Source organism: Schistocerca piceifrons, chromosome 5, assembly GCF_021461385.2.
Source record: "Schistocerca piceifrons isolate TAMUIC-IGC-003096 chromosome 5, iqSchPice1.1, whole genome shotgun sequence".
NCBI lineage: Eukaryota > Metazoa > Arthropoda > Insecta > Orthoptera > Acrididae > Schistocerca > Schistocerca piceifrons.
This window is the reverse complement of record NC_060142.1, coordinates 201,016,118-201,149,040: the sequence shown is the minus strand read 5'-3', so window position 1 is coordinate 201,149,040 and position 132,923 is coordinate 201,016,118. Positions and strand designations below refer to the sequence as shown.

Sequence of the window (132,923 nt, the reverse complement as noted above, 5' to 3'; positions counted from 1 at the left end):
TAAGCTTCATTGCTACTACAATTAAAAAATATTCACTACCCACCAATGAAAAACTCTTTCATCCTTACATGCTGTTGCATGTCTTGAATAAGATTTTAAAAGCATGTTTAAAAGAAATTTTCAGAGCATTCTTAAATCTACGGTTATTTATTATTTCCAAATAGCAATTGTCTTTATATTACTCTTATTCTTAATAGCTACAAGAATGAATAGCACATACTCTTGGAGACTCACTGTCCTTACATGCTAGACTGAAATTAGAACATATGCATATATGAAAAGACACACTATAAACTTAACGTAATATTTACACTTGGAAATATTGCTCTATTGATCAAATTTCTTCAGGTCTTTGAATGGATAGAATCCTTTTATCTCTTCAGATTGGATGTCGCCTAACAAATAGCTACATCTGTGTGGTATGTCCATGATTTTTTATGGCCTGGCATATACCAGTTGCCATTTCTTATTCTTTTTAACTAACAGTGATGACTTGGGCAGGGTCTTTATTAGCACCAAGTCACTTGGTTGATATATTGTTACCTTTTTTATCTTCTTATCATGTTTCTCCTTTCTGTGCTCCACACATCTCATTAAATTATTAAAGGCCTCAATTCTCATTTGTTCATGAGGTACAACTTGTTGATTTACAGTCAACAAGGGTGATAGCCAGCCATTAATTTCATTCTTTCCAAACATAACTTATAACAGAGTATAACCTGTGGTTGAATGTGGCTATCTATTGTGGAGTTCTACCAAAGTCGAAGCATATTCTATTCATTTAGTGCGGAGATTCGGAATGTAAGTTCGCATGACCCTGTTCAGTTCTTTAAATGTGTGTTCTACAAAACTGCTTTCAGGGTGAAATCGAGCTACAAAAATGTTCCTAATATCTTGACCTTATAGAAACGTTTTCCATTCGAAGCCAGCAAAACAGGTGGCATTATTGGATACAATGATCTGTGGTTTGCTAATATTAACAAAGTAATCTGTTCATAATTTCTGGATGAGGGGTGTGGCCATTGAATTTTTCACAGGGTATAATTTTAGAAATTTTGAAAAGGCATCACACCTGGCAACTATATACTTCAGACCTGCTCTACCAGTGGGTAGTGGTCCTTGAATGTCTAAAGAAACCAGTCTTAATGATTTGTTAGGAACAATAGGTTGTAACTCACTTACAGTGGGCAGATTTGTGGGTTTCGTCTTTTGACAATTTAAACAGGTCCTTACAATGTTCTGAACTATTCTTTTCATATTTGTGAAAGGACACTGTCTTGCTAGAAGAGCTCTACACTTTTCAATGCCCATGTGTTCCCACGAAAGGTGCATGTGCCACATCAGATAATTGATACATATTTCCACTACACAAATACACCATGAGTACTTGTTAACATCTTTTTGGTAATATAATACCCCATTTTGTACAGAATAATGATTGCCTATTTGATTTCCATCCGAAGCTATGAGTTCTTGTTTGATTTTCCCCAAGACAGGATCTTCATTCTGTAACCTAGGTAGTTGCTTGCATACCTGCAGGAACTTTTTGCAATAAGTATACTCCTTCATGGTTAAAATTTTATATTCTGATGACTGTTCTAGTGTTTTTGTCAGTTCAGGTAGACCCTGTGGCAAATGGGATAGGGCATCAGGTATTACGTTGTCACAACCTTTTATATACATTATGTGAAATTGATATTACTGCAGTGCAAGCACCCACCTAGTCAACCTGTTGTGCATTAACTTGCATGTCAATGGAAAACTCAAGGCCTGATGATCACAGAAGATTTTTACATTTTTTTCCATGTATATATCTGAACTTCTTCATGGCCCATACCACTGCTAGTGCTTCGAGTTCTATGACTGCATATGATCGTTCATAACTCGACAACTCTCGACTTGCAAAACCGATTATTCTTATGTCCTTGATTCCTTCCTCCTCATCGATTTGGAATGAAAAAGCGCTTATTCCAACAGTGGAAAAGTCTGTAGCAAGGCAAAACTCCTTTGATATGTCAGGAGGTGGCAATAGATTAGCATTTAAAAGTGCTTGTCGTATTTCTTCAAATGACTGCCAACACTGTGCATTCCATATCTTGGGTATATTTTTTCTTAAAAAGTTTAATAGTGTATTATCATTTAGAAGCTGGTTGGGTATAAATCGTCTGAAAAAGGATACTACACCTAGAAATGCATTTAACTCTTTCTTGGTTCTAGGAGGAGGGAAGTTCTCAATTGCTGCCATTTTCTTGGGATCAGGCAGAATACATGTTAGGTGATATTATATGCCCGAGAAATTTTATTCTTTCTCTGCCTAATTTGGATTTAGCGAGGTTTGCGGTTACGCCCACCTCCGAAAATCTTTTTAGTATGCGTCTCAATGTGTCCATGTGGCTTTCCCAATTGGGAGAAGCTATTAATAGGTCGTCTACATACCACGTTACGTGGTCTGACAAATCTGGTCGCAATACTATATCGAGTGCTGCAATGAAGACACCTGCACTAACATTTAATCTAAATGTTAAAACTTTAAATTGGTAATTTCTACCAGCAAACACAAATGCAGCATACTTTCTTGATGATTCAGTTAGTGGGATTTGCCAATAGGACGAACTCAAATCAACAAAGGTCAAATATTTGACGCCAAAAAACTTTCGTATGTGTTTATTAACATTGCGCGCATCAAGCACGAGATGTATACTACCATCCGCTTTCGCTACTGCCACAAGTGGGCTGCTGTACAGAGATAGAGATGGTTCGATTATCCCCCAATCAAGCATTTTTAATATTTCCTTCGTAACTGCTTCCTTCTTTGACCACAGGATGGTGTGGTTTGCGTGACACATAGTATCGTGAGGCACCACCTTGATGTTATTGGTGTAGCCCTCGATAACACCAGGTTTTTCCGAATGGTTCAAAAATGGTTCAAATGACTCTGAGCACTATGGGACTCAACTGCTGTGGTCATCAGTCCCCTAGAACTTAGAACTACTTAAACCTAACTAACCTAAGGACATCACACACATCCATGCCTGAGGCAGGATTCGAAACTGCGACCGTAGCAGTCGCACGGTTCCGGACTACGCGCCTAGAACCGCGAGACCACCGCGGCCGGCGGTTTTTCCGAGAACTCATCTATAATCTATAAGTAGCTGAGTCAATTCGGTTTGTTGTGCTGTAATCAAATATTCTGACTCCATGACTTTAATGATTATCAGCTTCCATTTTTCCTCCCTGTCTTCAGTAATAGACTATAATATACTTGTCTTGCACTCAAGTCAGAATATAAATTCATCACCTATAGGCCTTCGAATCTAGACTGAAAGCTCCGGCAATATTTACCGTTCATTTCCCGTGTCCTCAATAATGGCAAATTTACACGTCTACCCTCATTCATAATGGTTACTTCCTCTCACAAGAGGCCGATTTTTGCGTCCCTCTGGCGCAAAAATTCTATCCCCAGAATGCTAGCGACTCCTAATCCTACTAGAAACGAGCTTTTCATTACTTCTACATCTACATCTACCTTTATACTCCGCAAGCCACCCAACGGTGTGTGGCGCAGGGTACTTTACGTTCCATGTCATTGCCTCCCTTTCCTGTTCCAGTCGCGCATGATTTGCGGGTAGAACGACTGCCAGAAAGCCTCCGTGCGCGCTCGAATCTCCCTAATTTTACATTCGTGATCTCCTCGGGGGGTAGAAGTAGGAGGAAGCACTATATTTGATACCTCATCCAGAAACGCACCCTCTCGAAACCTGAACAGCAAGCTACATCGCGATGCAGAGCGCCTCTCTGAACCGAAAATAGAAATCTTAAAACTATATGCTCTGCAGCAACATCTGGCAGCTGTGAAAAAAAATGTTATTATAATTGTAGCGGGCGAGTTTTTCGCTTCCGCTAATTTTATAAGTTAAGATTGCCACCTAATGCCGTTGTTGTCTGCAATGGCCGCCACAATTGTTGCGCTTTAAATTACTTAAAGGACAAGGAAGCAGACATGAGATAGGGCTCACCTCTTAGAAATTAAAAGTGAATAACATGAAACTAATATATTATATATTATCTGATTAAAGATACAGTATTGCTTACATTCAACGGCACTGGCCAAGAAGACCATCTACTCACAACAAAGGCAAGAGAAGAAGTGATAATGTCTAAAATAAGACAAATATAGCTCCTTTTTTATCTATCTGGTCCGTTTTTGTTTCGAGTGCATCTTTTTATTCTCTGCACTCGAAAATGATTCACAATAGTTTTATGCATAATAATAATATGCATGAGAGAAAATTGTATCTCACCTGAGCGGTTAGTGTTCACTTATAATCTAATATTAAAATGTTTTTTGTTTTTCTTTCACTGTCATTTCCAAGTTATTTGTAATATTTCACTGGGGATGGTGCATGAACTAGGTAGACATAGAGAAAGCTGTAATGACAAAAGGAATTAGTGACAAGTTATGGGGCACATTTGGAATGGTGGACTTACAAGAAAAGTCAGATTACTCTGTAAACATATAACCACTCAACTGGTAACAGCAAGAATGTGGACGAGTATGTGAGCAAGTTAAAAATCCTCATCTAAACGACTGAGAAACACTCGGCTCCAGATTGCCAGTTATTGAGTAGAGACATTATTGCCTGAAAAATGTACACACATGATTGTGAGGATAGAAAGCTTGGGCATACTGATTATGAGACACAGCATAAAAATGAAGATCCTGTATGATGTGAAAAGTATGTCAGTGTACCTTAATTTGGAGAAGGAAACAGCTACAGCTCTTTATTCTAAGAAGGTGCTACAACTTCTGGAAGATGGGTCACATCACATCCCAATGTCACCAAAGTCCAAGTACAAAGGAAAAAGGGTGTGGTGCAAATAGCCCATGGAGAAGAACTGCCGATCAAAGTAAGGCACACTATATTTATTACACTTTTGGAGTAATGAGTAATAGAAAACCAGAATGGATATTAGATTCTTACAAGAAAAGTCAGATTACTCTGTAAACATATAACCACTCAACTGGTAACAGCAAGAATGTGGACGAGTATGTGAGCAAGTTAAAAATCCTCATCTAAACGACTGAGAAACACTCGGCTCCAGATTGCCAGTTATTGAGTAGAGACATTATTGCCTGAAAAATGTACACACATGATTGTGAGGATAGAAAGCTTGGGCATACTGATTATGAGACACAGCATAAAAATGAAGATCCTGTATGATGTGAAAAGTATGTCAGTGTACCTTAATTTGGAGAAGGAAACAGCTACAGCTCTTTATTCTAAGAAGGTGCTACAACTTCTGGAAGATGGGTCACATCACATCCCAATGTCACCAAAGTCCAAGTACAAAGGAAAAAGGGTGTGGTGCAAATAGTCCATGGAGAAGAACTGCCGATCAAAGTAAGGCACACTATATTTATTACACTTTTGGAGTAATGAGTAATAGAAAACCAGAATGGATATTAGATTCAGGAGAATCAGTGAATATTATTAGTGATTATTTGTGGTGCTACTAATAAAACTTGTATGGGTATATCCACAGTGGATGATACTAAGTTACAGTGTTCGATTTCTGGAAAGTTGATCTTAAGATAACTGTAAATGGAGAATGAAAGAATGTTACAACACAGGATATTTACTATCTAAAATGTATTTCAACTAGCTTGTTATCTTAATGTGAAATAGTCAAGAAGGGAAATGGAGTAACTGTTAATATAAAGGGAGCACAAATAGTTAACCAATATGGGCAAGTTATAGCTACAGCGACAGATGAAAGGGGAATTTTCATCTTAGATACTGCTAAAGACATAGGTAAAGTTGTAAAACATTCTGTGTACTATGCAAAAGTTTTCTTATAGCATAGAAGACTTAGGGCACCGAAACAGAAAAGATATGTCATTATTAAAGGATATCATAGTGACAGAAATGGAAGATGGTGGTAAATACTAAGAAATCTGTGAAATATATGTACAAGGGAAACAGATTATATTATATTACGCTTAAGCCTAGCAAAAGGATAAGCACAGACCTCTTGCAGATAATACATATGGATGTTTGTGAACTGATGGGGTGTGAATCTATAGGAGGGAGTCATGATTTTATAACCTTTATTGACTACTTTTCAAGAGAAAACCGTGTTTTTATTTAAAAAGTTCTAAAGATCAAGTGAGTGGTTTGTTTGAGAATTTTCGTAAAAAGGTAGAAAGAAAAACTGTAAAGAAGATTAAAACTGCCAGACCTAATAATGGGACAGAATATAATTCAAGTATCGCTCTGCGATAGAAATGGAGATACTATTGAAGACAGTTCTGCCAAAGCAGATTTACTAAACACAGCCTTCGAAAATGCCTTCACAAAAGAAGATGAAGTAAACATTCCAGATTCGAATCAAGAACAGTTGCCAACATGAGTAACATAGAATTAAATATCCTCAGAGTAGTGATGCAACTTAAATCACTTAATAAAAGCAAGTCTTCTGGTCCAGACTGTATACCAATTAGGTTCCTTTCAGAGGATGCTGACGCAATAGCTCCATACTTAACAATCATATACAACTGTTCGTTCTATGACACATCCATACCCAAAGACTAAAAAGTTGCAGAGGTCACACCAATATGCAAGAAAGGCAATAGGAGTAATCCACTAAATTACAGTCCCATATAATTAACATCGATATGCAGCAGGATTTTGGAACATATATTGTGCTTGAACATTATGAATTACCTTGATGAAAATGGTGTACCGAAACATAGACAACACTTATTTAGAAAACATCATTCTTGTGAAACACAGCTAGCTCTTTACTCGCATGAAGCGTTGAGTGGTATGGACGAGGGATTTCAAACTGATTCCATATTTCTGTATTTCCAGAAGGCTTTTGACACTGTACCACACTAGCAGCTTGTAATGAAATAGCGTGCTTATGGAATATCGCCTCAGTTACGTGACTCGATTCGTGATTTCCTGTCAGAGAGGTCACAGTTTATAGTAACTAACAGGAAGACATCGAGTAAAACAGAAGTGATTTCTGGCTTTCCTCAAGGTAATGTTATAGGCCCTTTGCTGTTCCTTATCTATATAAACGATTTGGGAGATAATATGAGCAGACATCTTAGGGTGTTTGAAGATGACACTGTCGTTTATCGACTAGTTAAGTCATCAGAAGTTCAAAACAAATTGCAAAACGATTTAGAAAAGATATTTGTATGATGTGAAAATTGGAAATTTACCCAAGGGGAACGAAAAGTGTGCGGTCATCCACATGAGTGCTAAAAGAAATCCATTTAACTTCGGCTACACGATAAATCAGTCAAATCTAAAGGCTGTAAATTAAACTAAATATCTATGAATTACAATTATGAACAATTTACATTGGAAGGAACACATAGAAAATGTTGTGGAGAAGTCTAACCAAAAACAGCATTGTAGTGTGCCTACACTACACTTGTCTGTCCTCTTTTAGAATAGTGCTGCACGGTGTAGGTTCCTTACCAGATAGGATTAACGGAGTACATCGAAAACGTATCATTGCAAAGTAGGGGAGCGAGTGTCACTGAAATGATGCAGGATTTGGGGATGGACATCATTAAAACAAAGACGTTTTTCGTTGTGGAGCAATCTTCTCACAAAGTTCCAATCAGCAACTATCTCCTCCGAATTCGAAAATAATTTGTTGAAGCCGAACTACATAGGGAGAAACGATCACCATGATAAAATGAGGGAAATCAGAGATAGTATGGAAAGACATAGCTGTTAGTTCTTTCTGTGCACTATACGAGATTGGAATAATAGAGAATTGTGAAGGTAGTTTGATGAACCCTCTGTCAGACACTTAAATGTGATTTGCAGAATAATCATGTAGATGTAGATACAAAACCAGCATTGGATACTGTCTGTCCCAGAATGGAGTAGCAGAGAGAGTAAATAGGACTATTGTTGAAAAAGCAAGAAATATATTCGCTGATGCTGGGTTACCTAAATGTTTTTAATCTGTGGTGGTGTCGACAGCTGTGTATTTGATCAACCGATGGTCTGCCAGAGTGATAACAAATAGAACCCCCTATGAGGTATGGATGGGGTCGAAGCCGTACACAAGAACTCAAAAGTTTTTGGATGCAAGGCTATGGTACAGATCCTGGAACAGTTAAATGGAAACAGGGATCCCAATTCTTAAAAATATGTTTTGTAGGCTGTTACTCAAAGGGTTACCTGACTCATGAATCCTATGAATAAGAACTGACTGGTAGAGATGTTGTTTTTCTTGAAGATAACAAAAACGAAATAAAAGAGGATCATCAAGAGAGTGCAAACACTTCATTATCGTCGTCAAGTCCACAAAATACTAATTCTAGAAAAGAAACAGAAAATGAAGATGAGGAAGGAAAAGATGGCAACGAACACATATATACATTCTATGAAGATGAAGTTTTAGAGGATCAAGAAAAGGAAGAAAATATTTTGAGACATTCTTCTCGTGTATCTAAACCTAAAGCATACACTGATTATGAAATGTATGTAGCGCAACCATTTAATGTTGGACCTACAACAATTGAAGAGGCTATGAGCCCCCTGAATTTTCAACAATAGAGGGAAACTAAGGAAAGAGAATTAGAGTCATTTTATGAAACTGGGTCGAAATGTCAGAAAGGAAAAAACCGTTACAGTCATGATGGGCGTTTAACATAAAAAATCTTGAGAGTGCAACACGAAAATGTAAAGCATGACTTATAGTCAAGGGATGTTCACAGAAAGAAGGGATAGATTACAGAGAAACGTTTTCGCCACTGGCAAGATATGAATCACTTAGACACATTTTAGCCCTGGCAACGAAATAAGGTTTACTAATTCACCAAATGGATGAGAAGACAGTTAATGATACAGAAAATTAAATGAAGAAATGGATGTGATCCCACCAGAAGAAGCTAGAAAAATTCTTCTAGTTGAAGAAAAATATTAATGGATTGAAACAGAGTGGCCATTGCTTGAACAGATGTTTGCGTGAAACCTTGCTAAAGATGGATATGAAACAATAGATCCTGGTCTCTATTATAGAAGAAGTAAATAAGAGATCACAACAATGACTATGTGACTGGTTGATTTATTGCTTCTAACTAAAGATGAAGACGAACAATTTTAAAAGATAATTAAAAAACAAGTTTAACATACATGACTTGAGAGAGATGAAACAGGAAGGTAGAAGGGTTATGCATAGACCAATCGTCTTAAAGGAAGAAAATGTTGAAAAAGTTTGGCATGAGTTACTGTAAACCCAATTCACTGATGGAACCTGGAGCCAAGTTAACAATCAATGAGTATTTAGTGCAACGAAAACATTTAGAGGCTGTAGGGATTCTTTTATATTTTAACAAACATCAAGCCCTGATATTGCTTTCACCACAAATGTTGTAAGCAGATTCTGAAAAAGCGAAAGAGAGAAACAATGGAGAGCTGTTACAAGAATTTTTAGGTGTCTAAAGGGCAAAACAGACTATAAATTATGGTATTGATAAGAAGAAAATGTAAAACTGAAGGGCTATAGCGATGCTTATAGGATAAGTGAGTTGGACAGCAGACATTCCACTACTGGATGTTGTCTTAGATTAATAGGAGGACCTATATCCTGGTCCTATAAGAGACAGAAAACAGTAGCCTTGAGCACTGTAGAAACTGAATGGCTTAATCACACACAATTCAAGAAGCATTGTGGATCAGGACTATAAAAATCATATAGCACCAAATATCAGTATACAACCCATCAAGATATTCTGTAACAAAAAGGGAGCAATAAACTTAGCCAAAAATAATGTCACTAGTGCCAGAACCAAAGACACTGATATACAGCACCATTTTATAAGCGGTAACATAGAGCAAGGAATGCTGAAGTAGACTATTTGTGTCCAGAAGAGATGTTGATTGATCTACTAATCAGACCCTAGAAGAAGGAGAAATTTCGGAATATAGTGAGACAATATGGTTTGACTTGTGAAAGTGACAACGGAAACATCTGTTCAAAGGGCGTTTTGGGTATATACGAACAATATATCCTCAATGTGAATGTGTGTGTGTGGCAAAGTGTAGTGCAAGGAGTGTAATAGACCTCTATGCCCATGCTTTGCATACTCTGTGGCATTACCTTAACGATGTACTCTAATGCATTCTTTTATGTACTTATGGATGTTGAAATATACCTAAATTGTTTGTGTTTAGAATTATTTATTTCGCCATGCTGGTTCCAACAAAACTTCTTTTTTTTCAGAAATACTTTTTCTTGCTATTGTCGATCTGAGTTTTATATCCTCTCTAATGCAGCCATAGGCGTTATTTTATTGCATAGACAACAAAACTCATTTACTACTATTAAGATTCCATTTCTTCATTTACCTCTCTCTTCAATGCCTGATTGAATTCGGGTGCATTACGTTACTCTTGTTTTATTTGAGCTGACATTTATCTTATAAACTCTTTTCAAGACACTATCCAGTCTGCTGAACTGCTCTTTCAAGTCCTTTCCTGTCTCTGACAGAATTATAGTATCATTGGCAAACTATAAAATGTTTATTTCGTTTCACTGATCTTTAATTCCCTTTTCAAATTGCTGCTTACTGTACAGATTGAACACCATCAGAGAAAGGCAACCACATTTCCCTGTTACTGTTTTCCTTTCATGTCCTTCAACTCTTATGATTCAAATAAACTTTTGTTGCACACGTTTTATCCCTGTTCCCTTCAAAATGTCATAGAGTATATTCCAGTCAACATTGCCAAAACATTTTTGTTTGACTGCAACAATTATTAATTTAGTTTTACCTTTCATCAGTCTGTCTTCAGGATTAAGTTGTAGGACCAACATTACTTTCCATATCTATACAGGATAAAATTAAAGCAATAGCAGCCCTCGGTTGCAAAAAAAAAAAAAAAAAAAAAAAAACTTTGGACCTACGTTCCAGCACTGCTATGAGTGCCTTCATCAGAAGTAAAACACTCAAACTGGCCTATAACATAGTTATAGGCCAGTTTGAGTGACATGTATAGAACTAAATATCATATATATATTTATATTGCTTTAATTTTACTTTGTAATTGGCGCTGACCAATAATTTCGCTTGTAATGGAAAACAAACAAACTCTTTCCGTCGATGCTGGGTGTGGTAAAAAGCAGTGAGAAGCAGTACTTGTCTTTTTGGCTGACACAAGCTACACATTGCAATAACGAAATCTCAAATATCTACCGAAACAACAGAGAAAATGCGCCTGACAACCAATAGGAGAGACACCTGGTATACTTTGGTTAACAGAATCTGCAATGTATGTTAGCAAAATAGCTCTACATGCAATCATGCAAGAAAAAATGACAATAAATTCATGTCTGGGGTGCCAGAAGATCTGATTATGAGAAAAGTATCCTTCATAATGGAACAAATTTATACAGTCACCATCCTAACAACATCACATTGATAAAGAAAGAAAAGCTGTTCAAAAAGCTGAGATCACTTTTAATGGACCAAATTTTTTACTCTGTAAATGAATTTCTCACACAATGTAGAGGAGCAGCATAATGTACAATTTACAATTACTAGTCATGTTATAGCAGTCATATGTGTTGTCAGAAGTAAAAGACCTGACAAATATCCTTCATTGTTGTATAACAGCATGTTACTCATAGCAACATAATAAGATCAACAGCAACTCCTCTAAGAACTTACTTAGCAACACTGATATCATTACATATATATTACGATGTGAAAATGTAATTTAGACTTCCCTTTACACTCTGCAGCAGGGTTCGTATTTTATTATTGACTCAAAGGTTTAACATAGTCTTTTCAATCAATGTTTTTATTCTCAATAACATCTTCACAAGTAGACAATTAGTAAAAATATCTGTTGCTTGATCTTTTACTGAAACGTATTTTACATTTATCTTCTTCTCACTGGCATGAGTACTGTATATACTGATAACATGTTTTAATATGTTTAGAGCTTTTGTAGAGCCCTGTTCCTTTTATGTACTTAATACTGCTTTCATTATCACTGCATACTTTAGTAATTGAACTTTCTTCAATAATTGTAATGTTCTTCAATAAATGATCCAGCTACACTAATGATTTGCTTGCCTTACTTGCAGCAATAAATTCAGCTTCCATTGATAACTGTGTAACACATTTTTGAAATTTGCTTTTTCATATTACTGGTCCAGCTCAATACTTAATTAAAACTCCGCTTGTAGAACTTGTAGCAAACTTTTCACCTGCATGAGCAGCGTCACTAAAAGCTTCTATGACAGAATCTGTTAATTCTTTAGATTAGATTAGATTAGATTAGATTTACTTTCATTCCAATTGATCCGTAGTGAGGAGGTCCTCCTGGATGTGGAACATGTCAGAAAAACAACAATACATGACAAATATTTACAACTAAAACAAATAAGCTAATGTACCATTTCACAGGTCCCAAGTGGAATGATCGTCATTTTTAATGAACACTAAGAGTCATTTTACAAATACTAATGCACTGAATTTAAAATAAAAAACTTTTTTATTTATTTATAAGGTAATAAACATGTAATACAACTACTGTAATACTTATTTACAATGAACACATTACTGCACTGAAATGGTGCAGAAGTTAGATTATACTTACACACACACACACACACACACACACACACACACACACACAAATTTTCAGTTAACACATTACTGCACTGAAATTGTGCAGAAGTTATGTTGTACTTATATACAAATCAGTTGGTTTTACTAAGAAATTCATCAATGGAGTAGAAAGAGTTGGCCACCAATAAATCCTTTAGGCTTCTCTTAAACTGAATTTCATTGGTTGTTAAGCTTTTTATGGCTGCTGGCAAGTTATTGAAAATGTGTGTTCCTGAATAATGCACACCTTTTTGTACAAGACTAAGTGATTTTAAATTCTTGTGAAGATTATTCTTATTTCTAGTATTGATTCCATGAATTGAGCTGTTGGTTTGAAAAAGTGATATATTTTTAATGACAAATTTCATTAAGGAATAAATATACTGGGAAGCTGTAGTTAGTATCCCTAGTTCCCTAAACAGGCTTCTGCAGGATGTTCTTGAGTTCACACCACATATAATTCTTACTGCACGTTTTTGTGCCCGGAAAACTTTAGCTTGGCTTGATGAATTACCCCAAAAAATAATCTCTGAACTGAATTCCATCTTCAATTTTGCCTTTTAGATAGTGAATAATTCATTTTAACCAACTGAAGGTGGGCTTCAGCAGGTGAATGTTGTGCTCATGAAGCAACATTGGCAATGTATGTTAGATTTGTGTTCCCAACGTTAAATATGTGAGACTACCAATAATCACTCAGTAAGTGTCACTGTCGCAAGGTGGTGGTGAATCACCAAGTACACATCCAGGTTCAGTCAGTAATGATACTGAATTTTCATCAGTCATACCATACCTTGCCAACACTCTTTTTACACATGCAGTCTTATTAATCTTTACACAATTTTCAAATCTTTGGATTTGGAGACCAAGATAGTAATCCACTTTACTTAACACAATATCAAAGTCTTCCTGTAATTAGTTTTGTAACTATGAACCATTCCATCAAATCCCATTATCAATCCATCATCGACATGAAATAAAAGGGTCCAATGCTCATTAAAGTTCATATATGAATCAGCACTGATCTCCTGTGAATTTTATTTCTTAAGGCACTCTTTCAGCATTCATATCCAGATTTTGCTGCTCACTTCAATCCATACAAGCTTTGCGACAATCTGAAAAGACGACCTGTAGCATCATCAAAACCCTGTGAATATTACACGTAAATTTCTTCTGTTGACGTGCCTTTCAGGCATGATCATTTCACATGAAATTGTTTAATCCTCCAATTGTGTTGAACTGCAACACACAAAAGAGTTCTCATTGTTTCAGATCTTATGACATCAACTCCTGGTCTCTCACTAAATTATTCTACAACTAATATTGCATTGTAGCACATGATATCATTGTTATTATTCAATTTTGTTGCAGACTCCCAGTGATTGCCAATAGCTATTCTTCTGACTGGCAAATAAACTGATTTCCAAGTACAAAACGTTTGATGTGAGTGCATCTGTTCATCCATACCAGCTTTCCACTATCTTAAGATTTCACCATTTCATCATAGTTCTCTGAAACTTCCAGCAGCATCATCACCTTTAGTTGCTCAGGTTCATTTGGGTAATCATTTCTGTATTGCTCAGTACTCAATGTCCATCTATATTTTCAGCTCCATTTAAAGAGATCTGATTTGCATCTTCAGTAGCTTCGCTTTGATTGTGATGATTCAGCACTTTCTTGTGAGGTTTCCACATCATTTAAATTACATGGTGTTGCATTTTTAAAATCATCCACAGTCGAGACATCAACTAACTTGTTAATATCACTCATCAGTGCTGGTTGTAATGTTCCATTCTTGAATTTTACATCTTGGCTAATAGTAACTGAATACCTGTCTGGAAGGAATACATGATAGCCACAGTTGTCATTGCCAAGTATGCAACCTTTCAAAGGTTTGTCATCGAACTTCTTCCATTTCTGTGCTGAAATCCAGACAAAACATTTTTCCCAAATACTTTCAGATGACCAAAGTGAGTATTCTTCTCAGTAATTCTATTGATATTTTCTATGTAAATCTTTTTGGTCCAGTTCCTTTCAGAGTGTGAGTTGTATCAAGTACAGCTTCACCACACAACGTGTTTGGCATATGCCCAGATGACTGAAGCCACAAACATACCACCTCACATATAATCCTGTTCTCATATTCAGTAACTTTATTTATCTGTAGTGTATATTGTGTGGTCAGAGAATGTTTCATTCTAACTGACCCAACATATCTTTTTACATCACAGTTATGAAACACCTTGTCACCATCAGTTCACAGTTCTTTAATATTTAGTTGAGCTCGTGTTTTCATCACCTCAAGAAATACTGGCTACTTCTGTTAAACTTCACCTTTTTGTCATAAAACATGCGTCACTCTGAAACCAGCAAAATCATCCTTCAAAACAAGAAAACACCGATAGCAAGTTAAATTCTTTTCTTCCACTGGACCAGAGAGATAAGCAATGACTAATTCTGCTGAGCCACTTGATTTATCGACTTCGTTGCCAGGAACTAGGTACTTTGTTTACCTAGCAAACAATCTTTACAAAATTCGCCATCAGCATTACATCGATACCATGTCCTGTCAAGAATGGCTGTGCATGACGTTTACTCTCCTGAGCAAATCTTTCATGCCACCTTTGAAGATTATCACTGGCTTCCTATACAACAGACTTTCTTGCTGAATGACCTTCACTACCAAACGACCTAGTTCATTCTTGTTATCAGATAAAGCAACAGCAATTGGTATGTTGTTTCAATAAAATAGCCATACTTTGCCATAACCTTTGATATTTTGATGAGTGTGTTTGTCTCCAGCCTTTGTAACAGTACATAATTTACAAGCACCATCTACAAAGTACCACACATATTGAAAGAATTGTCTAGTCCAAATTTTTCCATCAGACATTTCAACATTAGTATGGTCACTTCCAAATGCTTTGATATGCACATTATTCTTAGGACTCCCCAGTTACTTTGGCATATAAAAAGGATCGTTCGAAACATACCGAGCTTAAAGGTCCATTACTTGATGTGTAGCACCATTATCACTGCACCATTCGTCACACACTGATATATCTAAGGTTTCAGGTATATCAGATTTCTCGAACATACACTCCTGGAAATGGAAAAAAGAACACATTGACACCGGTGTGTCAGACCCACCATACTTGCTCCGAACAGTGCGAGAGGGCTGTACAAGCAATGATCACACGCACGGCACAGCGGACACACCAGGAACCGCGGTGTTGGCCGTCGAATGGCGCTAGCTGCGCAGCATTTGTGCACCGCCGCCGTCAGTGTCAGCCAGTTTGCCGTGGCATACGGAGCTCCATCGCAGTCTTTAACACTGGTAGCATGCCGCGACAGCGTGGACGTGAACCGTATGTGCAGTTGACGGACTTTGAGCGAGGGCGTATAGTGGGCATGCGGGAGGCCGGGTGGACGTACCGCCGAATTGCTCAACACGTGGGGCGTGAGGTCTCCACAGTACATCGATGTTGTCGCCAGTGGTCGGCGGAAGGTGCACGTGCCCGTCGACCTGGGACCGGACCGCAGCGACGCACGGATGCACGCCAAGACCGTAGGATCCTACGCAGTGCCGTAGGGGACCGCACCGCCACTTCCCAGCAAATTAGGGACACTGTTGCTCCTGGGGTATCGGCGAGGACCATTCGCAACCGTCTCCATGAAGCTGGGCTACGGTCCCGCACACCGTTAGGCCGTCTTCCGCTCACGCCCCAACATCGTGCAGCCCGCCTCCAGTGGTGTCGCGACAGGCGTGAATGGAGGGACGAATGGAGACGTGTCGTCTTCAGCGATGAGAGACACTTCTGCCTTGGTGCCAATGATGGTCGTATGCGTGTTTGGCGCCGTGCAGGTGAGCGCCACAATCAGGACTGCATACGACCGAGGCACACAGGGCCAACACCCGGCATCATGGTGTGGGGAGCGATCTCCTACACTGGCCGTACACCACTGGTGGTCGTCGAGGGGACACTGAATAGTGCACGGTACATCCAAACCGTCATCGAACCCATCGTTCTACCATTCCTAGACCGGCAAGGGAACTTGCTGTTCCAACAGGACAATGCACGTCCGCATGTATCCCGTGCCACCCAACGTGCTCTAGAAGGTGTAAGTCAACTACGCTGGCCAGCAAGATCTCCGGATCTGTCCCCCATTGAGCATGTTTGGGACAGGATGAAGCGTCGTCTCACGCGGTCTGCACGTCCAGCACGAACGCTGGTCCAACTGAAGTGCCAGGTGGAAATGGCATGGCAAGCCGTTCCACAGGACTACATCCAGCATCTCTACGATCGTCTCCATGGGAGAATAGCAGCCTGCATTGCTGCGAAAGGTGGATATACACTGTACTAGTGCCAACATTGTGCATGCTCTGTTGCCTGTGTCTATGTGCCTGTGGTTCTGTCAGTGTGATCATGTGATGTATCTGACCCCAGGAATGTGTCAATAAAGTTTCCCCTTCCTGGGACAATGAATTCACGGTGTTCTTATTTCAATTTCCAGGAGTGTAGTTTTCCCTGGAACTACTGCTGATGATATATTCATAGCTGATAACATCGTAGAATCAGCATGATTGCATTGAACTGCTGATCCACCATGACTAGGACGGTTCTCGGATCGATGACCTTCATGTTTGCATTTAAAGCACACTAAAACTGCTTTGGAATCTTTCGAAATATGTCCATTTTTACCACTTCTTCACATCATGTTTGCTTGAATTTTGGCCTTTTAGCTGTGCTGATATCATCTCTTGGATTCTGAAAACATTGCAGTTGCTAGATTTGTATCATCTGTTCCTTATATGTACAACTCGTAATTTAAGCATTTTTCTGTAATGTATGAGAGTTTTGCACTTCTTGTGGTGCATGTACACAAGTCAGCTCTGCCTATTGGTTTATTTAGGGTAGGAATCTTTGTATTCCTGTTCGATTTCAAGAAACTTATGCTGCAACAAGGCAATATTTTCTGCACATTTACAATCACAGATATTGTGCAACTTTCCCTATATATATATATTGCATTTCCACATGTGGCAAATCAAAGTTACTGTTTTATATCTAATGACAAAACGAAACCTTTCTTTGCCTTGTGATTTCTATTCATCCAGTTAGCTAATTTTTCAACGTAATCTTCAGAATTTAGTTGTGGTTTGATGAAAATACCACTTACCACATCATAAACTGCCTCACATACCAATATAGCTTTTGTGTGAATATGTCTTGCTGCCCATTTCTCTCTACAAGTTAATTTTTTGATTTATTATTTTTATTCAGTTATGATGTTTCTCCTTGTCCGCATGTGCCAACCGAAATACTTTCCCTCTTCGTTGTCTTCTTGTATACTTGTAAAGACGTGCAATGGCTTTATTAACTGTCCACAATGATGTGATGTAACATCACAAGTTGTCTGATTGAATTTGTCATTTCCTAGATAACTTTATTAAATTACACACCTAAACAGTTGATCAAATCAGTGTTTGGCAGAATCACACCCATCTGCTACCACGCCAAGAACAAAATACTTACTTAATGTGCAACATAAGCAAAGATTTATATAATGTTATTTATCAACAAATGTAGTCATCTCAACCTAACAACAGCAATAAGACCTCAGCTAGGAACTAACAGGGAAACACTTATATTGGTCACATGCAATAATATATGAACCTGTAATTTGTGCATTCCTTTACATGAAGGGTAAATTGCACTGATGTTATTATATACACGTAATTTTCTGTTATTAATGACCTCTATCTGGATAGGATGTCTCAGGTCCACTACAAAATAAATAAATATACACACCTATCGGCACCTACCTTTTTTAGAATTGGAATTTTTCTGCTTCTAGTTTAATGGCATCTCATCTGCCTAAGTGTCTTGTGTGCTGGGTGTAATAGAGGAGCCACAGTACTGTAAAATGGGGTGAAGTGATACAGTTTGCAAATTAAAAACATATTAACACATATAAAATTTTTAATAATCTATTTAAACCAATGGCTGATTAGATCTATGTTAGGATATCTGTCAACATAATCCTTTTTAATTTTCTTATTTTCTTTATCTATTATTTTTTTATACAACCCCTTGTATCACTTCACCCCAGGTAAGGGGATGGAGTGGCTGCTGTATCATGTTCTAACAGTGCTGGGGTAAACTGAAACACATAGTATGATTTAAAAAAAACTATTTATCCACATAAAAATTATGGTATACGATACTTGACTTCTTACCATACAAAAGTGTCTCTATGGCATCTATACTGTTTTAGAAAACTTACTTGTATAATCCTATTACTACCACTGTTGGTTTCTGACTTGCGAGCAGCACAACTTGTCCTTTTTTGTTATTTGGTCTTTTAGTTTTACAAGCAAAAAGTTTGCTACAGTGTGAGTCATGTAATCAACTTCTCTGGTTGGCTCAACTACTTCAGTTTCTTTCTAACTTTCTTCTGGGGCAGCCATATAGTATCCCTCATTTTCGTCATTGCTGTCCTGAAGCGTCACCAGCTCTTCTTCTGATTCTGGTTCATCTTTTCTAATGTTCTTGACACTTCTTCCAGGTTCAATCTGGAGCTTTTCCGTCCGCCTGGTTCTCGGCCTTGGTTTTTTTTCTTCAATACCAGTAAGATTTGCATCCACTCCTGTGTTAGGCAGCAGATTCAGTATTTAACATGTTGTATTGTAGGGTGGGCAACCACAGCCAAACTATGACAATTTTTCAAAGAAAATTACTCACTGGCTGTATGAATGATTTTTATTAAATCTGCGGCCAGTTTTGCACCACTTAGTGGTACATCCTCAGGCAATCTGTACAAAAAATAATACAAGAAGAGCTCATACAAAGTATTCAATCCCCCAATTCTGAGGATGCACCGATAAGTGGTACGATACCGGTCGCAGATTAAATAAAAATCATTCATACAGCCAGTGCAGAATTTTCTTTGAAAAAAAAAAGCTTCAGTATTTCCTGACGATCTAATGGAACAATGCCCATTTTTCTTAAACCACTTCTAATGTTGTCTCCACAATTTTTATTCAGTTCTTCAATGAGTTTATTCAACATAGGTGGAAAATGTAACTTCGTCAGAGAGCCTCGGTTACCCTCATTTCTCCATATTTGGAGGAGTGACCTTCACTTACTTTTCAAAAAGGGCCACATCTAGAGGCTGGGCCAAGTGAGTCGAGTGTTTCATCGTAAATGTGATCCCATCACCTCCATAAGATGTCAAAACAGCTTCACAAAAATGGCTTGACAAATTGTGACCAATGAAAAATCTTAGTTGGGGCTGTTTCTGCAGGTAAGGCAAAGCTATTGTAAAATACCAGTCCTCAAAATGTTTTCGGTCAAACCAGCCACTCTTTGTACACCCATAACGCGTGCCCTTAGGCTCTCCAATGCGCCATGAGTCATACAGATTTTCAACTTTGTAAACAACATAAATTGTTAGCAATGTACTATCACCATTGCAAGCAAAGATCAAGCTTGTTGCTGATTTTGCGAAGTCATTTACTTTTTCAAGGTGCTTTTGACCCCTTCTAGAAATAATTTTTTTGTTTCAAGTATCATCTGTGAAATTTGTCTCATCATAGTTTACGATACTGCAAGACTCTACGCCACTAAGTGTTTCTTCAAGATTGTCAAAATAATCATTCATTGTTTTTGTAGAAGTGCCCACTCTGGCCCTTTTGATATTTAGTCTCATTCTTGAGCTAAGCTGCTCTTTGTGTCTCGTCAGAAAGGAAATGACCCAGTCTTCACCTGGTAGATTATTTTCGAACTTCGTTACAGTCCTGCCTTGTTTGCCCAAATATACTTTAAGAACAACATGCAAATCCATGTATGTTAATGGAAAACCTCATTCTCTGAGTAGAATAATTTTATCTGAAAATGAAAAATGTTTAAATAACGTGGTATGTTTGTCTTATTAGATAATTTAATAATAGTATATTATACTTGGCCTAGATGGGTTCTGCCTAAAGATGGTATCTACAACGCTGGCACTGGTAGTGGTACTGTGATTATCTACAGTAATTGTTAATAACTTGGAATGAAACCGGTACTGTATGTGCTGTACTGTACTATAGTGCAGCAAATTAATAGGACCTATCATTCAAAATATACTCTTCCACAGAACTCAAAGTTTTCTGCCTACTGTGAGACTTTTGATGGATGTTTTTGCATTTTCGATATATCTTCATCTTGTCTATGTTATACGTTTCTGAAGCAGCATGCAAAGTTAATTTTCCTTTCTTTACATCATTCACAGCTTCATCTAAATCATCAGCATTGTACTGATTTTGTCCCACGGGGCCTCTTGTAAAACCTAGGCATCATTTTCTAGCCAAAAAAATGAAAAAATATGAATTGCATAGAATTTACATTCAATGGGGTCAAGTGATACATGTACCACTTGACCCCGGGCAAGACAATTTTTTTATTTTTTATTTTTTAGAAAACCTTTTTTAAATATGTAATAACAATAGCAAGTTAATGATCTTAGATGTATTCCTTATCTTTTACGAGAAATTCAGCTTTATTCAAATGTAGGATTTGTGTTTGTTGAGTAAAGTTGCCAGTACCTTAAAAAAAGCATAACATAACCTGTCAAAGTAAACAATACAGCTGAGCAAAAAATTGGTGAGAAAAAACAGTTGACTGTTGCAGGCTTTAGAACAGATCTTGATGGTCAGAGAAACATAATTGTTGCCAACATTTACTTTGAGTTGCTAATACACTGACATATTACAACGAATGTTGCATTTTGTCTCAGTTTACCCCATCGTATCACTTCAACCCAGATTATGGTACTTTCCCCTAATCATCTGAATAATTCTGGAAGACTGTTGCTTACCCCAGATTCTTTCAACTTACATGTTTGTGTGTTATATGACATTATTATTGCTGTATGGTGTCTTCTTCCTGTGGTTCCTTTACTTCCTTAAGTTATCTTCTACAATACTGCCTTAAAATGTTTTTCTCTCGCATAACACTTCAAACATATTCCTTCCACTTTCCAACTTTCCCTTCTTTTGAAAGTACTGGCCTGCCTCCAAACTTTTGATATCCTACATGTGCTACTATTTTATCCCAAGACCTCTTCAATTTTCTTATAGGTGTTATCTATTTTCTCATAGTCTTGCAAGTTTCAACATACTTGCATTTCTTCCATAACTATTCCTCCTTGGCCATTTGCACTTGCTGTGGATCTCATTTATGAGATATTTGTATTCCCCTTTCGCTGCTACACCCACTGAATTTTTTCATGTTGTCTCCCTTTCGACAACGTAATTCAGTATCTTATGTTACAGCTCTTATTTCTACAGACTGCTCCCTTGGAAACTTTCAATAAACAGTGCTTTTTTTAAGTTTAGCCATGCTCCATCTCCTTAATTGCTTACATTTCTGCATTTTACAGTTTTAATATGCAGTTCATAAGCAACAAATCCCCATCCATGCCAGGGAATGTTTTATTGTGTAAAATCTAGTTTCGAGATCTCTCGGTGTCCCCAGGGTTCTTCCACGTATACAAAATGCTTTTGTTATTCTCAAGCCAAGTAATAAAATATTTAACTCCTAAAATGTGTTATACATGTTTAGAAAAATAAATGTTCCTTTAAGGAATCTTTTTATTTGTATCGTGAAATCGATTTCCTTCCCAGTTCCAGCAGTTGGTGGTACTTAGATTTACGTTGCCGCGTGCTCTGGTTGTGATCAAACGAAGGTGCCGACGTTGCCAAATGTATCCAAAGTTGAATTTAGTGGCGCCTGTAGACCACGTGTGTTGAAAACATGGAAGAAACAGGTATGAAGGATGTTCATTGCAACTCCATTTAGTTTACAATTATGTTTTTGTTGTAGATATATGAAGAATATTTTGTTAGGATTGTAATTCACAGATAATAGGTTAAGTTAGTTGTAACTTCACCCAGGAGGTCTTATGTTTTACTCGTTTTAAAAGTTGTATAAGTTAATGAAATAAGTGGATATGTCGAAAGCTGATGTCAGTCTTGATATATTTTCTAAATTATACATTGCTAGATCGGTATTTGTGTTGCTTTCGTTTGTGTTTGTGTTCGCCGGTTTTTGTTTACATTCTGTGAGAACGTGCGATTCCTACACATGCGAAAGACCTGTTCATACTGTTATCATGTGGTAAACGTCGTATATTAATTTTACTTACAAGTACTTACATTGTACACGCAGGTTAACGTATTCAATTTCTTTATATTGTATAGTACTTTATGTGAGTGTGTAATTTATGTTTGATGCTCTCATGTTAACAGAACCTGTGCTTGGGGAGAAGAAAAGTAGGAAAAAAAAGAGGGAGAAGTCAGTTGCAGATATTCAGCATGAAGAATCGTTTCATTTACAGTCTTCAGACAAAGTAGCCAAGCTAGACACATCTGAATGGCCACTTTTGTTAAAGGTGTATTTTTTGTTTAATCTTGGGTGAATTGTGTATAAACCATGTTGCTAGTACTGAGTACTACTTCGCATCAAGTAATTACTATTAGATGTTGAAAATATTCGACAAGATTGTGCATCTTGGTGTCGTCAGTAAGAGCTAATTCTTTTATTTTCAGAACTTTGACAAATTAAATGTTCGCACGAACCACTTTACCCCGTTACCATTTGGATGTTCTCCTCTTCAAAGGAGCATAAAGGATTACATAAAGTATGGATTCATTAACGTTGATAAGCCAGCCAATCCAAGCTCCCATGAAGTAGTTGCATGGATTAAAAGAATTCTCAAGGTGGAAAAAACTGGTCATTCTGGAACATTGGATCCAAAAGTTACAGGTAAGTACAATGCCAATTTTAGTTAAATTATTGAATTGATGAATTAGAAATAATTTGGCTGTTTGCTCATTACACTGCAACTGAAAGTATTGTTTGAAGAATTACGAGAAAGTTGAAACAGAAGGGTGTGAGATAAAGTTAGGTTTCTTAGAGTATGATAAATTTAACTTATCGTACCATCAATGGGATACTTATTCAAATTGTTTAAATTTAAAACAAAATACAGTTGTAGGTGAGTGGGCTTTAGGATCAACTAATCATTTTTACTTACTTCAGTTTTTATTAATAATACATTTGCTTTTAATCATACTATTTTAGACATTTCCAACACCTGCATGTGGGCGGCCCATCATAAACTGTAGCTGATTTCTGTAGTATGTAAATTGTCTGCAATCTGTGAAGTTTGATTTGATTTCAAAGAGGATATTTCATAGGTCAGTGTTATTGCTTTTTCAGTTAAGAATCAGTAGGCCTAAGTACACACATGAGCAGATATTTTTTTCATTTTCTCATAATTGTGGGCTAATGCAGCAATCAGTAAATTAATTTCTAAAACAAAAAACAAATAAAAAATGAGGATATTTAAAGTGTAATTTTTATGTAAAAATTATGAGCTGTTAATATACATACTTTTATTTATTACCAGTGTGTCATTTTGATCATCAGGCAACATCAAAATCTTTAATGTAACCTATGTATCACTGTTAGTGCTGTGGTCCCAATGAAAATAAAATTATAAGAGGCCATTATGTGTCAGTGCCATGAAAAACAAAAATCTTGCTGCATTTAATGTGCAGTATTTAGGTCACTTTACAGAATTATAAATAATATCAGGGAACTTTGAGGGAAAAAACGGAAAAATCTCATTTTTGTCTCTGTAGGTGAAATGGTTTGTTTACTGAGATGTCATGAATCGTCGCTGACCAGGCACAGCTGAGTACATGCGCTGCTTCCCTACACCCTCATTCTTACTGCTTCTCCCCATTCTGCCACTACTTCTTGCCACCAGCCTAGCAGCTGCGAATGAGAGGCAGGGAGGGATGGGGAGTGGTTTGTTTGGATTCTCAGAGATTGTTGGCGCAGTGGCTGGAGATGGTTTTCATGTGTGCATGAGTTGTGTCTGAGTCATTGTGTGAATGTGTGTGCACTCTTGTATTCTGACAGAGGCTGTGACCGAAAATTTAATTGTGAGAGTGTGATTGTTTTTTCTACATGCCTGTCTGTGGCTCAGTGATCATCTTTACGGTGAGTTGCTACCTATCCTCGTCACTGCAGGGTGTACACAAAGTACGGGAGCACTTTCAATTATTTATTGCTCAAGAACTAAGCATTGTACAGATGTCGTACATATTGCATTTTGGAGAGAAACTCTGACAGAGTTTTTACAAACATATGAGATGCGAACCATGAGTGACCTGGCAGTTGTCAATATGATAATCGAATTCTTGCCATACCTGTCCCAGCATGGCATCATCAGCTGTGGCAGTCACTTCCTGTATTCTCTCCTGGAGCTCTACAACACTGCGTGGTAGAGGCGGTACGTACCTCAGATCTTTGTGTCTCCATAGAAAAAAGTGACACGGAGTGATATCTGGTGATTGGGGAGGCCATTTTAACAAACAGCTGTCCCCATCTGTAGCACAGCCAATCCATTGATGTGGCAGTCAGTGTTCAGGTACCCATGAACTTCACAATGAAAATGGGGTGGAGCCCCATCCTGCTGAAAGATAAATAGTGTGTCCAATTGCATTTGAGGCATCAGCCATTGCCCTGACGCGCCCAAGTAGGAATATCCAGTGACAGTGCTCTCAGCGAAGAAGAATGGCTCATACAGTTTTCGACGTGATAAGACACAAAAAACATTTACCTTGGGGAATCGTGCTCAAATTCAGTGCATTCATGTGGATGTTTTGTACCCCAGAATCGACAATTATTCCTGTTTACTTTCCCATTAGTGTTGCTTCGTCAATAAAAATTAAGCGATCAACAATGCCATCCCCACCCTCATTCAGTTGTTGCAACTGTAAACAAAACTCAAAATACTTGTCTTTGTTGTCGTCATTGAGCTTCTGCACTAGCTCCAATTTGAATGGTTTCATAGACAGCTTCTGTTGCAAGACTTTCCACACTCATTGGAGCCATTTTGAGTTTACAGGATGCACGACACACCGACGTCTTTGGACATTCTTATGAATGTCTCTCGTAAGCGCTCTTACATTCACTTCACTTACACTGGGACATCCGCTTTTCTTTGCCGGGCACAGCAACCTGTCATAAAGAATTTGCTGTGCCAGTGGTAAATGGCCTTCCTTGTTGGTGGCTTCTTACCAAACTTGGTTCTAAACATCCGTTGAACAGCTATAGCACACTTATTTTTGTTGAACTCCAACACACAGGAAACTCGCTTCACACCTGAACTCACCATGTTTTCGTCTAGCGCTGACTACCGGCAACTTACCATACTACGGTGTGGTGGTATACACGGAAAAAAAAACTTCCAGGGTTGCTCTTCAAAATTACATGTGTATGATATCTGTACAGTGTTTGGTTCTTGTGCAATAAATAATTGAAAGTGCTCCTGGACTTTATGTACACCCTATATTGATTCTGGTAGTATTTGCACAAGTTATGTGCTGCATGGATTTATCACTGCAGTCTCATTTCATCAGCAGTGTCTGTGACATGTGAATAGCTGGCCACATGAGAGGACTTCCAAGACGATCGGAAACAGCAGGCCATTTCTGTGGGTGCTTCTAACGGATCAGGCCTGCCAATGTGAAGCTGTAGGCCCTGCCTGTCAGATCTAGTCCAACCGATCTGCCTACAGGCTGAGTCTGTTTGTGTGTGGCATAATGCAGCAGATTTTATTGATGATCTATGGTCCCAGGACTGTGGTGCTCCTCGGCAGGCCAGCGGTCACGGGCGATGCATTTCTGGAATTGCAACTGTCTCACTGCAAGTACATTGCACAGTGCAGCATGTGATAGACTTTTATTTATTCTAGTACATTTTGAGACTTCAAAAGTGGTTTATATATGAGAAAGTTTGGACGATAAGAAGAGGAAAATTTTGGCAGTGGCTGGCAGTTTGTACGTTATGCTCTCATATATTTCTTGAAAGAAAAATCACACAACACCTGTAAATGAATAGACATAACACAATGGGTAATAACTGACAATGATGAACATAGTAGAACCAACATTTTATTGGCGATTGGTTTACACGACTCTTCCCCGGCTTTTACACCTCTTTCAAGAGGCCTATTTTTATTGAGGTATTTTAAATGTGTCTTGCGGCTCCAAGGAAGTGCGTATTTTTGTCACCAAATGTTTTGTTTTATTGAAATAAAATGACAACAGGGTCTTAAAACACACACAACATTTGGCTTGCTTTCTCCACCTAAAAAGAGTCCATTACGAAAGATGGTGATGTTAGTACTTAAAATTTTTGCTCACATGGCAGAGAAATATGGAAGTCCTTACATTGTGTTTGTCAGCTTATGCCTCTGCTTACCCTTGGGATCTCAAGAGTTGTCAGGGAAAAATGCTAAGACTTGTCTGGAAACCAGGGACTTTCACTTGGGGAAACTTGTGGCAACCTTGAACAGGGAACATATTGTCTTACAATTGTCAAAATGAATGACATTTGGTTGACATATTCATTATGAAAGGGCTGCTGAAATGTAGCTGAATCATTCATGTAAATACAATAACTCATAATATCAAAATAATATAAACAGCTTAAGTACTTACCAAACACTGTAGTGAGCATGTAGTATATCACATTTGTGCATAGGGGTACTCCTTTATAACAAGATAAGATTTGTTGCAGAAATGGGAAAAACAAAATACTGTAATAAAGATTAATCATGCAAAAGGAAATGGCACTTAGTTCACAGGCACTTTCTTCATCAACACTGATGTTACCTGTGCTGTGGCCTGTGGAAGTGTCATTGGATTTGCTCAAATGATATTATATTTTCAACATTACTTTCTGCAGTATCTTCACTCTTCCATGGTTCTTTAATAACCATTTCTATTTAATGTACAACATTACTCCAATTTTTTGGTGTCATTTGTGCCACTGCTTCTGCTAATAGACCTGCTCTGCCTTCTGTAAATCGTCCTTTGTGTAAAGAGTAGTCAAATGAAAAGGTACGAAAAGTCATAACAACCAAACAAGTTGAATTTGTGTATGTCGCTTTGGGATAACATAGTGAGACGTCTAGGGATGTAAACATAGTATTGTCATGTAAGCATGAAAAGTTTCAAAGCTGTGCCCTGGCAAGTGATAATCACTGTCTTATTTTATGTCCAAGCTGTGATACTCATCAATTTCCTTGATAAGGAAAAACTATTAACAGTGATTTATTCTGTGAGGTGGCTCGGGCTGCTCATGGTGGGAGTGATTCTGCTCCATAATAGTGCATGTCCACACGTCAAAAGGTTGCAAAAGTGTGACGGCTAGAATAAAGTGGGAGCAAGTTCAGCATCCACTCTGCAGCCTAGACATGTTACCCTGCAACTCCCGTGCATCTGTTCACTAAAATTACATCTCAAAGGGTAGTGCTTCAGCTTGTACTAGCTTCTGTCATAGGCTCAGGAATTCTGGAAACAGGGAATGTCATGGCTCATGAAACAGTGGGATACTTGTGCTCAGGCCTCTGGTGATTAATTTTGAATGAGACTTCAATTATACCAACACTATTATTTCGTACCTTTTCTTTTGAATACCAGCTCATACTAGGTGTCCGTTACTTATTTAACGAGGCTCTCTCTTCTCTGTGCTGTATTTTTCCTTACAAACATTGATGACAGCGTTTCTATGTGTCTTCAAAGTGTCTGCAGTTCTTTAGGCTACCTTCATTACAGGCAGTAGTTGTATCGTTCTCTCTCTCTCTCTCTCTCCATATCGAAATACTCACACGCTGAGCACACAAACTCCTGTGCCTGCCCGTGCAAAACATGCAGATCACTGAACTTTCTGTTCAGCAACCACACTATTCTACACGTCTGCTGCAAGTTTCAGACATTCTCTAGCGTAAAATAAACTTGCTGCACAGAGAGACAGCACACAGCAAAATAGTCATAACTATTAAGGTTACCATCTGCAAGCTTTATCTGCAACTGGCTATAGTAGCAGTAGCAAAGAGAAATTTGATAACTCTGAATGGAACAGAAGGTGTGACCAAGTGCATTCTCTGATTGCCTTTCACTATAGTAGCAGCCTTGTAAACAGCTAGATGTAAATCATTTTGTTGTTCTTATCCAGATATAGATGCATGTAAGTAGAGATCTGCGCAGATACAAAAAATTCTATCTGCACCTTATTCACAAGACCCTTTATTTGCATCTGTGAGTGCCATATCTGCCTTATCAATCATTTCAGCAAAGTCCTGTTACTTTCCAGAGTTGTGTTTGGAAATGGATTTCTCAAGGTGGCGGAGTTCCTGGCAGTGGCAGCGAGTGGCATGGGGCGGGAGCTCTCTGGAGTGCTCGATGCAGTGTGTCTGAAGTTGTGTGGTGTGGATGCTAGGAGTATAAGATTGGTGATCATGTAAGATGCAGCCAACAGTTCTCAGGACTCTGCTGTGCTGGTACATTAGGTTGTTTTTCAGCAAGCAGCAGTGCTCCCAGTGTGCCTGGACACTAAATTGTTCCCAGGGAGTAACAATGTTCCACAGGCTGGAACAGCCTTTTTAAGAATAATAGCCTTTTATTACTATCGTGCATTTTAAAAGTTTGAGTAGGCATTTGACAGATCATCATTGTTTAGTTTCATAATATTTCACAAATTTTAAGTCAAAATTTCATGTTGAGAGTAATAAAAATACCAAAAATATCTGTAGTGAGGCATTTATAAAAGGTGTCACAAAGCTTATTACATCTTCCAACTCGTTTGCCAACATTCAAGTCACTTGTGTCGATGTGTCTCGCATGAAATTACTAGAGCATCGAACCACTGAAAGTTAAATGGCTTACATCATCTCTAGTTTTCTGTTGTATCATGTGACATTCCCCCTTTTCATCAACTTCTGTAGGTCATAAAAAAAGACTGTGACAGTTTGATAAGAATTTGTTACTCTGTGTACATCACTCTTCTTATCATTGCTATCTTAGGGAATTTCACAGTAATTTTTTCATTAGGCATGTGACTTTTAAAAGTTAAGCTTACTACTCTCCTGGTAGTTAATAGTTCTGATGCACTTTCTAACTTATAAATAATCATAGTAATTAAAACAGTTAGGATAACCACCAATGACAAGTGAGAATTTTATTTTTGTTTATAAAATAAATTAGTTTGTATATGTTAGGCATGTGACAGAGAATAGACAAGGAAAAGATCATTTTAGAAATTTGAGAAAACCTGAAGTTTTACATATTTGATGTATAATATGTTATGATAGCCAGAACCTTTCATTATGAGTGTATGGTAATGAGACTTTTCCTACATTTCTGCTACTTGCTGTATATTGTTATAGATGCTAGTGCATGTTAGGCATGTGACTGTAAGGTATGTGACACTTTGTACATGAAATTTAATTACATAGAGCTTTAAAAATGACTGAAATATACCACAAGAACACCTTAAAACATGACTAAAGGTTTATTTATTCTATGAATTTACCAGGAAACCCCACGATGATACACTTCACTAAAAGATGAAAATAAGGCTGCAATCATAAACAGACATTAACTATCAAACAATACGACAGTATACTTAAACCAACCACTTAACATGCATTGTATCCAGAAAACTCAAGAGCAAAAAAAAAAAGTTGGTTCATATAAAACAGACACTATGACAGCATAATCCTTGTTACCTGGCTATACAAAGATGGCACCCTTAGTTTTTAACAAAATCAGTCTCCTCAGTTTTCACCTACATTTGGCATAACAACTGAGATAACACGTAAGCCTATTTGAGACTAAAAAAATTATTATTATTAATCACATCACAGGTCATCTTGCACAATATTATCGGAACTCTTCTTGCACGATGTGTCACCAACAACTCTTGTCTTTTTATCTATCTATGTCTGGATCCCGCTCCAGCTACTGCTGGGTCTGGGTGCTGATGAGTCCTCTCCATTTGACTCGGTCCTCTCACCACTTTTCTTCATCCACTTGCTGCCAAGTTACACCTGTCCTTTCCGCAGATATTCTCACTCCCGTTTTCCACCGTGTTCTTGGGTGCCCTCTAGGTCTTTTTCCATCCATCTTTAGTTCTTCCCTAATTTTGGGAAGTCTTTGCCCATGTGCCCTCTTAACATGCCCATACCATCTTAATCTCTTTTTTTTTCAATTTCTTCTCTCATACTTTCTTATTTAAGGTCCTTTCTAATCTCTACATTCCTTACTCTGTCCATTCATGTTTTTCCCGTAACTGCTCTGAGAAATTTCATTTCCCCTGCTTGCAGTCCCTTTCTGTCATTGTCCATGTTTCTCCACCATAGGTGACAATAGGGAAGTAATAATTCTTGTACATAAGGAGTTTTGCTTTTTCTGAAACTTTCTTATTCCAAATCAGGTGTTTTATTGTTTGGTAGAAATTGCCTCCCATCTGTAACCTCCTATTAATTTCATTGGTTATTCTTCCATCCCTAGATATTTCACTCCCTAAATAAGTGAAACTTTCTACCACATTGAGGGGGTTCTCCATTCAAGGTAATATTTCCATTGATCCCTTTCTATCTTCCAAATACCATTACTTCACTCTTATCTTTATTTATTTTTAATCCGTACTTTGTCTTTTTATGATTGGCATAAATATGCTTTAGCATGACTACCTGCTCTACAGTTTGCTTCTCGCACTTATTGTAGAGAAATTTTATGAACATTTGTGTCTTGTTCCTGCTTTGGAAGTTTTCTCACTGTTGCTGTTAAAGTTTCCTTTCTGTGCCTCGTTTGCACCTCTTCTTTTCCTGCCAGTGTCGCACTACTTTTCATCTTTTGGTGACACTCTCTGTCTCTCTCTTACTGCTTCACTTTACAATGTTTTTTGTCTACACAAGCTAGCTTCTTCCTCCAATTTTGCCAGTTTACATTCCCAGGTGCATGACATATGGCCACTAGACTTGGTCAATATTTTGGAGGAAGAACAGGCTTGTCATACGCCTAACAAAATGAAATTTATAGAATGCTCCACCTCATATTTCAGAAACAAACATAATTAGATGAGAATTAATTATTCCTGTAGACTCACTTGTGATGAAATTAGAGCATGGAAATTCTCAATCCAGAAGGCATTGCTTCACAGCTCAAGCATGGAAAAATTAACTTAGATTATAAACATGTGACCAGAACCATGTGTCCAAACAGTATTGTCACCCATTTTGAATAATTTGGTTGGTGTTGACATGTAAGATTCATGGATGCTGTGTGGAACTATCAATGGCACCAGCTTTTGAAAATCCTTTCCCCCTGATGTGGGAAGGAGAAAAAATTGTCATGTGCCAAACAGCAATTTTACATTTTTCTTATTTACTGTTACACCAGTCTTCGTACATGAATTTCTGGCAGTTAATTTTGTTATATTTGGGAAGTATATATAATTACCTTTCACTTCGTATGCTAGTTTCTTGAAAATTAAAACATGCCTATCTTGTCCAAAATATTTTGAAATGTGCCCCTCATTCACTTACCACAGGTAACACAATTTTATAAAAAGTGTTTAATAATTATATTGCCCTTGAATTTTTAACTACAAAGAAATAATTATTGTGTATGTACGCACATATCTGCAACAGCTCACACTTTTGTCTGCGAGGTGACGATTGCTGCGGCTATCCACATTCTCATGCCTCTATATATAGGACTAGTGGAGATGGTGATTCACTTTTTATAATGACGTCTCATAACGTTGTTTCCATTATTGATCGCTCACCTATAGTACTATGCAGAATGCAATAAAATATATTTGTATTGCCTTATGATTGTAAAACTTGATAACTGGTTACAAGAGAGGTTTGTTTATTAACAGCTCATTGTATTGCAGAAAACTGACTTTCTTTGAATATTTATGAACTGTGAAGGTGCTGGCTGATGGGGAGGGGAGAATTGAAGCATGTGGAAATCAGAATAACTTCTTTTAACACATATATGACATTGACATTGGTGGGTGTGTAAGTGACTAGAATTGCAATTCTGTAAGACAGGTAGAATGTACACCAATGTGCATTACTGTTGCTTGTATTTATTGTTGTTACCACTCCTGTTAGAGTATACAAGTGGGCTAGAACTTGATCAGGTGTTGAGTGATTAGAGCGAAGTACGCAGAGGTGATGTGCACACATGTGAGACATTATCAGCAACTGAAAGAGCTTGAAGTCCTTATTGTGGGTCTCTGTTTGACTCACTGGTTGAATTGTGCAATATCAAGATTTGTGGGGCATTCAAATGTGACAAGTGGTCCTGTGTTGGAATGTATGGGAGTATGAGGACAGACGTACCCATTGTCAAGGTTCTAGTCAAGCACATGTGACCACTTTAAAGGAGGATTGCTGTTCCATGCATCAAGCACATTGTAACACACATCTGGATTTGCCATTCAAGAGCAAGTAATGGACTCACTGTAACATTCCGTCACCCCACATCATTGGTCAGAGACTAGCAGCAGTCGGACTTGGCAATTACAGTCCTGTGAATGGGCTGCTGTTAATACCATGACACAAACAGCTGCGTTTGGAGTGGTGCAGTGGCCGGGAAGCTTGGACTACTGATGAAGGCACCTCACGGTGGTTTGCAGAATATACATGTAGATGCAGAATTGTGTTGCATCATGTCCAGTGATGTATTATGGTTCTGCACTATCCCTGAAGACCATTATTGGCAAGTATGGCAGTGGCCTTGAATGAAATCTCATTGTTTTGGAGAAAGGCATTAGTGTTAATCTTGACGTCATTGTGTACCGTATTTACTGGAATCTAAGCCGCACTCGAATCTAAGCCACACCTGAAAAATGAGACTCGAAATAAAGGAAAAAAAAGGTCCTGAATCTAAGCCGCACCTGAAATTTGAGACTCGGAATTCAAGGGGTGAGAAAAGTTTTAGGCCGCACCTCCAAATCGAAACAAAGTTGGTCCATTGTAATATGAGACACAATTTAGGTCGAATGAAAGATGATACAGCTACAGTAGTTTGGTTCGAGTCGTAAGCTTAGCAATTAAGCTTTACCAGGTAGCCATTGTTATGCGTCAGGCGCTCAGTCCGCACTTATACGGGTACCCTTCCTTTTTCACGTGCATCGTCTGGTTTGAATCGATTACTTATTTTGCTTTGATCTGATAAGTGCCGTTTTCTTTGTTATAGGTGTTTACGTGACTCTAAGCTGAAAATGCATTGCTGTACTGTGTCATGCATTGTTTGTCGCATTTTGATAGTGCGTGTTTACGGCCTGTCGCCGCTTGCGGCATGACTTGCTTTTGTGCTACCGCCGCTTAAAAAAAAAAAAAAAAAAGAGGAATCGTCTCATTAGCGAAACAATGGCAAGAGACTGCTATTTGTTGTTACTTACACTGCTGCTTTATTTGATAATGATCAACAAGAACTAAATTATAGACTGCGTATAATAGAACATGTTCTGAACGAGAGTTTAGCGAAAATTTTTCTCCGTTTGAAAATCTTTGCGGCCGCTTCTTTAGTACATCAAATTCTACACAGAAATTTGTCATCTTACATTTAAAATCTAGTCGGTTGCCGTGCTTCATTTCTGACTGTATCACTATTCGGCATAAGAATAATACGAATATAAACAAGACACGATACGTATATTCTTCCGCGTTTGCTGTTGTCTCACTCTAGTTTCGTAGTTTATTAGGCAGACAGGATTTAAATGAGATAGCAGCAAACACGAAAGAATACATGGCAAAATGTTTATATTCGTATTATTCTTATGGTGAAGAGAATACTGCATGTGATTCACATTTCATCAGGTTCCTATTAGCAACCATCTCTTCTCACAGGTAGGAAAAAACTCGGAACGTAGAGTTGGCCATATTGACAAACATCCCTAACAGTCTTGCCAGTCGGATTTTCGTAGTACATTGAAGTTCTGCTACATTCGAAGATGAACAATACGGAATTTGTATTTACTTCGTTGGATAATGTATGAAAATGCAGTGGTCGAAACTCGGGGCGGAGAAAAAAAAAGCTCGTCTTCTACCTTTTTTTTTTTAATTTATTTACTGATGCAGAGGTTTTGGCGCAAGTATTTATTTTTGGGCCCACAAAGCATGCCTGTGTAGCGCTACATATATTCGACGGCAGAAGTTAGTTGTGGCGGCACCTACCAACATTTTTCAGAACTTCCGCTTGCTTTGCACTCGATTCTAAGCCGCAGGCGCTTTTTTGGATTACAAAAACCGGAAAAAAAGTGCGGCTTAGATTCGAGTAAATACGGTAGGGGTCCATCGGGTATGACTTCTGGTTACAGCTGGTAGTGATTGAGTGAACTTTTGACAGCACAGTTGTACATTAAACACATGATGCCTTCACATGCTACCTCTCTTGTGACAGCATTGTGGTGCCAGTTTTCAACATGACAGTGTTCATCCACACGTGGTATATGCCTCTGTGAACTGTCTGCTTGATGAGGTGCTGTGGCCAGTGAAATTCCCAAACCTGTCCTCACTAGAATGAGTGTGGTCCTTGCTCAGATGTCGGTTCTGTCTCCGTGCCAATACCCAGAATGTCAAGGACCTGTTGGGGCAAGTTTGCCTCAGAGAGGATAAAACTGCCTTGACAGCGTTCCCAATGAATCAGTTCATGCATCCAGGCCAGTGGGGATGAAACACTGTACTGGTATGTGACTTCATACTCCCAAAAAAAGTTTGTAAATTTGACTTAATTTTTAATCGCTGAAATGGCATCAAATTCCCTCTCAAGCCATGAAGTTTTTTTCCTTGAGTCCTTTTCAGATGATTCACTTTTTTTTGTCAGCATGTATATTAAGAGGACATTGTGTAGCAAGTGAACATTTATGAAATATTTATTGTCAAGTAGATGTGATAACAGTCATATATTGACTGTACAGTTTCAAAAAGGTATGAATAATGAGCGACTATTCATCTCATTGGTCTCAAAATTGAGGAAATAACAATTGTAGCAGCATTTATTAATGGCCTAATCAAAATTAACAATATCTGAAGGATTGTATCCTAAATAATGATCACTAATGAGAATTGGAAAAGTTATGCAAAAATAATTGATATTTAAAAACTTTATTTTCTTGAGAAAATTAGGCCTATAAACATAAAAAAAAAAAAAAAAAAAAAATTCTGCTACCTTTCTTCAGACGGCAGCTGTGACATGTTGGGTTAGTACAGTGGTTTGTTGTTTTATATAGTTATTGACAGTCAATATGTTGATGTTATGTATCAGATTCTGATGTTCAGTTTAGGTATTTTTGTAGCAGCTAGTGATGAATCAGTATAGTTTTCAAAAAGTAAAAAATGATGGCTGTATGTTGATAATGGTACTGGGTGCACTCAGCTTCGTGAGACCTACTGAGGAGCTACTCGGCAGACAAGTAACCATTACAAGTATAAGAAACCTGCCAATGACCGGAGGAGTGGTGTGCTGGGCACATGCCCCTCCTTAATGCGTCCAATGGTACCATTGGCAAAGGATGACACTGTGGGCTGTTGGTTCCAATTGGCCAAGCTAGGACCAGAACATGGAACTTATATTGATATTGATTCTTCAGAGTATTATCTGGTTACTGATGTGTTTTTTCTGGATAACTTCATGCCAACATTCTTGTCCATTCCATTTACCTTGTGAATATGCAGAAAAAAGAAATTTGTTTGACAGGAGCCACATGGGAAAGTCAACTACAGTTAGAACTGGTCTCCTGCTATTCTGCTCATTAGTTGGGTCAAAACCAGTCCTCTTTGTCATACGCCTATGAAAATCAATCCACTTTTGCAGTCGGTAAAGTATAATACACTCATTAAAAAAAAAGGATGACACACCACAAAGGAATTATCCAAATTGGACAGAAATCAATAGATGTGATATACAGGCACAGACAAACAAATGATTACAATTTCAGAAAAATTGGATGGTTTATTCAAGAGAAAGAGCTTTACAAACTCACAAGTCAGTAGTACATTGGGCCACATCTGGCTGTTACCCAAGCAGTTATTCGACTTGGCATTGTCTGATAGCTGTTGCATGCCCTGGGGGATATTGTGCCGAATGCTGTTCAGTCACATCGCCAGATTCCAAGCCAGTTGGAGGGCCCTGCCCAAAATGCTCCAAATATTCTCAATTAAGAATAGATCCAGCGATGTTGCTGTCCAAGGTAGGGTTTGACAAGCAATAGAAAGTCTCACTGTGTGCAGGTGGATGTTATCTTGCTGAAGTGTAAGCCCGGGAAGGTTTGCCATGTAGGGCAACAAAATGGGGTGTAGAATATCATCAGTGTACCCCTGTACTGTAAGGCTGCCACGGGTGACAACCAAAGGGGTCTTGCTATCAAATGAAATGGTACACCAGCCTACCACTCCCGGTTGTTGGGCCGTATGGCAGGCAACAGTCAGCTTGGTACCCCATCACCGCCTGAGGTGTCTCCAGACACATCTTTGCTGGTCATTGGGCCTCAGTTTGAAGTGGGACTAGTCGTTGAAGACAGTCCTATTCCATTCAATAAGATCCCAGGACAGAGATATGTCTGGAGATGCCTCGTACCGTGTGGGATATAACCAGGCTGTCGCTCGCCACATGGCCCAACAACCAGGCGTGATAATCCGGGACACCATTCCTTTTCACAGCAGGACCTCTTTGGCTGTTGTGGCACCTTTACAACACAGTGGTACATTGACAATATTCTGTGTTTTATTGGCCTTCACAGCAAACCATCCTGGGCTTACATTTCAGCATGATAAAGCCTGTCTGCGCACATCGAAATTTCTACTGCTTGTCTTCGTGCTTGCCAAACTCTACCTTGGCCAGGAAGGTAGTTGAATCTGTTCATCAACAAGAATGTTTGGAGCATTATGGTCAGGGTCCTCCAACCAGCTTGGAATTTTGATGATATAACGTGCCAATTGGATAGAATTTGACATGATTACCGTCAAGAGGAGATCCAACAACTCCATTAGTTGATGCCAAGCTGAATAACGTCTTGCATAAGGGCTAGAAGAGAACCAGCATGTATATGGCTTGGTCAGTTTGTAAAACTTTCTCTGGAATGAATCATCACAAATTTTCTGAAATTGTGATCATTGGTGTTCAGTACATGTACATCACATCTACTGATTTCCGTCCCATTTGGATAATGCCTTCCCATTTGGATAATGCCTTCGTGGCCCCCCCCCCCTCCCCGTAGCGTGTACTTGGTGGCATGTGTTGGATGTAAACAATCTTCATGAGGGTGTTAAAAATTAAGTTTAATGTGTGAAAACAATAAAATAATAAATATGGGAGGTGCTTTTGCAATTATTGCTGAGAGTAGTTGGCTTTTGAAGAATGCATCGTAATGTTGTTTCAATGTTTTTTCTGTGACTGCTGGGACTGTAATTTTTTCAGGTGAACTGCTGTTAAACAACAGCCATTGTTACTTTTGAAGTCACTATACTCTGATTAAAATTAATTGGTGATTGACAGATAGCACTGGTGGGGAGCAGAATTGCAGTCACATGCACAACATTCCACATGCTAGTACAGTCAATAGTTGTGGATGCACCAAAACAGAAAAAAGTCATCTACTTTTCGATTGTTGCCAATGTCTTTGCAGGTAATAGAGAGGACTGTGGTGGGAACTGTAGGTATGACGATGCACAAGATATCTCAGTCACATGTTATAGACAAATAACAGCAATAAGATGAGCATTCCCTTAGACACATCTGAACGTAACAAATTATCTAAATAAATGGCGAAATGGATACAAAGTAGTTATATGTGAATAACTTTCACTATTGCCTGTGTGGTCTCTAGAAGTGCTGTTAGAGTTGAATGAAATAATAAGTTGTTCAATATTATTTTCCACCACATATTAATTCTACCATCTGACAATAAAGTTTGGTTTATAGCATTCTTTGTTAGTCATTACACTTCTGTGAGCATACAGTTTTGGTGTTCCATGCCACGTAACCCTTAACTTGAGCTGATATGAGTTCAATGGAATTGAAATGACAGTGATTTGATGGCAATCTGAGAACCGTAGAGCCATAGTTTTTGCTAGTTTATCACCCTTTCTACAGTCTTTTGGTATGGGAATGTTTTGTTGTAGATGGCTGATAATGTCTGCTTTTCGGGAAGGTACTGTAGGCTCCTTATCAAGGATATTCAAATGACATAAGGCAATGTCCATAACTGATACTGAAGCTTGGCTTAAATTTTTGATATCGACAAGTGCTACAGAAATTCAATAGTTTTATGCAGACACTAGAATGTTTACCTAAGTGCTAACTTCAGCAGCAGATACAGTTTTTCCTCATTTACATAGAGAGATTTTTATAGTGACACAACAGAACGTGAAAAAATCACTGTATATTTGATGTTTTTTTTTCCCTCCCCTTCTGTATTTGGGGTCTGCACTACCTGGCCCCTAATAACCCCTACTGGAAGCATCACCTTACAAGGTTTGTATCTGTATAATACACAACACAGCGAGTGTGTGGAGGCAAAGAAATGGCTGCAGTTTGCTGGGACCTGGCCCCTACCACATGACTCCCCGAAATATCAATCACAAAGCAATTTTAATTGGTGTATAATGTGATAATTGGTAACTTGTTTTATCCGGATGCTTCTGTCAGGCTCCGATACGTTAACTTGCTTATGCCAGATGCTTCTTGCAGCTTAGAAAGACTAGCTGTTACAACGTTAGAGTGAATATGTAAGAAACTTCCCAATTATGGAGTTTTATAGCTTCACAACCTGTGATTGATCCCTCTGGAACCAGCAACTAGTGTTACAGATAAGCTATTTATTTGACAATAGCAGTGAAGATATCTTAAGATAGCATATGCCCTTTACCCATCTCAGTGCATTCAGTAAACTGAGAACTACTAATTAGCTTGCACAAGTTAATGTTTCCATTTCTGTGTGTATCTTGCTATAAATATTGAAGAAGGAGTCTAACTAAATCTGCGCATAATGTGTCGTAACATAAAAACGCTTATTGTGCCTTCATAAAAGAAAACAGCCATTAAATATGTTAACATAGGCACTACTGTAAAATTAGCATGCTTTATAAAAAAAATGTTGTTTGTTTGCTTACAGGTTGTTTAATAGTATGCATAGATAGAGCTACGCGACTTGTCAAATCACAGCAAAATGCTGGGAAAGAGTACATATGCATATTCAAGTTGCATTCTGCAGTAGAGAGTGCTCAAAAGGTAAGCTGCATAGTTGAAATGTGTGGAATGTCGTTTTTGTTGTCTATAAACCATTTTGTAAAAAGGGTGTTGTCAACCAACAGTTTCACATACGTAGACTGTAACTGAAACCTGTACACACATTTCTCAACGTAAGAGAGAGACCCTTTCCACTGTTACGAAAAAGAAACTGCAAGGTGCTTTCTTGTACTAATACATGGAAGCATTGCAGTTAGTTGGAGGTAACATTTCCCAAGCACAATAAAGTGTGATACAGTTCTTAAATGTTGCACTACTGCACAAATATACTGTGCCTTGTAGGACAGTCTTCAGCTAAGGAAGAACATTCCGAAGTGTTCAGGTATTATTTCAAATTATTAAATTTGTCCATGTCATGTGTGTTAATACATGGCTACTGTCCTTGCGCTCTTTTGCGGCTAGGAAGGAGAGGTTAGGCCCTGCAACTTTAGGATTTTGGTGAACTACTTGCCTGTAACAGCCGAAAGTAACTACTGTGACAGGGTTTATGCCATTAAAGTTCAGTTTTTGAAAATCAGAGTTATCACGCAGGATCAGATGGAATTATTAAAGTCATCAAAAATAAGGATGGCTGAAGATATGGGGATTGGCCTGACACAGCTGTAACATTTCAGCTGGTGCCGTAAATGAATTTCTGTATGACACTCAACTTCATCAGTGGGCAGCATCATGTTGGCCTAGTTCTCCAAGTGGCATGCTATATCGCTGTGGTATGGTGTTTTCCGTGTGTACCAGGATTGGTGACATATACCTGCAAACAAATTAAAAAAATAATTACTTAACTTTCAAACAATGGAAAGTCCATGTTGGAATATCAACTCACTGTGAAGATGAGATATTGAGTGACAAGGTGATAATTGAAACGTTGGCTAACCCTCATAAAAGGGTTTGTATCTTTATGTTTAAAAAAAGTATTGTATGAAGTGTGAATTGACTATTACTTTAAAGAAGGCCTTGTATCACTTGATCACCACCCCAGTTTGAGGGACTTATCTTTCTAAGTATACGAACAATTGGTGAGAATCTTTATTTTACTTCAGGATCTGTCACAGTCGCGATAATAATCATATCCGTGTGGGCAATAATGTCTTGTCATTAAATGACACCACCTATAATTGTAAATACTGCTCCTATAGAGACTGATGACCTCAGATGTTAAGTCCCATAGTGCCAAGAGCCATTTAAGCTACTGCTCCTATAGGTAACATGTAATGGAAGCTCGCTACAACATAATAAATGTCATGTAGGACAATATCAAGAGATGAATTTGCTGATACTGTTAATCCAGTCTCAGACGCCTTTTCTTTGTCAAATTGGAAGAAATTGACATTGTATGCTCGTAAGAGACTTGTCACGTTGTATCTGTTTAATGATTAATAGTGAGCAGTAGTGCATATTTGATTATTCACGTATACGTTGGTGGGAGCAATATGATTATACTTCCGCCTAAGGTCACTGTTTGAAAAATAGATGTGATTTTCTGAAACTAGTAGCGACAAAGTAATGACTTAATATCACAACTGTGATGGTTATTGAAGGAAAACAAAGATTTTAATAGCCCAAGTTACTGGTCCTATCACCCATCAGAATTTTGAAACTTCATAAATTGGTGAGTATCACTAATTATTCCCTTTTTTCTTCAGAACCATTTAAATTGCAGGCTTGATATTGAAAGGATTCTAATGATTCCATCGAATCCAAAACTCATATGGGGTCATAAACTTTGACCTTCTTTTTTTCTTTTTCTCTTAGAAATAGATGCGTGGTGACAAAAATCCTTTTTTACAGAAATTAATTTAGTTTGGTCCCAGATTAGTGTGCACAAGCTTGCAGAAATTGGTGGATAGTAAGGGCTGACATCTCATTGTAAGATGCCTCTGGTAGAACTGAATTCATTGTGCTCAGTGTTTTGACAGACATGACTATCAAATGTGAATTTACTAGTATTTTAACAGAATAAAATTAATATTCCATCAACTTGCACTTGCTTGCTTATAGCTGTGAAGCCATCTTTCAATAAGTATGTGTCCTAAACATATTAGTTCACAGGACTCAGAAACTCTCAAACCAAGAGAGTTTAATGGTTGAGTTGCAGCAAATACATATGGTTTTTCTGTAACAAAAGTTGCTACAACTGCCAGATTCAGCATTTTATAAAGACAAAGATGCTTAGGCCAGTACTTGACAGATTAAGAGGTGATACGTTCTATAAAAGTATATATCCCTTGTGTTGGCAATGAACGCCTCACCAGACTGTTACGGTCTAAGAGATGTCTGTCAGCCGCTATATCATCCTCTGCCATGCAGTGTCATGTGAACGTGGTATGGGGGACCATTTTGCAGAATTTCCAGACTATGGAACCACTATATTTGATCAAGTAGCTCCCCAGTTGGCATCACAAGGCTGATTGCATCCCGTATCAGTCCCCCTAACAAGAAAAAATCCTTGGCAATACTGGGAGCCAAATCTGGGTCCTTTTCATGGCAGCCATCTACGCTGACCACTTAGCTCTGGAGGCAGACTTACGTTGCGAATACATTGGTGAAAACTGTAAGACTACATTGGAAATACGTGAAGTGCATGTTTTGCCACAATGTAAAATGAAAGCATTGGTGATTTCGATTAAGGGCGATATAGGACTCTGGAAGTCAGGAATTTGCAGTGTCCTGTGCCAGATTGGGAAAATATACATAGCCCAGACTACCCAAATAGTACAGAGGGTAAGTGCCACATATGTAAAGGACAACCAACAACAAGTCTTGCAAGCACTGTCAGTTTAAGTGACACACTGTGAATTATGACAGCGCACTGGGTCATAATAATAGGATAAATAATCTGAGGTAGTCGCTTATTAAACAATAGAGATCAGACTTCATTATTATCTTGTAAACACATTACTTTCCAGCTAAATAAGGCTTGGGACCCAGCCTTGTGCATGCTGCATGCAAGCAAGCTGGAACAGTCTGACTTACAGTATTGTTGTTGCTGTTGATTGTGTTTCATTTTTTGTTACTTTTAACAATTTTCAGTAATTTATGAGAAAATGGCTAAATTTATTTTGTTTTTGTGTGTCTAAAAGAGAGCAATTTTTTACTTGTTGGATATAAGCAAATTCTGAAGTTCATGCTGTAGATTGTGGTTCTGAAGTTCTGCATTAATAAAAATCCACATAAGCATTGTCACCTCACATTTTGTGAGGGAATGAAACAGCATATCTTAATTTTTTTGGTTATACGGTGAAATAGTTAGTTGATCATATTTTTTTCCATTTGGTACTACAAAACTATCAATTTTTACAGGTCAGCCAGACGTTGGAGAAACTTCGTGGTGCATTATTCCAGAGACCCCCATTGATATCTGCAGTGAAAAGACAATTGAGGGTCAGAACAATATATGATAGTAAACTTCTGGAGTACGATGAAGAAAGCAATATGGGTATGTCATTCAGAAAGAATTGTCATGGAAGTAGTGATTCAGGTGGTAGTTTGGAGGTGGCAGCATAGATAATTTGTAAAGAGGGTGTCAGTGTATCTTGGAGTGAAATGAAAGCAACTTAATTTTGTGCTTGGTTGTTACTTGTTTAGTGAGTGTCATTATTATAGAATGCATTTCAGTTTGGTATGCTTCTTGTTGGGACAGAGTTACTCTGTAGTAGTGTATTCTTTAGTTACTCTTTATTTGGGAGTTTGTTCTTTACTTCGTTAATGATTTTGCTGTTTGACTTAGGTCTGCATGGCTTTAGGCTTATGTAAACAGTACATTTTTCTGTGTTGTCTACTGACTTTGGTATATATTGGTAACACAGCTGGTGCTGGAAATAACTGCAGTGTTGTGAAAACCCTCCACATGTAGCGCTTTTCACATTAAAAGAAGTGTGGCATTTGGTCATCCTGCTTCTCTCATTCAGATACTTTAGAATGATGATTCTGCAGTAATTGTGAGGATATAAGGAACAGTAACAGTTCGCAGAGGCATTTTAGCTGTTGAAAATGTTACTCGCACTGGAGAAAGTGATGGCATGTCAAACTATATTCAGTACATTTTACATGTAGCCATCACTGAGAAACCAAATGGGCATGCCAGGAACAGAAGTAGTTCTATTTCTGTACAAGGTTTAGTTTCATGTTTGTTCTCACATACTTCTGCAAAGAAATGAAATTTGTCATGTGTTTTTACTGTCCTCACTAGTGTGCACTAATTGAGAAAAAGTTTTAGTGTGAACAGTAGTGTGTTGGGATTGTGTGAGCTTTCTTTGGAGTGTAGTACAAACCAAAAGCAGCATCGCAGAACAAATTAGATTGAATCCAGTGATTTCTTGGGAAGTTCTATGGTCCTTGCCTGTTGTGTATGCATACAAGGAGAATTGGCCACTACCCGTAAAATGCTGGATGCTGTATTGGCCATGGCTGACAGGCTGCAGGCTGCTGCCATGAGCTGTGGTAATGTTTGAGCATCTGAGGTGAATCCTTCAGCACCTTGGTGCACTGCATGCGGGAATTTGCTACTATTATAGTGACGTACATGTGGCATGCATTTGTGGGTGTTGTGGTGCAGAGAACTCCTTTCACAGGCCTAATAATATATACAGAGTTATTACAAATGATTAAAGCGATTTCACAGCTCTACAATAACTTTATTATTTGAGATATTTTCACAGTGCTTTGCACACACATACAAAAACTCAAAAAGTTTTTTTAGGCATTCACAAATGTTCGATATGTGCCCCTTTAGTGATTTGGCAGACATCAAGCCGATAATCAAGTTCCTGCCACACTCGGCGCAGCATGTCCCCATCAATGAGTTCGAAAGCATCGTTGATGCGAGCTCGCAGTTCTGGCACGTTTCTTGGTAGAGGAGGTTTAAACACTGAATCTTTCACATAACCCCACAAAAGAAATCGCATGGGGTTAAGTCAGGAGAGTGTGGAAGCCATGACATGAATTGCTGATCACGATCTCCACCACGACCGATCCATCGGTTTTCCAATCTCCTGTTTAAGAAATGCCGAACATCATGATGGAAGTGCGGTGGAGCACCATCCTGTTGAAAGATGACGTCGGCGCTGTCGGTCTCCAGTTGTGGCATGAGCCAATTTTCCAGCATGTCCAGATACATGTGTCCTGTAACGTTTTTTTCGCAGAAGAAAAAGGGGCTGTAAACTTTAAACTGTGAGATTGCACAAAACATGTTAACTTTTGGTGAATTGCGAATTTGCTGCATGAATGCGTGAGGATTCTCTACCGCCCAGATTCGCACATTGTGTCTGTTCACTTCACCATTAAGAAAAAAATGTTGCTTCATCACTGAAAACAAGTTTCGCACTGAACGCATCCTCTTCCATGAGCTGTTGCAACCGCGCCGAAAATTCAAAGCGTTTGACTTTGTCATCGGGTGTCAGGGCTTGTAGCAATTGTAAACGGTAAGGCTTCTGCTTTAGCCTTTTCCGTAAGATTTTCCAAACAGTCGGCTATGGTATGTTTAGCTCCCTGCTTGCTTATTTGTCGACTTCCACATGCTACGCGTGAAACTTACCCGCACGCGTTCAACCGTTTCTTCGCTCACTGCAAGCCGACCTGTTGATTTCCCCTTACAGAGGCATCCAGAAGCTTTAAACTGCGCGTACCATTGCCGAATGGAGTTAGCAGTTGGTGGATCTTTGCTGAACTTTGTCCTGAAGTGTCGTTGCACTGTTATGACTGACTGATTTGAGTGCATTCCAAGCACGACATACGCTTTCTCGGCTCCTGTCGCCATTTTGTCTCACTGCGCTCTCGAGCGCTCTGGCAGCAGAAACCTGAAGTGCGGCTTCAGCCGAACAAAACTTTATGAGTTTTTCTAGGTATCTGTAGTGTGTCGTGACCATATGTCAATGAATGGAGCTACAGTGAATTTATATAAATTGCTTCAATCATTTGTAATAGCCTTGTATAATAGAGGGAAACATTCCACGTGGGGAAAAATATATCTAAAAACAAAGGTGATGTGACTTACCAAACGAAAGCGCTGGCTTGTTGATAGACACACAAACACAAACATACACACAAAATTCAAGCTTTCGCAACAAACTGTTGCCTCATCAGGAAAGAGGGAAGGAGAGGGAAAGACGAAAGGATGTGGGTTTTATGGGGGAGGGTAAGGAGTCATTCCAATCCCGGGAGCGGAAAGACTTACCTTAGGGGGAAAAAAGGACAGGTATACACTCTCTCGCGCGCGCGCGCGCCACACACACACACACACACACACACACACACACAAGCAGATATATTTAAAGACAAAGGGTTTGCCCAAACTCTTTGCCTCGCGTGCGTGCGCGCACACGCACACGCACACACACATCCATCCGCACATACACAGACACAAGCAGACATTTGTAAAGGCAAAGAGTTTAGGGCAGAGATGTCAGTCGAGGCGGAAGTGCAGAGGCAAAGATGTTGTTGAATGACAGGTGAGGTATGAGTGGCGGCAAATTGAAATTAGCGGAGATTGAGGCCTGGAGGATAATGGGAAGAGAGGATATATTGAAGAGCAAGTTCCCATCTCCGGAGTTCGGATAGGTTGGTGTTAGTGGGAAGTATCCAGATAACCCGGACGGTGTAACACTGTGCCAAGATGTGCTGGCCGTGCACCGAGGCATGTTTAGCCACAGGGTGATCCTCATTACCAACAAACACTGTCTGCCTGTGTCCATTCATGCGAATGGACAGTTTGTTGCTGGTCATTCCCACATAGAATGCGTGACAGTGTAGGCAGGTCAGTTGGTAGATCACTTGGGTGCTTTCACATGTGGCTTTGCCTTTGATCGTGTATACCTTCCGGGTTACAGGACTGGAGTAGGTGGTGATGGAAGGGTGCATGGGATAGGTTTTACACCGGGGGCGGTTACAAGGGTAGGAGCCAGAGGGTAGGGAAGGTGGTAGGGGATTTCATAGGGATGAACTAAGAGGTTACGAAGGTTAGGTGGACGGCGGAAAGACACTCTTGGTGGAGTGGGGAGGATCTCATGAAGGATGGATCTCATTTCAGGGCAGGATTTGAGGAAGTCGTATCCCTGCTGGAGAGCCACATTCAGAGTCTGATCCAGTCCCGGAAAGTATCCTGTCACAAGTGGGGCACTTTTGTGGTTCTTCTGTGGGAGGTTCTGGGTTTGAGAGGATGAGGAAGTGGCTCTGGTTATTTGCTTCTGTACCAGGTCGGGAGGGTAGTTGCGGGGTGCAAAGGCTGTTGTCAGGTTGTTGGTGTAATGGTTCAGGGATTCTGGACTGGAGCAGATTCGTTTGCCACGAAGACCTAGGCTGTACGGAAGGGACTGTTTGATGTGAAATGGGTGGCAGCTGTCGTAATGGAGGTACTGTTGCTTGTTGGTGGGTTTGATGTGGACGGACGTGTGAAGCTGGCCATTGGTAACCAGCTACAATGGGGCGGCCGGGATGATTGGGTTTGTGAATTTTAGGAAGAAGGTAGAAGGTAGGGGTGCGGGGTGTCGGTGGGGTCAGGAGGTTGATGGAGTCAGGTGAAAGGTTTTGTAGGGGGCCTAAGGTTCGGAGGATTCCTTGACGCTCCACCTGGACATCAGGAATGGGGTTACCTTGGCAAACTTTGTATGTGGTGTTGTCTGAAAGCTGGCGCAGTCCCTCAGCCACATACTCCCGACGATCAAGTACCATGGTCGTGGAACCCTTGTCCGCAGGAAGAATGACGATGGACCGGTCAGCCTTCAGATCACGGATAGCCTGGGCTTCAGCAGTGGTGATGTTGGGAGTAGGATTAAGGTTTTTTAAGAAGGATTGAGAGGCAAGGCTGGAAGTCAGAAATTCCTGGAAGGTTTGGAGAAGGTGATTGTGAGGAAGAGGAGGTGGGTCCCGCTGTGATGGAGGATGGAACTGTTCCAGGCAGGGTTCGATTTGGATAGTGTCTTGGGGAGTTGGATCATTAGGGGTAGGATTAGGATCATTTTTCTTCGTGGCAAAGTGATACTTCCAGCAGAGAGTACGAGTGTAGGACAGTAAATCTTTGACGAGGGCTGTTTGGTTGAATCTGGGAGTGGGGCTGAAGGTGAGGCCTTTGGATAGGACAGAGGTTTCGGATTGGGAGAGAGGTTTTTGAGGAAAGGTTAACTACTGAATTAGTGTGTTGTGGTACCGGATTGTGTTGATTATAATTTTGAGGTTTTGGAGGGAGTGGAGCTGGAAGTGGGAGACTGAGTAGATGGGAGAGACTGGGTTTGTGTGCAATGAGAGGAGGTTGAGGTTTGCTGGAAAGGTTGTGAAGGGTGAGTGAGTTGCCTTTCCGGAGGTGGGAAACCAGGAGATTGGATAGTTTTTTGAGGTGAAGGGTGGCATCCTGTTCTAATTTGCGGTTGGCATGTAGGAGGATGCTCTGAACAGCCGGTGTGGATGTGGGAGAGGAAAGATTGAGGACTTTCATTAAGGATAGGAGTTGACGGGTGCGTTCATTGGCTGAGTTGATGTGTAGGTGAAGGATTAGGTGGGTGAGGACAATGGATTGTTCAGTTTGGAACTGGTATAGGGACTGATGGAAAGAAGGGTTGCAGCCAGAGATGGGAACTAAGTGTGATGCCTTTGGGGGTTATGCCAAATGTCAGACAAGCCTGGGAAAATAAAATATGTGAGCGTAATCTAGCTAGGGTGAAGGCATGTTTGCGGAGGGAATGTAAATAAAACTTAATGGGGTCGTTGTGGGGGTGTTGTAAGGATGACATGGTATTAGAAGGTGGAAAGTGTAACATGAGGTTGACATGAAAATGAAAATAACTGGAGAAAGTAACTGGAGATCTGTTGTGAAAAAAGGCGGAAAAGTGTTGGTTAAAGCTGGGCTATGTTGATCCTGTGGTGAACTTGGGTTGGTAGACAACGATGTGCACAAAGGTTAGGTGGTTGTGTTGCCGCCAAAACACGTTAAAGGATGGAGAAATTTGGGAAAATTTGGAAAAAACTACGTGTAAATGTATTAAAAGGAGTGGTTTTGTGGTGGCAGATTATGAAAATGGGACTAATAATTGTCTGGCGAAGAAATAATGACATTAAAACCTGTGGGAAGCGGCTAAAAATTATCAGTGATGTGCGAAAAACGGAAATGGAAATAAAGCGAAAGTTATCAGAACTAGACGAAATGGTTGTTTAATAGGTGAAAGGAACTGTTTGTGGACTAGAAACGGTGGATTTTATAGCAGCGGTAGTGTTGAAAGCGGAAAAACAAATTTTTTTTTGGTTATGGTTTGGAAGTGGGTGACGTATTATTGAGTATATATAGGTGGGATAAAATTGTATAGTAGATTACGGTAAAAAGGAGAAGGTGAATACAAAGTGAAACTACTGGCAAAAACAAAAAGAGAAAATAAGACGACAGAAAAGATTTCGAAATGCAACAGTGACAATAACAAACGTAATTGTTGGGTTCCAGTTAATGATATGAATATAATAGAGGGAAACATTCCACGTGGGAAAAAATATATCTAAAAACAAAGATGATGTGACTTACCAAACGAAAGCGCTGGCACGTCGATAGACACACAAACAAGCACAAACATACACACAAAATTCTAGCTTTGGCAACCAACGGTTGCCTCGTCAGGAAAGAGGGAAGGAGAGGGAAAGATGAAAGGATTTGGGTTTTAAGGGAGAGGGTAAGGAGTCATTCCAATCCCGGGAGCGGAAAGACTTACCTTAGGGGGAAAAAAGGACGGGTATACACTCGCGCGCGCACACACACACACACACACACACACACACACACACACACACACACATATCCATCCACACATATACAGACACAAGCAGACATATACAGAGGCAAAGAGTTTGGGCAGAGATGTCAGTCGAGGCGGAAGCGCAGAGGCAAAGATGTTGTTGAATAACAGGTGAGGTATGAGTGGCGGCAACTTGAAATTAGCGGAGATTGAGGCCTGGAGGATAACGGGGAGATCCAACTCCCCAAGACACTATCAAAATCGAACCCTGCCTGGAACAGTTCCGTCCTCCGTCACAGCGGGACCCACCTCCTCGTCCTCAAAATCACCCTCTCCAAACCTTCCAGGAATTTCTGACTTCCAGCCTTGCCTCTCAATCCTTCTTAAAAAACCTTAATCCTACTCCCAACATCACCACTGCTGAAGCCCAGGCTATCTGTGATCTGAAGGCTGACCGGTCCATCGTCATTCTTCCGGCAGACAAGGGTTCCACGACCGTGGTACTTGATCGTCGGGAGTATGTGGCTGAGGGACTGCGCCAGCTTTCAGACGACACCACATACAAAGTTTGCCAAGGTAATCCCATTCCTGAGGTCCAGGCGGAGCTTCAAGGAATCCTCAGAACCTTAGGCCCCCTACAAAACCTTTCACCTGACTCCATCAACCTCCTGACCCCACCGACACCCCACACCCCTGCCTTTTACCTTCTTCCTAAAATTCACAAACCCAATCATCCCGGCCACCCCATTGTAGCTGGTTACCAAGCCCCCACAGAACGTATCTCTGCCTACGTAGATCAACACCTTCAACCCATTACATGCAGTCTACCATCCTTCATCAAAGACACCAACCACTTTCTCGAATGCCTGGAATCCTTACCCAATCCGTTACCTCCGGAAACCATCCTTGTAACCATTGATGCCACTTACTTATACACAAATATTCCGCACGTCCAGGGCCTCGATGCGATGGAGCACTTCCTTTCACGCCGATCACCTGCCACCCTACCTAAAACCTCTTTCCTCATTACCTTAGCCAGCTTCATCCTGACCCACAACTTCTTCACTTTTGAAGACCAGACATACCAACAATTAAAGGGAACAGCCATGGGTACCAGGATGTCCCCCTCGTACGCCAACCTATTCATGGGTCGCTTAGAGGAAGCCTTCTTGGTTACCCAGGCCTGCCAACCCAAAGTTTGGTACAGATTTATTGATGACATCTTCATGATCTGGACTCACAGTGAAGAAGTACTCCAGAATTTCTGCTGTGTTAGTGACAATATGTGTACAGTGACCAAGAGAGCCACAGAAATGGAAGCACCGCAACACATCACATTCCTTAAGAAGTTCTTGTAGGAATGCCAATAGGCATTTAACTTCTTGGGCAATGCTGTCATTGACTGTCATATATTGAGGTTTTACCTCATATTTGCTGATTATTCTATGTATGTGGCCTGTTGGTGTGCAACACACCATAATGCACAAGTAAAAAATTATATTTTGTGTCAACGAGATCATTTGTGTAATGTGATGGGAAAGATCAGTTAAGTTGTGTGTGTGTGTGTGTGTGTGTGTGTGTGTGTGTGTGTGTGTGTGTGTGTGTGTGTGTGTGACCAAATAAGGAATTGCTTGATAAAATGAATTGTGCAGTTTTTTGTGCAAGATGCTGAAGGAGCATCACGTTGAAAGGCTTGCACTGGCAAAACATGCCCTCTCCCCCCATGCCCTCCTCCATGGACCTCTCAATTTCTTGTGACTGTGTATGTGTTGTGGCAAGCATGGTGCCCCCTGAGCCATAGCAGTATGCCTTCCTCTCATGTACTGCAAGCCTGCTTGCCGAATGTTCCTTTTCTCTAACTTCGTCCGTTAGACTGCTTCCTTGTTGACAACCAGGCTATGGTTGCTTGCTTACTTTACTTTTTCCAGACTTACTTTTACGCACACATTTTGACTAATTTTCATTTGATCCCAACATTTGGGTTTGACTTCCAGTCTCTCAAAATTATACAATAATACAGGCCAAGCAGGGAAGGTTGCTCAATGTGGTGCATGTTCCAGCCACTGGGCAACCCAATCTTAACCACTCGTGTGAGTAGATCAAATTAGGTGGCCAAATTCTAACATGATAGCCTGTTATTTGTGGGTTAGCATGTGGGGAGGGTGTTCTTCAGGTCGCAGTCATATCTACCTGCCCACCACCCCCTCCCTTAACATTGCAAGGAGTGCACTGTAGGTGCCAGAGCTGAAAACTCCTCATGAAATTGGAGGAGGAAGAGTTAGTCATGTTTGGTGCAAGGGGACTTTGAGCATGTGTGTTTGTAGCAGAGTGGTGCCCTTGGGGACATCCTCCAGTCAGTGAGGGTGAGTGTGCCACGATCAATAATTTGCAGTGAAAAGAGATCAACTTTTTCATGCTGGTGGCTGCAAGATCCTACCATCTTGCGAGAGAGCATAGACCATTTCACTGCAGAGAGATAAGATCCCAGGACTCTCCCTTCCTTGGACATGACATAGGGGAAGCATATTCAAAATAAATTGTGAGAAATACTCTCTTATGCACCTAGTTTACACCCACAGTTGCAGTTGCAATTGGGAGGGAATCCTGAAACACGTCTGTTGTTAGAAGGCAGCTAAGGACAAGATACGCTAATAGCTTGTGAAAAGCACAATTGCGGTATAGAAATAAATTTGTTACGTTGTTGCAAACCCATCTAAATTTTCCTTTCTCCAACTATTGATGGCCCCTAAAAATTAAATTTTCCATAGAAAAATGTATAGTTAACTTCTGTAATCCAATATTTAACAAAACTTCACGTATTGACCATATGACAAAATACTCCATTTTTACATGCCACCATGTGCCAAAAAGTAGTTTCAAGTGTTTTGAACTTTATGATATGTGATGGACTTTAGGAATAATTTACTGTCACTATTGTGGGGCACACAGGCAGAAGTGAGTGCACTACATACAGTCAATTTTCTCTGATTTGAGATGTCTCCTGCCAAGTTTAAAGAAAAATTCAAGATTTTGCCTCGTTTTGTAAGCTGCAGGGTATGACCTAACTACCATCAAATGTAAGTTCGTTGTTTTCACTGCAAACTTATGCTGTTTTGTATGGTAGGTTATCATATTTTATCGACTATAAGACACCACGGACTACAAGATGCACCTTAATTTTTAAGCTTTATTATTTTTTAAAAAGAAATCTTACCATTTTTATTATTAGATTGCAAAGCCAGACTAAAGGAGATTCTTACTTCATGCAACCAAACTGACCTTTAAAATTCCTGAAAATTGTGATCTGAACATTCTTCTTCTTTTTCTTCCTCCTCCCCCTCCTCCTCCTCCATTGGCATCATTATTGTCTTCACATATTTAAGATGGCCTTCACTGCCATTGAGAATGTTACATAAGCCACACTTCTTGAAAGATGTAACAATAATGTCTTCTCTCACTCTAGACCAAGACTGTTTTATCCACTGACACACTTGTTTGATGGTAGGTCACTTTAAAGCTACCTTTGGCATGAATTTATGTTGGGTTTCATCCATTTGTTCCATTCCTCTTTCTTATTCACTTTAAATGGTTTCTTTATTAAGACATCAAGAGGTTGCAGTTATGAAGAAGCAAGTCCTCCTGGAACAACAGCAAGCTCTTAATTTCCCTGTCTCAGTTTCTCTTTCACAAAGTTTTTCAAATGACTACTAAATTGGGCTTTCCCTCCCACACACGGTTAATCCAAAATTTTATACCAGCTTCGTCCATTCCACCCTTGTAATGTACGTGAACACCACCACCTGGTGGTATTTCAGAAGGTTTCGGCATTGTTTTGCCTTTGAAAACAGTTATTGGATTTAGTACCATCAGCACTACATGAAAGGACAACAGTGTAGTGCACTTTTTCTTGTCCACTTGTTTTTATAGTTACAGTTTTAACACCTTTCATGGCAACAGTTCTGTTACCCACCACATCAAATGTCGGAGGGGCTTTGTCCCTATTCACTATTTGGCCTACTTCCACACTGGTTTTCTTTCAATGTTGAATAATAAAGCGACGGAAAGTTAGTGTCTTCTTTTCATAATATTGTGACATTTTCTGAGATATTTTGGTTTTGGTTCACATGCTAAGTCCATAACACTAAATAAACCTAGCACCAACCAACTCCACCCTTAGTCTAGACTAAGTTCCACGTAGTGCTAGCTTCCGAGCATGTGTTTGAATTTATCTTTGTTTTAATTCCAATACCATTTTGACGGTGTCATTTAATCCGTCTTAACACGTCATCTTCTAGTTTTGTCCATTTTTCACTCAGTCCTTTACTTGCACATTTAGTCTTCCTCATTTTTTTCATTTCTTCTTTACTAATCTGTTGGTGGAGGGCCAAAATGTCACTCACCTACTCTGCTTCCATGTTATTCTGAATATGCTATTACTTTCAATTTATAGCCTGCATCTTGTGAATACCTTTTAATTTTTTCTGTAGCTACTAACAAAAATATTGTACTGTTGTTGATAACAAATAGCTTTCAATTAAAGTTCATGGAACCATGGACTGCAATGATGCATCATAGAGCACACAGTGTTCTGGGTTTGTGATGATGGGGCGGAAGAAAGACAGTCTTAGCACGCAAACTCATGTTTGTTGTATTGGTGCACTGCTGCTGCCTGTTGAATCCAATGTTACCAGACAGAGATAGGTTTCCTGTGGCACTTTTAAGACTGGCGGAAATTGTAAAAGAAACACACAAGATTTTTATGTTAATTTCGAGTATAAGACATACCTGAATTTTGGAGGCAATTTTTTTAAGAAAAAAGTGCACCTTATAGTTTAAAATATGGTATTGAAATACTACAATAATTAAGATCATGAACGAAAATATACACAGTTCAGTCTTCTGAGAAAGATAGCAGACCAGCCAAGTTATGTGTGGCATGCTACTTGTACTGATTCTGCTGCGTGGACTGGCAGCCAGTCTCATCTGAGTGCACCTTCATGTGAGCAGAACTGCAATGTTCCACATGGGGATTCAGGATTCTTTCTTTGTATTCTCACTCTAAGGCTTTTAGAACTTGAAATGTATTTTTGCTCATTTGAAGAGTTTAAAAAACTGAAGGTTGAAGATTTCTTGTAAACCGTTACCTCAACCCATACCCCAACATCGTTTTGTGTATGCAAAACAATTAGGTTTTCAAAGTTTTAGGTTCAGATTTCTAGCGAAGTTCTTTTAAAACTTCATAGTATCCAAGTTGTGTGTTACGGTGCTTAAAAAGTCTCTTTTTTTGTGAAAGAATGTTTAAAATAAATCTGAGTGTATCAAGTAATAAAAGTGAGTTTGGCAGTGTGATCTGGAATTAAAATCTTCCTGATGACAGTGTTTTTGATAACAGGTCTTTAGCATCAGCTCTGAGCAAGGTGATAGTGATATGTGTGTCCCTTGTTGGACAATTGGATTGCACTTAGCTTCAGTTATTGTTTGTAGATATGGTCTGCAACATATCTAAAATACATTTGTCACCTGTTTGTTTTTAATTCATCCTGGCTTCAGAAATTCCATCGAAACAACTGTATTATGCTTCCATGAGATGTGCCTTATAATATAATGAACAAAACTGCACCATAGCAACAGAGCTACTTTTTCATTCAGAATTCCAAGGGACACAAGAGTTTCTGTTCTTGTAGCTACTTTTGGGCTCTAAAGTGTAAATATTTCTAAATTTGACCTTCTGTTTGCTATTTCAGGAATTTTCTGGGTCAGTTGTGAGGCTGGAACATACGTCCGTACATTGTGTGTTCACCTAGGGCTGATGTTGGGGGTGGGTGGCCAAATGTTGGAACTGAGGAGAAACAGATCAGGTAAGAAATAGAATTTTAACTTACCTGTAATTTCTTTTTTTCCTGTGACATCAGATTCTTATTTTTGAAAGTAACATTTACCAGTTTGTTTACAAAGGAGGGAACTTTATATTTAAGTATATCGTAAATTTGTTATAGGAATTCAGAGTGAGAAAAAGGGAATGGTTACTCTTCATGACGTCATGGATGCACAGTGGTTGTATGAGAACCATAAAGATGAATCATATTTACGTAGAGTTGTTCGACCACTAGAAGAACTTCTGACGTCACATAAGAGGATAATTATGAAGGACAGTGCAGTAAGTGGCCTATGTTTTTTTGTTTGTGGTTTGCAATAAATTTGATATGTTGGCAAGCAGGTCTAAATACATTTTGAAGAGGTCATAAATTAATGAAAAATATAAAGCCCTCCCAAACCAATGTAGTTACATGTTGTTTGTTGTATTTGTGATCCATTCAGAAGCATCATTCATTCCGTAATTCTTCTGTTTTGCTCACTGCATACCTATGAAAAGGATATATACAGACATTATTAACAGACATAGGTGTAATGATACACACATAAAAAACACAAAACTAAGAATTACTTCGAAATAAATGTTTGTGTGTGTCTTTGCTGCTACACCACTGGTATTAAAATTGCTACACCATGAAGATAACGTGCTACAGATGCGAAATTTAACCGACAGGAAGAAGATACTGTGATATGCAAATGATCAGCTTTTCAGAGCATTCACTCAAGGTTGGCGCCGGTGGCGACACCTACAACGTGCTGACATGAGGAAAGTTTCCAACCGATTTCTCATACACAAACAGCAGTCGACCGGCGTTGCCTGGTGAAACGTTGTTGTGATGCCTTGTGTAAGGAGGAGAATGGCGTACCATCACGTTTGCGACTTTGATAAAGGTCGGATTGTAGCCTTTCGCGATTGCGGTTTATCGTATCGCGACATTGCTGTTCGTGTTGGTCGAGTTCCAATGACTGTTAGCAGAATATGGAATCGGTGGGTTCAGGAGGGTAATACAGAATGCCGTGCTGAATCCCAATGGCCTTGTATCACTAGCAGTCGAGATGACAGGCATCTTATCCGCATGGCCGTAACGGATCATGCAGCCACGTCTTGATCCCCGAGTCGACAGATGGGAACATTTTCAAGACAACCACCATCTGCACGAACAGTTCGACGACATTTGCAGCAGCATGGACTATCAGCTCGGAGACCATAGGTGTGGTTTACCTTGACGCTGCATCACAGACCGGAGCGCCTGCGATGGTGTACTCAACGACGAACCTGGGTGCGCGAATGACAAAACATCATTTTTTTTGGATGAATCCAGGTTCTGTTTACAGCATCATGATGGTTGCATCCGTGTTTGGCATCATCGCGGTTAACGCACATTGGAAGTGTGTATTCGTCATCGCCATACTGGCGTATCACCTGGCGTGATGGTATGGGTTACCATTGGTTACACGTCTCGGTCACCTCTTGTTCGGATTGACGGCACTTTCAACAGTGGACGTTACATTTCAGATGTGTTAGGACCTGTGGCTCTACCCTTCATTCGATCCCTGCGAAACCCTACATTTTAGCAGGATAATGCATGACCGCATGTTGCAAGTCCTGTACGGGCCTTTCTGGATACAGAAAATGTCAGACTGCTGCCCTGTCCAGCACATTCTCCAGATCTCTCACCAGTTGAAAATGTCTGGTCAATGGTAGCCGAGCAACTGGCTCGTCACAATACGCCAGTCACTACTTTTGATGAACTGTGGAATCGTGTTGAAGCTGCATGGGCAGCTGTACCTGTACACTCCATCCAAGCTCTGTTTGACTCAATGCCCAGATGTATCGAGGCCATTATTACGGCCAGAAATGGTTGTTCTGGGTATTGATTTCTCAGGATCTATGCATCCAAATTGCATGAAAATGTAATCACATATCAGTTCTAGTATAATATATTTATCCAATGAATACCCATTATCGTCTGCATTTCTTCTTGGTGTAGCAATTTTAATCTCCAGTAGTGTATGTTATACATTGTGCGTATATCTGTTAAAGAAACAGGTAGTGTACTACTTAATCTGTTATAAGTGCTCACACGCAGCAGAACCTCTGTAAAAACATAAGAATGCCATAGAAACCAAGCAGGACAGATAAAACTTTTCTGTCATTATTGAAATTCAGAAATAGAAAAGAAAATGTGCATCTGGATACCTAGATTTTGCCTTTAACCAAAAAGTTAATAGTATTCAGACAACAACTAAAAAATTAATGTCATTTTTATTAAAATGCTGGTTCCAGATTAAAAATATTGAAAAAGAAAGAAAACACTGGTTTTCTATGCTGTGTGTAACATAAAACTACTTTTGGAACAATAATGCATTACATTGGAGACTAATTTTACCCTCTGTGCATTTGGGGGAAAAGTGTTAATAAGTTGTTTAAAAAAATAAGTTGGGAGATCTGCCTACTCAGTGGTTCGTTACTTCAATTTGTTATTTTGGAAATCTGGCTGTTAATAAAAAAAAGATTGCAAATGTATCATGTAATTTATAAATGAAACCATTCCATTTATTCCTCGTACATTTACAAATCTATCCTTTCCTGTGTTGCAGGAGGCTGGTTTTTTAATAGGTAGAGAAGTAAATTTGATACATAGAAAAAATAAAAGTAAATACGATCCTCAGGGGAATGACACTTGGCTTCTGGACATGTCATATTGTGCTCTTGACGTGAAGTAAAATTAATTAATTTATTAATTGAGTAATTAATTGCCACTCCTTTTGCTAATATGATATTTACTTATGTTCATGACTGTTTTCAGCCTTCACATCCAGGTCATTTTCAAGTGAATTTGAAAATTGGGTCTGGCAAAGCAGTATAAACATTTATCCATAATAAATACTTATTTGTTTTGGTTGAGAATATGTGATATGCACGCTAGATTCACCATCAAGCCAAATATTAAAAGGGTATAATAAAAAGCACACACACCATACACAGCCAATAATCACATCCAAGGTGGCACCATTTATACTGGCTAGCAACTGTTTGTGTTACTATTATCACTTGGCAAGAAGAAGAAATATTTGCCTGAAAACCAGAATGCTCTTTGTTGTTTGTGTCTGTCAATGCCTCAGCACCTCAACTATTACCATCAGTCCTGCCATCATATATATTCTGCCAAGGACATTCCATTATCACATTTAGAAAGTTTTGATGGTAGTAAACCTCCTGAAATTGCCAATAAGAAATTACCACAAACAATTTAGCCATGTTAATACATATTAACTTTGTCATTTCATCCCATTTACATGATTTCTTAGTTGCTTAATAATATTCATGAATATGTATGCCATCATTTCCAGCTAAATGAAAGGCAGTATGTTCTTTGCCACATGTGTATCACTTCTTGTATTTGTGAAGCATATGCAGTGTCCTGTAATGTGTATATAATAAATGTATTATTCACTAGTTACAAACGCTACATTGTATTTTGTCTTGCTATTCTCTTGTTTTTCATGTTAGAATAAGTTTTGCAGTGCAAGTTACACGAGGTTAAAAAAGTTAAAAAAAGCCAATCCGTTTATCCACCTCTCTCTCTCTCTCTCTCTCTCTCACTCACTCACTCACACACACACACACACACACACACACACACACACACACACACACAGAGTAAATGAACAAATATTGAACTACACCTAGATACCAGAATAAAAATAAAAGATGAAGGATAAACACACAATGGCAGTTGGTAACTCTACGCACTGTAAACACACACATTCAGTACACAATGATAAGTTGCTGAAATGAAGTGGTAAAGTGTTGAAATAAAAGTGGTTAAGAACCCACTGAAAAAATAGCCATTTGGAGTGTGTGGATTGAGTGAATACATCTCCAGAATGAAACACTCTGGATTAACATCATCAGAAAAGTAAGAAAGACCAAATGATAATTTAACGTCATATAAATTAGTAGAGTAGGGACACTACGAATGTAGTGTATGGTCATATAAGTGAGAATGTGGGTCTCACGGGAGGCGTGCGCAAGATAGTCCCTGCAGTTGCGCTATCCTCTGTGCCCTCTGTGGCTCAGATGGATGAGAGCATCTGCCATGTAAGCAGGAGATCCCAGGTTCGAGTCCTGGTCAGGGCACATCATTTTCACCTGTCCCCGTCAGCAGGTGAAGGTATTAATATATAATTCTAATCATATAAGTTCGGCTGGAAAAGTTGTTTCTAACATGACAAACAAGAGGGAACATAATGTAGTAATATATTTGTAACTGCTATGGAATGCATTATATACAGAAAAACCAACAATGGAAAATCCAAGATGGAATGTAACAATATGTGTGGCAGTTTGGTTTCAGTTGACTGAGACTGCAGTTTGTGTGTGTGTGTGTTTGTTTTTGTCGTCTATTGTTGACAAAGGCCTTAATGTCTGAAAGCTTTATTTGTGATAGTCTTTTTGTTGTGATTATCAGTGACTCAGCATCTCTGCTGTAAGGTGAATAGCAACTTTCCTTCTCAATATAGATACTTAAAACAAATATTACGGGCCATTGAAGAGGCTTCATGAATAAAAGAAATGAAACACTTGTATTGCAGAGTGTGTGTGTGTGTGTGTGTGTGTGTGTGTGTGTGTGTGTGTGTGAGAGAGAGAGAGAGAGAGAGAGACACGTTGAGTTGCAGACAGGCACAACAGAACACCGTTACACATTTGAGCTTTCAGCCAAAGCCTTCTTCAGAAAGGAACACGCACTCATGCTGAACGCTGAAGAGGCATGAAGTCAAAGGCTTTCACCGGCAACACAACAGCCCAATGTGGTGCATGTTCTGCCCACTGGGCAATGCTATCTTAACCACTGGTTGTGTGAATGGATCTAATTAGGTGCTCAGATTCAATATGATAGCCAATTAGTGAGGGTTTGGAGTGCGGAGGGTGTTGTGTCTTCAGGTCACAGACCTATCTCAGGGTGTATATGACCTGGGACAACCGGGAAATTTGTAAAAACCCGGGAATTTTTTCATCCGGGAGAAAACCGGGAAAACCCAGAATTTTTCAGAATTCCGGGAATTTTCATTGTTTTAGCTTTCAGTTAAATTTTTGTAATTTTGACTGCAGAACTGATTCTCTAGTAAAGAATGTTATTGTATCCTGCTACTGGAGAATGGTACTGCAGCAATAAAATATAAACGAGATGGGAAAAAAATTAAACTTAAGTGGCAAAGGAAATGTGCAATTTGTAACAAAACACCGTGCACGCACAAGCGTCTGCAAATAGCAAAAATATGTCAAAGGCTGTATGGCGCAGACTGTAATTCTTCGTAACAATAAACTGCTTGCTGAGAGCATGACGTCATAACTGTTCACCTTAGGTTCGTTTGACCAATTGCTAGCGGTCTGTTGCGCATGCGCATTTGACTCGCGTATAAGCAGTACCTTCTCCCGCTTCCCGCTACTTGAAGTTTGGCTTTTAGCTGTATCGGTAGTAGCTACAAGCAGCCAGATGCAAACGAGAAAAATTTTTCTCGCATGCCCTAGCTGCCAGATTCGCGCTTGCACAGAGTAGTCTGAGTTGTAGTGGGGAGGGGGTTAACCTCCACGTGACCCGTGTTTACGTTAAGTGATTTCGCTGCTCCTCTTCGCGTACAGCTCCCCCGTCAAATGAAAACAAAACGGATTTCTGTGGCCGGGATCTATCAAGTGAATTAAAATACATTCACATAATTACGGAGGGCAAAAAAATATTTTTAATTTCAGTTTCTGATTTTATTTTATTTCCAAGTTAGTAGCAGTCAAGCATTAATCGCCTTGCAGAACATTGAAGTTATTTTTGCAAGTTTGCTAATGAAATTTGGCTTGATTAATCTTTCCGCTGCGGCAATCATTTTATTTGAAACGAAGTGTCTCATTCTACAGTATTGGCTTGTTCCAACTGTTCGCTGAATTTCAAGTGCACGTTATCATCTTCTGCCATGTATGGCATAATGCCATAATAAAGAACCAAAAATGAGATCGTAGAGTACCCGTACTCCAAGAAAATTTACATCCCAAAAACCACACTGAAAAGCTTAATATCAGATGGGACCTACTTCATAGTGAATCTGGAAAAAGCCAATTTGCACTTCAAACTGAATTATGCATTTTAGTATGGTTTACGAAATTCCGATGTTCTTTGGAGTATCCTCTGTTGCCCTGTTTCTTTATGGTGTAATGTAAGCTCTCTTGGTGCTTTATACGCAAGAACATGGCTTCCTACACCACTGCAGTTGCACACGCACAATAGTGCCTGTTTTCTGGCGCTCTCTGGCAACTGGTAATCGAACCTATTTCTAACAGTCTCCGGATAGTATTGCGAACGGTGGTTAGAAAGCGTTACTTGCAAAGTAAATTTCATTTTATGCAAGATGAATTATGTTACGTATGCGAAAGTGGGATGGATATCTCAATCACAGAGCATTCGAAACTGAACAGTTTGAGGACCATCCGCTCACAAGAATATCGAGCCACGAGACATTTACGTCATAATTTTAAATTTACTGGCACATTTGTGTGATGTATCTTAAAGTATAACACATGCAAAAAAAGATCAATATTACATGTGAAAGCTTAGCTTCTGTTGTAGAGTGTTAATCTTAGAGACCAATATTATATGTGAAAGCTTAGTTTTTCTTGTAGAGATACGGTACTGTGTACTTTAATGTAAACCGTTAACTTTTCCTCTTGTATGTTCGCGCTATGTAACCAGTGATCTTGCTTTTGGCTGACTATAATACGTGTCCTATGCTCTGAATAGCTGCTGTTATCGGCTGGCGAGATCTCGTGGCTTGAGCTATGACTTGCTTACAAAAGGACATCTCAACCTTGGTTTCAATGCTCCGGAAACTAACGCGCTGTGTTAGGTGCAATTCGAATTTATACTTTCGTAATACGAAAATATGCAGCGTATATGTTGCTGCAAATCAAAGGTCTTTTCAAATCTTCTCTCCTTTTTCTTTTTTTCCCCATTAAAAGTCTCCCCAAAACTTCTCTGCCTCGTCTTTTCTATTTTTTTCCGGGAAGTTCTACGCGATTGTATAAAACGTTAACCATTAAAAGGATTGATAAGTTTTACAGTTCTGAGGGAAAATCTATGGAAAACCTACAGTGTGTTAACTGTAAGACGGCAGAGTTGTGAGGGGAGTGCGGGGAGAAGAGGAAGCAAGCATTGGCTGGCGAGGGGAGGGGAGAGGAGCCGTTGGGGGGACAAGGCACGCCTACCAGTTGCAGTGCCGGCACTACAAATTGCGCGTCATGCTTACACGAAAGCAGACGAAAGGCTTGGAAGTAAAACTCGCTTTAAATGTTGTTCGTAAACGAAACTGAAATCGTCATGTACATTAAAATATTCCCATTCGCAGCATTCAATCACACGCAATATAATTTTGCGAGCATCGCTACGTAATACTAGTTTCCTTCTAACCATAGGCCTACCGGTAGGGGTTGTTGGTGACTTTCGAGATGGGCCAGAAACTGCCTCTTCACTCATTTTGATAATGTTTAGCACACTGCACAATAAAAACACGCAGAACAGTACAGCGCAAAACAATAACGAAGCAGGCGACAATGGCTACCTTGTACAACACAGTCAGCTACGTAATGTTGGCAGCAGTCGAAACTGCGTGCCTACCGAAGCCTCCCGACGTTTACTGACTTCTACCGATTCAGGATTAGGGAAAGGTCTGCCATCTAAAAGTTTACACACTGTACTATCACTTAGCACAGAAAACGTGTATTTTTGCCTGGGAAAAAGCATATTTTTCAAACGAGATATCCGGGAGAAATCCGGGAATTTTTTTTCCTTGTCTCCGTATACACCCTGTATCTGCCTGCCCACTATCCCCTCCCTTAAAGTGCAAGCAGTGCACTGTAGATGCTGAAAGTTCCCCTTGCACTCAGAGGAGTATGTGTTAGTCATGTTTGGTGCAAGGGGACTTCAAGCAGCTGTTGGTGTGGCAGGGTGGTGCCCATGGTGACATCCTCCAGTCAGTGAGGGCACCATGATGGATAATTTGCAGTGAAAGTGGCTTTCTCATGCTGGTGGCTACAAGATTCAGCCATAATGCCAAGAGTGTAGATCATTTCAGTGCAGAGAGATATTCTTGGTATTTCATTCTAAACTGCCCTCCATTTAGGTTCAAAGAAGAAATACACCTCCTTGAACACATTAACTTAAACAGATAGAACCAACAGTTCATGCTAATTTCAGCACAAGACCAGTTGTACTGAATCTATGCCATGTAGTGCTCTATGATGTAAGTTGATACGTCTCACGCAGTCAACCAGTAACAACTTGCCTCACTGTACCAGCATCATATATCATAAACACTAAAGTCTTCTGGAAACAAGTGGATGGTGGAGTCAAAATGTTTCACGTTTTGCAATTTAGCAATTGTGAGTGCAGTATGTGCCAGATCTACTGAACAGAGCTCTTGAGGTGTGCATTTTAGAACACATGTTTACTAAACTTTTTTGCTTCGAATGATCATTCCTGTCATGTCCCTGAATATTGACCATTCCTGCTTGCAACCTGTTCAGCGACCTGTTCAATTACTTGGGGTTATTTGCAACTAAGGTGCATTTTTAAAAAGTAAGCAATCATATCCATCTGTCAGTATCAGCACAAATATCCAATTGAAATCTGAGCTGCAGTGATGCAGGTTACTTAAGCAATATAATGCAGTAAAATATGAAATGGGTTATATAAAATCTAAATATTATGCATTACTGACCCGTTCATTAACCGTTGTTGTTGAGTGCCAACAATTGGCACTAATAGTTACCAGAATCAGTGTTATGTGCATGAAAAGTGGGCTATAATTGTTAATGTAATTCATAATAGGCACCTGAAATATAATTTACACAGAATCCAAAGTAACTGGTCATTTGAACATAAAGCCGCCTCTTGGTTTAATACTTTCAAGCTAAATTAGTAGTTCAAAATTTATATAATAACACCAAATGTGACTGAATAGTAATCACAAACTGTCTCCCCACTGTGTATCTTGGCTGCTAATTTTTAAAATCTTTTATGAAACTCCTATTCCTCAATTCCTTCAATTAATTAAGAGTAATACCTGTATGTAAATAAATGTGTCTGTGTATTTCTCTTTCCCCATAACACCAAGTAATCTCATTTTATTTGCTTCATGTCGGACAATAAGGTGATTCTTAATGTCTCCTGCAGTCTGTTTTTGTTGTCTTGGGTGAGACCAAAAGATGAGTGATTATGTCACTCAAATAAGTATGTTTCCTGAATCTTTGCTTTCAATCTGTCCCACACACACTTGATCACAGTTGATGCTCTGAAGTCTGACACCTGATTATAAATACTGTCGTATTCCCCTCCCCCGGGGCTCATGGCTCTTTTGTGAGTTCATGTGTGGTGCCCATGGGGCCCAGAGCTTTCTGGTCTGCACTTCGTTCCCCGTGCCCTTCCCTCCTCATCCTTGCTCCTTCCCCACTGCCTCCTCCTTCCCCTCTCTTCTTGTTCTTACTTAAGTTGGCCTGACTATCCACCCATTTCTTGTATTCCTTGTGGTTTTGTTCCCCTTGCCTTTTCTGTTTCATCCTTCCTTTTTGGCATTTTTGGTCCCACTTTGTGGATTGACCTCGACTTCTAGGAAGAACTTCCTCCCTAGTGTCTATGGCATGGATTTGTCTCCTCTCTTCCTTTCTCGCCACAGCCCCCCTCCAGTCTGCTAGGTCATCAGTGCGTTTAGCCAGTTTGTGTGGTGTGGTTGTTGTGTACATATCTGGCTGAGCCCTCCTGACAACACAGGGATCACACTACTGATAGCTGAGCTGTTGCCCCTCCAGATACGCATAGCAGAGGTTGCTTGTCATTCTGGACCATTGGAACTCCAGGCAATGGCCACTATGCCAGACGGCTCTCCCTGTGTCTGGTGACGCCAATGGGAAGAGGCCCTTGATCAGAGTGGACGGTATCAGAGCAGATTCTTTGGATATGAAACGTATAAAGTTCCAAAAATCTGGCCATCTCTGTGGTTGGTAATGGATCATTGAATGCTTATGACCTTACGGCCTTTCCTTCCATGGCTGCTCTCAGGGAAGAGGGCCAGGCTTGCCGGCTTAGGGTGAAACACATTGCCCGCTACCTGGTCTGTACTAAGACCGACAGTGATACATTCATCGCCACAAATCTTTTGTTTCCTGTGGAAACTATCAAGACAAGTTTGGCAGCGTGGAGTCTTTCAGTATGATGCTGGCGGGTTTACTGGTGATTAAAACTACTTCTGCCGCCCAATCTGCAGCCCTTCGTGCTTGTGATCATCTTGGCGATGTCCTGGTGTCCATTACACCTCACCAGTCTTTGAATATGGTTGAAGGAGTCATTTTACATAGGGATCTCATCCTTCAAACAATGAGAAACTCTGGATCAATCTGGAGCGATGGGGTTTTCATTTTGTTTGGCATGTGCTGAAGGGTCGTAAGGGAAATCATGCCGATACTGGGCTATTTTTTCTGGCTTTTGAGGGAGGTACCTTCCCTAGGACGAGGTTGTGTGTTATCAGTGTGATGTGATGTGATGTGATGTGATGGCATGCATCCTGCCACCCATGAGGTGTGTTTGGTGCTTTCAGTGCTTACATTTCGGGCACGTCTTCCCGACGTACAGCCATGTGAATTGTGACAAGGCGCCTCAGATCGTGCGACTGATTTCATGGTCCCAGCTCCTGGTTTCCTATGCCATCACTGTCCCCTCTTCCCCTACACACCTGTCCTATTCTGTTCTTTTCTTGGCTTCGGGCTGTCACCAGCCTGCTGCCTGCCCTCGGATCGGTTTACTGACTGGGCTTTGTCTCACTTCTCTCCGCCGTGACTTCCATCTCCGCTCCTAGTCCTCTTCCCCATATTCTCTACTGACCATCCCCTTTTAGTAAATTTCTTAGCCTGGGGTCCGAAAGCCTCCAATGCTCCAATGGTGTTCCATTGTTTGTTCCAAACACTCTTATGTGTGTTTCGGGATGTCATTGTTTCTTACACTGATGGCTCTAAATCTACCGATCAATGTGGGATATGTCTTCTCTTGGCATGGAACACCATCTCTTGCCTGCCACGTGTATGTGGTTTACTGTGGAGTTGATGGCAGTCTGTTAGGCCTTGTGCTTCATTGAACGGTTCTCGCTCACACCAACCCCATTCCTCTTCTTTCCTCTTTTTGCTGCCATGATGTCCATTTTCCCCCATGTTTGCCCATTATCCCTTCCCCGTAACTGGACTGCTGTTTGTGTCGTTCCTCCCTTGATTTCTGGCATCTTAGATCATGGGACTGATGACCTCACTGTTTGGCCCCCATCCATCCAACCAACCATCCTTCCATCCAGTCGTATTCTCCACTCTAAAGCGGATTCTTAATTTAATCTTGTGAAATAAATAGCTGATTCCATCAAATATGCACCCTTTATATAGTAGTACAATGAAATCATAAGTCCGTGCAAACAGATGGTTTCTATTCGTATTCCTGATTTCTCCTATCTATTTTTTACAGGTGAATGCTGTTTGCTATGGTGCTAAAATAATGCTTCCTGGAGTTCTCCGTTATGAAGATGGCATTGAGCTTAACATGGAAGTTGTTATTGTTACAACAAAGGGAGAAGCTATTGCGCTGGGTGAGAGTTATCACTTCCAATCAGAAAACTTGTTGTTTCTTTTTGTAGATTACTCTAATTAAGTGTGGAGTTTTGTTTTTTCAGGCATTGCTCTAATGACTACTGCTACTATTGCAAGTTGTGACCACGGCGTTGTTGCCAAGATAAAACGTGTTATCATGGATCGGGACACATACCCCAGGAAGTGGGGTCTGGGACCTAAGGTATAGATTAGTTCCATTAACTATACCTGCCTGGTGTCCTACAGATGTATTTTGTGGTAGAAGGTTCTAGACCTCTCTAATTTTTGTTTATATTTATGACAAGGGACACACATATCACTGCTCAAAACAATTAGAGGGACAAGAATGTGATAATATACCATGTATGTAGTCTGTGATTAATATACATACTGTTACTCTTTGTCTTCCGAAGTGTTTTAGTAATGAGACTAATCCTCCGCAATACATTTGAAAGCCATGTCTTATTGGTGGTATTCAAAAGTATCATGCTGCGCCTAAGAGTGAAATGGATGAGCAGTGTCTCTGCCACCTAATGAATGTAAGTAGTGAGTGTGTCTCTGCAGTCTTTGTGTACATTTCATCAGTCAGCGTCAGGCATCTGACTGAGACAGAATGTGTTTGGGCAGTGACATTGCTGCAGGAAGATTGGCCTATTTGTGCAGTGTCTGCAGAGCTTAATGTAGCTTTCTCTGTTGTCGGGAGGATCAGAAATGATTTCATGAAACTGGTACATATATAAGACAGCCAGGGCAAGTAAGAAAATGGAAAATCTCCTAGAGATGACAGTTATGTAGGTAATTGTTACCTCTGCTGGCACATTGCAACTGCCAGGGACCAACAAAAAAGATCGAAGAGCAGCAGCTGGTTGTAGTGTCAGTGGTCAGACAACACACAACAGACTCGGAGAGACTGCTTTAAGACCAAGACGACTTCCTCACACCCCTCAATTAACTGCTCGGCATGTGAAAGATAGACTTCGATTTGCTGAGAAATGTGGGCATTGGCACAATGTATTGTTTAAAGATGAGTCTCGTGTTCATCTGACACAGTGTGATGGGTGTGTACATGTATGTTGTTGTCACTATAAATGTGACAATGGAGTGGTCCAGAAAATGTACAGGTTTCGCTGTCGTTTTGTCGTGGCTGGGTTGGTGTCACTATTGATGGTCGATCAGACCGTCAGATATTCATAGACCGACGTTACACTTAAAGGTACATCAACAAGAGTGTACTGGCTTATGGTATGCACAATATAGTTGTGCTGGGTCACCAGTTCACCCAGCAACAAGACAGTGTGAGAGTGCATTCAGCAGCAGCCAACGTGGTAGCGTTACAGGACCTCTCGATTCAAATGTGAGACTGACCCACTCTGACTCCTGACCTCAGTCCTATTCAGCATCTATGTGATAACCCGGACAGATGACTTGGAGCCTGTCCTATGGCGCCTCAGACTCTTGAACAAGTCGCAGAGGTCTTTATTGAGGAGAAAGGAAAAAGTTCACAAGAATGTGTTTGCATACATGCCAGGAGCATGCCTCGAAGATATGAGGCAGTAATACAGGCACGTAAAGGGTCTGGCAGATATGCAAATTTTTCTTTTTGCACATCATGTGACTTAAGTGAAGAAGTTTCCACTTTGGATTATGACATTCTGATGAATTTCTGGTCATAGCATCAAGATGTGTGATGAGAGGAGAACAGGATCTGTACATTTTTGTTAAAGGTTTTACTTTCCAGATCAAAAATCTGTTTCACTCCAAACATTCTTGAAATGTAATGCAGGTGTTTAAAATGTTGTCCCCCATAATTTTTTTGAGCTGAATATTTAAAGCCTTTAAAATTTATTCACGAACAAAATAAGTGCTTATTTTGTATGTAAATTAAAAATAAGGGGAAGTAATGGATTATTGTTGTGTAAAAAGTCTGGATTTATCGTAAACAGTATATATTGTAGTTGCCTAGTGACTTTTGGCTGCACTCACTTGGTCAGATACCTTCTGTAGAAATTATATACTGTGGTGGGGTGCCTTACGGATGGAGTTTCTGTTTTCTGTTCATGGATTTTTTTTTTAAAAAAAGTCTAATAGTGTGCCCACTGGATATTGATACCCAGATTCCAGTTCTCTGATCATGCAGTGACGTTTCAAACACAACTCAAGGAATCTCATGTGACCAGAATTGTGTGTTAACGTGGCCAGAAAGATGGACCATGGTGTCATCTGTATAGAAGGTGACATCAAGAATATAAATGGTATTCTACTCAGTAAAATGTGACCATTTGCAGTACTGATTTGATTTTTTACAATCCGCATCTTTCAATTCATACACTGCTGTCTCTTAATTCGGGAGCAATTTCATTGTTTACCTAACCACCCTGTGTGATTTAAAGCCCAATAACATTTTCTTTTGCCAAGTTTAGCAATTATTTTGCTGGGCTCTGCTGTGTAGTCAGAAATATCCAACCATTCTGTTTAGTTTAGGTTGTCTTCTGGTTCATTTGGCAGCTAACACTGAGCCTGCCCCTCGAAATTTCTCAAAGTCGACAAACCGCTTTACAATGATGTACGGCTCTTTCTGGGAATTATTCATCAGATGCTTCCTGCACTAAATCTTTGTATTTGTCACCTTGTTGAAATATATGTTCAAAAATAAGAAGTGTTCCTTTGTGGAAAGTGCCATAGTTTATGAACAAATTATGTGGCTTTCATCAGCAGAATGAAACAGTTAAATGTTGTGCAACAGTAGAACAAATTTAAAAACAGTCATGTAAATATGAAAAAAACATTCTGCCAACTTTGTTTTGAACTTCCGACGTAATCTAAATCTGTAATCCAGTGCACAGTAATTTTCTAAACACAGCATGCAAAACTGTAATACAGTACATCATAATTTGATACTCTGCAAAATATTTACTCAAACTAAAAGCTGATTGTATCTCATCCACAAGGAGTACTGATTTATGAGAGAAATAATGAAATGAAATAATAAACATAACAGAATAGTGTTCACAAGAAGACAGCAGAGTGCAAACTGATCGTCTTACTACAATGTAAGTCTCAGCTCTTTTTCATGGCAGCGATGACCCAGCATAGGCCAGCTGCAACAAAATTGAATTTTGATCAAATTCAGTCTGACTGGGATTTAGTGCATCCAGAATTGTTACTTGTATTGACAAATTGATTTTCAGCACTTTTTCTAATGTTGTTGTATTGAAATAGTAAATAAGTGGAATTATTTGACATTTATCACTGGTTCTCTCTGTAGTAATTAGCCTTTGTTTTCCTGATTGTAGGCATCACTGAAGAAGAACATGATTAAGCAAGGTCTTCTGGACAAATATGGAAAGCCCAATGATAAAACTCCTGGTGAATGGCTAAATGAGTATGAAGATTACAGGTGAGGACAAGAGATTGTAAGGTAAAATATTGCTTCCTCCCTTTTTTTCAGATGTCTAGTGAACAGGTTTATGGTAGGTGATTTAAAATATATTAAATATTTTTAATTGAAAAGAAATATGAAGTCAATTTAATGTAAAGCTGATGATAAAGCTTAATGAGCAACTACGCTTATTCAGGAACTGCTAAGTTTAAGTTCAGATTAGCAATTCTGATTACGTTGTTTTCCAGGGTTTTCTCAAGACAAATGGAAAACATAAAGGCAGACAGTGGCCTACATAATTTTTGTTTCTCGTAACTATGAAAGGGATAAATTGGTTTCACCTTTCACACAAAGTCCTAGAAGCAGATTAACTATACACACACACACACACACACACACACACACACACACACACACACGGCTACCGTCTTGGAGCCGACTGTGGGTTGTACCGGTGCCAAGCAGCAGCTGCAGTAACCCAAGGTGGGTGGTTGTGGTAACTAGGAGGCATTGTGTGGGGGGAAGATGTGCTGCTGTGGTAGCAAGCAGTGACATGATGGGGACTGGATGCAGAGATATAAGGTTGTGCTGGTGGAGGATGAAAGGCAGAGAGTGTGAGCATGGAGGCAGGAGGGGGGGAGGGGGGGGGGAGGTGTTCAAAGCTCACTTTTTATGTTTTTCTTGAATAACTCGAAAATTATAGCAAAAATGTTTGTCAGTACAAAATTAAACTACAGTACATTTCCTATGAAAAACATCCTATTCTTTTTTGTCTAGAAATACTAGCTTCTGTGTTGTATGGCATTGAAAAATTGCAGATTATCACTAATAATGACAATACTATGACAAGGATAGATTGCTACTCACTACATAGCTGAGATGCTGAGTCGCAGATAGGCACAACAAAAATACTGTCACACAATAAGCTTTCAGCCAACAAGGCCTTTGTCAAAAATAGACCCCCCCCCTCCACACACACACACACACACACACACACACACACACACACACACACACACACTAGCACACGACCAGTCTCTCACTGTCGAGGCCAGACTGCGAGCAGCGGTGCACAATGGGAGAAATAGTCCTGGTGGTGGTAGACGTGAGGAGGCGGCTCTGGTGGTGAGGGGGAGGGTGAAGTGCTGTTTGTGGGAACATACTGGGACGAGATGAAGAGAGGGTAGGGCAACTAGATTCAGCTGGGAGGGCAGATGGAAAGCAGGGGAGCAGAGGGGGAGAGGCAGTGGAAAAGTAGAGAAGTAAAAAGACTGTGAGTGTGTTGGTGGAATACAGGGCTGTTTAATGGCAGAATGCGAACAGGGAAGGGGATAGGTGGATGTAGGACAATGACAGATGAAGGTTGAGGCCAGGGAACGCATGATATACTGCAGGGAGAGTTCCCACCTTTGCAATTCAGAAAAGTCAGTGTTGGTACAAAGGATCCATATGGCACAGGCTGTGAAACAGTCATTAAAATGGAGACTGTTACCTTGGGGAGCGTACTCGGTGTTTAGTGGTCTGACTGTTACTTGGCTTCAGTCTGTAGGTAGCCATTCATGCGGACAGACAACTATTCATGGGCCAGCTAGAGGAATCCTATCTAACCATCTAGAGCCCAAAATATTTCATCTGATTCATGTTCATTGATGAAATCTTCATGATCTGGATTGAGGTTGAGGGCACTCTATCCACATTTGTCCAGAACCTCAACACCTTTTCCCCCATTCACTTCACCTGTCCTCTTCGACCTAACAAGCAGCCTTCCTTGATGTTGATCTCCACCTCAGTGATGGCTACAGTAGTGCCTCCATCCATATCAAACCTACCATCCACCAGCTATACCTCCATTTTGACAGCTACCACCCATTCCATACCAAGAAGATCGTTCCATACAGCTTAGCCACCCATGGTCGTTGCATCTGTAGAGACTAGCAGTCCCTCTCAATATATACCTCCCCCCCCCCCCCCCCCCTCCACCCTTGTACACAAACAGAAATCCTGTGGCTTATCTCTCCAGTCACCTCCCACTATCCGGCCACAAAGGATCATTCCCCTTGTGACTCCTCAGTACCACCCAGACTTGCGCAGTAGAATTACATTCTCTGCCAGCATTTTGACTACCTGTCTTATGTCCTGAAATGAGGAATGTCCTACCAACAATCCTTTCCACCCATCCCACAGTGATATTCCTTTGCCCACTCCTTGTCCATCCCTACACCACACCTGCTCCCAACCCCTTGCCTAATGGCTCATATCCCTGTGATAGATTTAGATGCTAGACCTGTCCCACACATCCTCCCACCAACACCTACACCAATCCGGTCACAAGCATCTCCTGTCCTATCAGTGGCAGGGCTACTTGCGAAACCAGTCATGTGATCTACAAGCTAAGCTGGAACAATTGTGCTGTGTTTCACGTGAGCATGACAACCAACAAGCTGTCTGTCCGCTTGAATAGCCACCAACAAATTGTGGCCAAGAAACAGCTGGACCACCCTGTTGCTGAGACACTGCCCAACACAACCTTCATTTCAGTGACTGCTTCACAGCCTGTGCAGTCTGGATTCTTCCTATCAACTCCAGCTTTTCTGAATTGCGCAGATGGGAATTGTCCCTGCAGTATATACTACATCGCGTAACCCTCCTGGCGTCAACCTTCGTTAGTTATTATCCTACACCCATTATTCTCTTCCCTGTTGCCACTCTGCCACTATGCAGCCCTCTATTCCATCAGCGCACTAAGTCCTTTTAATTCCCTACTTCTCCACTGCCCCCCCCTCCCTGTGCCCTCTGCCTAACTTCCTGACTGCGCCTAGCCGCTCTACCCTCTCTCCACCCCATTCCTGTATTCTCCCACAAACAGCACTTTACCATCCCCCACCCCTAACCTCCCCCCTGCGGGTCCGGGGGTTAGAATAGGCCCGAGGTATTCCTGCCTGTCGTAAGAGGCGACTAAAAGGAGTCCCTCCCGTCAAGGGGGTAGTTAGCGCCTGCGTCCGGAGACGGACGGTCCCACGACCTATATTTGCGGTCATTTTGGTTTTTCACTTCTTCTCGTTTCTTCCTTCCTTTGGTTGGTTCCTTTCTTTCTTCTTCTCCATCTCACTGTCTTACTTACTCTTTCCCCTGCCTTCTTCTCCTTGCCTTCTCTGGTCTCCACCTTGGCGTTTGAGACAGTCTGTCCTCTCTCCCCCTCTCTCTCTTCTTTTTCCTCTTCTTCCTTCGTCCCTGTGCGCGCCTGAAGGCCGACCCACGCGTTCACACGCGTAGCCGGTGACGGGGTAACGTAATTCCCCACCCTGGGTAGACAAGTAAGGCACACACGTACCCCTGGTAAAGGCCAGGCCCAGGGAGGGGTGATTGCCTGAGCTGATACCTTCTGACCATGCCGATTGGTCCCTCCGTCTGTTTCTCGGGAGGTGTGACCTGAGGTGTAAACATTCACCTAAGGCGGGAGTGCCCTCTGAGAGGGTCCCCATAAAGAAGGAGCACGCCATCGGAGACGCTGGCAATCATGGGGGATTCCTCCGCAATGGATTTCTCTTCTTCTCTCTCGACTTCTGCCCACAAACGGAAACTTGACCAGCCACCAGTGACAAAAGTACTACCGCCTGCCCCACAGTTCCTCGTAGTTTCTCGATATGGGGACAGAAAGGATTTTTCCTCTGTCAACCCTTTCGTTATCCAGAAGGGCGTAGATGCCATAGCCGGATCTGTCAAGTCTTATACCAGGTTACGTAACGGTACCTTGTTACTAGAAACTGAGAGCGCCTTTCAGGCACAGAAACTGCTTCGGGCTACACTCCTGTATATGTTCCCTGTCCGGGTGGAGGCTCACCGCACTTTGAATTCGTCTCGTGGAGTGGTATATACTAGATCACTCGACGGATTGACTGACGAGGAGATTCAGTCTTTCCTCGCTGAGCAGGGTGTGACGGCTGTCCATAGGGTCATGGAAAAGGTCAACAATGACCTTGTACCGACCCGGACACTTTTCTTGACCTTTGATAGTGTTCAGCTGCCGTCGCGCATCAAAGCGGGCTACGAGGTTATTTCTGTTCGCCCCCTATGTCCCGACACCTACGCGCTGCTACCAGTGTCAGTGTTTTAATCACACTCGCCAGTCTTGTTCCAATGCGGCTAAATGTGTCACTTGTGGCAGGGATGCCCATGAGGGTGACTGTCCACCTCCGTCTCCCCGTTGTGTGAACTGTCAGGGTGACCATGCAGCGTCCTCCCGCGACTGTCCCATCTACAAGGAAGAACACTGTATCCAAGAAATTCGGGTCAAAGAGAAAGTGTCCACCTCGGCTGCTTGCAAGCTATTTGCTAGTAGGAAGCCCACGCTGCTCCCAGCGGGGAAATACAGTACTGTCCTCGCCTCTCCTCGGACTACCAGGAGGTGGCGATGCAGACATGCGATCTGATCTTCAGCACTACGGTCTTCCGTTCGGCCAGTGCTAAGATCGCGCAGTCAACGTCTCCTCTTCCTCCCGTCACCCCTCAGACACGAGAACCTTCATCAGCTTCTGCCAAGACGAAGACCCAGAAGTCAGATGCGTGGGCCTTCAAGAAGGAATCGTCCCAACAAGATGGCCGATGAACCTATAGAACCAATGGACGATGACTGTCCGCCTACTGATAGCGGCGACAGTGCTCGCTCGAAGTCAGGCCCTCAGTGGCCTTCGAGGTGACCCCTTCTTTCATCTTCCTTTTCTTCTCACGATGGCACTTATTCACTGGAACATTCGCAGCATTCGCTCCAACCGAGAGGACTTAAAGTTGCTGCTCCGCTTGCACCGTCCGCTCGTCGTAGCCCTCCAGGAAACGAAGCTACGTCCATGCGATCAAATTGCCTTGGCACACTACACCTCTGTGCGTTTTGACCTACCCCCTGTGGCAGGTATTCCGGCTCGTGGAGCGGTTATGTTGCTGGTCCGGGATGATATTTACTACGATCCCATCACATTACACACCAGCCTGCAGGCAGTTGCCGTCCGAATTACTCTCCCCACTTTTACATTTTCCATTTGTACCGTTTACACCCCATCGTCCTCTGCCATTACCAGGGCAGACATGATGCAAATTATTGCTCAGCTACCTGCACCATTTTTGTTAACTGGAGTCTTCAATGCCCACCATCCCCTTTGGGGCTCTCCAGCATCCTGCCCGAGGGGCTCCCTGTTAGCAGACCTTTTCAACCAGCTCAATCTTGTCTGCCTCGGTACTGGCGCCCCTACTTTTCTTTCGGACACATCTCACACCTATTCCCATTTAGACGTCTCTATATGTACTACCCAACTTGGACGCCGGTTCGAGTGGTATGCACTTTCTGATACAAATTCGAGCGACCACTTCCCATGTGTTATCCATCTCCTGCATCATACCCACTCTCCGTGCTCAACTAGTTGGAACATCTCCAAAGCAGACTGGGGGCTCTTCTCTTCCAGGGCGACCTTTTAGGATCAAACCTTCACAAGCTGCGATAGTCAGGTCGCACATCTCACGGAAGTCATTCTCACTGCTGCTGATGAATATTCCATCCCTCACACTACTTCTTCTCCATGTCGTGTACTGGTCCCCTGGTGGACCGCAGCATGTAGAGACGCTTTACGTGCTCGTCGACGTGCTTTACGCACCTTTAAACGCCATCCTACAGTGGTGAATAGTATCAATTATAAACGATTACGTGCGCAGCGTCGTTGTGTTATTAAAGAAAGCAAGAAAGCCAGCTGGGCTGCTTTCACAAGCACCTTCAACAATTTTACTCCTTCTTCTGTTGTCTGGGGTAGCCTGCGCCGGCTATCTGGCACTAAGGTCCACTCACCAGTTTCTGGCTTGACGGTCGCGAATGATGTCCTTGTGGCCCCTGACGATGTCTCCAATGCCTTCGGCCGCTTTTTCGCAGAGCTTTCGAGCTCCGCTCATTACCACCCTGCCTTCCTCCCCCGAAAACAGGCAGAGGAGGCTAGGCCACCTAACTTCCGCTCCTCGAATCGTGAAAGTTATAATGCCCCATTCACCATGCGGGAACTTGAAAATGCACTTGCCCGGTCACGGTCCTCCGCTCCAGGGCCTGATTCTATTCATATTCAGATGCTGAAGAACCTTTCTCCTGCGGGTAAAGATTTCCTTCTTCGTACTTATAATCGCATCTGGATTGAGGGACATGTTCCCGCATGCTGGCACGAGTCTATTGTTGTACCGATTCCTAAGCCGGGGAAGGACAAGCACTTGCCTTCCAGTTATCGACCCATCTCGCTTACCAGCTGTGTCTGTAAGGTGATGGAGCGAATGGTTAACTCTCGTTTGGTTTGGCTGCTCGAATCTCGACGCCTACTTACCAATGTACAATTCGGATTTTGTAGGCGTCGCTCTGCTGTTGACCATCTGGTTACCTTGTCGACTTTCATTATGAATAACTTCTTGCTGAAGCGCCCGACCGCGGCTGTGTTCTTTGATTTGGAGAAGGCTTACGACACCTATTGGAGGGTGGGCATTCTCCGCACCATGCATACATGGGGCTTTCGCGGTCGCCTCCCTCTTTTTATTCGTTCATTTTTAATGGATCGACAGTTCAGGGTACGTGTGGGTTCTGCCCTGTCAGACACCTTTCGCCAGGAGAATGGGGTGCCACAAGGCTCAGATTTGAGCGTCGCTCTCTTCGCCATAGCGATCAATTCAATAATGGATTGCCTCCCAGCTGATGTATCAGGCTCCCTTTTCGTGGACGATTTTACCACCTATTGCAGTGCACAGCGACGTGTTTTCTGGAGCGCTGTCTTCAGCGTTCTCTTGACCGTCTTTACTCCTGGACTGTCGCCAATGGCTTCCGTTTTTCTGCCGAGAAGATGGTCTGTTTTAACTTCTGGCGCTACAAAGAGTTTCTCCCACCGTCCTTACGACTGGTCCCGTTGCTCTCCCATTCGTGGAGACAACAAAATTTTTAGTAGGTCTTACATTTGACAGGAAACTTAGCTGGTCTCCACATGAGTCATATTTGGCTGCCCGTTGTACCTGTTCTCTAAATGTCCTCCGTGTTCTCAGTGGTATGTCGTGGGGAGCGGATCGAACCGTCCTACTTTGCCTGTATCGGTCGATCGTCCGCTCCAAGCTGGATTATGGGAGCTTCGTATACTCCTCTGCATGGCCGACCATCTTACGCCGCCTCAACTCCATACAATATCGGGGTTTACGTATTGCGATTGGAGTGTTTTATACTAGTCCCGTCGAAAGTCTTCATGCTGAAGCCGGTGAATTGCCACTCACCTACCGGCGCGATATACTGCTTTGTCGGTATGCCTGTGGGCTACTGTCAATGCCCGACCACCCGTCTTATCATTCCTTTTTTGACAACTCTCTCGACCATCAATACGGGTTGTATGTCTCTGCCCAGCTACCCCCTGGAGTTTGCTTTCGTCGCCTCCTTCAACACCTTGATTTTTCACTCCCTGCAACCTTTAGAGTGGGCGAGAGCCACACGCCGCCTTGGCTCCAGGCTCAGGTTCACATTCAGCTTGACCTCAGCTCGCTCCCAAAGGAGGTTACCCCTGGTTCGGTATACCGCTCCCGGTTTGTCGAACTTCGTTAGAAGTTCATTAATATGATCTTCCTTTATACAGATGGCTCTAAGACCAATGACGGGGTCGGGTGTTCTTTTATTGTCAGGGCACAAAGTTTCAAATACCAGCTCCATGGCCATTGTTCGGTCTTCACAGCTGAGCTCTTTGCGCTCTACCAGGCTGTTCTTTACATCTGCCGCCACCGGCATTCTGCTTATGTCATCTGCTCCGATTCCCTGAGCGCCATCCAGAGCCTCAGTGATCCGTATCACCCTTTCGTGCACCGGATCCAACGCACTCTTCAGCAGCTGGTGGACAACGGTTCTCCGGTTAGCTTTATGTGGGTTCCTGGCCATGTCGGTATCCCTGGGAACGAAGCTGCAGATGCCGCGGCCAAGGCTGCGGTTCTCCAGCCTCGGACGGCTTCGTGTTGTGTCTCTTCATCAGATTGTAGCAGGGTCATTTGTCGGCGCATTTTATCGCTGTGGCATGCCGATTGGGCTGCACTTACGGACAACAAGCTTTGGGCCTTGAAACCTCTTCCTGCGGCTTGGACGTCCTCCTCACGCCCTTCTCGGCGGGAGGAGGTCGTTTTGGCCCGGTTACAAATTGGACATTGCCGGTTCAGCCATCGCCATCTGCTGACGGCTGCGCCGGCGCCCTTCTGCCCATGTGCGCAATTGCTGACGGTCCGCCACATTTTAACGTCCTGTCCGGATTTTACTACACTGCGTCTTGATCTTGACCTGCAATGTACTCTGGATGCCATTTTAGCAGATGACCTAGGAGCAGCTGCTTGCTTTCTTCGTTTTATCAACTTCCTAGCTTAGTCTGGGCGCTAATGACCATTGTAGTTGTGCGCCCTAAAACAACAAAAAAAAAATCCCTCCCCCTTCCTGCCCAACCTCCTCCTTATCCCAACCACCCAGATTGCTTCTCATTTCATGCGATGTGCTCACAGTCTGGCCTTCGCAGCCAGAGACTGGTTTCGTGTGTGCGAGCACACGTCTGCACTGTCCCTTAAAAAGAGCTAATGCTGAAATTCTAGTGTGAATACTGTTTTCTGCTATGTGTTTCTGTGCTTCGTGCATTGACCCATTATTGGTGAGTGGTTACTTTTCCCTTATTTCACATACTGCTTCATCCAGCGATTTCTGTTATTGTTGAAATAATCTTTTGTATTCCATGTAGTGTTCAGAAAATAAACACCCTCTGGCATGTTTGTGCATTGTGTCACCAGTGATTGACAAAGCACAATAGAAAACTCTGCATATCTCCATGAAACACCATGTGGTTGCTTCTTGCGATGTAGTGGTGTAGATAGAGCATGGTATCACCTGCTCACCTTAATTTTGCTGACCTATGGAAAATGGAAGTGCATGACCACAATCCGGTGACCTACATTCTTCCATGTTTTTACCATTGAGATCTCCACCTTCTTACACCCGCAGAACACTATTTCTCTTTTAATGTGGCTCTATTACACTTAGATATGGTAACAATTTAATATTTGTTCTTAACCCACTTCATTTAACAGTAAGCATTATTAATTTTATAATGTTAATACATTATTTTTAATAATCTGTGAATTTTCCATGCTCAGCAACACCAAAACTATTACTCCTAGAGAAAAATGAATAGGACCTTTTTTGTAGAAAATTTAATGTAGTTTAATTTTGTACTGAAAAAACGTTTTCACTAGAAATCGCAGTTTTAGTTATTGAAGAAAAACTTCAGTGATCTTTAAATGCCCCCTCCCCCTCCCCTTGCTCCACCTCCAGGCTGACACACCACCAGTGGAGGTTTTAGTATTTTGTTTGATATGCCCTGTTACTGCTGTACAAAACCTGTTCAACTGTCATTGACTGGGCTGCTATGTCAAACTGCAGTTGCAGTGTAGGCAAGGCATTAGTATTCTATAGACACCTCAGAAATGTTTCCTTTGCTAAATGATTTTTGTTGCTTTCCTATTCTTCTACAACATCTCACTATATCCATGTGGTGTTTAACTTGTATCAGGAGGAGGAGTATTTGGATCATCTATTGTGAAACATTTTTGGGAAATATAATCCAGTACGTCTGCTTTCTCTACATTATCCTCTGTTTCAGGGTCTGGGTTACTGTATAGTTGATTTGAATCTTTTGACTAATTTCATGTATGATTGAAATTCAATATTTTCCATCAAAGTGGCAGATAAAGTTTTACTTGGGTGTAGATGTAACATTTTATCACATTGCTTACCTTGTATTCATTTTGGTTTCATTCAGCTTTTGTCTGTCAATGAGGTGTCAGCTTTGCAGAAATCTGCGCTGTAGCTATTTTTGCATTTGTATCAACTTTCTATATCCCTCGTAACATTAGTGGTCACTCATCTGACAAGGACCTTATTGTCACTTATTCCCTCCTCTGCATTAATTAAATGAAAAAAATTGGGCCTGTTACTTATTGATATACTTAAGTTTTTCCCCTGATAGATTTCTAATTGCTCAAGACAATAATTTTTAAAGTTTACAACACACTCTCAAATGATAGTCCCTAGTGGCTGTTTTACCCTCACAATCTTCTCGTTCAGTAATAGTAAAATTAAAATGTCACCATGCTCTAGTAATGTGAGCAGGAAATTTAGCCATAGTATTTTCCAGTTTCCTTCTGAAATCCTGTGGCACTAAACCTCTAGAGGCCGGTAGCCTATAGAGGCAATCGATTTGACCCACCTTTGATGATGCCATCACCTAGGCTATTTTGTATTCTGAATCTGTAATGATGTCAATAGATATAATGTAGTTATTTATTGCAATAAATAATATTGTTGCATGTGGCATCCAACCCATCATTGCGATATAAGCCCACTTGGAACTTAATATATCAACAAAAGCAACCAGTTATTGAAAATATAAATGTAATTGGATGTTGCCTCATCAGGAAAGAGGGAAGGAGAGGGAAAGACGAAAGGATGTGGGTTTTAAGGGAGAGGGTAAGGAGTCATTCCAATCCCGGGAGCGGAAAGACTTACCTTAGGGGGAAAAAATGACGGGTATACACTCGCGCGCGCACACACACACATATCCATCCACACATATACAGACACAAGCAGACATATTTAAAGACAAAGAGTTTGGGCAGAGATGTCAGTCGAGGCAGAAGTGCAGAGGCAAAGATGTTGTTGAATGACAGATGAGGTATGAGTGGCGGCAACTTGAAATTAGCGGAGATTGAGGCCTGGTGGATAACGGGAAGAGAGGATATATTGAAGAGCAAGTTCCCATCTCCGGAGTTCGGGTAGGTTGGTGTTGGTGGGAAGTATCCAGATAACCCGGACCGTGTAACACTGTGCCTAGATGTGCAGGCCGTGCACCAAGGCATGTTTAGCCACAGGGTGATCCTCATTACCAACAAACACTGTCTGCCTGTGTCCATTCATGCGAATGGACAGTTTGTTGCTGGTCATTCCCACATAGAATGCGTCACAGTGTAGGCAGGTCAGTTGGTAGATCACGTGGGTGCTTTCACACGTGGCTCTGCCTTTGATCGTGTACACCTTCCGGGTTACAGGACTGGAGTAGGTGGTGGTGGGAGGGTGCATGGGACAGGTTTTACACTGGGGGCGGTTACAAGGGTAGGAGCCAGAGGGTAGGGAAGGTGGTTTGGGGATTTCATAGGGATGAACTAAGAGGTTACGAAGGTTAGGTGGACGGTGGAAAGACAGTCTTGGTGGAGTGTGGAGGATTTCATGAAGGATAGATCTCATTTCAGGGCAGGATTTGAGGAAGTCGTATCCCTGCTGGAGAGTCACATTCAGAATCTGATCCAGTCCCCGAAAGTATCCTGTCACAAGTGGGGCACTTTTGTGGTTCTTCTGTGGGAGGTTCTGGGTTTGAGAGGATGAGGAAGTGGCTCTGGTTAATTGCTTCTGTACCAGGTCGGGAGGGTATTTGCGGGATGCGAAAGCTGTTGTCAGGTTGTTGGTGTAATGGTTCAGGGATTCCGGACTGGAGCAGATTCGTTTGCCACGAAGACCTAGGCTGTAGGGAAGGGACCGTTTGATGTGGAATGGGTGGCAGCTGTCGTAATGGAGGTACTGTTGCTTGTTGGTGGGTTTGATGTGGACGGACGTGTGGAGCTGGTCATTGGAAAGGTGGAGGTCAACATCAAGGAAAGTGGCATGGGATTTGGAGTAGGACCAGGTGAATCTGATGGAACCAAAGGAGTTGAGGTTGGAGAGGAAATTCTGGAGTTCTTCTACACTGTGAGTCCAGATCATGAAGATGTCATCAATAAATCTGTACCAAACTTTGGGTTGGCAGGCCTGGGTAACCAAGAAGGCTTCCTCTAAGCGACCCATGAATAGGTTGGCGTACGAAGGGGCCATCCTGGTACCCATGGCTGTTCCCTTTAATTGTTGGTATGTCTGGCCTTCAAAAGTGAAGAAGTTGTGGGTTAGGATGAAGCTGGCTAAGGTAATGAGGAAAGAGGTTTTAGGTAGGGTGGCAGGTGATCGGCGTGAAAGGAAGTGCTCCATCGCAGCGAGGCCCTGGACGTGCGGGATATTTGTGTATAAGTAAGTGGCATCAATGGTTACAAGGATGGTTTCTGGGGGTAACGGATTGGGTAAGGATTCCAGGCGATCGAGAAAGTGGTTGGTGTCTTTGATGAAGGATGGGAGACTGCACGTAATGGGTTGAAGGTGTTGATCGTGTTGATCTACGTAGGCAGAGATACGTTCTGTATGTGGCTGAGGGACTGCGTCAGCTTTCAGACAACACCACATACAAAGTTTGCCAAGGTAATCCCATTCCTGATGTCCAGGCCGAGCTTCAAGGAATCCTCAGAACCTTAGGCCCCCTACAAAACCTTTCACCTGACTCCATTAACCTCCTGACCCCACCGACACCCTGCACCCCTACCTTCTACCTTCTTCCTAAAATTCACAAACCCAATCATCCCGGCCGCCCCATTGTAGCTGGTTACCAATATGCCTTTTTTCATACCAGATCTCCAGTTACTTTCTAGTTCACCCTTATCTCTCCCCATATATTTTTTTCTTTCATTTTCATTTCAACCTCATGTTACACTTTCCACCTTCTAATACCATGTCACCCTCACAACACCCCCACAACGACCACATTAAGTTTATTTACATTCCCTCCGCAAACATGCCTTCACCCTAGCTAGATTACGCTCACATATTTTATTTTCCCAGGCTTGTCTGACATTTGGCATAACCCCCAAAGGCATCACACTTAGTTCCCATCTCTGGCTGCAACCCTTCTTTCCATCAGTCCCTATACCAGTTCCAAACTGAACAATCCATTGCCCTCACCCACCTAATCCTTCACCTACACATCAACTCAGCCAATGAACACACCCGTCAACTCCTATCCTTAATAAAAGTCCTCAATCTTTCCTCTCCCACATGCACACCGGCTATTCAGAGCATCCTCCTACAGGCCAACCGCAAATTAGAACAGCATGCCACCCTTCACCTCAAAAAACTATCCAATCTCCTGGTTTCCCACCTCCAGCAAAGGAAACTCACTCACCCTTCACAACCTTTCCAGCAAACCTCAACCTCCTCTCATTGCACACAAACCCAGTCTCTCCCATCTACTCAGTCTCCCACTTCCAGCTCCACTCCCTCCAAAACCTCAAAATTCCAATCAACACTCTCTGGCACCACAACACCCTAATTCAGTAGTTAACCTTTCCTCCAAACCTCTCTCCCAATCCGAAACCTCTGTCCTATCCAAAGGCCTCACCTTCAGCCCCACTCCCAGATTCAACCAAACAGCCCTCGTCAAAGATTTACTGTCCTACACTCGTACTCTCTGCTGGAAGTATCACTTTGCCACGAAGAAAAATGATCCTAATCCTACCCCTAATGATCCAACTCCCCAAGACACTATCCAAATTGAACCCTGCCTGGAACAGTTCCGTCCTCCGTCACAGCGGGACCCACCTCCTCTTCCTCAAAATCACCCTCTCCAAACCTTCCAGGAATTTCTGACTTCCAGCCTTGCCTCTCAATCCTTCTTAAAAAACCTTAATCCTACTCCCAACATCACCACTGCTGAAGCCCAGGCTATCCGTGATCTGAAGGTTGACCGGTCCATCGTCATTCTTCCTCCATTACGACAGCTGCCACCCATTCCACATCAAACGGTCCCTTCCCTACAGCCTAGGTCTTCGTGGCAAACGAATCTGCTCCAGTCCGGAATCCCTGAACCATTACACCAACAACCTGACAACAGCTTTCGCATCCCGCAAATACCCTCCCGACCTGGTACAGAAGCAATTAACCAGAGCCACTTCCTCATCCTCTCAAACCCAGAACCTCCCACAGAAGAACCACAAAAGTGCCCCACTTGTGACAGGATACTTTCGGGGACTGGATCAGATTCTGAATGTGACTCTCCAGCAGGGATACGACTTCCTCAAATCCTGCCCTGAAATGAGATCTATCCTTCATGAAATCCTCCACACTCCACCAAGACTGTCTTTCCACCGTCCACCTAACCTTCGTAACCTCTTAGTTCATCCCTATGAAATCCCCAAACCACCTTCCCTACCCTCTGGCTCCTACCCTTGTAACCGCCCCCAGTGTAAAACCTGTCCCATGCACCCTCCCACCACCACCTACTCCAGTCCTGTAACCCGGAAGGTGTACACGATCAAAGGCAGAGCCACGTGTGAAAGCACCCACGTGATCTACCAACTGACCTGCCTACACTGTGACGCATTCTATGTGGGAATGACCAGCAACAAACTGTCCATTCGCATGAATGGACACAGGCAGACAGTGTTTGTTGGTAATGAGGATCACCCTGTGGCTAAACATGCCTTGGTGCACGGCCTGCACATCTAGGCACAGTGTTACACGGTCCGGGTTATCTGGATACTTCCCACCAACACCAACCTACCCGAACTCCGGAGATGGGAACTTGCTCTTCAATATATCCTCTCTTCCCGTTATCCACCAGGCCTCAATCTCCGCTAATTTCAAGTTGCCGCCACTCATACCTCATCTGTCATTCAACAACATCTTTGCCTCTGCACTTCTGCCTCGACTGACATCTCTGCCCAAACTCTTTGTCTTTAAATATGTCTGCTTGTGTCTGTATATGTGTGGATGGATATGTGTGCGTGCGTGCGTGCGTGCGTGCGTGCCGCGCGCGCAGCGCGCGAATGTATACCCGTCCTTTTTTCCCCCTAAGGTAAGTCTTTCTGCTCCCGGGATTGGAATGACTCCTTACTCTCTCCCTTAAAACCCACATCCTTTCGTCTTTCCCTCTCCTTCCCTCTTTCCTGATGAGGCAACAGTTTGTTGCCAAAGCTTGAATTTTGTGTGTGTGTTTGTGTGTCTGTCGACCTGCCAGCACTTTCATTTGGTAAGTCACTATATATATATATATATATATATATATATATATACGAGGGTTATTCCTAAAGTAAGGTCCGATCGGTCGCGAAATGGAAACGACTATGAAAATCCGATAAAGCTTTGCACAGATGTGTTGGGTAGTGTCTCTAGTATAACCCCAGTTAGCATCACGTCGCTCTTCTCATTTCTGAGCTCGCAGTGAGTGCGTAAAGATGTCTAGAAAATAGTGTCTGCCGCCAAGTACGAGGGCCTGGTGAGAAATTTCGCCTGAAGCTATGCAGCCAACATTACATAACTGTCGTGCTGTTTCGTCTTCACGACAATTTTCAGCCGCATTCTGCAGGGGCAATGAAGATGCTCCTGCATCGTTTTCAAATGGAAATGTTAGATTACCCACAATACAGTCCGCAATTGTCTCCCCCTGAGTTTCATCTCTGGTCACATGAACCGCTGTCTTTGAAGACAACATTTTGACACAGACAACGAGGTGTAGGCCAGCGTGGAGAATTGGCGGAAAGCACTGGCGGCTGCCTTCTATGATGAGGCTATTGAAAAGTTGGTACAACGCTATGACAAAAGTCTTAAGTCAGAACGGCGACTACGTAGAGAAGTAGCTGAAAGGTGTAGCTAATTGTTACAAGTAAAACATTTCTGATGTTCACTGTGGTTTCAATTTGGCAATCAATCGGACCTTACTTTTGGAATAACCCTCGTGTATATATATATATATATATATATATATATATATATATATATATATATATATATATATATAAAAACAAGGATGATGTGACTTACGAAATGAAAGTGCTGGCAGGTCGACAGACACACAAAATTCAAGCTTTCGCAACAAACTGTTGCCTCATCAGGAAAGAAGGAAGGAGAGGGAAAGACGAAAGGAAGTGGGTTTTAAGGGAGAGGGTAAGGAGTCATTCCAATCCCGGGAGCGGAAAGACTTACCTTAGGGGGAAAAAAGGACGGGTATACACTCGCGCGCACACACACACACACATATCCATCCACACATATACAGACACAAGCAGACATATTTAAAGACAAAGAGTTTGGGGAGAGATGTCAGTCGAGGCAGAAGTGCAGAGGCAAAGATATATATATATATATATATATATATATATATAAAAAAAACAAAGATGAGGTGACTTACCGAACAAAAGCGCTGGCAGGTCGATAGACACACAAACAAACACAAACATACACACAAAATTCAAGCTTTCACAACAAACTGTTGCCTCATCAGGAAAGAGGGAAGGAGAGGGGAAGACGAAAGGAAGTGGGTTTTAAGGGAGAGGGTAAGGAGTCATTCCAATCCCGGGAGCGGAAAGACTTACCTTAGGGGGAAAAAAGGACAGGTATACACTCGCACACACGCACATATCCATCCACACATACATACATATATATATATATAGACACACACCAAGCAGCAGCAGAAGTTGGCAGTTACTTCTACAAGGCTGCAACTTTTTAAAATCGTGTCCTGAGATGAGATCCATTCTGTCCGACATTTTGGCCACTACACAGAGTAGCTTTCTGTTGACCTCCCAATCTGTGCAACATCCTTGTCAGACCCTGTACTCCTTCTGCACTCATTTCGTTACCCTATGACTCCTATCCCTCAGACTGTTCGCATTGTAAGACTTGCCTATGCATCTTCCACCACCTGTACCAGCCCTTTAACTGGCAAAACATATACTATCAAAGGGAGAGCCACCTGTGAAAAAACAAATGTCATAAACCAGCTGTAATGTAAACACTGCTCATCCTTTTACATTGGAATGACTTCCACCAAGTTATCAATTAGAATGAATGGACATAGGCCAAGGCTGTATAATGGCAACACACATGCTGTACAACATGACAGTTGTGACCTCAGTGCCTGTATTACCACACGTGGCATCTGGATTCTTCCCCCAGACACCTTTTTCTCTGAACTCTGCAGATGGGAGCTGACATTACTACATGTCCTTGGTTCTCACCACCAACTTGGCTGTAATTTTTGTTAATTTCTTCGGTTTCAGCATTTCTTCTTAGTAACTATTCCTTTCTTCATCCCCTTTTAGTTTTCTATATCTTTTGTTTTCTAGCCCAGCTATCTCCCCCCTCCCCCCCCCCCCCCCCCAAACTCCATTACATATGATGCATTTAGGTTTCCACTATTGTTAACTTGTGTTCAATGTTTTAGCAGTAATTTCTTTCTTGCATATTACCCTGTCTTCCACCTTTAAGCTCTCAGGCTTTAAAGTACCGTCTCGTGCAGTCCCCAACAATCACTTTCCTTCTCATCCCATCTGGTAAGTCTCTCCTGACCCAGGGTTCTGGACAACTTTTCTGAACTCTCCCCATTTTCTAAACATCACCAATTATTTTCCTTCACCCCTTTATTTTCCCCTTCAACGCTTCTGCCAGAGGAGGGAGCAGCTGGCTCCAAAAGTGTGCAGATTTCAATTGGAACTTCAGATTTGGTGCTCTTCTTTTCTGATTTTGGTCAGATTCCTGTTGCTAGTAGCATGTGGAAATTACTACCATAAATAAGTAACATTAGTTCTTGGACTTATCAACATTCCTGCAGTTCACAAATAATTCATTCGTTCTTACTTTCAGCTGTGTGTAAGATACACAAAGGAGAATATGCCATGGTCAAAATATGGAACAGACTGAAGAAAAATATTTCAGCCTGTCAAATTCAGATAAGACATGAGTGGTTTTCCTATTGTCTATAGCAACACTTTCATGTACTTCAGTAGCTTTACCTTCAGATTGTTGGAATGTGTGTATTGTAGAGTATTATGTCATTTACATGTGCTAGCATCTTTCATAAGGATTCATGTTAACAGAATATGTTTGACTATCAACTTATCTGACACAATGTTTAGTGTGTTTTGATGATATTTTGAGGCTGGCATTGTCTATTGCAACTTCATACTCACTTACAAAGAGTCCTTGTATATTGAAATTGCTATCAATTACATCTGTTCATTGTATGTGTAACAGCATTCATTCATTCATTCATTCATTAACTGTTCATCCTCCATTCTGTGTCACTCTGATGTCAAGAAATGTATTCATATGATTCTTATGTATTCTTTGAAAATGTTGAGGTTTCTGTAAACAAAGACAAAAATTTGCAAATTAGTGAGTGTATGATAAGAAATCCAGAATGAATGTTCCAATCTGTAGCAGTGTGTGTGGTATTGTGCAACTTCTTGGCAGATTAAAACTGTGCCGTATAGAATTTGAACCTGCAGCTCAGCCTTTTTTGGATAATGCTCTTACCAACTAAGCTATTCAAGCATGACTCTTGACCCAGCCTCCCAGCTCTTCTGCCAGAACATGTCTCCTACCTTCCTGATGCCAGTGCTCAATACTTACCAAACTTAACTTTTACAGGGATTTTCTGCCACTAGTGAATATGCCATTACTAACCAAGACAGTATTTTTAAAACCAGATTTTATTATTTAAGTTAAAGCTTGCAACCTTAGTCAGCTCCAGGGAGCTCCATTTCCAATTTTGTATTGTTTGATGTTTTGCAGCATATGTTTTATTTCATTGCTAATATTTTGCAGCCTTCCAAAACCAGAGAGTGAAATTGCAACAGCGGCTCCATCTGAAGTTCCTGAAGAAACAACGGAGACAAGAAAGGTAGTGACAGTCATTAATTTTTTCTACTTTTAGTTATTTACAGCTACCACAAACGAATACTGAAATATTACAATTAAATACAATAAGTGGTGCTGTTCTTTCTTGTCTGAACGACAACAGCACATTAAAGCACACACTTACATATTTTTAGATTTAAATATTAAATGGGCGTTCTGTGGGGCCTGTGAAAAAGAATGTAGTATAGGGTAGCAGGGGGAAAGCAAGAACAAATTTGTACCTCCTGTAAAATGTAATGTGGTAGACAGACTGCTTATATTGTTAATGCAGTCATAAGCTGTACTGCAGACACGATTACTGTTGGACTTGGGGAGGGGGGAGACACACTGTATCAGTTTCTGTGTAGCACAGGGATAGCCAAGAACTCTGCACACATATGGATATATCTCACTTTCCCCCTTCACTATGGTGTTTGAGTGTGAAGAAGGGTTAACTACGAACATGCTGCATTTGATGGTAGAGCAACTGTTCATGGAACACTGAATAGATTGTGTGGGGCTACGTTTGTTATTATGATGTATTAGCAAATTCGAAAATCTGAAGCTATATACAACATACCATGATGAGCAATATTGTACTGTTACTGGCAGTTGGTACAAGAGAATATACGTAAAAAAATTAAAATTTATTCGTGCAACATTTAAGCTGAGATATAAAAAGAGGCAAAAGCAAATAATTTCTACAGCATGCTATTAAAGGCGGAATAAATGATTTTAACTACGTGTGAAAGAAACAAATTTTATTATCTACGACTTCTCTACTGACATTGCAGTGGCTAAAATTTTCAACAATATACCTCTCAAAATTTCACCATTATTTATTTTTGTGTTACTGAAGATATACTATTATATATAAAAACAAAGATGAGGTGACTTACCGAACAAAAGCGCTGGCAGGTCGATAGACACACAAACAAACACAAACACACACACAAAATTCAAGCTTTCGCAACAAACTGTTGCCTCATCAGGAAAGAGGGAAGGAGAGGGGAAGACGAAAGGAAGTGGGTTTTAAGGGAGAGGGTAAGGAGTCATTCCAATCCCGGGAGCGGAAAGACTTACCTTAGGGGGAAAAAAGGACAGGTATACACTCGCACACACACACATATCCATCCACACACACAGACACAAGCAGACATTCCCACGTGGAATGTTTCCTTCCATTATATTGAAGATATACTATAATTTATATCTGGCACACAGATAGGTGTGGACAGTTTCACAGATTTTCCTCTCTCAGGTTGTGTTCGCAGCTTGTGATCTAGTGTTTAGTGTCGCTGCCTCTGGATCACGGGGTCCTGGGCTTGATTCCCAGCCATGTTGGGGGTTTTCTCTGTACAGGGACTGGGTTTTTGTGTTGTCATCATCATCATCATCATCATCATCATCATTCTTGACAGTGACTCGATTGGACTGTGGAAAGAATTGGGCAGTGCGAAGAATTGGACTTCGTAAAGAATTGGGACTTCGTTCGTAGAGAATTGGGACTTCATTCGTAGAGAATTGGGACTTCGTTTGTAGAGAATTGGGACTTCGTTTGTAGAGAATTGGGACTTCGTCCGTAGAGAATTGGTACTTCGTTCGGGCTCTGATGCCTGCGCAGTTGAGCACCCCACAAACCAAAGATCATCTTTCAGGTTCCTCTATAATCATGATCCATGTTGTTTAATTATTGAGAAAACTGTCACACACATGTTGATCCAATCATTGACCACTTTTGCAGCCTCATTATGCAGACGTGAAAAATTTTCCCAAACAAACCTATGTAGAACTCCAGGACAGTTTTAATGTGAAAGAACCTGTTTTTTAAACTGAATGCTGCAGGTCGATCAGTTCAATGTGCAAATGCATAGGGGTGCTTCCAGTCAAAATTGCAAACGATCTCCAAAAGACCACAAAACCTGATGTGAGGTTGGCAGGGTCCTGAAAAGTTTTGAAAACTGTTCCCGTATTTTTCAAAACCAAAATGAATTCACTTTCTTCAAGACCAAAGAGCTTAGGGAAATGGGTGGAATTCTTTTTCAGGCATTGTGCTTTCACAGTAGCAATTTTTTTTACGTACATAAATTTTTTCATGAGTTCTGCCGCCTCAGTAAATCATTCTTTTATGAACTGAAAAGTTTATTTGATATGGAAAGTTTAAGCAGTATGCTGTAGCTTGCTTTTAATGGTGGCCTGGTGTAGTTGGTTACTGGCTAAGAACAAGAAACAGTGAAACTGACTGTGAATACGTTGGAGTTCTACAAGCAAATACGTACAAATAAAAACAGCAAAAACTCTGTGATTTGTATATTTGTATGGGTTTTTCACACTGGGATCGGATTGCGTCCTTTTAGGTCTGCCAACTCCTTTTCTCTGTCATTGCAAATTAAATCTTTAAATTCTTTATACTTTGTATTGTAATGCCACTCACACTCACAGCAAATTTTCTGTGCCTGGCCATTATGTGACTGACTGCTTAATAGACATTGAGATTTCTCGTTGTTTGTTTGGGGGGGGACATTGAGTCTGTAATTTTCAAAGCCTTGTGACAATAGGTTGATAGATTACATCTTTTTGAGTATGTACTGTTGCAACAACCACTGCACTTTCAAATTCCTTTAAACCACAAACAAATAGTGCGGCATAAAAATCAGTGGCACTTTGATTCTGCCAAGTTGAATCATGTTGATCGAAAAATACTGCACCATATGTCTGAAGAAACAGTGCTGTATTGCACTGCTCCACAAAATGCTGCTCTGTACCGAGTGGTTCCGAGAAGTACTAAGTACAGCCAAAATAGGTCTAAGGAAGCAGAGACATACAGAGTAACTGTGAGCCAGGCTTAGTTATGTCAGAAAACACTTAAGATAATTTCAGAAATACATTTTTTGTCCTGTTATCTAAAGTTATATTTTTTATGATGATGGTAAGACTTCAGTCTTTTAAGGAGGGAATGAGAGGTCAATACACCACTTTAATTTCTCTCATAAAATTTCATTATATCAATATTCATTATCTTGGTGACACCACAGAAAATTAGAGTCTTTTATGTACGAGGGCGGTTCAGAAAGTAACCTCCGATTGGTCACAGTGCGGGTTGTGGGGGGAGTAGCGACGCCATCTGTGCGTTCACGCACTCAACAGGTCAGTCGGCATCAAGCCGTGGTCGAGTGAACGTCGTACCTGCGCTAGTTTAGTTTTTGTGGCAGTTTGAAATGTGTGCTGCAATAGAAAACCCCGCCAAATGTGAAGTGCGTGCTGTCATAAGGTTTTTTTACAGCCAAAGGATATTCTGCAGCAGCTATTCATCGTGAGCTTTGTGCCGTGTACGGACCAAGAGTTATGAGTGAAGGAGTTGTCCGTGAATGGGTACGTTTATTTAAAAGTGGACGAGAAAACGTTCATGATGAAGAGATTAGTGGTAGACCATCATTGGTGACTGACGAACTCGTTCAGACAGTTGATTCAAAAGTTCGTGAAAATCGACGTTTCTCAATGTCGGAGTTGTCTACTGGTTTTCCACAGATTTCTAAGATTCTCTTGTACGAGATAGTGACAGCAAGATTGGGTTACCGTAAGTTCTGTGCACGATGGGTGCCCAAAATTCTTACCGACCACCACAAAACTCAAAGAATGGCCTCTGCATTAGACTTTCTGTCACGTTATGAGGACGAAGGAGAACCATTGTTAAACAGAATCGTGACCGGTGACGAAACCTGGATTAAGTATGTGAACCCTGAGACAAAAGAACAATCAAGGATGTGGGCACATTCAAATTCGCCTACCAAACCAAGAAAAGCCTCGCAAGATTTTTCTGCCAGAAAACTGATGGCAACGGTGTTTTGGGATGCCAAAGGGGTGTTGTTGGTTGAATTCATGGAACGTGGTATGACTATTAATAAAGACGTGTACTGTGAAACAATAAAAAAGTTACGACGGGCTATACAGAACAAACGCTGTGGTACGCTGACTTCCGGTATCGTTTTTTTGCACGATAACGCCCGTCCTCGCTCTGCTCGCAGAACAACGGCTCTTCTTGAGTCCTTCAAGTGGGACGTTATCAACCATCCACCTTACAGCCCAGACCTGGCGCCAAGTGATTATCACCTCTTCATGCATTTGAAGAAATGGCTCGGGTCACAGCGGTTTGATGACGACGAAGAGCTCAAAGATGCGGTCACAGGCTGGCTCCAGGCACAAGTGGGTGATTTTTATGCAGAAGGAATTTCAAAGCTTGTGATGAGATACGATAAGTGCCTCAATCGCTATGGAGACTATGTAGAAAAATAGTGCAAAGATGTAGTTGTAAGATGTTTATATTAAAATATTTTTATTTAACTTGGTGTATTTTTTTAAATCAACCGGAGGTTACTTTCTGAACGGCCCTCGTAGCTCTCTCAAAACTGTCTTAGTTATCCCAGAATGACAGTGTATTGGTTGTTCTTTACGGAAAGAAGACAGAGGTTGAAATATTTCCAATGAATTTCCACTGTATTGTATAACAATTGCATTTATTACATGAGGATTTACTAGTGTACTTGAAGTGTGAATATCTGAGTACAGTTAAAACAAAACTAATAGCTTCTCCTTTTTATCTGAATTGTATTTTTAATATACGATCTTGTAATGTGATCCCCACTGTTGCCTCCTTTGAGGCTCCCCTTCCGTGTCTGTGCAGTGTTGGAAACTCCATGTTGTACTTTCTGTGCTGTAAATATGTCAGCTGGCAAACTTGCCACTGCATGCCACGTAAACAAATAACAATAAAACACAAACAAATATTTGAACTAATATAGCATATTCTATGCAAAAATGTGGAGCTATGTGCTGTTTGAAATATGCACTTTAGTATACTATTAATAAACGACACAATTACTTGTTTAAAAATGAAGATGAGGGAATGGAAGACTTTGCAAGTCTGACTCAGAGAAATGTACTGAATTTTAATTACGTAAAAATTTTGTACTTCAGACTGTCATGGACTACTTTGTAAAATGATGGAAATAATGTAATCTGTGAGAGATCTCTGTTCTCCCACCCATGTTTAAAAATATTTCGCATGACTTTTTCGATATTTTTGGAGCAACATCTCCTTACAACGGCGAGTACGGTTTTACTGTTCTGTTTGTAATGTCATTCAACTTTGTGTCTCAGTTGCTACTTTGAGTTGAACATTTCGTCTAGTGTTTACAAAATAAATTTCTTCTCCAAGGCCTTTGTGCTTACAAATGGACTTGAAATAATATTGTGTGATTAATAACAATATGAATTGTGATTGATTGGTACTCACCACACGAGAGATGTTGAATGGTAGTCACACATATAAGAGTAGACTACCGTATTTATTCGAATCTAAGCCGCACTCGAATCTAAGCCACACCTGAAAAATGAGACTTGAAATGAAGGAAAAAAATTTTCTGGACTCTAAGCCGCACCTGAAATTTGAGACTCGAAATTCAAGGGGAGAGAGAAATTTTAGGCCGCATCTCCAAATCGAAACAAAGTTGGTCCATTGTAATATGAGACACAATTTAGGTCAAATGAATGACGATACAGCTACAGTAGTTTGGTTCGAGTCGTAAGCTTAGCAGTTAAGCTTTACCAGGTAGCCATTGCTATGCGTCAGGCGCTCCGTCCGTATTTATACGGGTACCCTTCCTTTTTCATGTGCTTCGTCTGGTTTGAATCGATTGCTTATTTTTCTTTGATCTGATAAGCGCCGTTTTCTATGTTATAGGTGTTTGCGTCACTCTAAGCTGAAAATTCATTACTGTACTGTGTCATGCATTGTTTGTCGCATTCCGATAGTGCGTGTTTAAGGCCTGTCGCCGCTCGCGGCATGGCTTGCTTTTGTGCGCACTACCGCCACTTTAAATTAAAAAAATAGAGAGAGAGAGAGAGAGAGAGAGAGAGAGAGAGAGAGAGAGAGAGAGGAATCGTCTCATTAGCGAAACAATGGCAAGAGACTTCTATTTGTTGTTACTTACACTGCTGCTTTCTTTGATAATGATCAACAAGAACCAAATAATAGACTGCGTATGATAGAATATGTGCTGAACGAGAGTTTAACAAAAATTTCTCCATTTGAAAATCTTTGCGGGCGCCTCTTTAGTACATTACATTCTGCACAGAAATTAGAGTGGTCTTAGATCTAGTCAATTGCTGTGCTTCATTTCTGACTGTATCACTATTAGGCATAAGAATAATACAAATATAAACATGACATGATATGTATATTCTTCCGCGTTTGCTGTTGCCTCACTCTAGTTTCGTAGTTTATTAGCAGACAGGATTTAAATGAGATAGCAGCAAACACGAAACAATACATGGCAAAATGTTTATATTCGTATTATTCTTGTGGTGAAGAGAATACAGCATGTGATTCACAATTCATAAAAGTTCCTATTAGCAACCATCTCTTCCCACAGGTAGGAAAAAATTCAAAATGTAGAGTTGGCCATATTGACGAGTAAAGTTGGCCACATTGACACACATCCCAAACAGTCTTGCCAGTCGCCATCGGATTTACGTAGTACATTGAAGTGCTGCTACATTCGAAGATGAACAATACGGAATTTGTATTTACTTCATTGGATAATGTATGAAAATGCAGTGGTCGAAACTCGGGGTGGAGAAAAAAGCTCGTCTTCCACCTTTTTTTAAATTTATTTACTGACGCAGAGAATTTGGTGCCAGTATTTATCTTTGTGCCTACAAAGCATGCCTGTGTAGCGCTACATATATTCGACGGCAGAAGTTAGTTGTGGCGGCATACACCAACATTTTTCAGAACTTCGCTTGCTTTGCACTCGATTCTAAGCCGCAGGTGGTTTTTTGGATTACAAAAACCAGAAAAAAGTGCGGTTTAGATTCGAGTAAATACGGTAAGCTTTCTGATGAAGTCCGTTTGCTAGTTTCAGTAAAACACGCGCGCACACACACACACACACACACACACACACACACACACACACACACACACAAAGCGTCTCCACCCTATGCCATCATGAGAAAGTCGCTACCCCTTCACTAGCATAGTAGGCTTCAACCAAAACCCATTTTAAGGATTATTTAAAGAATGACCCCCATCACCTCTGGAGAATAGCTCATGTTCCATGCATACTGGAAAATAGACCTGGTGTCTATAATAGTGAACTGAACAGGCCCGCAGGTATGACCTGAAATGATGAGTTGCAACTTTAGCTGAGTAGCTACCTTTCACCCCAATTCAGCACCATCAGACTGATATATTAGATCTTCAGAGTACAGCAGTATTAACTGTATAAAAATCTTGTTTGTATTTCAGCTGTGACTTGTACACTATCAAAACAATTAACATTCATGTTTGTCACTTCACTAATACAGCATACAGAGACCTGAACATAATTCATTGGAATGTTGGACATCAATTTCACTCTGCTTTGTGGAGGAATAGGTACTTTCCTGTAAAGTTGATCAGTTGCGGACTACAGTAATACACAAACATTGTATACTTGACAAGATGTTGCTGTTCACAATACAAAGATAATGTAATAAGCTTCATAATAACATATGGTGATCATGTAAAGGTGTAGCTTGGAAGCTGATCCTGTAGAGGGGATTGATCTCACAGGTCTGATGGAAACTTTGTCTAGCACTGCATTACGTCATCTTTCTTCAAGCAAAATCTGCCCAACTAACTATTGTAATGATTCATTGGGCATTATATATTCAGTCTATTGTTGGCATGTTTACTCTTCCTCTGGGCCCATACACCTGAAAGTCTGGGCTGGTGTAATGAAATAGTGCTCTGTAGTTCCAAATGTTACTTTAGTATGTTTCATCAGTATATACATAAGTAGCTTTTAGCTGCTCTTAAATGTATAATGACTTATATGCACAGGAATTATCCAGAAGACTAAAACATTGATTAACTAAATATGCTATAGAACCAAAATCAGATAATGCTGGTATATTAAATGGCTAATTACATCATTTTATTTGCAGCGAACATTGAGTACAAGCAGTTCGAGTTTGCAGAGTGACCTAGATAAATCAGGAGCGTCTACTGAGAAAGTAAAAAAAGAGAAGAAAAAGAAGAAGAAAAAGAAGCCCAAACTGGAGCTAGAAAGTGCAGAGGAAACAGCACAAGCTGCAGAAGGGTTAGAGGCTAGTACAGAGGTTAGTATTTTGTAATTCTAAAATTGTGAACCATGTAGAATGAAATGTAATTATGTATTTGGACAGTTCACTTCTCCCACACTGAGTAACAGGAATGTAGATAAGAATAAAAACTCACTAAGTTTCTGGGGACAGTCTTTTGCCACAGTTAAAACACACGTATATCAAGACACACATGCAAGAGGACATAGCTTTTCTGCACTACAAAGGTAACATAGAGCATGGCAATTGTGAGACTATTGTAATCTGCACTGTGGTATATAATTCCCATTTCTCCATATGAAACAGTTTTGTAAATTACGTGAGTTACTTCAGTGCACCTCATTCATATTTGTTACAATATCTTGCAAAGCCTCACAAATCACTAAAAAGAAATTATATTTCCAATTTAAATTTGCTTTCTGCCTGGTAGAACACTTTCCTGATACTAGAATAAAGCAATTACAGTATGACTTTTGAATTTTGGTGAGGGTCTTATGTACCACAGTAAAATAACGCTGTCCTAAATGGATCAGAAAGACCCTGTAGCATGTCCGCTGTGGCCTTCCGTGGGTTTTGGAATGCAGGAAATTTATCAGGTAGTATGCATTCGGCAAGTTCAGTGACACATGATGTCTGGGTAGAAATGCAGTGTGCATTTTCTCTGTCATTGGTTTGACCCATCTGTGTATTATCAGTTCTGTTAGGTATTTTGTAAGTGATGTCATATCAGATAGTTGTGACACTGAGATTGGTATCCCTCATAATTCTGTTTAAAGTGAAACTACACTCCAGCTCGATCATTAGAAGTAATGGAGTACTTACTTGTTAATGATATTGCATGTATATTTACATGTCTATGCTTCTCTTCCATCTAACAATACGAGAGAAGGAAAGTTGATACCATATAGCAGAGATGCTGAGCTGCGGTAGACACAATAAAAAGATTCACATAATCATAGCTTTCGGCCATTAAGGCCTTTGTCAGCAGTACACACACCTACATACACACGTGCGCGCGCGCGCACACACACACACACACACACACACACACACACACACACACACACACACACACAAGCGCAACTTGCGCACACATCTGCAGTCTCAGAGAGCTGAAACTCTCTAATTTGACAAATTTGCCTGGTGTTGTAACAAAAAAAAAGGAGGGGGGCAGGGGCCACTTCCAGAGTATAGTTTCAGCTCTCTGAGACTGCTGATGGTTGCGCTTGCGTGTGCGTGTGCGTGTGCGTGTGCGTGTGTGTGTGTGTGTGTGTGTGTGTGTGTGTATATACTGCTGATAAAGGCATTAATGGCCGAAAGTTATGATTGTGTCAATCTTTTTATTGTGCCTATCGCGGCTCAGCGTCTCCGCTATATGGTGAGTGGTAACTTTCCTTCTCTCGTGTTGTTACATTCCATCCTGGATTTTCCATTGTTTGACTTCTCTTCCGTCTATGTGAGAATGCCTCAACAGTTAAAAGATTAACAGAAACTGTAGGGATGTACATCCAGTTAGATTATAGGTAGTATTTGGAGAAGAATAGGGGGGGAGGAAAAATGGAAAAAGGTGTCAGTTTTCTTTTTTTGTAATTATTTGAGGTCTCTCATTTGACAAATGTGCTTGGTGTTGTAAAGGTACAGTACAATTCTAGTTAATGTAGTAAACAGCACGATGAGCAGAATTGTAAGAATTAGAGGAATAATGTCGTCTTCTCTTTTTTTTTAATTTTTTTTAAAATTATATATATAAAGATAATTGCTTAATGATTACAATGGTATCCTCTGTTTGGACATATCTGTCAAACAAAGTTCTTTTACTGTCACCTTTTGAATTTTTTTTATAATTTACAGAAAAAATTTTTGTTTTGAAAATGCCAATCCAGAAAAGTTAGATTTTTTTCTGTGGATTAGTACCATGTAGTACTATATTCTATGTAAAGGAGAGTTTCCACTTTTAAGTCGGACAGATTTTATTTTTAAAAAGCATTTTTTTTTTAACGTTCAGGGGTAATGTGTCTTCACTGAAGTTTTCTTACTAATTTCTTTGTTACAGTGTTCATTTCTGTTGTCTTTGTTGTAGTTATTTCTTATCACTTTTTTGTTGCAGTTATTTCTTATCACTTTCTTTGTTGCAGTTATTTCTTATCACTTTCTTTGTTGCAGTTATTTCTTATCACTTTCTTTGTTGCAGTTATTTCTTATCACTTTCTTTGTTGCAGTTATTTCTTATCACTTTCTTTGTTGCAGTTATTTCTTATCACTTTCTTTGTTGCAGTTATTTCTTATCACTTTCTTTGTTGCAGTTATTTCTTATCACTTTCTTTGTTGCAGTTATTTCTTATCACTTTCTTTGTTGCAGTTATTTCTTTTCACGTTCATTGTTGCAGATATTTCTTACACTTTGTTGTAGTTTCTTTGTCATGGTTGTTCATTGCGGATTTCTGCATTGTAGTTGTTTAGTGTTAATTTGTTTACTGAAGCTGATTCTAAGAAATCTTAGACCATCCAGTGAGTTCTGTGTTTCCGCGAGGAATTTGCCGGTTGATACAGTTGCAGTGTGTTTCGTGAAAAGGACTGGTGTAAATGTCTTCTGACGGGGGCCACAGGAGAGTGAAGTGTGCTATTTGCATATCCATAAAAGAGTGATACAAAAAAAAAAAAAAAAAAAAAAAACAACAGATAGTATCTGAACAAGGTGAAGCCTCCGGTGGTGTAAATGATACAGATTTTGCATCAGTAGAGGAAGAATTAAATACCCTACTACAGAGGTAGGTGTTAGTCCTGTTAAGAATCTGTGGTCAGTGAAGTAGAGTCATAAGCTCTATGCATCAAGAAAGCGCAGAGAACTTACTAAAGCTATGGATGAACAATACAGCAAAACTGACCACACTCTTCAAAGTAGAAATTCCATCTTCAGAAGAAAATGAACCAAAGCACTCTTGCACCTCTTGCCAGGAATTTTTCATAAATATCAATTCAGCTGTTGAATATTGTGCATCCTGCAGTGAAAAAATGCAAGTTTTAACTATTATTCTAGAGACATTTTCAAAGAGAACATTTTTGAACCATGTTCCATCAGTATCAAAGTACATGGTAGACAAATCAAGAAATGTGAGGTCTGTAAAAGGAGTCTTTGGAAGACCAGATCACTATTTTGGTCATGCTGTAGAAGCATCTCAAGTTCAGATAGTGCAGAACTCTTAAGATAAATGGGTTTGTTCTCACCAGAGTGACAACAAAAAAGACACTATAACTGTAACAGTTAAAGGTAAAATAGTTGTGAATGTGAAGAGGTACATGACTCGCAGCATTAAAGAAACTTTTGCAGTTTATAAGAGCAACTATACAACTTCAAATCTTGGAAGATCAAAATTTTATGTACTACAAACTGAGTGGATAGTTCCACACCCATCTAGATGTCTGTTTAGGTGTGAACTGTGTGAATTTTGAACTTTGTGTGGTAACTTTGAAGAACTTACCAGAACATGTGACGTATGACACCTTGGTTGAGCATGTGAGGTCATTAGTAGTCTGTGACACAAAGCGAGAGACTTGTTTGTTTCAAGAATGTGGTGACTGCCCTGGAAAGGGAGGACTGTCTTTACAGACACTTGGCCTGGAAGACGTAGCAGATAACTCTGCAGAAATTACATATGCGACATTAGAGCAAAATAAACTAATTAGGAAAACTGTTGCCTTTGACAGTTTCATTGATGAACTTGGTAAATGGTCAGTGAAAGCAGTAACACACCAGCATCTGAAGAAATTGCAACAACACAGTGCAGAAGTGAAAGGGTGTGTACAGGCTGAAGAGCTATGTTTAGTGCTTCACTGTGATTTTGCTGAGAACTGAACTGTAATTCTCCCAAAAGAAGTACAAGGGTATCATTGGAGTAATGACCAGGTTTCACTTTCTACAGGAGTGACATATTTCCAAAACAAGACCACAAGTGTTGCAGTTATAAGTGAGGACACAGGACATGACTCAGCACATGCTTTACTAGCAATACGCAAAATTCTTCAACTCTAAACAGGCACAGACAAGATCATCATCATTTCTGATGGTGCTCCTAGCCATTTTAAAAATTATTACCAGCTGTTTGAATTGAGTAAATCACTTCTGCCAACTGACCGGGTATGCAGTGGTACTGGTCATGGGAAGGGGCCTTGTGATGGTGTTGGAGGCTTGCTGAAGTACCATGCTACAAAACATAATCCTTCCAGATCAAATACAGCTGTGATTCGGAATGCTGAGGATTCTACGAGAGTCGTGAAATCTTACACATCCACAGCCCTCATTCTTTTGTCCAAAGAGGAAATCGAAGAACTCTGTGAGTAGAAAAAAGAATGGTCCAAACAAACTACTCCTGTGAAAGGAATTCAGAAGACACATTTTTGGACTCAAAGTGATTGACGAACTTATAATGCATGCACTTTAAAGAGCATGTAAGAAGAAATTTCATTCATTCGGCGAACACCTCAGAAACAGCAGGATAATATTCATATTCACAACCTGAGAAGGGGTATGTTTGTGGTGTGTGTGACTGTGAGTGGTGGCAGAGATAATAGACACCAGTTATGAGTTAAACGAAATTGTAGTGAACTTCATGCTACCACATGAACCAGCTGCTTTATATAGGTTACCAGCTAGAGGACAGCAACAATGTCATCAGTGCTCACTTCCTGTTCACAATGTTTTGAAGATTGTAAGTGCTCCACTTCCTTTTGGTTAATCAGGAAGGCATCACTCTATGTCAAAGGGAGATACTGAAGCAGTGGAACACATTTTTAATTAATTGACTGGCTAATTTCAGTACAAAACAGAGTCCACAGAAGTTGTATAAATTGAAACCTTTAAGTCTTTGGATATTTCACATACATTTCGGAACCATTTAAAATGCTTAAAACGTGAGTCTCTTACTCATCTTTCAAAACTAAAATTATGTTAAAGAAGGCTAAGTTTTGATTTTTATGAGCCTGTTATGTAATAATGTGGTAATAAAACAGGTTTTATGTATGGCAAAAATTGCAATTGTTTATAAAACCTGTACCATCTAAAAGTGGAAGCTCTCCTTTTCAGAGAATGTAGAACTATATGGCACTAACCAACAGGAAAAAATCAAAATTTTGTGGACTGGTGTTTTTGAAAAAAAAAAAAAAAAATCCTATAAATTGTAAAGAAAGTTCAGAACACTGTAGTAAAAGAGTTTTGACAGATAAATCCAAATGGAAGTTTTCTTTGTAATCATAAAGCAGTTATCTTTAAAATAAAAAAAAAAAACAACAAAATATCTAGAATTGTTCCAGAGATACAGCATTTTAAAATTTTTTCCAAAATTTGCATCTTCAAAATGGTATGTGCAGTGTCATCTTTGGAGGGCTGTATCTCGGAACAGTGTTTTTTTGAGAAAACAATAAATGTGTTCCTTACTTAGTCCTTCATTTTAACATATGTTAAATTCGATAATGTCCGAGACTATGAAGGTAAGATTTTTTCCTAGCCTGCCTGAATTGATATGGACTATGCGTAGAATGAGCTTGTTAAATACTTCTGTTGCAGGCCATAAGTACATTTGATTCAATATAAAAGGCTTCTGTTAGGTTTTCAGATCCATTATATTTTGTTTCCTCAGCAGTAGCATTCTGTGTCATTTCATACCATTTAAGTAGGTTTTCATGAATTGCCTGCAAATAGTAGGGTAACGGGTCTGTTGTTTCCTTGGATTTATGTCAATAGATTTTAATCATGATAGCAATGTAGCATCTAAAATGCAGTCCGTCCATCACTCACATGTCTAAGCTTCTTGAACATTCTTAGAGCAGTTCAATCAATATGCCCAAGAGAAAAACACACCTATAACATCCACAACTGTTTTATGTCTAACTATGCTTGTAAAATATATCTAAAAACAAAGATGATGTGACTTACCAAACGAAAGCGCTGGCAGGTCGATAGACACACAAACAAACAAAAACATACACACAAAATTCAAGCTTTCGCAACCAACAGTTGCTTCATCAGGAAAGAGGGAAGGAGAGGGAAAGACGAAAGGATGTGGGTTTTAAGGGAGAGGGTAAGGAGTTATTCCAATCCCGGGAGCGGAAAGACGTACCTTAGGGGGGAAAAAAGGACAGGTATACACTCGCACACACACCCATATCCAGCCGCACATACACATACACAGACACAAGCAGACATTTGTCAAGGCAAAGACTGGTACTCACGCTGCTAGTCACCAGTTACATTCATATTCGACAAATGAGCACTGTCAAGAAGACCTGTGTGGTTGACATGGTGGTATGAAGTGCAGTTTCTATGCTGTAGGCGTGTTGTCACAGAGGATGTGTGGTGGATGGTAAGAATAATTACAGGCTGTTTGTGGGATTAGTAGCCTAGCTTTGAAATACTGCCTCATTACTAATCAGGAGAGATGATGAAATTTGAATGTGCTTGAAGCCAGGTCACCCCTTTCTTGGAGAAGAGACCAACAATTGCTTGGTTGCTTGGTGCAAATTGTGTGGTAGTTTCAGCATACATTTTAATTATCTGCCACTTGTCACATTATCCACTCTTTCTTTGACTGATTTGTGTTCATTTTAATAGTCTTAACTATACTGCTGTATCTCATTTTTGTAGCTCCTTCAGAGCTCTTCTTTTGAATATCTCCAAGCTAATATAGTCCTGGTCTAAATCAGTTGTCCTCCTTGCTTACTGAAATAAAGTAAATAATCCCATAGTTATTGAAATTTGCTTTTCTCATGTTCTAAATTCAAAACCCAATTCTTCAAGCTGTGAGAGACAAATAGCATCTTTCAAATGCTTGTACGTGTTGCATCTGTTATTTTCCAGTGTAGAATATATTGAACTATGGGGATGGATTTGCTTTTGACAGAAGAAAAGATAAGATAAAATTCCACAGCTTTGTAAACTACTCAAATTGCAGTAGTTTGTGTAGCAAGTGTTACCCAACAAAATTCCAGGCTCGTGGTTGGTGTTAACAACTGATGATTCTTCAATAGTAAGGACTTAAATAAACAGCAGCTTCAGAAGCAAGTAGTTAGCTTACTCTGTGTTGTCTTTAAACGATTAAAAGACAAACCTCTTTGGAAGGGGGGGGGGGGAGGAGGAGGCAGATGCTTCCTTCTCCTGTTGTATAGAATGTACCTCATTTCAGCAGGACATGATTCAGGTCCCTGGTATACCTAACAATTTTTGTTAATATAAAAATAAATATTTTGAGTGCACATAAAAATTTATTAATTAGCATTATTAATTAGCTTCTAACATATCTTTCCAACAATTCGATGACGGTGAATGTGACAACTTCAAATCACAAAATTAGTGCAGCTAGATTCTAATCAGTATAATAGTGATTTTTGAATAGAAATGACTGCAAACTGTAACAGAAAACTTTACTTAAGCAACATGAACTTTTTTTGTTAATATTACACATTTAAACAATTAATGAAGGCTACAATGCTGTGGCTGTGAATACAAAATTTAAGGTTTACCAAGCATTTGTCTACTTTTTTGTTGTCACTGCATGGAACACAAGCAGTTTTTGTAATTTTTTTTGAATGTTTTATGCATGTTCTTTTTTGTATATCTCACGGGATATACTAAACTTTCTGTCAAACTTTCTTGGACTCAGCTGACATCGGCGTCTTTTTGAAAGCTGGAGTTCAGTGGGAGGTTCACTATATTGTCTTCCCGTACCCCAGGTTCTCGAACAAGACTTTTTTGATTACAGTTATCATCTTCGTATGTCCTCTGGGCTATTCAAATCCTTGCCAACATTCAGCAGAAAATTTCTCCTCTCTTGCATAGAACTTCATGGAAGAATTTGATTTTCTTTTTCCATAACGTATAAGCATTCAAATATCCTATGTCGACAATGTTGAGAAATAAGAAGTAAGGCCATCTTCTTGTGGTTCTTTTCAAAGAATATTCATTAACATCTTGTCCGTTGTATCTACATCCTCTTTGATTGTGCTATAAAGCAAAATTATGTTTGATTTGTAGCTTTCAGTGTCACCTCCTACATTTATGTTGTTATGCTCAGTACTACAAAGTCAAAGCACTGGGACATGTACACCAAAGTAACCACATTATAAAAAAGATGAAAAGACAGATGATATTACTTTCTTTATAGGGTTTGGTAACAAAGCTTCAGGTATTTTTTGCTTATTCTTCCTCATTGATTCTCTTGCAACATTAAATTGCAATTGGAAGAGACATAAAAAAAATTGGTAGTGATGCTGTAACCTGCTCTGGGACAGCTAGTTAGATCCAGCTTGATGCTTTGTCCTTAATTTATTTTATTTATTTATTTTTTTTCTTCTTGAGCACTCCCTTCTTTTCCAGTGTACTCTTGCAAGCTCAGTGCATAATTTGATTCAGCATCAACAAAAGCCCATACTTACACACTCTACGTAAGTTTCGACTTCATATAACCCTCAGAAAGAGAAAAATTGTTTATCTATTGAAACATACGAATGAGAATTGTAATTTGACTTGAGTTGGTTGACAAACAATTTGACATTGTCTCAGATAGCAGCACGTTCATCATTTTTTCTCCTTTTGTTTCTTGTAGTGATGTCATCAAATCTGATGAACATAGACGACTGCTGAAATCAAATTTGAGACATTGAAGCAAGGAAAATGTCTCCTTTGTACATAGCGTCTGTGATCCACAACAGTTCTATAGACTCCTGTTTAATTTTCTGAACACGCGCAGTTATCAGCACTCCAAAATATGAGTACATTTCATCAACATCTTTCGGCAACCATTGTTTCTTCTTTTTCTGGATATCTTGCATTTCATTCCTCATAATATCTGTATACCTTTTTGTTGGTGAAGTCCACAAGGAATTCTTAAAATGCTGTTGTCAAAGAACTACTTGAAAGCTTCACTTGCTGATTTAGCTCCACTAGATGCTCCTGTAACTCCTGGAAGCACTTCAATATTATTATGAACTGATTGATGCGTAGCTTTTCGTGGATTTATCGACCAAGATCTTCCATTTTTACTTATAAGATTTTTATCACTTGGTATATTATCATCATCATCATCATCATCAACAACACTATTTCCTATTTCATCTGCTATTTCTTCTATTACCTCTATCACATACTCATTTCCTGAAGATTCTGATTCAATGTTATTATTTAGTTCTTCACTATCACTATCATTCTGTGTCATGGAAATTACTTCACTAAGGTTCTCTGGGTTATTTAGGTCATACATGTTGTGGTACCTTTATGACATTTTTGTTTCAGTAACACAAACAACACTTTTAACACCTCAGATCAGTGAATAAAATCTTCTCAGTTTTCAAACCGCGTCTATTGAAATAAAATTCCCGAGCTTTTGATGGCTGTCTCTGCCATTGTTGTTAGGAGTAAAACCTATGATTGCTGGGGCTGCCGCAGTTTTCTGCATATAGGTTGTGATTGCAGCTGAGGATGTCAGACTAACCTCCAGCCGTATACTAATGAAAGCTAAGCCACCGAAATCTAATATTAGCCAATAGGAATGATGTGGCTTACACTTATTGCGTGAAAATGACAACTTGACTGTCTTGTCATCTGACAAAGGAAATGACACCGTGGTTCTGAACACTGAAGGTACTACATTTATTAGATGACTTAAACCGGAAGCTTAGTCGCAGTCTGACACAGGCCATCATCAGAAAGACAGTGAAGTTATTAAAAGACTGCGGGTTACCAGAAAAGGTGGTTAAGAAATTAAGGCCTTGTACTGCAAGACCTCCCAGGCTTTATTTATTGCTGAAGATACACAAAGAAAATGTCCCCCTTACACACATTGTTAGTGCAATCAGTTTGCCCACCTACAGACTGGCAAAACATTTTGCAGGATTATTAGTGCCAAAACTGAAACAATATGAACACCATGTTGAAATACTCAAGAAAATGAAAATAGGCCAAAATGATGTAATGGTTAGCCTGGACATTATCACTTTTTACAAGGGTGCCAGTTCAGGATACACTAGATATTTTGGCCCCACAGTTTCCACCTGGAAGTGTCAAGTTGTTCCATCATATTTGAATGACAACAGACTTCTTTGTATTGCAATGAATATTATGAAATGATGGATGGCACAGTGATGGGATCGATGGGATCACCATTGTCTCTGGCAGTAGTGAATTTCTTCATGGAGCACTTTGAGGAGTTTGCTCTGAACTTTGCGGCATTGCGTCCATCTTGCTTCCTAAGGTATGTTGAAGACACCATCCTGATATTGCCTCACAGTGAAAGTTCACTGCAGCAGTTCATTGATTGCATTAACAGTGTCCATTCCAACATTAAATTTACCATCAAGGTGGAGAAGGATGGGAAGCTACCGTTCTTGTATGTTTTAGTTTGCAAAAGGCAGGAGGCCGGCTTGGTCATTCAGTATACAGGAAACTGACACACAATAATCAATCCGTCAACACCCATAGGTTTCACCAACCCATACACAAGAAAGAGGTCTTAAACATCTTAATACATGGAGCAAAAGTTATTTCTGATGACAATCACCTACAGTCTGAATTGCAGCACTTGAGACATGTATCCAGAGAGAATGGTTATAACAAGAGAGACATTGCAAACACTTTCAGGTGCCACCAAAGATGAATCAGCAGAAGAGGCCAAGCCAGCTGCTTTCCTGCCACAATGTTGGACAAGGAGCATCAAGTTAGGGTGTGTGCTACAGAGACATGGATTTAGACCGGTGTTCCGTTCAGCCGCCAAGATACGAAGTGTCTTCACCCTGTCAAAGACGACACAGTCCTTTGTGTGTCTAGTATATATGGTGTCCATTGCAAATGCGATAACATCTATGTAGATCACAGGTTTGCACAGTTGCACAATGTTGTATCGAGTACAAGCAGCATATTAAACAAAGTGAGCACAAGTTGGCCATGTCCAGCACTGTTTGGAAAATGGGCACAAATGCAGTTTGAAAACATGGGAGTTTTGGCTCATGTGTCAACATATTGGAATATTCCACGACTGGGAAATGAATAATAAGCAACAATTTTAACTGAGACCCCGGGATATCCAGTTCGTAGGGTGTGGGGGGTGAGCTTCGGATGTCGAGAGGAAGCAAAGACAGATGCTTGATGCTTGTATAGAGGCAGAAATGGCAGTTTCAAATGTGGCTCCGGCCCCTCACATCACCTGATGTCACTTGGTCCCTGGTGGGCTGGAGCTGCTATGAGCTGCCGAACTCACTTTCCACATATGTGTTGTTTTTACCCTCTCTGATTGGTGTTAGAGGCTGCAATTTCACTTATATAAGTGGAAAACCATGCCAAAATGGCAGTCAGTGGTTTTACTCATGATGATGATGGCAGAGAGAGCCCTCAAAAGCTCGAGAATTTTATTCAAATTGACGTGATTTGAAAATGGAGATTATTTTATTCAGGCATGCTGCAACGAAGACTCTGAAGTCTCAGATAAGTGCCAAATAATAAACTAAACGAAGTTGGACAAAACAACTAGTCATACTGCCAGTGTTGAAGGTACTGAAATGTTTGTTAGTGGCATAATTAATTTGGTGACATGAAATATTTTATAACAATTCCTGTGGCACAGTTCTTATGATAATTTTTCAATAATGTGTATTTTACCAACAATGAAACAGTTCCTTGTTTGCCCCTTGCATTTGTCACAAATATGCAAAGTGTTTATGGGATGACAAAGACAGACATTTTCCTTAGATCAGGCACATCAGTGGAATGAAGACAAATCATATCCTGAAAAATAAGTTCTCATCTTAATCTCTTAGTTATGTAACCAACACAAGAGATGTGAGGTAACAAGTGTATCTGAAAATAAGAGAAAGTGTCATTAAGTACAACCACCGATTTCGTGTCAAAATAAGAAAAAAATATAGCTTTCGGTTCTTGACTTTCCCCACTTGGTAGGCTCAAGTTAACTTGCATTTTTAAAAATGAATTAGTTGTCAGCAGTCGGGAAGTGTTTCTTTTTTGAGTCGTTTAGAATATTGTCATTAAAGAAAGCACATGGAATTTTCTGACTGGTGAAAGGATTAAAATCCTTGTTTGTATAGCTACATCATGATTTAAAATGCTTTAATACTCAAATGACAGATTTCTAAGAGTATTACAGTTGCTTTCCTCAAGGTGTAAACTATACATATCCCGAGAGAGGCTGCTGTGACATGCTGTAACTGTCTGCTATTGTACTATTTAGATAAAGTAATTGTTGAAAAGAGTATTGTGAAGCATCCTATTCTTATTTATCAGCACACTTACCAGTGGTACTTTCACTCCACGAGATGAGATTCTTACAGTATTAGTTGCAATGCTGCTAACAGGTTACCAAATATGTTACTGAACTTTTTTTCTCCAAATCAAGTATTTATGTCCATTATTTCTGAATTTCCATGAATTTATGATAACTATTAGTTCTCTTTTTCTGAGGCAGTGCTCTACAATATTGCATTTGGGAGCGTTGGCTGTAAAAACGTGGAAGATCTTTATTAAGGTACGAATGATTTGGGCTCAGCAGCCAAAAAAGCTGATCTAACACCCACAAGAGGACACACTATAAAAATATCATTAATTATACAAATGTGTAAGTCCTTTATGGTGTTTTGTTTCAGGAACCTACTAAGGAGAAAAAGAAAAAAAAGAAGAAAGATAAAGAAAAAAGGAAGGAAGAAGGTGAGGCAGCGTGAAATTTATGGAGTGAGCCATTTGAAAGAGAAATAGGTTTTTCATTTAGGACTGCTATATTGTGTGATTATTCTGTTTAAATTAAACAGATAATAAATGTGGCGTGGTGGTTTTAAAGACAGTGAAAGTAAAAATGGCAGCCCAGGCACTGTCATTTGTTATTTGTACAAATAAATTTTTTATATATGTATTTGTATCTGTTGTTTTTAACTTTCACATAGGTGCAGCAGAAAAATAAAACCTTTTCTGTGCAAACCCCTCACCTTATCCATGTAAAAATAATTACTATAAATGACTGACTGGTAATAAGTTCATATACTTACTGTTGCTGTATTTTGAATTTCCATTTATGCGTTACTAAATGTGCTTGAATTTGAAAATATTGTCAAAAAGAGATGTGAAGCTCCTGCCATAGTGGCAGCAGTCTAATCTTTACACCTGAGAAAGGAGGACTGCGGTTGCAACAGTGTTTGCTTCTGTATTCTTAAAAAGACTAGCATTGTCATATGATAGGTGTGAACAACAATTAAGTTTTGATTGTCACTTTTTTGTGGCTTTAACAGTCAAAACTTTAATACTGCAACTGTTACTAAATCCTGATCTATTAAAAAATTACCTACAAGAAATCAATTAGTTGAAGAAAGAGACAGATACAATCTAGAGCATTTTTACTCTTTAATCAAATACAAATAGTTACTGCAGTTACTTTGAGTGCTGAAATCATATAAGTGGCAGAAACAACGATCCAGTGAAATCATTGACCACCCATTTATAAAAATGTCACAGCAAACATTGCATATGGTAACAAATCACCAAGTAATGATGCCTTGGAAGGGCATGGTCCAACCCGACATGTTGAAGCCTACCCTGAAACTTTTCTCACAAGAAGAAAACACTGAAAGTAAGGCACTGCCAAAATTTTAGCTGCCAAGGCCCACTGCAAGTAGGTTTTTTTTAAAAAAATGTTGAAGTTACTTATTTTTGCTGTATGGAGAACCTCTTACAGCAGTGGTTTGCACAGCTGTTAATGCATATTGAGCGAGTCGGTGAATACGCAGACACAGTGATGACAAGTAACATTGTGTAATGTCCAAAGAGCACACAGCTGAATTTGAAATGCTTAAATCGTACCAAAAATGTCTCAAATCATTAATTTTTTGAACAGCATGAACTCGACAGCTAAGCTGTTGGATGTGTGATTGTTACACAAGCGATGAGAAAATAGAGGCAGTGTGTGATATTACATTACAGAAGACTGCCATTAAATGGGACTTTAATTTATTGACATGAAATATTTTATAGCAATCCCTGTAACACAGTTCTTATGCTAATTTTTGAATAACGCATATTTTACGTACAGTGACACAGATCCTTGTTCCCTGCAGTTGTCCAAAATGATAAGTGTCTTTTGGATGATAAAAACAAGCATTTTCTTTACATCAGGCACACCTGATACAAATCAATGCATTCAGGCACTTCTTTATAATTATTAGTACTGTGTCAATTACAAGACTTCTGCAACCAAACAGTTCTTGTTTTAATGTTTGGTCCTAATTTGCCTTGAGGTTCATAAAAACGGATATAAAGTTGTGGAAACCTTAATCTACTGATACTTACCACTTGCATTGTTGTATACTAATGTGCCATAGCATTCAATGACTGCACAGCGGCTCTGTCTTCTTTTATCATTTACAAGTGCAGTTTGCACATAGATCTTGCACGAAATTGACTGACTGCCTTTATACTTATCTTTTTAAGGGATAACAGGATCTCGTCTGCTACAAATTTCTCTATAGTATTACCTATTAATGACATTTGTAGATGTTAACCTGAAGTAAATAATTTTGCAACTTCCTTTTCTGTGTGATTTCCTGAATCTGTCTAACCAGACGGCACAGTCTCATACATCTCTCTCTGTAATAGTGCATTGACTATGACAGGAAGCTCTAAATCTTTTGTATAGTTGTTTTTTTCACTCGTTTCAAAGTTTCATTTTGATGCCCACTTTACATTTAGGTAAATATCTCTTCCATTTATACAATTTACTTTCAGATTTTATGAAGCGAAACAGTTCACTTTAAGTGCTTTCCTTCCTTCGTTTAACCAAAAATTTTACAGCCTTTTCTTGTTACTGAAAGCTATTACTGTAAAAGTTTCTTTGAGCTTGGAAGGTAATTGTATTTTTGTTCTGGACTTTAATTAGCACATCAGTCATTGTGCAAACCGCAATTCATGGAATCGTCAGTTATTGCTAGTTTCTTCTAGTGCTTACACAATTCCTAATAAAATGTTGACATCATTGGAATAAATTTTCAAGATATTAACTAATAAATAACATGTATATAGGTCTCAGGAGAAATGTATGATTTCGATAGCATACCATGTTGTTCATATTTTATCTTTGAAAGCTGAAAAATATATTGGGTTTCACATTAATGTGAAACTCTGGAACCCACACACACAGATGCTAATAGCGAGCACAAACAAAGAGGAAACAAAGAAAATTAAATTCAGTTTCATCTCCACCGTTAACGGCAATACAACAAAGGGAACTGTTAATAATTATGGATATTAAATGAGTTGAGAATCCTAGTGAATAGTAATTGTGTACAATTGTGACAGAGAAGCTGTCAACGAAAACAAAATCAGCTTACAAATTACGGATGTGTTTTACCATGTTACCTGTTTACCGATGTTATGACAACTGGGGTTGAGTGCAATCTGTGTTGCGCATATGCTCTCTGCTACAACTAAGGTAGGGGTGTACATTTCTCCAGCCGCCTGGTGAGCTACAAATTTGGTAATTTTAACCTTATGTTGCTTTGAGTAACAAGATAAGGCTGTAAAATTTTTGGTTAAACAAAGGAAAGAAAGTGAACTGTTTCGCTTTGTCACTGTTGCATTTCGAAATCTTTTCTGTCATATATATATATATGATGTGACTTACCATACGAAAGCGCTGGCAGGTCGATAGAAAAACAAACACACACACACACACACACACACACACACACAAAATACTAGCTTTCGCAACCAATGGTTGCTTCGTCAGGAAAGAGGGAAGGAGAGGGAAAGACGAAAGGATGTGGGTTTTAAGGGAGAGGGTAAGGAGTCATTCCAATCCCGGGAGCGGAAAGACTTACCTTAGGGGGAAAAAAGGACAGGTATGCGCGCGCGCCACACACACACACACACACACACACACACACACACACACACACACACACACACACACACACATCCATCCGCACATACACAGACACAAGCAGACATTTGTAAAGGCAAAGAGTTTGGGCAAACTCTTTGTCTTTAAATATGTCTGCTTGTGTCTGTATATATGTGTGTGTGTGTGTGTGTGTGTGTGTGTGTGTGTGTGCGCGCGCGCGAGTGTATACCCGTCCTTTTTCCCCCCCCTAAGGTAAGTCTTTCGGCTCCCGGGATTGGAATGACTCCTTACCCTCTCCCTTAAAACCCACATCCTTTCGTCTTTCCCTCTCCTTCCCTCTTTCCTGATGAGGCAACAGTTTGTTGCGAAAGCTTGAATTTTGTGTGTATGTTTGTGTTTGTTTGTGTGTCTATCGACCTGCCAGCGCTTTCGTTTGGTAAGTCACATCATCTATGATGTGACTTACCAAACAAAAGTGCTGGCAGGTCAATAGACACACAAAATTCAAGCTTTGGCAACCAACCGTTGCTTCGTCAGGGAAGAGGGAAGGAGAGGGAAAGGCGAAGGGATGTGGGTTTTAAGGGAGAGGGTAAGGAGTCATTCCAATCCCGGGAGCGGGAAAGACTTACCTTAGGGGGAAAAAAGGACAGTTATACACTCGCACACACACACACACACACACACACACACACACACACACACACACATCCATCCGCACATACACAGACACAAGCAGACATTTGTAAAGGCAAAGAGTTTGGGCAGAGATGTCAGTCGAGGCAGAGGTACAGAGACAAAGATGTTGTTGAAAGACAGGTGAGGTATGAGCGGCGGCAAATTGAAATTAGAAATTAGCGGAGATTGAGGCCTGGCGGATAACGAGAAGAGAGGATATACTGAAGGGCAAGTTCGCATCTCCGGAGTTCTGACAGGTTGGTGTTAGTGGGAAGTATCCAGATAACCCGGACGGTGTAACACTGTGCCAAGATGTGCTGGCTGTGCACCAAGGCATGTTTAGCCACAGGGTGATCCTCATTACCAACAAACACTGTCTGCCTGTGTCCATTCATGCGAATGGACAGTTTGTTGCTGGTCATTGCCCCATAGAAAGCTTCACAGTGTAGGCAGGTCAGTTGGTAAATCACGTGGGTGCTTTCACACGGGGCTCTGCCTTTGATCGTGTACACCTTCCGGGTTACAGGACTGGAGTAGGTGGTGGTGGGAGGGTGCATGGCACAGGTTTTACGTCGGGGGTGGTTACAAGGGTAGGAGCCAGAGGGTAGGGAAGGTGGTTTGGGGATTTCATAGGGATGAACTAAGAGGTTACGAAGGTTAGGTGGACGGCGGAAAGACACTCTTGGTGGAGTGGGGAGGATTTCATGAAGGATGGATCTCATTTCAGGGCAGGATTTGAGGAAGTCGTATCCCTGCTGGAGAGCCACATTCAGAGTCGGATCCAGTCCCGGAAAGTATCCTGTCACAAGTGGGGCACTTTTGTGGTTCTTCTGTGGGGGATTCTGGGTTTGAGGGGATGAGGAAATGGCTCTGGTTATTTGCTTCTGTACCAGGTAGGGAGGGTAGTTGCGGGATGTGAAAGCTGTTGCAGGTTGTTGGTGTAATGATTCAGGGATTCCGGACTGGAGCAGATTCGTTTGCCACGAAGACCTAGGCTGTAGGGAAAGGACCGTTTTGACGTGGAATTGGTGGCAGCTGTCGTAATGGAGGTACTGTTGCTTGTTGGTGGGTTTGATGTGGACGGACGTGTGTAGCTGGCCATTGGACAGGTGAAGGTAAACGTCAAGGAAAGTGGCATGGGATTTGGAGTAGGACCAGGTGAATCTGATGGAACCAAAGGAGTTGAGGTTGGAGAGGAAATTCTGGAGTTCTTCTTCACTGTGAGTCCAGATCATGAAGATGTCGTCAATAAATCTGTACCAAACTTTGGGTTGGCAGGCCTGGGTAACCCAGAAGGCTTCCTCTAAGCCACCCATGAATAGGTTGGCGTACGAGGGGGTCATCCTGGCACCCATGGCTGTTTCCTTTAATTGTTGGTATGCCTGGCCTTCGAAAGTGAAGAAGTTGTGGGTCAGGATGAAGCTGGCTAAGGTAATGAGGAAAGAGGTTTTAGGCAGTGTGGCAGGTGATCGGCGTGAAAGGAAGTGCTCCATCGCAGCGAGGCCCTGGACATGCGGAATATTTGTGTATAAGGAAGTGGCATCAATGGTTACAAGGATGGTTTCCGGGGGTAACAGACTGGGTAAGGATTTCAGGCGTTCGAGAAAGTGGTTGGTGTCTTTGATGAAGGATTGGAGACTGCATGTAATGGATTGAAGGTGTTGACCTACATAGGCAGAGATACGTTCTGTGGGGGCTTGGCAACCAGCTACAATGGGACGGCCGGGATGATTGGGTTTGTGAATTTTAGGAAGAAGGTAGAAGGTAGGGGTGCGGGGTGTCGGTGGGGTCAGGAGGTTGATGGGAGTCAGGTGAAAGGTTTTGTAGGGGGCCTAAGGTTCTGAGGATTCCTTGAAGCTCCGCCTGGACATCAGGAATGGGATTACCTTGGCAAACTTTGTAAGTAGTGTTGTCTGAAAGCTGGCGCAGTCCCTCAGCCACATACTCCGGATGATCAAGTACTACGGTCGTGGAACCCTTGTCCGCCGGAAGAATGACGATGGATCGGTCAGCCTTCAGATCACGGATAGCCTGGGCTTCAGCAGTGGTGATGTTGGGAGTAGGATTAAGGTTTTTTAGAAGGATTGAGAGGCAAGGCTGGAAGTCAGAAATTCCTGGAAAGTTTGGAGAAGGTGATTTTGAGGAAGAGGAGGTGGGTCCCGCTGTGACGGAGGACGGAACTGTTCCAGGCAGGGTTCAATTTGGATGGTGTCTTGGGGAGTTGGATCATTAAGAGTAGGATTAGGATCATTTTTCTTCGTGGCAAAGTGATATTTCCAGCAGAGAGTACGGGTGTAGGACAGTAAATCTTTGACAAGGGCTGTTACCAAACAAAAGTGCTGGCAGGTTGATAGACACACAAACAAACACACACACACAAAATCCAAGCTTTCGCAACCAACGGTTGCTTCATCAGGAAAGTGGGAAGGAGAGGGAAAGACGAAAGGATGTGGGTTTTAAGGGAGATGGTAAGGAGTCATTCCAATCCTGGGAGCGGAAAGACTTACCTTTGGGGGAAAAAAAAGGACAGGTATACACTCGCATACACACATATCCATCCGCACATACACAAACACAAGCAGACATTTGTGAAGGGAAAGAGTTTGGGCAGAGGTGTCAGTCGAGGCAGAAGTACAGCGGCAAAGATGATGCTGAATGGCAGGTGAGGTATGAGCGGCGGCAACTTGAAATTAGCGGCGTTGAGACCAGGTGGGTAACGAGAAGAAAGGATATACTGAAGGGCAAGTTCCCATCTCCGGAGTTCGGATAGGTTGGTGTTAGTGGGAAGTATCCAGATAACCTGGACGGTGTAACACTGTGCCAAGATGTGCTGGCTGTGCACCAAGGCATGTTTAGCCACAGGGTGATCCTCATTACCAACAAACACTGTCTGCCTGTGTCCATTCATGCGAATGGACAGTTTGTTGCTGGTCATTCCCACATAGAAAGCTTCACAGTGTAGGCAGGTCAGTTGGTAAATCACGTGGGTGCTTTCACACGGGGCTCTGCCTTTGATCGTGTACACCTTCCGGGTTACAGGACTGGAGTAGGTGGTGGTGGGAGGGTGCATGGGACAGGTTTTACATCAAGGGCGGTTACAAGGGTAGGAGCCAGAGGGTAGGGAAGATGCTTTCATCCCTATGAAATCCCCAAACTCTTTGCCTTTACAAATGTCTGATTGTGTCTGTGTATGTGCGGATGGATATGTGTGTGTATGCGAGTGTGTACCCGTCCTTTTTTCCCCCGAAGGTAAGTCTTCCCGCTCCCGGGATTGGAATGACTCCTTACCCTCTCCCTTAAAACCCACATTCTTTCGTCTTTCCCTCTCCTTTCCTCTTTCCTGATGAAGCAACTGTTGGTTGCGAAAGCTTGAAGTTTGTGTGTATGTTTGTGTTTGTTTGTGTGTCTATCAACCTGCCAGCGCTTTCTTTTGGTAAGTCACATCTTCTTTGTTTGTAGATATATTTTTCCCACGTGGAATGTTTCCCGTGTGTGTGTGTGTGTGTGTGTGTGTGTGTGTGTGTGTGTGTGTGTGTGTGTGTGTGTGTGTGTGTGTGCGCGAGCGAGCGAGCGAATCTATACCTGTCCTTTTTTTCCCCCTAAGGTAAGTCTTTCCGTTCTCGGAATTGGAATGACTCCTTACCCTCTCCCTTAAAACCCACATTCTTTCGTCTTTCCCTCTCCTTCCCTCTTTCCTGAGAAGCAACCGTGGGTTGCGAAAGCTTGAAATTTGTGTTTTTTATTGTGTCTATCTACCAGCGCTTTCTCGTTTGGTGTGTGTTGCAGTGCTTCTTAGCAGCTAAAATTTTGACGTGATGTTTCTTTTGGTGTATTCTTTCTGTATAAAAATATTTCAGAGGAGGTTTCAAAATGTTGGATTGGATCGTACTCATTAGATGCACGCCAATAGACACTGTGTACAGCACTAACTGCCTCTAGCATCAAACATACGAATCCTTAGGTGGTTACAAGAATCACTTGTAGGAAGTGGTAATTTTGCTGGCTATGATGTTATTAATGGCAGAATATTCAATCTTAAGTTGACTTGATAGGACTACATGTGAGCTATCTCTGCAATCAGTGACTTGTGGGTTGTTTTTTTCTCTGTCTCCAGTACCCTGTTGTGACACCATACCAGAAACTGAAGATAGCTAGTCACCTCTAATTAAACTCTTTCCAGTCTTCAAAAAAAAAAAAAAAAAAAAAAAAAATTGATAAAAGGCTGTGCAGTTGAACACTGTTTAATCTTCCACAGCATTTCACTGTCTGCTTCTGTTTGCCTCCAGCAAAGGATTCCCTGCAGACAACGCTATGTAAATTCCTCCCATAACTAGATGAGAAAACAACTCTTTTTGTATATTCTGTTATTTTACTAGGTGTTTGGTTGTAAGAACAATAAAATTTTACTTCAAAATCTAAAATATTATGATACAGTGGTATATCTCTTTCATGTATGGAATCACACATCCTTAACAGAAAACTGAATCATATGTGGGCAAACTGAATAAAACTGAACTCGCAATGGAGCATATAAAATGCCAGTCTCACTATTCTCGACCAAAATTAATTTGCTTTAAAGGACTGTTCAGTATCTGTAACATTTGCTGATGACGGAAGCATGCTAATCAAGGGCCAAATACAATGGACCACAAAGAATTCTGACACAGTTTCATTTCGGGCGCAAACTTTAATGCCTGCTTCGGGAACCAACTTTTGTTTGTTTAAACATGCATAATGTGAGCCTTTGTGCCGTGAAGACCAACAGCTTACTGTGAAGCAGTTGTAGGTCAGTTTAGTCTGCAACTGGGCTGTCTCTGGTAGGCTACTTACCTGGTGGCTCATTACGCTACCTTGAACCGGGACACTGACTCACGGAGGCACGAAAATCACTCGCACGAGTCCCACAATTAGTGGTAATACTGCGGTCGTCATATAAGTGTCATAAGCAAAAGAGGTAATAAAAACACACAAACAGCTTTCTATTCACTGTTTATCGATTATATTGTTTCAACTATGATGATCATCATTTGTTGGCTAGACAGACAAAAGGTTACACACCACTGTGCCAAAAAGAAATGTACACCACATATTCCCCTGTTTAGAGGAATGAGGTGAATAAATATTCAGCAGTACCTATATCAGAACTATCCTTTCAATTACTGTATTGTACTTCGTCTGGAACCCACTTGAGCATTGTTACAAAATAGCCACATATTTAATCCATTCTCATAGTCATTAATTATAATTAATGTAAATGTGTAGATACATTAAGTATGACAAAACCCTAAAATGTCTTTACCACAATTTGTCATTTCTTCAATGCAGCGATAATGGAAACTAATCTACCATGAGGACATATTAGCCAGTTATACTGTGAGCTTGATCTTCAGCTGAGTTAAGGTAATACATGAGCTTGGTTGCTTATACTAAGCTATGCTTATACTTTAAAAAAAAAAAATTAAAAAAATGCGTAAACCAAACCATATGATTTGCATAAAATAAGGGAAAGGCAACCGTTCACCTATAGCAAACAGATGTGTGGCACATAGACACATGTAACTAAATAGTATTTACACTTGGTGTTGAACTCTTGCTGTTTGTCTTCTGTTTTTTCCATCCAGAAATTTGCATTGTTGTGTTATACAACTGTCATTTACAAGGGTTATCCACAAATTAAAGACCCTGTTTATTTTAAAAATTGAGAAGATTTTGTTTGTACAAGACGTTCATACATTGCTGCTCTATTTTTCTACTTAATCTCCATCCTTTTTGAGTCTGGGAATGAGGTCTGCAATTAGCTTGACAATTCTTCCTGGACTTCCTCGTCAGTTGAGACATGTTTCGTCATCTATATATGATTCAGTTCAAAATCTCATCTCCTGCCCTTTCAAAATGGTCCAAAAATTTCTGAGCACTATTCACACAATTTTTCTTGTGGACCTCTTGTCAAAATTTTTGGCTCCCAGGGAGCGCATTCCTTCCTGTATCCCAATTTTTATTTATTTATTTATTTATTTATTTTTTTGTGTAAATGGTTTGGATCATTGGTTTGCTGACTTCAGGAATCGAAATTGCAAGTTCCTGGACTGTTGGACAGCGGTCTTCATGAAGTTTAGCCTAAATTTTCTCCAACAGTGTGTCATCAATTGAAGATCTTCTCCTTCCGTCCTTTTCATGCACACTGGTTCTATAGCTGAACATACCAATTCCTAACAATACACTGGTTAATCATATCGCCATTAAATGGCTGTCAGAGAACGAAATAACTGGGAGGACCTTCTCTGAGTTAAGAAACTGAGCAACCCTGCACATCTTCCATTTGGCAGAAAGCAACAGTAGAGTGTCCATTCTTAACAGCAGCCACAGCCAGACTGAATAAACTACGAAGCCATCAACTGCCTGTTGTGAAGCCTGTTCTACAAGATATTGTTGATGACCAGTGAAAAATTTGTACCCATGAAGTACTATCAGTTGTTCAAGTTCCCTGACTGATGGATCTCGAAAAGTTTTCGTATAATAACTGATACTACTGTCAACATGTCTCTTTTTGGTACTTGCTTCTATGGAAGGAAGATGGTTTGGCTGTAAGGGAGTGTGAGGAGTGGAGAAAGAATAACAATGTGTAGAGGGAGAACATCCACTTGTGTCTCGCTCAGTCCGGACAACCCACAGATGTGCTTGCTGGGTACTGATCAGCAGCTGTGGTACAACTAACACAAGGAAGTAACAAGGACTCAGGAAAGAGGATTATAGAGACATTCACGTTTAAATGTGCTGTTTATGTTATTTATTTCTAAATTGACTCGTACAACAGGAGAACATTTCACAAGGCTTCAAAAGAATTTTTTCACATACAAACAATAAGTGGCGTATTCAGAGAAACAGCAGCAAACTGATGAAATCCAAGGTTATGATTGAAATCAATTTTGATTATGACTGTAAAGAGTTTTTCAAATTTTTACAAGAAGCTAGAAGATTGCAGAGTTTTGCAGCTTCTGTAAATAAGTACTTGGAGATTACACATAATACATATATACAAATTTGTTAGATTTTATTCTGATTATATCTGTGTATAATACGCTATGAACAAATAAATAGTTTTTTGTTTAGATTAGATTAATTTTCATTCCATATATCCAAAGATGTGGGGATACTTGCATGTGTCGAACATGTCAGAAAACACAATATGACAAACATTTAGAACACTTGAATGTAATACTCATTTCTGAATTTGTGCCGGAAATGAGTCTTATACAACGCTTGTTCATTCTTTTAATTTTCTCCCATTTTTTGTAGTTACCTCAAAATTTGATACTGTGTGACATCACACACACACACACACACACACACACAACCCATAAAAAAAAAAAAAAAAAAAGAAAAAAAAAGTTTTTCATCAGCTCGGTTTCTTGCGTTACGGAACCTGTACAGAAAATGGGAATAGAGATGAACTAAAACATCATTTTCACCCTTTTTATTGCTCAGGAAAACCACACATTGCATGTTGTACCACCATACAGCGAGACCTTCAGAGGTGGTCATCTAGATTGCTGTACACACTAGTACGTCTAAAACCCAGTAGCATATCCTCTTGCATTGATGCATGCCTGTATTCGTTGTGGCACAATATGACAAAGTTCATTAAGGCATTGTTGGTCCAGATTGTCCCTCTCCTCAATGGTGATTCAGAGTCGATCCCTGAGAGTGGCTGGTGGGTCACGTCGTCTGTAAACAGCCCTTTTTAATCTATCCCAGGCGTGTTCAATAGGGGTCATGTCTGGAGAACATGCTGGCCACTTTAGTCAAGCGATGTCATTACCCTGAAGGAAATCATTCACAAAATGTGTGCAATTGGGGGCTGAATTGTCGTCCTTGAAGATGAATGCCTCGCCAAAATGCTGCCAATATGATTGCACTATCGGTTGGAGGATGGCATTCACCTATCGTACAGCCATTACGGCGCCTTGCTTAACCACCAGTGGCGTACATCGGCCCCACGTAATGCCACCCCAAAACAGCAGGGAACCTCCACCTTGTTGCACATTCGCTGGACTGTGGGTCTAAGGCATTCATCCTGACCGAGGTGCCTCCAAACACGTCTCCAACGATTGTCTGGTTGAAGGCATATGCAACCCTTATTGGTGAAGAGAATGTGATGCCAATCATGAGCAGTCCATTCGGCATGTTGTTGGGGCTCAGCTGTACTGCGCTGCATGCTGTGTTTGCAAAGATGGACCTTGCCTTGGATGTTGGGAGTGAAGTTTGGGTATCATGCAGCCTATTGCGCACAGTCAAAGGGACTGTGTCTGTGACAATATCCATAGACAACGTCTGCCTTCAGGAGTTCTGGAAACCAGGGTGATGCAAAACTTTTTTTGATGTGTGTAGTTAATCAGCTGAAATTTATTGTGACTAAATCTCCATCAAATCTCAGATGTTGATCAAACGTTCATCGCCCTATGTCCACAATCCTTTCTGGATTAGCTGCTTCGCACATGGATTAGAAAAGCATTTCCTCCATTTTAGATTAATGACATTTATGTCATAGGAAGAAAGATGAGGAATGGCAAAAGTATAAGTGAAATGAGACTTACGCCTCTCCCAAGACCACAGGTGGAACACAGGAGAGGAAAGTGCCCTGAAGCAAAATGGCTACTCTCTTTCCCTTTTCCCCCAGTTATGAACATTTCCAATTTGTGAGTCTTTTGTTGTGCCTATCTGCGACTCACCATCTCTGCTGTACGGTGAGTAGCAAGTTTCCTTTTCATGATATTGTAAACTATAGTTTATAGTACTCCTGTCTGCGTTTCAGAAAAATTATAATACTCAAACTGGCATTGTTTTCTTCCACATTTGAGTTATTGCAAGAGCTTTGTGTTTCAACATATCACTCTGGCAGTGATGTGTAACCCTGCGTACACCTAGCCAACAACTGATGGCTGTAATAGTTGAAGTCATATGGTAGTCCAGCATAGAAAGGTGTTAGTGGGCTTTTGTAAACGGTTTTGAATGTGACATATGGATGTACGCCATGCACCCTCAAGCTGGAACAATGATTACAGTGTTACTACGAGATGCAATGTCTGTGTGGGGTTTGTGCAACCTCCATGAGCTGATGTCCCGGTCTGGAGTAGTGTAATGTGCAACTGAGTAAAGAGTGCACCATGAAAATGCAGTATTACACTACGACGGAATAGAAGACGTCTAGAGAATTGTAAAAAATTTCAACAGTCTGGTGTACCATCTGAAATTGTGCATGCGAAGTATTTGCCTGATTACTAAATGTTTTAATATGGTAAGTAATATTGTACCGTGTGGTACAATGTAAGGAGTTGTTAAAAGAAGAACTATTCCACTGTAGAAAGTCAAGAATTGGTTGATGTTAATCAGATTTCAGCACAAGCAAAACTGCAGCAGTAACAAACTCCCTCAAGCAGTTCCATCATGGTCTAAGAAGAAAATTTAATTATAGACGAAGCAATTCAGAGCTTCAAGATGATAACAAATTTGAATTTGTACACACATATAGTTAAAGGGGAACAATGCATTCTGACACCATGGCAACTGGACCTGACTTAATTATGTGCTATAAATCAATGAAACTTAAGAAGAAAGATCCACTTTAAATGGAATATATGGAGAATGTGATATACAGTTGAAGATTTACCTATGATTCTTGCTGTTGTCATTAGCAAGTACATCAACAGCCGAAAGTTACAACAAAATAAGTAATAAGTTACATCTATGAAGATAAGATTTGAGAAGAAATAATTGTCAATGAACAATAACCAAATTAATCAAGAACTATTACAACTACGAAGAATTTTTAGCATTTAGAACTCATAAGATTGGTATCCGACTCTATTAAGGGCAATGACGTTTCCTTCAGGTCCAAAACTAAGCCACAGCAGCAGAAGGTAGCAACGTCAGCTGTGCATCTGCCAACAGCAACCCAGTTCATGTGGTTTCCCATCATCGCTTAGGTGCTGCAAGCCAACACAAGTAACTCTGATGAGCTGTGTTAAAGTCAAACTGAATGTTAACAGAATCTTCCATCGGTTCTTGGTTAGAACATCATTATAGTAAATGAAAAGCACCAGTTTGACTTTGTTCTACAATATTACTTTTATTGTTAACCGGTTTTCAGCTTACATGACCATCTTCAGACATTTACTGTGTGTGTGTGTGTGTGTGTGTGTGTGTGTGTGTGTGTGTGTTTGTTTTAGTCAATTAAAAAGTATTTGTGTTTAAAAGATCTTTTTTCCAGTATAGTTGTATTGTTAGCTGGAGAACATTAGCTTTAAACTGAATATGGTTAGAATTGTAAGCCTGGACTGACTATGCATATGGAGCAGTGTTTAAAAAACATATTCAGAACATTTACTGAACAGTTAACTAAGTCAAATATGAAAACAGGCACAAAAAGTGTTAGGTCGAATACCACTAATGCTAGTATAAAGGCTCAGAGTGATGACTTAAAGTGGGAATTGCAAGTAGCGAAATAAAAACTAGATGAGCACATAGTTGAGATGCAACGAGAAAAATTCAAAATAAATATTAAAACAGGTAAATTACTAGCTGAAATTTCAATTTCAATACAGTAGTTACACTCTGAAACTGTTAGAAAATGTGACTTAGTGAAGACTGAGGTTAATGAACAATCTGGAAACCTGAATAAAGATTTAAGATGGCTAAAGGTTTTAATGTACTAGAATTTACTGAAGTACATAAATAAGTCCCAGACACTGAAATCAGTTCAAATGCATTAGAATAGAATAAAGAATTAGATGTAATGGAAATGTCAGGTTCTACTTCTGCAACTTTGGAGAAGGGTTAAGAGCATTTAGTTGTTCAAAATGAACAGGAAAAATATTAAGTTACCTGTTGACACACTTCTTTAATCATATGACACGATTGATTATTTGGCGGACATTATTTAATTTTGGCTTGCAGTTTCAACTGAACTGATGGAATGATTACACAATAGATTTTAGTCAATTTAGAATGGTTATTTGGATTTTCACTGTCTAGCGGCATTTGATTCCTGTTTTTCTAACATGTATAATGTTTTCATAAGATTATATATTAATAACTTAATGTAACATTTGTTGAAGTGTTTACATTTACATTTAAACAGTAAGCTACAACAAGTGATAGCTACAAATATCTGTCAAAAATTGTAGAGAAATGTAAAGCAAATTTGAAGTGGAATGTAGGTGGCCTCGTGCCTACATTACACAAACTGATATACAAGGTTTTTGGAAATTCCCATTACAAGCTTGTCGGACTTGTAGATGGGAGTGAGTAGATAATATTTTGAACAGGAACCCATGCCTGGAAACAAACCATATCCGATCTGCAATCATTTGAAAACATGTTGGTAACACAACCACTTCTAAGTAATTTTTAGGTGTGGCCCAGTGCATCATTTGTTTTACAGTTCCATTCTTTAATAGCCAAAGAAATGGCTGACGTACTCGTTGACGAGTTCTCTTCAACATGATGGAGTACAGCTTCTTTCAATGTGGCTGTGCAGCATCTCTTTTGAACACCACATACATGCCTGCTGACAGTGAAGATACCTTTTTTCAAAGCTGTTGCACAATTGTGGCGAAGAATCGTGCTGGTGTATTCTGCAAACATGTATTCAACCATTCTGCTCTAACACTCATAAACAAATGAATGAAGCTTGAACCAGGCCATAGAGGTAGGATAGAAGTCAAATGATGTCAGCCTTTCTGACATAACCAACCCTGCCATGACTATTCTGTTGCATACTTATCTAGTAAACATATTTTCAAAGGCTGTAGTGCAGAAATGGTATGTTTTCGGGCATGGATTCCTATTTAAAGTATTATGTAACCACTCCCCTCTACAAGTCCAAGATGTTTGTGATGTGAATTCTTGAGCACCTTGGATGTGTTGACTGATGTATCCAGAAATGCCTCTTGTGATACACTTTTTAATGCCACTGGGATGGGGTGGTTGTAGTTGTGTGCAATTAGTCCTCAGGGGATTCACAATCTGTGTGAATGTTGTAGAGTGTCGCCTGCAAGGCTTGAAATGATTGTTAAATTCTTTCATATTTAGATATCTGAATAACTATCCTTCATCAAATGGCTCTGAGCACTATGGGACTTAACATCTATGGTCATCAGTCCCCTAGAACTTAGAACTACTTAAACCTAACTAACATAAGGACATCACACAACATCCAGTCATCACGAGGCAGAGAAAATCCCTGACCCGCCGGGAATCGAACCCGAACCCGAACCCGGGCGCGGGAAGCGAGAACGCTACCGCACGACCACGAGCTGCGGACAACTATCCTTCATCATTTACTATTCTATCTGCTTTAGATTATGTTTCCTTCTACTAATCCTCTCTGTTATACTGGAACAGTGAGATGCCAGCAGATGCTTCAGGTACAACAAAAAGATTGTTTTTATCCTGCAGGCATTACTCAGCAATTTTCACTGCAAATAATCAAGACTGAATAGGGACAATTTTGTATTTTTGGTTGCACAAGACTAATATTACATTACTCTCACAATAACATCTTGAGTGAGAATAGTTTGAAGGTGGCAGGTAATGTAACAATGAGAGTTTAAAATGAAGTATGATGCTTATGATCCTTTACATAACTCAGTCATCCTTTTGCTACAAATAGATTCACATTCAGAAATTTACTGAGAAAATTTTCTGATACTATTCAGTACATAGAAAAAGTTATTGCAATATACAGGGTGTAAATTGTAAGTTGACAAACCACTATAATTTGAAAAATAAGCTTCACACGAAAAAATGTTTAGAATCCAAAGTTGATTATTTTTGAGGGGGACATCTGCTGGTGCTAAAATTAGTGCGCCACTGCAGCCCCCTGGGGGTGGGGTGGGGTGGGGTGGGGTGGGGTGGGCGGCACCTTTAAAATTTCAAATGGGAATCCCCATTTTTTATTGCTGGATCAGATGCTAAATAAAAAACTATGTACATTTTGTCTTAAACATTGTTTTGATTCGTAGTAGTTGGTGCTGTAATTCAAGAAAATCCGTGTTCTCATTTTTGCATGGAAAATGGTTAAAGATAAATAAAAAATACTTATTTACTTCGTAAATTTTGATTCGCTAAAACTAAAACTTTCCCTCTCCCCCCTTAGGCTGAGGTTTGAGAGAGAGGAATTAGAATTTCACAAATGTTGACCCTAATATTAATGTTTTCTGCAGATATTCTTCTACATACGCATATTTTGTTTACGAAACAATGCTGAGGAACTGTATCAAATACTGTTGTACTTTGAAATTTCTGTTCCCTTTTTACTTTTGTAGCAAATGTAACTTAATCTAATCTCATTCTCTGCTGCAATGTTAGTTACTAAATCACAATCAGTAGACATATTTTGTTGAAAATTGTCTATTATTGTGATATTGATTTAACCAAGTGACATATTGAATCAGATAGTAATTATACCAGCCTCAACCTAAGGTAATATACCGTCCCACACATCCTCAACCCAACAGTTTCCACCCCATCTGTCCTATCATCTCTTCCCCATTCTCATCTCCCACCTCTTTGCTTGCAACCCTCTCCCAACACATCCCCCAACTCTCCCTCTCCCTATTCCTTTCCTTTTTGTTTTTGATTCCCCACCTCACTGCCCCACAACCTCCTGACACTGTGCCTATTGGCAGTCTAGTTCCTGTACATTCCACCAGATAGCATTCATCTCTCTTCCAACCTGTACACTACTCTATCCCTTTCCCTTCCCTGGCCCCTCCAGATGGCTGCTTGCATCCCACGTGATAGTTGCATTCCAGCCTGAGATGCTGGATTTGGCAATCGTGTGTGCATTATGTGTGCCTGCTTGTTTGTGAATGGTGTATGTCTCTCTTTAGTGAAGGGTGTGGCCAAAAGCTTCATGTAAGTGTCTTTTAACTGTGCCTGACTGCAAATTGACATGTCTTCTTTATGTTAAGTAGCAATCTGTCTTTTCCTACATTGTTGGTGATGCATATGAACAAGACCAAAGCTGTAAATATGATATCTCCAGTTGCCTTTCACAGCTGTTGTGTGTTTATGCACAAATGTTTAATTCACTTGCTTTTGAATCCTTATAAACTGTGGGCTTGTGGATGTAATGTTGCTGAACCTCTAGAGAGTATTTCCATTTCATTGTTCATTGTTGCAATATTTGTATCAGGGCTTCCTATCAGTTGGGAAACAATTTTGCTGTCATTCGATGTTGTGTAGCCGACTTGTGAGACAGTCCTCTTGATATAATTAGTTGCCTTGTACTTCTGTTAAACCAAACATCATTTACAGAGTTGTACCAGCCATATTGGAAAAGTTCAAGACTGAAATGGAAGACTTTCCTGAAATGAGTGAAATATCTCTTGGCGTGTTATTTGAAATTAGGCATCACGTACAAAAAGTTCAGCAAAAAGCCTGTGCTGATGGGAAATAAGTGAGCAACAGTAAAAAAGAGATGAGTTCTTGTGGAAAATAAGGCACTTGTGAACACTGGATGGACTCTATTACACTGGTGAGAGATGGTGTGCTGCAGATCATCCCAGAAAATTTAAATGGCAGGAATGAAAAATGCTTTATGCATCAGAAAATGTATACAGTTACCTCAGAGGAACTCTTCAAGAGTGGAACGGCTGGAAAGATGGAATTCAAACACAGTTTTGTTCTGGATAAATGATTATTGTGTGCCACATTGGAAATGAAGATGGGTTACGCAAAATACTGGCTTCTTTTTATTAGTGAAAAGGAGTAGCACATTATCATTTCAATATGTATTTCACACACTATGAAAGCAATTTAAAAGCATTTTCAAAAATTAGTAAACAGCTCTTTGACTGTTATAGATCAGGCTCTATATTACATGATGATAAATCCAATACCACAAAATCTATCTATGAAATGGAGGATGGATGCTATTATTGAATGTGTGGAAAACAGTAACGTAGAGCTTCCATCTAATGCTACATCATATGAGAAATGTACGGAAGCAAGTCTAGTGGAACACGTGACCACGCTTCAGACCACAAGACTATCTTTCAGAAAGTTTATTGTGCAATGGACAAGGAAATTAAAATTGTGTTGTTGCCTGTAACAGTGTGTATTCAACACCATTGAACTTATTTGGGCCTTTCTCAAGAATAAGGTAACAAAGAAGAACAAAAATTTTGAGAGAAATGATACTTTACAATTGCGTCCTTCCACTCTGGAAAAAGTTCTCCAAAGTGTCAGTGAGTTAAGAGCACAAACTTGAAAAAAGAATGCACAGAAAGCCAATGGTCTTAAAAACAGCAATAAAACCATTGACAATGCAAGCAGTAGTGAGACCTCAGCCATCAGTGACATTGATTAAGGTACATTTTGTTGCATTCAAAAATTCCCTGCAAAATTTATTCAAGCTAATTGACTTTCATTTACAGTTAAAATGTGCATTGTTCATTTATTGAGAGCTACTTGTTTGTCAAGTGCTCACTTGCAATTTCCCATTTTATTGCCCTTCACTGGCAACAATAACTGATTGTGGCAATGCTGTATTGGAATGCAATTACGAAGTTGCCATTTTTCACTAGTGAATAGGTGCTTACTGCGTGTTGCAACTGGGGCAACATGCTGGTACGACAACTATGCTCTGCTACAGCCTCACATAGATTGCAGCTACTAACTCAACTGCTCTACAGTCTTATAACTGACAGATGGGGAATTATTCATTGGTAATAACATATGATGTAACTGTCAAAATTTCAAGCTTTACACCTGTGCTCTCTCCACCACAACAGCTTCAACCTTAAGCTCAACTTCAGCATCTTGTATTATCATTATAACAATGAAACACAAGTAAAAGAACAATGGAAATCCATCTGGAAGTGGAAAAGGGTTCTATATTTAAACAATGGAAGGAAGATTTTTCTCCTACTTTCAGTCAGGCTTCCGTGACACTTGAGCTGACATTGGCCAAAAAATATTTGAAAAAGTATGCTTTCTGTTTAATATTACCATATAAGTCACTCCCTTTTCAACTGAAATGTAATATCCATACACTAAAATATAGACATTATCACAGTTCTGGCAAGGTACAACACACAATTCGTCATGTGACGTACCCTGAATATGAACTCAAAGTCAAGTGTCAGTCTTTTTGAAATGGATAATACATTTTTGAGGATGATATCAGACACGTTACTGAGAATGCTCCACATACTAATGTGGAATTTGAGTCATTCATTGTGCAATATGACCATCACTTGGTAAAATGGTCTGTCAAACTTGTAAATGCAGAGCTTCAAGAGCTAGCCCATAGGAAGAGGCAATTACACATGAATATGAACTGATGTGTTGGTCCAACACAATTGCACCAGATGTAGCATAGTAAATGACTGAATGCTTCTGGTGTGAGATCATGTGAACCACAGTCTGACAGCTTAGCTGGATGGTAACATGCTCGCTTCCCATGCAAGCGGGCCCACATTTGATTCCCGGCTGGGTTGGAGATTTTCTCCACTTGGGACTGCGTGTTGTGTTGTCCTCATCATTATGTCATCCTCATCACCAGTGCGCAAGTTGCCCAATGTGGCATCAAGCTGAGTAAGACTTGCACTTGGCTGCCGGACTTCCCCAAACAGGGCCTCCTGGCTAACGATGCCATTCGCTCATTTCATTTCATTTATATGAACCACTAATTTTTGAAAGGTTTTAGTGTAGCATGAGCACTGTCTCCCAATCCTTGTGATTTCCAATATTTTATCAAGGTATTTATGAAGATTTAATGTTATCAAACAACAAGTCTCAACTATCTATAGTCACACGGTATCAGAAATTTGGGTGAAAATAAGTGGTAGCTTGGCCTACACAAAGGGTTAAGTTCAAAACAGTTCTGAAAATTTTCTTCAAAACATGATGAGTTTCTTTAGTAAGGAAAATGAACTTTCTGTCTTATTACAGGAGACTGAAAAATCTAAAAATATTTCTCCAGGTATGTTACAGGCAATGCAACATAATTTGAAGGTCACAGAAATTCAACATATGCACCTAGTTGGATACAAATTCATTACGGCAGTCATAATATAAATAAAGGAGTAGTGGTCACATTCAAAAAAAGTGAAATTCCCAGGGCAAGGACCAAAATTAGTAGGTTACTGCATTGGATAGATTTTTGGAACTTTTGGTTTGGTAATAGACTTGGAAACATACAAGATTCTGGTTCTGTCAGGGTATGATTCCCCCAAAGGAATTTTTTATTTTATCAGGCAGTTTGAGAGTATCAGTAACACTTGGAAGAAATAACTGAGAAATTGTACAAGGTGATTTCACTATCAGTTTTATCTTTGATACTAACCAAGAGCATATGGTGTACTGATGCTCAGATTTGTTTTGCTTCCCAAAGCAACATTTCCAACAAGAATAGGTTGACATAGAGCAACAGTGATTGATTATTATTTCCAGTAAGGGGCATTCAGTAAATAATGGAACACATTTTTCTGAAAGCAGATTGGTTTCATTCATGATTAATTATATTATTCCCCACTCTTTTGGTTACAAAACCCTGTTTTTCAACATAATATCCATTCAACGCAATGGCCTTACTGGGAGGGTCTGTATGTCCATCTGGTGCCACTCTACTGGTTGATTTCAGAGTCAATGTCTTGTTTCATTAATAACATTCCCATCAGCCCCACACTGCTTCCTATGGATTGCATCCTTCATTGGGCCAAACAGATGGAAGTCAGAAGGTGCGAGATCTGGGCTGTAGGGTGGATGAGGAAGAACAGTCCTCTGAAGTTTTGTGAGCTGGTAGATGAGTGTGTCAGCACTACGAACAGACATCCAGTTGTCGACTTACTGTGCTTTCGTTCACTGCCAGGTATCTGTAGACATTCTGCAAGCATCTAGGAGTATCTGTAATGCTCTGGTTTCCCACCAAAAGAAACTCAATGACAGCTTTCACCTTAGAATGCTCCTCCATTACAGGTGCCATTTTGAAGGCTATGTATAGTGCAACCACCTAGTGGAACTTCATGAAACTGTAGTGGCTGAAGAGGGATTATTCCACTATGTCCCACAACAAATTCTACATTTCTTGCAAACAAATTTGGCTGAGAAAAAATGTAATGCTTTACCTATTGAATGTCCCTCATAAAGTCAACTGTCTTTCATGAAATAAATCTGAACCACAAAATAAAAGGTTTGTCTGGCGAAGGCAGTCAAATGGCAGCAATAACAGATCCTCAACAATCAAATTTAGCTAAAAAGGAAAAAGTACAATTCCTCAGAATCATAAATGCTGTCTCAGTCATAGAGTAAGAGGGGTACTGTTGGATAGATCTTATATTGCCTGATGGCTGGTATATTGTCCATCCAGTGATGCCACCTGGTGTGAGAGTAATGAATTATGTTCTCTACACCTAGGCAAACATATGCAAGGGCAGCCATTACTGTTGAGTACTTCATTATGTGTGAAAAGTGTATTTTCTGTTTCTTTGCAAGTAACAATCTTTGAAGGGTAAGTAAAATGATTTTTGGTTACAAGTTATCACCTAAAATAAAATGCACTGTTTGATAGACCATGAATGGGGCTTCTTAATCCCCTAACTGTAGAAATGGTGCAGACCATGTATTTCAGGTAGATGGCTTGTTATTCTGTTTGTGAGGAGTTGGCTAACCTCGGATAGTAGCCTACTGCAATGATGGATAGTATCCAACATTAGCTGCTGCATTTCAATATGGCATGGCTTTTAAAAGCTAGCTCAAACCCATGAATAATGAGATTCACAACATTTTTATCCATGTTTATTTCAATCAATTTAACTAATCAAATTTCATATATTGCTATAAATCCTTAATAAACTGTACATAATTGAAAAAATAAGTAACAAAATTTATTTCACAGTGTAACAATATATAAAAGCCTTGCTCAAAGGGGTCTTCAAAATAAAAGTATTTACTTAATTATTAAATATGCTTAATCATTCAAAAATTTGAAGGCAACAAATTATTTCTTCTTGCAGTATTTGTAGATGCCTGAATCCAAATAAAAAAAGAAATTGCACCCTGAAAATGTGGATTTCTTATAATATGATAAATATCATATTGCAGTCCAGGAAAAAAGAATGGGCTATCTTGCAGCTTCCAAGAGATTCAATGCACCTTGGTCAATGTTC

At 40.3% G+C, this 132,923-nt stretch overlaps 1 protein-coding gene across 2 annotated transcripts; it reads left to right on the top strand.

Moving 5' to 3' along the window:
- Nucleotides 1-22,333: 22,333 nt before the first annotated feature.
- LOC124798320 (H/ACA ribonucleoprotein complex subunit 4) lies at nt 22,334-110,097 on the top strand. Of its 2 annotated transcripts, XM_047261661.1 has the most exons (13): nt 22,334-22,465; nt 22,947-23,089; nt 23,247-23,463; nt 39,691-39,806; nt 43,125-43,260; nt 55,276-55,389; nt 55,528-55,688; nt 66,952-67,072; nt 67,157-67,275; nt 70,367-70,470; nt 88,982-89,057; nt 97,043-97,216; nt 109,835-110,097. In XM_047261661.1, exons 1-13 carry the CDS (start codon nt 22,453-22,455, stop codon nt 109,907-109,909), a joined length of 1,569 nt encoding a protein of 522 aa, XP_047117617.1. In that variant the 5' UTR covers nt 22,334-22,452; the 3' UTR covers nt 109,910-110,097. The 2 variants fall into 2 exon arrangements, with proteins under 2 accessions (XP_047117617.1, XP_047117616.1); XM_047261660.1 differs by lacking the exon at nt 22,334-22,465 and having other exon boundaries at nt 22,922-23,089.
- Nucleotides 110,098-132,923: the final 22,826 nt, after the last annotated feature.

Excerpts from the sequence above, each read along its gene's own strand:
- LOC124798320 (XM_047261660.1), top strand. The coding sequence starts at position 22,922 with ATGTTTGATGCTCTCATGTTAACAGAACCTGTGCTTGGGGAGAAGAAA. Across the intron at positions 55,390-55,527 it reads ACTGAGGAGAAACAGATCAG|GAATTCAGAGTGAGAAAAAG; the intron begins GTAAGAAATAGA and ends AATTTGTTATAG. Across the intron at positions 67,276-70,366 it reads AGTGGGGTCTGGGACCTAAG|GCATCACTGAAGAAGAACAT; the intron begins GTATAGATTAGT and ends TCCTGATTGTAG.